This window comes from Podarcis bocagei (genome assembly GCF_964188305.1).
Source record: "Podarcis bocagei genome assembly, chromosome: 7".
In the NCBI taxonomy this organism is placed as follows: domain Eukaryota; kingdom Metazoa; phylum Chordata; class Lepidosauria; order Squamata; family Lacertidae; genus Podarcis; species Podarcis bocagei.
Window position 1 is genome coordinate 90,334,116 of NC_138132.1, and position 142,098 is coordinate 90,476,213.

General features: G+C 45.3%; 4 protein-coding genes across 9 annotated transcripts; 3 read left to right on the forward strand and 1 right to left on the reverse strand.

The window, feature by feature from the left end:
• Window positions 1-1,828: 1,828 nt before the first annotated feature.
• SNRNP200 (small nuclear ribonucleoprotein U5 subunit 200) lies at window positions 1,829-48,842 on the forward strand. The gene is made up of 45 exons (XM_081200891.1): window positions 1,829-2,000; window positions 3,567-3,730; window positions 6,939-7,110; window positions 8,474-8,666; window positions 9,795-9,850; window positions 11,366-11,464; window positions 11,737-11,889; window positions 14,748-14,847; window positions 15,781-15,917; window positions 16,743-16,826; window positions 17,048-17,221; window positions 18,603-18,740; window positions 18,895-19,050; window positions 19,859-20,029; window positions 20,244-20,437; window positions 22,101-22,224; window positions 24,684-24,833; window positions 25,255-25,365; window positions 26,114-26,245; window positions 26,423-26,611; window positions 28,234-28,431; window positions 29,819-29,971; window positions 30,483-30,563; window positions 30,960-31,043; window positions 31,747-31,853; window positions 32,699-32,817; window positions 33,064-33,218; window positions 33,445-33,634; window positions 35,610-35,783; window positions 36,875-37,035; window positions 37,458-37,685; window positions 38,930-39,121; window positions 39,375-39,553; window positions 40,562-40,713; window positions 42,180-42,288; window positions 43,143-43,251; window positions 43,480-43,669; window positions 43,907-44,071; window positions 44,207-44,328; window positions 45,394-45,537; window positions 45,728-45,904; window positions 46,011-46,171; window positions 46,499-46,580; window positions 46,741-46,833; window positions 48,380-48,842. The coding sequence occupies exons 1-45, from the start codon at window positions 1,956-1,958 to the stop codon at window positions 48,521-48,523; spliced, it is 6,411 nt and encodes a 2,136-aa protein (XP_081057017.1). The 5' UTR covers window positions 1,829-1,955; the 3' UTR covers window positions 48,524-48,842.
• Window positions 48,843-51,361: 2,519 nt separating this feature from the next.
• On the reverse strand, window positions 51,362-60,794 carry CIAO1 (cytosolic iron-sulfur assembly component 1). 3 transcript variants are annotated; one of them, XM_081200999.1, is made up of 8 exons: window positions 60,674-60,794; window positions 57,059-57,224; window positions 56,278-56,426; window positions 55,813-55,924; window positions 55,485-55,573; window positions 53,883-54,084; window positions 52,388-52,475; window positions 51,362-52,192 (listed from the first exon to the last, which is right to left on the reverse strand). In XM_081200999.1, the coding sequence occupies exons 2-8, from the start codon at window positions 57,195-57,197 to the stop codon at window positions 51,952-51,954; spliced, it is 1,020 nt and encodes a 339-aa protein (XP_081057125.1). In that variant the 5' UTR covers window positions 57,198-57,224; window positions 60,674-60,794; the 3' UTR covers window positions 51,362-51,951. The 3 variants fall into 3 exon arrangements, with proteins under 3 accessions (XP_081057125.1, XP_081057124.1, XP_081057126.1); XM_081200998.1 differs by having other exon boundaries at window positions 60,670-60,790; XM_081201000.1 differs by lacking the exon at window positions 60,674-60,794 and adding an exon at window positions 60,260-60,291.
• TMEM127 (transmembrane protein 127) lies at window positions 60,474-75,263 on the forward strand. 3 transcript variants are annotated; one of them, XM_081201032.1, is made up of 4 exons: window positions 60,474-60,697; window positions 62,808-63,237; window positions 70,389-70,553; window positions 72,426-75,263. In XM_081201032.1, exons 2-4 carry the CDS (start codon window positions 62,994-62,996, stop codon window positions 72,731-72,733), a joined length of 717 nt encoding a protein of 238 aa, XP_081057158.1. In that variant the 5' UTR covers window positions 60,474-60,697; window positions 62,808-62,993; the 3' UTR covers window positions 72,734-75,263. The 3 variants fall into 3 exon arrangements, with proteins under 3 accessions (XP_081057158.1, XP_081057157.1, XP_081057159.1); XM_081201031.1 differs by lacking the exon at window positions 60,474-60,697 and adding an exon at window positions 60,806-60,963; XM_081201033.1 differs by lacking the exon at window positions 60,474-60,697 and adding an exon at window positions 60,834-60,989.
• Window positions 75,264-78,064: 2,801 nt separating this feature from the next.
• Window positions 78,065-97,268, forward strand: STARD7 (StAR related lipid transfer domain containing 7). 2 transcript variants are annotated; one of them, XM_081200986.1, is made up of 9 exons: window positions 78,065-78,227; window positions 82,039-82,482; window positions 89,332-89,522; window positions 90,389-90,438; window positions 91,718-91,828; window positions 91,920-92,002; window positions 92,612-92,711; window positions 93,317-93,401; window positions 95,181-97,268. In XM_081200986.1, exons 2-9 carry the CDS (start codon window positions 82,058-82,060, stop codon window positions 95,378-95,380), a joined length of 1,245 nt encoding a protein of 414 aa, XP_081057112.1. In that variant the 5' UTR covers window positions 78,065-78,227; window positions 82,039-82,057; the 3' UTR covers window positions 95,381-97,268. The 2 variants fall into 2 exon arrangements, with proteins under 2 accessions (XP_081057112.1, XP_081057113.1); XM_081200987.1 differs by lacking the exon at window positions 78,065-78,227 and adding an exon at window positions 78,346-78,591.
• Window positions 97,269-142,098: the final 44,830 nt, after the last annotated feature.

Sequence of the window (142,098 nt, forward strand, 5' to 3'; positions counted from 1 at the left end):
TAGGGATAGGATTAGGCTTCTGGCAAGGGTTTGGGTTCCGTTAGGGTTTGGGTTAGGCTTAGGTTTAGGTTTAGGGTTAGGGTTATTCTCAGGGTTAGGTTTAGGGGTAGGTTAGGCTTACAGTTGCAGATAGGGTTAGGGTTAGGATTGTGTCCAGGTTAGGGTTAGGGAATACCCCTAAACAGTACTCTCAATTCCTACTCATATGGAAATACTGGCTTAGCCTTTGGGTTACTGTTAGGGTTAGGATAGCCTAAGGGTTAGTGTTAGGTTATGGGTTATGGAATAGGGTTTGGGTTAAGCTTAAAATTAGGGTTGGGCAAGGATTAGGGTTAGAGTTAGGGTTGGTGTTTGAGTTATTCTCAGGGTTAGGGTTATTCTCAGCGTTAGGATAAGGTTACCAGACGTCCCCGTTTCCCAGGGACAGTCCCAGATTTACAAATCAGTCTCCTGACAAAATCCATCTGTTTACTAGGAAGTTGAAAAGTGTCCCTGGATTCATTGAAAAAAATATTAGGTTAGATAGCCTTAGGTTAGGATTAGGGTTGGACTAGCATTAGGGTTAGGGTTAGGCATTGGGTTACTTTTAGGGGTAGGGATACCTTAGAGCAGTGTTTCCCAACCTTTTTTGGGCAACGGCACACCTGTTTAATGAAAAAAATCTCGCGGCACACCACCATTACAGCCCCGTGACGTCAGCGCGCGAAAGTGAAAGTTTTTTCCCTCCCCCTTGCCGGGGAACCTCCAAGCTTTGGGGGTGGGAGGAGGCAGCAGAGCGAGGGACTGAGGGACGGCGGCAACTGAGGCGGCGGCGGCTGTTGTGGTGGTGGCGGCGATAGCGGGCGGAGGAGGGGGCGGCGGCGGGGCTTGAGGAGCCGTCGCCGGGAGTTGCTGCTGCTGTTGTTGCTGCTGCTGCCCGGACATGCCGGCCTCCTCCTCCTCCGCTGTCTCGCGCTCCTCCCTTTTGCACGCGCTGCCCCGCCGCTCGGCACCACCACCGCGGAGCCGCCCCCGGCTCGACGCGGATCCTCGCCGCCGCCGCCTCTCACCGCCCGACTTGCTCGCCTCCCTCCCACGGCACACCAGCCAACGTCTCATGGCACAGTAGTGTGCCGTGGAACACCAGTTGGGAAACACTGCCTTAGAGTTAGGGGTAGGCTTCGGTTTATGGCAAGGGTTTGGGTTCTGTTAGGGTTTGTGTTAGGGTTAGGGTTTAGGGTTAGGGTTAATCTCAGGATTGGATGTTCAGCTTCTGAAAAACATTTACTTTTGGGTTTTCGGCATGCAGGAACCAAGGTTTGACTGTTACACTAATGTCTCAGAACAAATGTATCTGATCTTTAGAAAACACAACCTGAAAAAAGAGACAATGCATGTACTTTTGTAAAATAATAAATTCTTTAATAAAAAGTATTTTTAAAATATTTTAAATATTTAAGATCTGGGCAGCCAAGCAGAGATATATTTACACATTTGTGTGTGTGTGTGTGTGTGACAAATTCCAGAGGAACCATCCTGTTGGGCTGCAATAGATTGTAATGGATTGCTTTGCACCAGATGAAAAAAACGTAGCCCCATCCCTCACCCGGTCCCGTATTTTGGCCGAATTAAGGTGGCAGCCCGAGGCTTCGGGCCCTCTCCGTTATTTTCCATGAGCGGCTGTCACTTTGCACACTCTATGGAAAGAGAAGGGAGGGAACCATGGCAATCAGAACCCGGAAGTGCAGCGGCCGCTCTAGGATTGTGAACTCATTTCTGCCCTCTATCCCTCCGAGCTAGTTTGAAAGAGGAAGAACTTGTAGGGGGTTCACCCGGAAGCGGAAGTGTCGCGGAAGCCCGCTGCGTGTGGGGATCGTTTCGCAGCGTTCGAAGAGCGGGAGAAGACGCCGCCGAGGCCGAGCGGGGCAGAAGCGGCTGCTCTTGCGGGGCGGTAGCGGGGCTGCGGGGCAGCCGCCATGGCGGACGTCACCGCTCGGAGCCTGCAGTACGAGTACAAGGCGGTGAGTGGCGGGGGGGGGTTAGCGGTGCTGTAAACCAGGCTTCTTCTTTATCCGTGTTGTTAGTGGGCAATGTTCACCGTTTGCTCTAGTCAGACCACATCCTCTGAAACTTGACTGGAGTTCAGTGGGCCTCTTCTGAATATGGCTACAAACGGGGCTTATTTTTTCAACCGGAACTCACCGGAACTGAGTTCCGCCCAGAGCTGCGTGTCGGAGGCGACGTTGTAATGCGGCCTCAACGATGCCGGCAGTTGGGCGGAGAAGCGCCCCTCACCCCCCCCAAAAAAGCGTTGTTTCCCCTTACAGAAGGCTTTGGCTCCCCCTACTATAGTACTTTTTAGGTGCTTTATTATTAATGTTTCATAATAAATTATAAAATAGTGTTTTTTAAAAAAATCATTTTTAATGATGTCCCAATAAAAATAGCCAATCAATATATCCACATCATAATCTGATTAAAAACAAAAAACTAAACGAAGAAGAAGAAGACCAAATTGTAGTCCAAATTATGATTATTAATTTTTCTGGGCTCTCCATAGTCTGGACCTCAAGCATATCTCCAAATCTCCAATCCTGCTTGCTCTCATTGTTTTAATATTTTCCACATCCCAGTCCTAATGCTTTAATTATAAAAAAACTGTTGATTGTATTGTTAGTATTGTTAATTGTTTATAATATTACCAGGAAAAAGTTGCTGTTTTTTGTGGCAAGAATGAAGAAGCTCTTTTTGACCCCTGACTCCCTTTCCTTGCAGGCAGGGCAGGCAGGAAGCAGCCCAAATCTGTAAGGCCAGCTGAGAGGTGGCACCTATCAGCTTGCATGATGCTGCTGCACTGATCTCTTGGAAGTTGAGCGGGAGGAATTTTTCCTCCCACACCCTCAGTGCTAGCAGTGGCAATTTAAATCTGAAATCTTAGGCGCAGTATACTGCACCAAGAGTTCAGAAACTGCTCACACTAATGAAATCTCCTGTCACAAAACATGCCTAACACTATGGGAGTTTTGGACACTGCTGGATGATGATGATGGATTACAACACCCATCATTCCTGACCATTGGTCATGCTGGTTTGGGCTGATGGCAGTTGTATTCCAACAAGTTCCAGAGAGCCATAGGTTCCTCGCCTCTGTAGTAAAGTAACACAGTTGCCCATTTTAATAAAAAGCAGCAGGAATTACATACCATTTTTACTGTTCAAAGCAAATAATATACAAATCTCTCAGACCAGTTTTACTATCTCCTTCCTACTGTGGAGAATAGGTGTCTTCCTGATGCCACCTAGTGAATTTGAGTGAGCTGAAATTTGACTCACAGATCTTGGGATTGTAACACAAGCTCTTAACCACTACAGCAGGTGGTGTTTTGCAAACTGCTGCTGACAATGATGTGAAACCCCAGAGTTGAAGTTGTCTATTACTTTTATTATTGATAGAAGTCAATAATTGTGGGAGGGGTATGGCAAAGGAGGCTCGTCTAATAGCAGAATATTTGACAATATGTTTCATTTCCTTCTTCTTAAACTTGAGATTTTCTCTCCCCCTCCCATTGTCTTCTTGATTCTTCCAGAACTCTAATCTTGTACTTCAAGCTGATCGCTCCCTGATTGACAGGACCCGGCGTGATGAACCTACAGGAGAGGTCCTGTCGTTGGTGGGGAAGCTGGAAGGAACTCGAATGGGTGACAAGGCCCAGAGGACCAAACCCCAAATGCAGGAGGAGAGACGAGCAAAGTGGGTGAAGACTATTTAATATGTTCTTTTGTCTGTTGTGTAATAGCTCACTGAATTCTAGAGTTGGATCCAATAATTGAATGTCTTTGCTTATCATATTCAGGCCTTTGTCACTAATCAGCTGAGCGAAGTGCTCAGTTGTTCAGGGAACTTCTTTTTTAATTTGTGTTTTTTATAATTTTATTTTTGTATTTTCTATTTTACCTAAACAAACGAAATAAAAACATAAACATAAAATTCTATTTGACTTCCCTCCCCCCATCGTGGATCTTAATGTAATGATTCCCCCCTCCGCATCTCTTTTTATAACTCTATTCTTACAAATCCTTTAACATTCCATTCTTCAAATTTTTACTATAAGTTTTCTGTCAGTCCTACCAATGTGTGTTATTGTTTACAATAGTTTTTCATATAGATTGTAGACTTTCCCCATTCTTTATTAAAGTCAGCCTCTTCTTGGTTTCTAATTTCTTCTTGTAAGTTTTGCCATCTCAACATAGTTCATCAGTTTTATCTGCCACTCTTCATTGGTCAGAGTTGTACCATCTTTCCATTTCTGGGCTAACAGAATCTGCACAGCCATGGTCGCGTACATAAATAGTTTCATCTGGTCCTTCGGGGTCTCTGGACCTATAATGCCTAAGAGAAGAGTTTCTGGTTTCTTAGGAAAAGTTATTTTCAATATTTTTTTCAATTAATTGTATATCATTTCCCATAAGTCTTTTATCATCTTAAATGAGCACTACATGTGATAAAAAGTACCCTCTTTCTTTTTCCATTTCCAAAATGTTTTAGACTTTGATTTATAGATTTTAGCTAATTTACTAGGAGTTAAATACCAACGATACATCATTTTCATATAGTTCTCCTTCAAAGTGTAACAGATTGAGGTTGAATCCTGACAAGACAGAAGTACTGTTTTTGGGGGACAGGAGGCGGGCAGGTGTGGAGGATTCCCTGGTCCTGAATGGGGTAACTGTGCCCCTGAAGGACCAGGTGCGCAGCCTGGGAGTCATTTTGGACTCACAGCTGTCCATGGAGGCACAGGTCAAATCTGTATCCAGGGCAGCTGTTTACCAGCTCCATCTGGTACGCAGGCTGAGACCCTATCTGCCTGCGGACTGCCTTGCCAGAGTGGTGCATGCTCTGGTTATCTCCTGCTTGGATTACTGCAATGCGCTCTACGTGGGGCTACCTTTGAAGGTGACCCGGAAACTACAACTAATCCAGAACGCGGCAGCTAGACTGGTGACTGGGAGCGGCCGCAGAAACCACATAACACCGGTCTTGAAAGACCTACATTGGCTCCCAGTACGTTTCCGAGCACAATTCAAAGTGTTGGTGCTGACCTTTAAAGCCCTAAACGGCCTTTCCAGTATATCTGAAGGAGCGTCTCCACCCCCATCGTTCTACCTGGACACTGAGGTCCAGCCCAGAGTGGCTGGGGAAGCCCAGCCAGATGGGCGGGGTATAAATAATAAATTATTATTATTATTATTATTATTAAGCTGTAAATTTTAATCCTGTTGTCCATATTCTCCCACACTGCTAATTCCATATTATAACCAAAATGCTTAACCCAGTAGACCATAACCAATTTGACCTGTTTTTTAGCTTGGCAATTTAATAGAAGTTTATACATTTTAGAAATTAACTTAGTTTATTCTCTAACAGTTCCCTTTCAAACTGGGAGGTTTTATTTAAACAACCCTTCTTTTTGTCAAACACTTCATTAAGTTGGTGATATTGCAGCAAATCAGTTTCTAATTCTCTTATATCTTCAAACCTCCTTAATTTTAAATCTTGATCTACTTCTATTAATAATTCTTTATATGTTGCACGGTCATTTCTCATATTCCTTTTTTTTACCAGTATTGCTTCAAGTGGAGAGAGCCACCATAGTGTTTTGTGTTCCAATAAATATTTGTATTTGTCCCATACTTCATTTTTATCACATATATCCTCCCTATAAGTGATAAGTTCATCCTTCCCCAGATTTCTAGGCTCTTCTTAACTCTAGACTTTCACTCAATTACCTTTAAAAATTTAATCAATAATCCTTGGTATACTGAACAAAAGTTCCTCTACCGATATCACCACATTGTTGGCAAATGCCTTAAGTTTATATGTTCTCTGCCCCACTGTTAGCCCTTTTATCTCTCCATCAGATCTAATTCTTTTAGCTAGAACCTCTAAAACCAATATAAACAATAACAGTGACAAGGGGCAGCCTTGTCTTGTCCCCTTAGTAAATAATGTCTTAACAGAAAAATTTAAAAGAACTATCAGCATAGCATATCAGTTATGTTCCTTACATTATCCTTCAACTGCCTGCCCAGGAGGAATCCAGCCTGATCTTGATGTATTATGTCCTTTAATATGGATTTCGTCTGTTTCCCAGTGTAGATGCAAATAGCTTATAGTCAATTGTTCAATAGAGAGATGGGCCTGTAATTTTTAACTGACATTAAATCAGAGTCTTGTTTCGGAATAAGTGTAATATAAGCATTAGTCAATGAATTTGGAACATTTCCTGCTACTAAAATTTCATTCATTACACCTTTCAGTAGTTGGAGTAAGAAATCCTATAGTTTCTTATAATATTTTGCTGATAGTCCATCTGGCCCTGGTGCTTTACCTATTTTGAGCTGGTTTATTACCTGTTGTATTTCCATCGTTGCTATAGGGGCATTTAAGTTGTTCAGGGAACTTCTAGCCTGCTCCTTTATTTTAACTGACAGCAACTCCGATCTTTCCCATCAACTACTCCCTGATCCTTGTAGCTGAAGATTAAACCTGGGCCTTCTGCATGCAAAATATATGATTCACTGCTGAGCTACACCCTTGAAAACATGGTAGTACTCCAACATCAGTAAAAATAACATTATTCCCTAAGATAGTAGTAGCAGTAATAATAATAATAATAATAATAATAATAATAATAATAATAATAATAATAATAATAATAATAAAATAAAAACTTAGGTGCTGCTCATCTGACTGGGTTCCCCCAACCACTCTGAGCAGCTTCCAACAAATTAAAACACAATACAACATCAAATATTAAAAATTTCCCTCAACATGGCTGCCTTCGGGAAAGAAGCATGTGCTTTCTGTGTGTGTGTGCATGTGCTTATCTCTTCTGGCTATGAATTGGTCAGGTGTTCTCTTTCCTGATTGTGTGCCATCGATCTTCTCATCTTTCTAGGAGGCGGAAACGAGATGAGGACAGACATGACATTAACAAGATGAAAGGTTACACTCTGCTTTCTGAGGGCATTGATGAGATGGTGGGAATTATCTACAAACCCAAAACCAAGGAGACCCGAGAAACCTATGAAGTCTTGCTGAGCTTCATTCAGGCAGCTCTTGGAGATCAGGTGAGTGAAGAGAGTAATCCTCTAGGGGCATTGATTAACTAGATGCCTAATATCCCCGTGTGTTCTGCTCTGTGTATGGACCAAAGGGAGTAATAATGTAAGCATATGAAGCATTTTAAATTTCTGTAGTTATACCGATATCCGGCATTATGTGTTCAGTTAACTTAATTGCACAAGCCTAGCAAATAATGTAATCAGCTAACACTAAATATATGTGGCTTAGCAATTAGGAATCATTTCCTTGCTTCCGTGGTGGAGCTAAGATGGTAGAAATGCAAATGAATACAAGAAATAAATAATAACAAATGGGGACATTTCTCAGAGATGTATTTTATTTCTATTAAATGATTTTCTGGTCTTGTGTCTGCATGATGTGTCCACCATCTGAAATATTGCACATGCTTCCCTTCGTTTCACACCATAGAAAAAACAGTGCTTATCCTGAAGTAAACTCAGGTATATGGAGACGTACTCGGAAATACATGTCAGACCTGTAATGAAATATTGTAGTGTAGGTAAAGGTAAAAGGTAAAGGACCCCTGGGCGGTTAAGTCCAGTCAAAGCTGACTATGGGGTGTGGCGCTCATCTCGCTTTTCAGGCCGAGGGAGACAGCACTTGTCCACAGACAGCTTTCTGGGTCATGTGGCCAGCATGACTAAACCGCTTCTGGTGCACAGAGGACCGTGATGAGTGCTAGAGTGCATGGAAACACCATTTACCTTCCCGCTGTAGCAGTACCTATTTATCTACTTGCACTGGTATGCTTTAAGACTGCTAGGTTGGTAGAAGCAGGGACAGAGCAACAGGAGTTCACCCTGTTGCATGGATTTGAACTGCTGACCTTCCGTTCGGCAAGCCCAAGAGGCTCAGTGACCACAGCACCACCCACATCCCCAAGTAATTTATTCTGTGAGATGCTCAGGGAAGGCATTTATCCTTCCATATCCCATTTTTTTCTTTCAACTGGTAGTCCACATTCTGTGACAACTGGGCATACTTAATCCTCATTGACTTTTTGGGTGGAGAGGGTCATCACAGAATCATAGAATTGTAGAGTTGGAAAGGATACCTAGGGTCATCTAGTCCAACCCCCTGCAAGGCAGGAATATCAACTAGGTCATACATGTCAGATGACCATTGAGCCTCTGCTTAAAAACCTCTCATGGAAGTCTGCTCCACTGTCAAACAGTTCTTCCTGTCAGTGTAATTTTAAAAGTACTATTTATATTTCTGCAAAACTTGGCATTTTCCCAAGCTTGTTGATGCACCTCCTGTTTGTCAGTTACCCCTTTTAGCTCCAATCTTGTTGGCACTCATCACCTGAGTTGGGCGCTAGAGTAAGTCAAGTCTTGTTTCTTGCAGCCCCGAGACATTCTCTGTGGAGCTGCTGATGAAGTCCTGGCGGTCCTCAAGAATGAAAAACTACGCGACAAGGAGCGACGGAAAGAAATCGATCTGCTGCTGGGACAGACGGATGACACCCGCTATCATGTGCTGGTCAACTTGGGCAAGAAGATCACAGACTATGGCGGGGACAAGGAGATCCAGAACATGGGTAGGGCCTGCAGCCTCAGGATCTTTTAGCTTCCTCTGCGTTTATCAGTTGGATACTAAATTCTGTGGAGAATAATAAAGGTTTTCAGAGCCACTTAAAAATTACTTCATATAATACTGCACCAGCTCTCAGGCTTACAGTCTAAAAATGTATGACACAAAAGGAAAGTGGTTTGGGATGGAGGAAAAAATAAGTGAACTCAGGTACAAGTTCTTAATTGGAAGTTCATCTCATGACTAGCTAGGATGGAAAGGTTAAAGGAGAGGAGCTAAAAGGTTGAGATTCCTGCATTGCAGGAGTTGGACTAGAACTAGATGACTCTCAGGCTCTCTTCCAACTCCCCATTCTATGATTCTATGACCTACGCTGATGGAGTGGCCCTGATTCCCTTCTCTCCTCTCCTCTCCTCTGCTGTAGCGTGATGTAGCGGCTGATGCCAGGTGACAGTTGATGAAGGGAGGAGCCTGATTTCTTAGCACAGCTGGGAGTTATAGTAGTGAAATTGTAAAGTTGTTCCTGAATGGTTGCTATAGGTAGTAGAGAAATTAGAGCTAAGTATTGTTTCCCAGTCCTGGACATCAAATAGCACTGAGATGTGAATACGTTTGGAAGCCTCTGCTAATGTGTTCTCATGGCAGAATGTGGTGGCTGTTGGGCAGGGTAGCTCATGTTGAGGAGACATCATAGTTGACTGATGGAGCACGTGTATTACATGTTCAACCCTTAACAACTCCAGTTAGAGCTTCTTGGGTAACCCCAGCGGGGGGAATTTCCTCCTTTGAGGAGCCAATTTCAGTCAGAGTTTAATAGTAGGCTAGCTTCATATGTTGGCTCCCAGATGCCTCCTGCATCTATTGAGGTATCCACCATGCACTGAATTCTGCTGCTTATGTGCCAGTACAAACCACTTTAAATGTTGGTTAGTGTTAGCATGCAAAGTTGTGACTAGTGCACAGTCTAACATTCTGCACAGCTGCATTACAGGTTGCTTGTGAGCATGGATCATTGCTTGCCTGCCTTCAGAGGACACTGCTTTTCAAATAAAGCTGAGGATTATTCTATATAGTACATGTGACCTCTTCTGCTCACATGATGTTGCTTGTTTCTGATTTTTGTCCTCTTTTGTAGATGACAACATTGACGAGACCTATGGGGTGAATGTGCAGTTTGAGTCTGATGAAGAGGTGAGTGATTCATTTGGTGTCAATGGATATGCATATTCCAGACAAGCAGAGGGTGGCCCTTTTGTCTGCATGCACCTCCAAGGAGAAAGAGCATTCCATTTTCTTCACGATGATGGGAGTTTGAATGTAGGCATCCAATAATCACACAAGCAGTCCTCTCTTTTCCCATGTCCTTTTTCTAAGATTATCTTCCTTTCCAGTTTATGGATGGCAGTCAGTGCTGGTCCTGCTCAGCAGATCCATTGATGTTAGTGGACATGACTAGGTTAGGTTCACTAATTTCAGTTGGTCTGCTTTGAGTAAGGACTTAGTTGAATACAACCCTGAGTTTGTGAAGTGTTGCCAACATGTTAGAAAACTCTACATTTGATGTTTTTAACATTAAAGTGACACTGGTAGCGGCAATACTACTGTTTATTATTTTGTACCGATTGACTTGATTACATGGTATTTCCTTCCTCCAAGGAGTTCAAACCAGTTTGTATTTCTCTCCACTCCTCTCTGTTTTATCCTTCCAACAACCCTGTGAGGTAGGTTAGGGTGAGAGTGAATGTCTGGTTGAGTGAGAATTTGAACCCTGGTAGTAGGCTATTAACATTTACATAAGAATTAGGATAATAACACTATACCTTGGAAGTCGAATGGAATCCATTCTGGGAGTCTGTTGACTTCCAAAACATTCAAAAACCAAATTGTGGCTTCTGATTGGCTGCAGGAAGCTCCTGCAGCCAATCAAAAGCCGTGGAAGCCCTGCTGGATGTTCGGTTTCCAAAAGAATGCTTGCAAACCAGAACAATCACTTCTGGGTTTGCGGTGTTCAGGAGTGAAAAGGTCCAGGGTGTTCGGGATCCAAGGTACGACTGTAGCAATTTATAGAAGAATGTATGGGAATATTGTATACTGCATTTTTGCGCATATCTATATCTATATCTATATATTTATATATATATAAATATTCCTTTTTATATTTATCTTTGTTCTTTTCTTCCTTTTTTCTGTATCTTTTTTTAAAAATTAAAATCACTTCAATAAAATATAAATAACAAAAAAAAAGTTTGATCAGCGAACAATACAGTGGTACCTTGGTTTAAGAACAGCTTTGTTTATGAACAACTTGGATTAAGAATGCTGCAAACCCGGAAATAGGTGTTTTGGTTAGTGAACTTTGCCTTGGAAGCAGAACATGTTCCGCTTCCTGTTGAGTGTGTTCCATTTGTAAATTGAGTCCCCCGCTGCTATGGGAAAGCATGCCTTGGTTTAAGAATGCTTTGGTTTAAGAGCGGACTTCCAGAACAGATTAAGTTCGTAAACCAAGGTACCATTGTATCTAGTTCAAAGTAGAGGTTTTCTTCTAGGCCTCAACTCCTGCCTGCCTTTGCTTTAATGTAACATCACTTCTGGTAGATGTTCAACAGTGGTAGTCTTTGGTTCTCCTAACAGAGATGTTATGTGGTTGAAAGTGTTGTGGTATGTCCTTGGAAAGGGCACTGAACATGAACTATCTTGCACCCACAGGAGGGTGATGAGGATGTTTACGGTGAAGTACGGGATGAGGCTTCTGACGATGACATGGAAGGAGATGAGGCAGTGGTTCGCTGCACCCTTTCAGCCAATGTGAGTCATGCAGGGAAAAATTCAAAGGCTTTTGCCATTTATTAGGGTGGTGACTGTCAATAGCCTGTGTGCATATGTCCAGAATAATTTAAGAATCTCTGATACTATGTGGATTAGGAGAACTTCCTAATTCCTTAGGGGAATATGCCGTACTGTGGAGGAAAACACTACACATGTGGCCTTCCTCACCAAGTTCTTTTTAACCCTTGTGTGCTGTAAGCTTTCATGTCTGTGTGCCAAGTAAGTTGTGCAGATAATTCTGTTTCTCTTAGCTTGTGGCCTCAGGTGAACTGATGAGCTCCAAAAAGAAAGACCTGCACCCCCGAGACATTGACGCTTTCTGGCTGCAGCGGCAACTGAGCCGTTTCTATGATGATGCCATCGTATCCCAGAAAAAAGCCGATGAAGTGCTGGAAATCTTAAAGGTGCTCTGTTTTCTTCTGTTTCTTTCTGGTTGCTTGCTTCTTTCCTGGACTGGTGCTAGCTGTTATTGTATATTTGTACCTTAATGTGAAAAACAACAATATATTGCATGTGTGGCTTCTCTAAGAAGGGAGGAAGACCTGGACCTACTGTGTGTAGTTTCCCAGGTGCTCTGGCCTTTGAATTGCCTTGATTCCTGGAATTGTGCAGGTGTCAACAATGGGTTAACACACTCATACACTCCGGCTTAGAAGAGGCAGGGATCTTTGCCTGAAACGTGGGATGGGTGACTCCCTTAGCCGCCTCCCTCAATTTAGTCTCTGCCTTGTCTATATAGAGCTGCATTTTAGATTTCTGCTTTCAGGTTCCTGCTTTATTTGTTCTTATTTTTCTACTTTTACTTTGGTTCTCTTGGCAGCTCCTTTTAGGTTTTGCTTTTTCTCCATCATTTTTAAAATCTGCCCTGAATGGTTGGGATCTGGAAGGCCAGTGCCAGAACCTGTGCCTGTCTTCCTCTTGAGACCTCAAGTCATGGTCTTCTGGGTACTTTCTCTCCTGAGGTGGGAGAGGAATAATAGAATCTTAGAGTTGGAAGGGACCCAAGAGTCATGGGTCATCTAGTCCAGCTCCCTGCAACGCAGGAATCCCAGCTAAAGCCTCCATGAGAGATGGATATCCAACCTCTGCTTAAGAACTTCCAGTAGAGTGGCACTATTACTTCCCTGTAATATCACAGGGGCCTTTGTCAAAAGCTTTACTGAAATCAAGATACACTATCCACAGCATTTCCCTGATTCATTAAGCTTGTAATTCCATCGAAAAAAGAAATCAGATTGGTCTGGCATGACTTATTTTTAAGAAACCCATGCTGGGTCTTAATAATCACAGCATCCTTTTCTAAGTGCTCACAGACCGACTGTTGAATTACCGTATTTTTCAGTGTATAAGACGCCCCCGTGCATAAGACTCCCCTTATTTTTCGGGATTTAAGAAAATGCAGGAAGCTTTTTTGGGGGAGGATTGCCCAGAGTTGTTGACCTTTTTTGGGGGAGGATTGCAAAAGTGTGGTATATATTCTAAGACCTTCCCTGGTATCAATATCAGGCTCACAGGTTGGTAGTTTCCTGGGTCTTCCTTTCCCCCCTTTTTGAACATGGGGACAACGTTTGCCCGCCTCAAGTCTGTAGGGACCTCTCCTGTGCTCCAAGAATTCTCCAAGATCATAGACAAAGTTTCTGAAATTACATTTGCATGCTCCTTTAGTACCCTTGGATACAGCTCATCAGGCCCTGGAGATTTGAATTCATTTAAAGTAGCTATGAGTTCCCTTACTATCTCTTTTCCTATCATGGGCTGCAGCTCCCTCCTTACATCATTTATTCTGTTATCACTAGGCTGGGCATGGTTTCCTTTTGGGTGAAAACAGAGGCAAAGTAGGTGCTGAATAATTCCACCTTCTCTCTGTCACCCAATGGCATTTCGTCGTCTTCTTCATGCAAAGGACCTACCACTTGTTTGTGCTACCTCTTACTTCGGACATAGCCAAAGAAACCTTTTAAAAAATTATTATTAACCTATATTGAAGGCCTGAACTCATACTGAGCTTTAGCCAGCCTGACTTTTCCCCTGCAACTGTTGGCTACTCGAGTATACTCCTCCTTTGTGATTTCCTCTTTCTTCCATTTCTTATACATGCCCTTCTTAACTCTCAGCTCATCTGTAAGTTTATTCTTGTTGGTATTGTCTGCATTTGTATCCCGAAACCCAGGAGAACATGATCATTTCCTTCCCAGTTTCCGAGTACTTCCATTTAATTGATCAGTTCCTCCCTATTGGTGGGAACCAGGTCCAAGATAGATGATCCCCTTGTTGGTTCTTCCACCTTCTGGAAGATGAAATTGTCAGCGAGGCAATGGAGGAATTTGTCAGACCGTACATTCTTAGCAGAGATTGACCTGGGATGCTCCTCAGCAATTTCTTTTAAAGGGACTTCAAGTCAGTACTCCCTGCCACCCTCTCAGGCCAAAGTTCTGATGACTTGTTGGGCAATATAGGGCTGGCTTCCAGCTGTGTAGCCTACCCTGGAGATCAAAGCAGCATGCTTGTTTCTCTCTCGGACCCCTTGTAGTTTACACAGGAAGGTAGTCCATGCTCCCAGTCTTCCCCAAGAAAAAGCAGTGTGCTGGTCTTTAACAACCCATATCTTAGACATCCAGTAGTGTCAAACGGCCTAAACATGTGGGGATTTCAGAATTCCAAGACTAGCAAATGCACACAGTTCCCACTCATCAAATTATGAAACTTAAAAATTGGAAGTAAGGCAGATAGATGGTGAAAGAGAATTCTGAAAACAAGAGAGCTTGGGGCTCAAAACCTGGTTGCTTCTAACCTATTCACTAAAAACACAGTATTTCTAGTCTACTTATGAGTAAGCAGTGGGAATGGTCAGCTGCCACTGCGTTGTGGACAACACATTTGTGGACTACTTGATAGAGGGAGGGGACAGAGCTGCATAGAACAGGTCAGCTTTTGATGTTTCTCTCACCCCACATTGGAGTGAGTGGTACATATCTCCATCTGACCAATGACAGCCAATATCATGTTTCATAGGTGAGCAGGGAATACTTTTGCCAGAGGCTTGAGAAGGGGACAAACCTCCCCTGGTGTAAAGGGAGATGGGCCATTTCAAGTGTAAACTGGATTTTTCTATTTTCCCGGCATCTTCCTGTGAGCCATTCCTGGGGATTTGAATAACTGGTGGGAAATGCATGACGCCTTTCTTAGGGAAAAAGAGAAGCAATTGAGCAATTTCCTTTGTCACATGACCTATTTCCACTGCTCCCCTTTCATGTCTCCCCAGACTGCCAGCGATGACAGAGAATGTGAAAACCAGCTTGTCTTGCTTCTCGGTTTTAATACATTTGACTTCATCAAAGTGTTGAGGCAACACAGAATGATGAGTGAGTGCTTGCTATATTGTTATTATGTAGAGATCTCAAAATATTGGGTTGTCTGAAATCTTGGCGTGCACAGAGAACTTGGAGTTGTATGGAGAAATTTCTTACCTAGCAGTTTCTTACCTTCTATAAAAAGCAGTGCAAGTGAAATAACACCCCCTACCAGCCCTCTGCACATGCCAAAAGACTTGAGAGGGAGAGGTGGTGTCTTATCACATTTGCACTAAGATATTTAGATAAGAATGGCCTAACTTGGAATGATATGAAGTACAGTGGTACGTTGGAAGTTGAATGGAATCCATTCCGGAAGTCCATTCGACTTCCAAAACATTCGGAAGCCAAGACACGATTTCCAATTGGAAGCCGCGGAAACCCCATTGGACGTTCAGGTTCCAAAGAACATTCGCAAACCGGAACACTCCCAGGTTTGTGGCGTCCGGGAGCCAAAATGTTTAACTTGCAAGGCGTTCTGGATCCAAGGTACAACTGTACAAGTTTCATTATTGTGTGGTTGCTTTTTTGTGTATTAAATAGCACCTGTGTGTCCACCAATCCAGATCAGGACTGTCACAGGGCATAGATAGTGTTAAGATGTGGTTAGTTGTGTGAGTTGAGGACTGTTAATAAAAAACATGGGAGAGAAGAGACAGCAGTGCAGAATGAAAGTATGCTGCCCTATTTTGTACTTCTACAGGTAGCTGACATATTTAAAAATTAAACTGAGCACTAAATACCTATTAGAAGAAAGTTAATACAGATCCCTAGAAATACAAATTCTGCACCAAATCATTTGCCTCTGGGAAGTACAGACAAAAAAAGTACAGTCGGTCACCACTCATTTCCTTTGTTTGTCCTTAAGGGGGATTCAGTTGTGTGTTTTGTCTGGAGTTCTCAGGAGTAGAATAAGATACTACAATTATTTGTTTTCTCTCCCAGTCTTGTACTGTACCCTCTTGGCTAGTGCTCAGAGTGAAGCTGAGAAGGAGAGGATTATGGGGAAGATGGAATCTGACCCTGAGTTGTCAAAGTTCCTGTATCAGCTGCATGAGACGGAGAAGGAAGATCTGATCCGGGTAAGGATTGGGGATGGAGGTGGGAAGGAATCTGGAGTAAAAATGATTTAATTGTGGTGGCTTGCTTATATATTTGGCCTGAAGGCATCAATGTGGGTTGCAATACATCCTTGTTCCATTTCACTCCAATGATTGCTCTGTAAGGCAGGTCAGACCATGAGAGTGAGTGAATCTTGGCTGATCGACTTGCTCGGGCCCTTAGTACATTATAAGACCAAGCAGCAGTTTCAACTGCAGCCTCCCTTCCCATGATTTTACTCAGTGTGGAACAAGTTCATCAGTTTTGTTGAATCACTTAAACTAAATAGTTTTGGATTTTGAACATATGTAATTAATTGTTGCTGGTTTGAATTTTAATGTGTTATTATCTTCCTTAGTGGGTCATGGAAACTGCTATTCTGAAACTGCTATTCTGAAAGCTTTTTTTATAGTTTAGGGTAGGGGGCACAGGGGAAGAGTTTATAGAACCAAGGAGGCAGTGGTCTGAAAATATTGGGGAACCACTACTCTATTGTGAGTCTGTAACAGCACAGTCCTATTATATATGTTAACTTTGGTTCAGTGGGTTTTATGGCTTAGAAAAAGTATTTATTATTGTGCCTTATTGGGAATGACATACACACAATGGGCAGTGGAAAGGAAGAAGGATCAGAATTGCAAGCTTTTGTAGGGCAAAGTTCAAATTGGCCACACAATTTACTACAAGATGTCAGGAGAGGAGAAAGTGCTGAGTGTATATAGGAGCTCACCATTGTTGAGCAGCCTGGTATGGACCCTTGGAACAAAAACTCACCCTAACGTGGAGTTTGTGTCCTCCCACTTCAGGAAGAACGCTCTCGCAGGGAACGTGTCCGCCAGTCCCGCATGGACACTGACATGGAAACCATGGATCTGGATCAAGGAGGAGAGGTACTCTTGCTTCACCAAATATTCTTAGGTGGGGGGGGGGGTCTGAGCTACATGTGAGGTGCTACACGAACTGGGGGGGGGGGGAATCATTCCTCATCTTAACTCCCCTGCTTGTTTATGAATGAAAGATTGGTGGGGTGGGGTTTTTACGGGTTTCTGTGCCATCGCATCTTAATTTAATGAACTACTTTTGATGGAAATTTCCATTTTGTCCATTTCAGGCACTGGCCCCTCGGCAAGTTTTAGACTTGGAGGACCTTGTCTTTGCCCAAGGCAGTCACTTCATGGCCAACAAGCGATGCCAGCTGCCAGATGGCTCTTTCCGCAGACAACGCAAAGGCTATGAGGAAGTTCATGTTCCTGCGCTGAAGCCGAAGCCCTTTGGTTCAGAAGAGGTTGGTGATGTGTTTTTTATTTCCCCTCTATATAGACAGCACTTGTGGCAGGGGGCTTGTGGTCTTGACTGCACCAAACACACTCATTCACAAACTAGCAGCCTTGCTGGATGCCTTCAGCAACCGTGAAGCCTTCTTTGCACATCCTACTGTTTCTTGGTCTCTCAGGCTGGTAGCAGGTTGTATGCTAACTACTGATCTACAGTGGTACCTCGGGTTACATACGCTTCAGGTTACATACGCTTCAGGTTACACACTCCGCTAACCCAGAAATAGTGCTTCAGGTTAAGAACTTTGCTTCAGGATAAGAACAGTAATTGGGCTCCAGTGGTGCGGTGGCAGCAGGAGGCCGCATTAGCTAAAGTGGTGCTTCAGGTTAAGAACAGTTTCAGGTTAAGAACAGACCTCCGGAACGAATTAAGTTCTTAACCCGAGGTACCACTGGATTGTCTAGTGTCCTGGTGCTTGCACAGGGGGTCCTTGTATGAACTCGGCCTCTGCTTTTTTCTGTTGCTCATTAGAGAGACCACAGAGAAAAAAGCAGAGATTGAGATGCTAGTCTAGGCTAGTCTAGACAATAGCCTGAGACTGTAAAGAGAACCAAGCAATAGCAGCAGTATTACCCCAGGAAAAGCTCCAGTTTAAAAATCCTGGACAAATAAAGTCTCTAACAGCAGTCTGTTAGGGAGGTTAGGTGGCACCATTGAGAGAGCCGTGTGACTGGAGCTTTGCTCTCAAAAAAGAAAACCTTGGAAACCTGAGAAATCCATCAAGAGGGTCTTCTGTTGGTTCCCTCACTGGGAGAAGCGAAGTTACAGGGAAGCAGGCACCCTCCCTGTGGAACGCCCTGCCTTCAGATGTCAAGGAGATAAAAAATACACAACTTTTAGAAGACCCCTGAAGGCAACCCTGTATCAGGAAGTTTTTAATGCTTTGGTTTTTATTATGTTTTATATATGCTGTAGGCTGCCCAGAGTGGGTGGAGAAATACAGCCTGATGAGCATGGTAGAAATAATAAAATGATGATGATGATGATGGAGACATTGTAGCAGCTAACTGCTGCTGAGGTCTTTGTTGAGCAGGTGATGTGTTAGGAATTTGGACAAGGCTCTATGTCCTTCCAGTCACCAGGGCCATCTTGGAAGAATTGCTTTGGCATTTGCTGCCCATCTAAGATTTGTCATCCTCTTTACAACTTTAGTCTGCTTAATTGCATCACTGCTTTTATGGGCCCAATGGGCAGCATAGGCTCTTTCCTCTAAAGTGACTTCAGAGAGAATTGTGGATTTGAACTGCTTCTGTTCCATCAATAAGGATTCTGTCTCATGAGTTTGTTACTGACTTGCTGGACAAAACCATTATTTCTTTACTTATTCTCAGCAACTACTTCCTGTGGACAAGCTCCCCAAATATGCACAGGCTGGATTTGAGGGATTCAAAACACTGAACCGGATTCAGAGCAAACTGTACCGTGCTGCCCTTGAGACAGATACAAATTTGCTACTCTGTGCACCCACAGTGAGTGTTCCTTTCTCTGATGTCAAATATGATTGATCTTTCTGAGCCTCTGCACTGTTCCTTGATTTTTATTAGGGGAAATGTCTTTTTGGTCCCCTGTTTGAGGGGAGGGATGGGAGAGTGAGGATTTTCTTTGACACACTCTTCATTCCAGGGTGCTGGGAAGACAAATGTGGCTTTGATGTGTATGCTGCGAGAGATTGGGAAACACATCAACCTTGATGGAACAATCAACGTGGATGATTTCAAAATCATCTACATTGCACCAATGAGGTCTTTAGTCCAGGAAATGGTGGGCAGCTTTGGGAAGGTAAGAGGAAACAGCAATTGGCTTGTATATGACCTTCACCAGGTGGGAGTGGATGGAGGAGAGGCGGTGTCCAGTGTTCTGAGGAGCTTTTCCACTTGTGCTTATTAGGTGTTGCTATCATTTAAATTTATATGGCAGCCTAACAATAAAAGTATCAAGGCAACTTATAAAATAAAAGCAACCAAAGTATTTTAAAAATAGAAAGATTAAAACAAAAAGGGTCAGTAGAAACAAGCTCTGTAGAAGGAATTAAACAGAAAAGTGTTTGCCAAAACAACTTGCAATGTAATAGATGCAGCACAATAGGAAAAAGTAGTGGACGGAAGAGGAAAACAAGCAAGGTTACTTTGTTTGCGGCCATTCCACCAGTTTTTTTTAACCATCTGTTCAAAAGGGCTGGGCCTATTAGCAGTAGTGTCCAGGCAGCCAATGGAAAGAGCTTTGTTTGTCTTGCCTCTCTCTCTTATGGATGCCAGGGGGAAGAGTCGATACCTAATGAGAGCTGTTGGAGAATAGCGTTTAAGTCTGAATTAGGGGGCTCTTTGGATCTTTGCTTTGGGCCTATTAATCAGTTCAAGGCAGCCTTGTCATTCATGCTGCCTAGGGTTGCTGGGAGTTGTAGTCCAAAGCTCTAGGTTGCGGAAGACTGTTTTCAGGTGTGCCCCACACTCTCAACCACACATTCTTGTAATTTAGAGGCAGTACTGACTTGCTGTTAGGGCTTAAACAGTAATGTGTGTGGAATACTTGAAAGCACACTATGAATGCACATCTGTTATTTATAGCTGTGTTCCAATTTTCCTTCTAGCGCCTGGCCACTTATGGCATCACTGTGGCTGAGCTGACTGGGGACCACCAGTTGTGCAAGGAAGAAATAAACGCCACTCAGATAATTGTCTGCACTCCAGAGAAGTGGGACATCATCACCCGCAAAGGAGGCGAGCGTACCTATACCCAGCTGGTGCGCCTCATTATTTTGGTGAGTTGCCTTGGAAGCTTCTCGTTGAGCTGTGATGAGGGTCTGTGCTTCTGCTACACACAGCAATGCTGGGGATATTTTCTGGGTGGGAGAACATTTGAGACACTCAGAATTGCAACCAGCCAAATGTAATGGTTTCTGGGCTCTATTGGGGATGTGTAAATGGTGTGGTACCCCCCTGAGCAAGGAGGGTAATGCTTCCTGCATTCTGCAGGATGAGATCCACCTCCTGCATGACGACCGGGGCCCTGTTCTGGAAGCCTTGGTGGCCAGAGCCATTCGCAACATTGAGATGACTCAAGAAGATGTGCGGCTTATTGGGCTGAGTGCCACCCTGCCAAACTACGAGGATGTGGCTACGTTCTTGAGGGTGGAGCCTACCAAAGGCTTATTCTACTTTGACAACAGGTATGGGGTGTGTCTGTGTGCTGTGGAGAGTCTTCTTTTTTATTTTTTATGACTTTCAGTTATATGCATTTCAATAGTTTTATAATCATTCTCACATTTCAAAACTCGACTTCATTCCTCCTCTTTCTGCAGTTCCTTAAATTTATTTTTATCATTTCCTGCATATTCTAAATTAACTTAACTTACTCTTTTATTCATCTACTTTAAAGATATACTTTCATGAAACTGCAGGTTATTACAATAACTCTGCCAACGTCCTTATCTGTTTAGAGTTTGTTTGTAAATATTAAATAAACCATTTCCATTCTTTTATAAAAAGTTTGTTATCTTGATTTCTTATTTTTCCACTAAATTTCACTATTTCTGCATAGTCCATAAGTTTTTGTATCCATTCTTCTTTCATCGGGACTTCTTCTTTCCATTTTTGGGCAAATAGCATTCTCGCCACTGTAGTTGCATACATGAATACATTTCTATACTGTTTAGGTAGTTCTCCCTCTATAATTCCCAAAAGAAAAGCTTTGGGGTTTTTTTACAAATGTTATTTTAAACATCTTTTTCAATTCATTGTATATCATTTCCCATTAAGCTTTAACCTTTCTATAGGACCATCACATATGATAAAAAACCCTTTTTCCCCTCTTTGCATTTCCAACACTTAATCAGTTTTGATTTATACATTTTTGCCGATTTACTCTGCATTCGATACCATCTTTATAACATTTTCATGTAGTTTTCTCTTAAACCATAGCATGCTGTAAATTTTATATCCGTATTCTACAATCGGTCCCTTGTTTCCATATCTATATTATAACCAATATCTATTTCCCAATGTATCATTGAAGATTTTACTTGCTCATCCTTTGTCTCCCATTCCAATAATACCTTATACATTTTAGGCAGCACTTTAACATTGCATTCCAACAGATCTCTCTCCAGTTCTTACATTTGTTTCCCAAACCCTTGTATTCTATTTTTCTTAAATATTTCATTCAAATGATTATATTGTATCCATGTTGTTAACTTTCTGATAAAACCTTAATTTGTTTAATTTAAACTCTCCTCCCTCTTGTTTTAATATATTTATATAAGTTGTCCAACCTCCTATCATATTCAGCCCAGAAGTGCCTTGACCCCCAGCGCACAGCGGCAGTTGGCTGCGGTGAAGGTGCTGACGCACCCCCTCAAACGCTGGCTTTGCACGGGGGGCGGGATGGGCACGAGCTGGCGGGGGGGGGTATTTAAAAGGCTTTGCTGAGGTGTGTGCAGCTATGTGCCCCTCAGCAGAGCAGTTTAAAGAAGTGGGACTCGGGAGCTGCAGCGGTTTCACTCGCCATATACTGCGGGGTGAAGCCGCCATCATGCTCTGGCCCTCATCTTGGGTGATGTATCACTACAGTCCTAGCCTCAATAAACCAAGTGTTTCTGCACAAAGTTCTGTGTGCACTATGTTTGCCTATATATATTTGCTCTCTAGGTAAATGACCTGTTTGCGGCTATGGAGTTGTTTTTTAATGTCAAACAAGAAGGGGATGTGCAGTGTATTTTGTAGGGTAGATAAATATGCCATTGCTCCTTCACTGTAGATTTCTGAGGAAGTAATTGCCTCTGCAGATCTTACCTTTTTGCTTGTCACTTACTTGATGCCTGACACTTTTTGCAGTTTCCGCCCAGTGCCCCTGGAACAGACTTACGTGGGAATCACTGAGAAGAAAGCAATCAAGCGCTTCCAGATCATGAATGAGATTGTGTATGAGAAAATCATGGAGCATGCTGGGAAGAACCAGGTACGTTCTTTCATCTCTGGGTAAATTGGGGCAGGAGGTGTGGGAAGAGTGGTTGCATCTCAAAGATGCAGGGAACCAGGCAGAGGGCCTTCTCGGTAGTGGCATCTGCCCTGTGGAATGCCCTCCCACCAGATGTCAAAGAGAAAAACAACTACAAGACTTTTTGAAGACATCTGAAGGCAGCCCTGTTTAGGGAAGCTTTTAATGTTTGATGGACTATTGTATTTTAATACTTTGTTGGAAGCCACCCAGAATGGCTGGGGAAACCCAGCCAGATATAAATAATAAATTGTTGTTGTTGTTGTTGTTGTTATTTTGGAAGAACAACTTGCAAGTGGGTGGAGGCATCTCTGTGCACCCCTCTTTACCTTCAGGCGTCCTATTTTGCCATTGCTTGCTTGCTTTCTTTCTTTCTTTCTTTCTTTCTTTCTTTCTTTCTTTCTAAATAATATTTATTACTTTTCCAACAATTTAAACACTACAAAAAATATAAACAATACAATACAATATAAAAACAATACATAACACTAACACATTAAACTAACAAAACCAAACAAAAACAGTTTAAAACACATCAAACAGTTTCAATATCTTATCTTTCATTCACTTATTTCAGTGACCTCCTCACACCTCCCTTTTTGTATTCCACTTCTGTTAATTGTTTCAGCAATTCCTTTCCATCTTCCTCTGCTTTCTATCCTTTAATTATCTTAACACATTCTAACCTTATTTTCCCCTTTAATACTCTATTAATCTATTTATACTTAATTCCTTATAACATTTCTACTAAAGCCATATAACTTCATTCCAACATTTTCCTAACATTCATTAATTTTACAGTATTTCTGTAAATAGTCTTTATTTGGCCATTGCTTTCTATCCCCTCCCCCACTTTGAAATATCATTTCTTAATCTGTTCTTGGCTCAGGGATGTGGTGAAGTGCATCTTCTCAGGAAGAGGCATGCGTTGTTGGGAATGTCGTCCTGGCTGCTGGGTAGCTGCTGATTTGGAACTGCATTACAGCCTCTATGGTGTTTCTTCTATAACCCAGCTGGAGTTCCCTATTCTGTTGAACATTGACTTTTTTATTTTTATGGGTCTCTTGGTTGTAACTGCAGTGAACTTAAGTGGACAAGAGTTGCAATTTTAACATTGGGTACATTTTGAACATGCCAAGTCTGACCCAATATAACTTACCTTGACAGGTAGCAGCTTCCTGTGATTTCTCCAGGTGTTATTCTCAGTGCCGAGGTCTTTTTAACTGGTAGTATCTGGGTTTTAGATTGCAAGCCTGAGAGCAGAGGCTGCTTTCGCTTTTTCTTTAGTGACTTTTAATCCACAGTGGGAGCCTCTTCAGCTGAAGAGTGCGGTAAAAATGCTTTTAATGAACAGGACCTGGAATCTTCTGCTTACAAAAACCTGTGCTGCCTCCCCTTTTTTGCCTGGTCCTACAGCTATATTTTATAGTATAGAGAAAAAGAGGGTGGGCTGCCGTCTATCTGAAGCACATAGCAAGCTAATGTCATGGTATATCTGTTGAGTACCTGTAAGCCTTTCTAAACTGCTCTCCTCTTGAGCCGTAATCCAGCTTTTCTTTGTACAGACATTTAGGAAAGAGCAGGCAGAGTTATGCATAGTGTTCATCTGTGTTTGGGGGTTCTCTCTTTCCAGCAGATGCTGCTGCTGCTTTCAGACATGTCAATACAGTCTACTCTCACACAGTAGAGTGGGAAAGGGGCTGTTTTCCTCTATGCCACTGTTAATTGACTCTGGTGCTCTCCATTTATTCAGAATGTGTGTACAGTCGTGCCCCGCAAGACGAATGCCTTGCAAGACGGAAAACTTGCTAGACGAAAGAGTTTTCCGTTTTGGAGGCACTTCGCAAAACGAATTTCCTATGGGCTTGCTTCGCAAGACGACAATGTCTTGCGAGTTCCTGCGGGGTATTTTTCCTCCCCCCCCCTTTTTCTAAGCCACTAAGCCGCTTATCAGCTGATCCGATCAGCCGATCAGCCGCTAAAAGCCGCTAATAGCGCTAATCCGCTAATCCGTCAATGGGCTTGCTTCGCAAGACGAAAAAACCGCTAGACGAAGAGAATCACAGAACGGATTCTTTTCGTCTTGCGAGGCACCACTGTATTCTTATAAACCAAAAATCATGTTGGCTCCCTGCATGATTTTAGAACATTTATCTGCATGAACAGGGGTCTGAATCGCGTCTGGAGCCTACCTGCACAGAGCAAGCTCTCCATTGCAGGCCTCACCCATATGGCTAGAAGAGAATGCAGGGCCAGCAAATATAGTTCTTCCCCTTTCCTCACTTGATGTTGATCACATGAGGCAGAACACCTTTTGGACTTTTCCGCTGTCCTTTTTGATCCCCGTGCCCCAATGGCTTGCTTTCTCATTGCATAGCTATCATGGACTGATAACTTTGATTTCTGTTGTCTCCAATCAGGTGCTAGTGTTTGTCCACTCCAGGAAGGAGACCGGGAAAACTGCTCGAGCCATCAGGGACATGTGTCTGGAGAAAGACACCCTGGGTCTCTTCCTGCGAGAGGGCTCTGCCTCCACCGAGGTCTTGAGGACAGAAGCTGAGCAATGCAAGGTATTTATTTCTGTATTTATTCAACCTTTATCTACCACTTTGTCATATTTAATTTGTATAATGATTCACAAATTAACCCATATAAATTAATACCAAAATAACCAAACCCAAAAATAATTGGCAAGAAACAACGCGGTGATAAAATCTGTGTCAGAACCAGAAAATAAAGTGGTTTGCTTTCAAAGGCCAAGTGAAACCTTTTCTTTTCATAAGTCTTGGGAAAGAGTCCCTTCTCCTAGTGGAAGGTCAACCCAGGCTCCTCAGAGGATAGAATTCAGAGATTCGCCAGAATATCTTTAGTGCTTGCTAGCCTCTCTTTTCTTTCTCTAGAACAAGTTCGCATCTCTTCCTTCACTTAGCTACAGAAAATCAGGAAGCATTGGGGTTTTTTGACGGCAATGTTGTTGTTTTCTGCTCACAGAATTTGGAGCTTAAAGACTTGCTGCCCTATGGCTTTGCAATTCACCATGCTGGCATGACCAGGGTGGACCGAACATTGGTGGAAGATCTGTTTGCAGACAAGCACATCCAGGTATGACAGCAGATTTCCCCCAGCAAAATATTTGAAGGCGTCACCCCCTCCAAAGTTGATGGGCATTGCCATTCAAATGGTGTCCATGTATGGCATTATGTGATCGATTATGCAAGGCGGGGCATGACTGGCTCCCCTCCAAATATTTTATTCAAGTTGGAACCCTGCTTCCCGGTGAGGTGAAAGACAGGGAAGAGGGCAAGACAACAAACATCAGGTGGAGCTTGGGGTAGGCAGAACCCCATAACATGCTTGACATAGAGGCACACGTGAACTTTAAGTTGTCATGGTGGGGAGAGAGCAAGACCAGAGACTGGGAAGGGAAAGAAATAGATTCAGGGGTGGAAGGCATATGGAGAGTGAAACTAGGGGTTGGGGAAAGAGGTTAAGAACTGTGGGAAGAAATAGGTTGAGGGACTGGGATGTGGGCAAAGAAAGATCAAGGGTAGGGACTGGAGGGGCAGACTTGGGAGACAAAGGGGTGAGCATGGGGAGCTTTTCTTTCTCCTAGTACAGCACTGAAGCAAAACAATCTTGTCATGGTTCCCTCTCTGCTTTAAACTGATGCAGCACAGCCTGTCTGCTCTTCTCCTGCTTACCACCCAGTCTCCAAAGATGGTTGATGGCGAAGCTCTATTAAAATTGGGTGCCACTTTTAATCCCCACCCCCGGTGTATTGCAGCATTGTCGGGAGTTCCTTTGAAACTAAGCAGAAGATTCTTTCAACCCTGATGTTTTCCCCTTACAGGTTTTGGTATCCACAGCAACTTTGGCTTGGGGTGTAAATCTTCCTGCTCACACCGTCATCATCAAGGGGACACAGGTGTACAGCCCAGAGAAAGGTCGCTGGACTGAACTGGGTGCCCTGGACATCTTGCAGGTAATTCCTATGGGACACAGGCACGCACTGTAGTGGATTTTAGGATTAAGGACACTGTTTCTCTCTGTGTTTCTTTAGATGTTGCAGAAATATTCTTAAGACACTTGGCTGTTAATTAATGTTAGAAACTCTGTTTGAGGTCTAACTTACCTCTCTGACTTGTGTGTGTTTTTAAAGATGCTGGGTCGTGCTGGGAGACCTCAGTACGACACCAAGGGCGAGGGAATCCTGATCACTTCTCATGGAGAGCTGCAGTATTACCTCTCACTGCTGAACCAGCAGCTTCCCATTGAGAGCCAAATGGTGGCGAAGCTTCCAGACATGCTGAATGCAGAGGTCGTGCTGGGCAACGTCCAAAATGCAAAGGTGAGGAGGAGAGACCCCAGCCATGACTTGTGGCTGCTCTGTTTTTAGTGTCTCAGTGTAGAGAGAAAGGGGGATGCTGTGTTAGGGAGACCATTTAGTCACAACACCTGATTAGGGATTTTGAGTGTGTGTATAAAGTATAATGTAACAGTCCTTCAGATGCTTCTAGAGTCACAATTTGGGAGGCTAGATACTCAGCTGTGAATCTGGCATCTAGAATCATGCAGGGCAGTAGTCGTGGTATTTAGTGGGTTGTGTGTGAGAGAAGTTCATCTCTGAAGCCTCTCAGCCTAGTTCGTGACAATTTCAGAATTCAGGGCTTTATCCAGTATTCTCTGTCAGCTAGTGCAAGGGTTGTTGTGCTGTGGACGGTGAGTTTTAATGCTGTGAAATAGGAATCCAGTGCAACAGCTGACTAGTGGAAACCCATTATGCAACAGATGGTACAACAAAGAGCCACCTGCTTATGCATTCTCTTGCAAAACAATGTTCTGTTGTTGCCAGACATTTCACCAGTGACATCTTAGTGCTCCATTTGATAAAATCCTCAGTCTTCCCCTCTTCTCTTAAGGCCACATCCACACCATCAGTTTAAAACACTCTTACACCACTTTTAACTGTCTTGGCTCCCTCACCCTGGCCAAATCCTGGGAAATGCAGTTACTTGCTTTGTGAGGGGTAAACTACAGTTCCCAGGATTCTTTGGGGGGGGGGGAGCCATGACTGCTAAAGAGGCATAAATGTGCTTTAAATGGCTGGTGTGGATGTGACATTAGTTAATGAATCTGCAAAGGTGTGCCCCTCTTCACTATTATTTGAAGGACCTGTCCTTTGCATTTTCATTCCATTTATTATATTTCTATGCCACTTTTCACTCACACAAGTCACAAAGCATCTTATACACAGTAAATAATAATATATTAGAACACCACAAATTACAACGTAAATCATATAAAAAATAAACAAATCATTGGTAGAGCAATTACAGATTATCAGTAAAACAACCACTTTCTATAAAATGCTATTAACAAAACAATTTAAAATATAGGCTAAACAGCACAACCACAAGAAAAGTCATAAAATTCACAAAGCATGACAACACTCATAATCCACAAACCAATATTAACAAACTAACAACCAAAAACAAACTAAGCATTGTTGAATTCTCTCTCTCTCTCTCTCTCTCTCTCTCTCTCTCTCTCTCTCTCTACCCCATGACTCATAGTCTTCTACTCAGTTCATCAGAAGACACATACGCAGAATGGTCATGACAGCAACTCCCTTCTGAAAGCTTCCAGGGCTGGAGGATGGGGCAAGGGAGGTGGGAAAAGCCCTTGCCCAGGCATAGGCAAACTTGGCCCTCCAAATGTTTTGGGACTACAACTCCCATCATCCCAACTAACAGGACCAGTGGGCAGGGATGATGGGAATTGTAGTCTCAAAACATCTGGAGGGCCGAGTTTGCCTATGCCTACCCTTGCCTGATGGCCAGCAGAAGTGGCCTTTAAAGCATGCTGTGATGTCCCTGTGGCCTCTGCCCCATCCTATCCCTTCCAGGATTTGAGGCATGACAGGTTGCTGGAAACTGCTGACTCTGATACTGTGTTTCTTGGCCGCTGCAGGATGCTGTAAACTGGCTTGGCTATACTTATCTCTACATACGAATGCTACGTTCCCCAACTCTATATGGGATATCGCATGATGACCTGAAAGGAGACCCACTGTTGGACCAGCGCCGACTGGATTTGGTGCACACTGCGGCTCTGATGCTAGATAAGAACAACCTGGTCAAGTACGACAAGAAGACAGGGAACTTCCAGGTGAGAGTGGAGTTCAAACTCTCTTTGCAGGTGCTTTCTGCTAGTCTTATCAGGAGTCTGGCCACCCAGGATGCTTATTTGCAGCTGCTTTGCCAGCCTCTTTGTGCATCTTCACACGTTATATTCTTATATTCTTATCACACAAAACTTATTTTGCTGCTTTAAAATAAAATGTGTTACTATTTGTATGCCGCCTTTCAGCCAAAAAGGCTTCCTAGGTGGCTCCCAAGAATAAGCAGATAAATACAAATAAAATAACACGAATACAAAATAATACAAATCCCAAATGATGTGTGTATATGTAGTATGTAACATTTTGCTATATGACATATGGCTTCAGTTTGTACAAGCAAAATGGTAAGTATACTAAAAATGACATCCTATATAGGTTTAAAAATGGTATGCTAAATACTAAAGAGTTGCAGATGGTTGCATCCTGTGCTATCTAAGCACATTATCTTATTTTTTCTACTTTTGAGATGCACAAATTAAAAAAATTGCAGGAAACAATAGCAATGTATGCTCCTCATGAAGATGGCAGCATACTCTAGGAGCAGAAATGCATCTTTGATCCAAGCATTGTATATTTCTCCATTGTTATACATGAGAATTATCAGTTTCTAAAGCTTCAGAATGCATTACATAGAAATTTTCACACTAGACATTCCAAATGAATAAAAAAAGGAGGCTAAGCCTGTTAGCCAAACTGAACCTCTGTTTACTGAAGTAGTAATATATGACAAGACAGGGATGTAGCAAAGATCCTTTCTCCCCTTTCCATCTGTGGTCATTCCAATCACTGTAAAAATACTTTAAATCTCTGTCACCACTGTCCATTTTTTGTATATTTTGAGTGGAGGAAAAAACAATTTTATATAGCAGTATTTACACAGCACCAGGCCAAACTGGTTAAGCAAAGTAGTCTATGTGCAAGTCACATGTTGGTGCACGTAGCTCAAGCTTCTCCATTTTATTCAAACCACAGAGTGGCTGGCTTAGTGTTGTGTCTGAACCAGTTTGTTTCTTGAAGCAGCTTCTCCTTTCACTTCAAAAGGCACCCCAAAAACAGCCTTCTAAAACAGCCTCTTTTGTTGGGAGGCAGTGGTCCTTCCAAGTACCTAATTCAAGACCTGGTGGGGCTTTTAAGGTTAAAACTCGCACCTTCTGTTATGCTTGGAAAATAGTCTGGGTGCCAATGAACATCTGTTAAAATTCAAATCTCTTAAAACGTGCTCATTCCAGTGCACCAACCTCCCCAACCTATTTTGAACCGAAGTTTCAAAATGTTGAGGGCTGCCCCACCTATGTGTTTCAGTAACCTAAGCCTGGTTTGTTCTTTCCTCTCCATTTTGTTAACCAGAAGTGGCTTTCCTCCCTCTCTCCCCAGGTTACTGAGCTGGGACGCATTGCCAGCCACTACTATATCACCAATGAGACCATACAGACTTACAACCAACTACTCAAGCCCACCTTGAGTGAGATTGAACTCTTCCGGGTTTTCTCACTTTCTTCTGAGTTTAAGAACATCACCGTGAGAGAGGTATGAATCCAGAAATCTGTTGGGCAGGATACCCACCTCCTGCCCTTGCAGTTATTTTTGTTAGTGTTTAGTTTGTATCCTCTTCTGCAAGGTCTTGTTTTTACTGGTGGAGTGGAGGAGACATTCCTAGTCTTTGTGACTATAAATACTTTTAAACATGAAGGTACTGGATCAGCAAGGCTCTAACCAGAGAACACAACTTGTTCTGATTTTTTCAAATTGCCGTCATTTCTATGTTTGTATTTAAACTGATAAGGAACTGAATGAAATTTGAATAAAGTACTGGTGCTTAGCTCAGTGGAAAACCCATTGAGAATGAAACTGATATCTGCATACATATTTCTCCATTAATCATGCAAACTTGCTGCAGTTGTTGATCTGTGGCCCTCAGAAGTGGATGAGTGGCCTACTTTTTTATTCATTTCAAAAGGATATTGTGCTGTTGTAGGCTTGGCAGAGTGGCCTAGCCTACTCTGTTCTTTCCTAATTACTATTTTTAAAACAACTGCAGGAAGAGAAACTGGAACTGCAGAAGCTACTTGAGCGGGTCCCAATCCCAGTGAAAGAAAGCATTGAGGAGCCTAGTGCTAAGGTAAGCCCTGTCTCTTCTAGGGCAAGCTTATATCCAGCGTGAGGTTGGTTCTACAAGTTCCTGAGTTGTATGAATTCCCCATTTTTTGTCCTCTGACTAGTTCTACTTGTTCAGGGAGTCATTTTACCCAAGGGAGTAACTGGCTGGCTGCCCTCTTGGGAGCTGTTTTGTTTTAAACCAACTTCATTTTAAAAAGGCAAGCCTGTGAAGAAAATCTATGGTGAAACTTGAGTGTACTTGCAAAGCTACATATATATATATATATACGTTTAATATGTTGTGTGTGTGCTTGTTTGTGGGTCTGGCCAACACCAGGAGAATGTGGCTGTGGGCCTGAAAAAGGTTCCTCACCCCTTCTTTGGAGGATGTTAATGCCCCTTATTGTCTTCTCCTTAGATCAATGTGCTCCTTCAGGCCTTTATCTCCCAGCTGAAGCTGGAGGGCTTTGCTCTCATGGCAGACATGGTGTATGTCACTCAGGTGAGTAACCATTCGAAGTGGCTCTTTTGTGCTCCGGTATCTTCCATTTACAAGGTTTTCATGAATCCACCACTTTGAGAAAGACCACATCACAATAAGTTTGTTGTTTAGCTATCACAAGCCTTCTGTTGTGCATGGGTAAAGAGGAACTTTTACTTACTATCTTTGGTGGCCTGTACAGCTTGTCATGCGGTAGATCCCATACTTTATATACAGAAGGCCCCAGGTTGCATCCCTTCAATCTAGAGGAGCAGAACTGGGAAAGTCACTGCAGTAGGCATTGTAGAGCTTGCCCAGCCTTTGCCAACCCGGTGCCCTCCAGAGTTTTTGCACTAACATTTTGAACAGCCATATCCAGCGTATCCGAAGAATCTGGAGGGCACAGATTTGGCAAAGGCTGGACTAGATGGACCAGTGGCTTAACTTGGTGTAAGATGGCTTCATTCCAAAGGGGTGGCCCTGTAAATTCATTGCAGTAAGGAGTCTTGTAGGTACCTGGAGGTCTTCTTTGTTTCTTGTGAGCCATTTTGTCAGATGTATTATATTAATGGGCCTGATTACCTGCAGGGTGGAAGCGGAGTTTTAAAAATTGATCTTTAGATGGATGTGGATACATGCTTGTATTTTAATCAAAAAATCAACTAAAACCTCCCTGTGAGGTTTCTTTCTTTGATATTTGACATCTGTTTTGTCCTGCTTTCAGTCTGCTGGGCGGCTCATGCGTGCAATCTTTGAGATTGTCCTCAACCGTGGTTGGGCACAGCTTACTGACAAGACTTTGAACCTCTGCAAGATGATTGACAAACGAATGTATGTAGTGGCTCCAGAGCATACTCTTAATCTTTATGTATTGCAGATTTTATATCAGTAGTGCCCTGCCAGGCAGCTGGGCCTAGCAGCAGGGCACTGGCTGAGGACCCCAGCAGCTTGGCAGCCCCTCACCAGCCTGATCCAGTTGTGCTGCCTTACCATGCTCCTTACTTCATCCTGGGCAGTCTTTTGGCAGTGGGTGGGCAGTGGTTTGATTTCATAGATAGGTGGAGTCAAAGGGGAGGGATGAAAAGTGATTTCATGCTGTAACCGCCCTGAGACCTTTGAGTGTAGAGTGGTATACCCTTTTCTTTTAAGTGTTGGTTGGGAAAGCAGCTGTAGAGGGGAAAGGACTTGTGCCACCCTAAGGACCAGAAGACTGGAGTTTCTGGGATTTCAAAATTAGCAGTATGTCCTGCCCTAGAAAGCCAGTTATGTGATTGCATCCGTACTGGTTTCCAGAATCACTTCCCATAAGTGGGACAGACCATGGTGTTTGTTTTTGTGCCAGGGCAGGGGGCAAGAAGCAAGCCCCCTCAGGCAACCCAAGTCTCTTGCGATGGCAGTGTGAAGAGCATTGGCTTAGTCTCCTGAGCAGGCTTGCAAGCCAAAGGCACCGGAAATGGGAAGCCTTGTGGGGCTGCGGGTTGGGGTGGGGTTATGCACAGATAGCCACAGAGAGCTCATTTTGAGGCTGAAGAGGAACCTCTTCACTTTTCTTCCTCAATTTGAAGGAAGAGCGCGGGGCAAAACACAAGGAACTTGGGTAGTGCCTAAATTCCTCTTCCATTACTTACTAACCATCATTGCTGGCACAATCCTGATGGTGCTTCTTGCTCATGCAGGTGGCAATCCATGTGCCCCCTTCGTCAATTCAAGAAACTGCCTGAAGAGGTGGTGAAGAAAATTGAGAAGAAAAACTTCCCATTTGAACGACTCTATGACTTGAATCACAATGAAATAGGTCAGTGGACAGAAGTGGTTGTGTGTGTGTCTGTGTGTGTGTGTGTGTGTGTGTGTGTGTGTGTGTGGCAGCGGAGGGGATCTAAGGGATTGGTGTTTCTTGGCTAAAGGGTCTCTCAGTTTTTCTACAGAATATGGCCCAACTTGATTATGACCTGCTGAGAACCTTGAATGTGTGCAGTTCATCTCAGATCTCCATCTCTGCACATGCTTACTCGTCTTTTTTTTTAATACCATCCCTTCACAGGGGAGCTGATTCGGATGCCAAAGATGGGGAAGACAATCCACAAATATGTCCACTTGTTCCCCAAACTGGAGTTGTCTGTCCACCTGCAGCCCATCACCAGGTCCACTCTGAAAGTAGAGCTGACAATTACCCCAGATTTCCAGTGGGATGAAAAGGTAAAGGGACCCCCTGGAGGTCTGAAGTAATGGCCACCAGTAAGGTGGGGTGGGGAGGGTTGCTGGGTAGCTAGTTTGAGGTGGAGGCAGCTCATGGAACAGGGATTGATGGGGACTGAATGGTAGCAGCAGTACAAGTTGCACTCCTTAAACAGTACACAGAGAGAGCAAGAATTTTCACTTGGGGCCAGTATTTAAATCCCAGTTTTCTCCTCTCTTGGGCCAGGTGCATGGTTCTTCAGAGGCCTTTTGGATCCTGGTGGAGGATGTGGACAGTGAAGTCATCCTACATCACGAGTATTTCCTCCTGAAGGCCAAGTATGCTCAGGATGAACACCTCATCACTTTCTTTGTGCCGGTCTTCGAGCCTCTCCCCCCACAATACTTTATCCGGGTGGTCTCGGATCGCTGGCTCTGTAAGTCCCCATTCTTTTGCAGAAGGGTGTTCTCCAGCTCCCCAGCTGGGGTCTGCAGTGTGAACAGTCTATTGCGGGGGAAGCCCAGACATGTTCTTTGCCTGTCAAGTCTTTTTTCTAGCTGTTTCTGCCCCCTCTTGCTCCCCTAAAGATGAAAGCCCACCAGCACCACCCACATCACACATTGCCAGCCCAGGTGGGGCCAAATCAGGACCTCACTTTCCTCTCTGAACAGCCATAGACCTGCCTGGAATCATATAATAGGGAAGCCCCTCCAGTGTTGTCTTCCTTTGCCACACTGAGGAGTCAAAAGCATCACTTCCATACTGTTTGCATTCACCTGCATAGTTAATTCTGTCCCCTCAGTACTTCATGTTTGGAAAAATGTGGCTGCCCTATAACCTCTTCCAATAGTTCATAACAGGTTGGTCGTGCCACAGGAGTGATGCAGAGTGGAATTTTTTCCATGGAAAGTGTTCCATATCCTAAGATCCTTGGTAATGAAGAATGGATGCAAACTGCAAATGCAGTTTTAAGCAAGCTGGGCAGTTCTGTTTTTAAGCTTTGTTTACTAAAATAGAATGAACATGCTAAATTAAGTTACTATTTAGAGCATCAGAAATTTTCATGTTGCAAACTGAAAATTTCCCAATGTATATTACCCTAACTCCTGAAAATTTTCCGGAAAGGCCACATCACCTAGCTAGAGTCGACAAGGTAGATCCAGCACAGACCATTGCTTTGTACTAGCCCATTTTATAGATAAATATGTTAAGAAACCAGGTAGCGTGCTATATGCAGCTTTCATAGACCTGAAAGCTGCATTCAAATCAATCTCTTGAGTAAGACTCTGGGATAAATCAAATTCTTTGAGAATGCATAAAAGATTGTTTTTCTTGGTTAAATGTCTACATAAAGACACCATGCTGAAAGTGCGTTGCTCTACAAACGCGCAGCTTGCATACCAGCTACAAAGGGAGTTAAGCAAGGTGTACCCTAGCTCCTGCATTATTTAATTTATATATAAATAAATATAAATTAACACCCCCAGAGTATCATGCCCCTAAATTGGCCACAAAAGCCACCTGTTACTATATGCTGATGACACAGTACTCCTATCTCAAACAAAAGTCTGCCTAGAAGATTGACGAGGGCATTCTCAGGATACTGCCAAAAGGAACAGCTGGCTGTGAATTACCAAAGTCTTGAAGACACTACAGGGCCCACAGATGGTATATGGATAACCAGTTAAAGTCTTTAAATATGTTGGTCCAAATTTTCAGTCAACAGGGCAGCACATCAGAAATACACGAAGGAAAAAGTGTCTCAGAGTGCCAAAATTTGGACATGCTTTTTCCATACAAAAGGTGGCAATCATGTATCTTCAGCACTTGAAATGTTTAAAGCTAACCCCTAGCACAGTTATTATGTGAGGTGCAGATTTGGAGAGACGCTCACCTTGGATCTAAAGAAGCTGTTCAGTTCAAGTTCTTAAAGCATTTTTTTCTGTTCCATCCTGTGTTCCAAACGCTTCATAGCTCTTGGAGGCCAATCTTCCTTCTGTTGAATGACAGAATTGGCATAGGACAATTATTGGCTTTGGGGTAGTAGACCCCCACCGGTCTACTACCCCTAACTACCGTCATGAGAATGCCTGGATTGCATCTGAGTATGCAAGTATCTTTGCAGTCTGCTGCTCAGGGTGCAGAAGGTACAAAAGAAAGATGAGCACCCTGATGTTCCAGGGTTTAGGGGGCAGACCTGGGACCATGTTGAACATTTGCTAAGAGCACCATATCCTGGCACAAGCACAGCCATGGCTAAAATGCGACTCCCCCAGGCCCTCTTACAACATTCTGGGTCTGACCTCTCTCTATTGATCTTCTCATTCAAAGAATACCTCTTGTAAAAGCAGAGAACAGATCTAGATCCTCTGTTTTCATCTTCTTTGTGTTTATGTGCTTGATTATTTCAGCCTGTGAGACACAGCTGCCTGTGTCCTTCCGACATCTGATCCTTCCAGAGAAGTACCCTCCACCAACCGAGCTGCTGGACCTGCAGCCACTGCCTGTCTCCGCTTTGCGGAACAGCGCCTTTGAGAGCCTCTACCAGGACAAGTTTCCCTTCTTCAATCCTATCCAGACTCAAGGTGGGCAGTGCAGCCGGGTCTTGAGTCAGTGATGAGGAGGGCTGCCAAGAAAATAGGAACCATCTTAGCAGGGGCGGGGTGGGGGAAGCTGCATAGTATTACCGTATTTTTTGCTCTATAAGACTCACTTTTTCCCTCCTAAAAAGTAAGGGAAAATGTGTGTGCGTCTTATGGAGCGAATTCAGGCTGCGCAGCTATCGCAGAAGCCAGAACAGCAAGAGGGATTGCTGCTTTCGCTGTGCAGCGATCCCTCTTGTTGTTCTGGCTTCTGAGATTCAGAATATTTTTTTTCATGTTTTCCTCCTCCAAAAACTAGGTGCATCTTATGGCTTGGTGCATCTTATAGAGCGAAAATACGGTATATATTAGGTGCCAACAGCCTGGAGCATGCAAGACAAAATGGCATAATTCAGAACTGCAGTCTTAATTGTCAGACATTCCATCACATAGCTGGGGGGTTCAGTCTAGTAGTCTTGGTATGTGGTGCTTGTTTGGGACGTGGTTACAAATTCAGGTGCTGTGTCTGTTGCTGGGCAAGTTCGCTACTAGCCATGATGAATGCCAGTTGTTGGAAGCCACAGGAAGGGAGTCCTTTTGTGCTTGGATCTCACTTGTGAGTTTCCCACAAGCATCTGCTTGGCCACTGTGAGAAGAGGATGCTGAATATGATGCACCATTGGCCTGATCCAGCAAGCTCTTCTTATTTTCTTAAATACCGACACTTCTAGCAACGTTCACCAAACTGGTGCCCTCTACAACTCCCATGAGCCCCAGCCAGCAAGCCTCTGAGCTCAGTCATGAGACTTTTAATCTCAGGCTCATGGGTTTGAGCCCCACGGTGAGCAAAAGATTCCTGCATTGCAGGGGGTTGGACTATATGACCCTTGTTGCCCCTTCCAGCTCTACAATTCTATGATTCTTATGATGCTCCCATCGCCCCCAGTTGTGTTGCCTGGATTTGATGGGATTTGCAGTTCAAAACATCTAGAGGGCACCATCTGGGGAAGGATACTTTTCGGTTCTTGTGGGTTCTGGAGTAACTGTTGCTGGCCATAGGGAAATTTTCCTCTACCTTTTCTTTCTCGGTCTAGTTTTCAACACCGTCTATAACAGTGATGAAAATGTGTTTGTGGGAGCTCCCACAGGCAGTGGAAAAACGATCTGTGCTGAGTTTGCCATTCTGAGGATGTTGCTGCAGAATTTGGAAGGCCGCTGTGTCTACATCACACCAATGGAAGCCCTTGCTGAGCAGGTACAGCACTCCCTAACTATTTTGAAATCTGCCCTTTTCAGGAGGTTGATAAGAATAGCTTTAATCAATTCCTCTTCCCAGTGAAAGCTTTTCAGGCAGAAAAACAAAAGAAGATGGTCTGGATAGGGTGTTCTGAGGGGTAGCTGTTGGCCTTAGCTGGATCAAGTACTCAAGTATATTTTATGCAGCTCTCTCTACTTCCCCATTGTCCTCCTTATTCTCTTTGCTTTGTGAGTGAAGTTCAGATTCTGCAAAGATGGAATTAAAGCATTGCAGAATATATGAGGATAAGTCTGGATGATCACTTTGTTGGTTTGTAAGCTAGAAAAACTAGAGAAGGTGTGCTTTGTGTGTGTGAGGAGGAGAGTGCTTGGAAGGACGGCTGTTAAGAACATTGTCTGCTCTTCCTTTTGCCATGGAAGATCTTCCTGGATTGGTATGAGAAGTTCCAAGAGCGCCTACTCAAGAAAGTTGTCTTGCTGACGGGGGAGACCAGCACTGACCTGAAGCTGTTGGGCAAAGGCAACATTATAATCAGCACTCCTGAGAAGTGGGACATCCTTTCCCGGCGCTGGAAGCAGCGCAAGAACGTGCAAAACGTCAACCTCTTCATTGTGGATGAAGTGCATCTCATTGGTGGCGAGAATGGGGTGAGTCTCATGGGGGAATGCAGCCCACCACAAAGGGGATTGGAGGGAGAGAGCAGGACACTGACCTTTCTATCTTGGAGGGTTTCCCATACAGAGTTGCTGCATATCCTGTGTACTGAGGAGCTTCTCGTTCTGGGCAACAGAAGGAGACAGAAATCTGTAACCGTTGCATCCCCTAAGCACCTCTCTCCTTCCCAGCATCTTGTGCAGCACCTGGCATTGCATAAAGGGTTGCAATTAGAAGTAGCTCCCACGGCCAGTGTGTGCTGAGCAGACTGTAAGGCATCCAAACAGGTCCATGTATTTTATGGCTGATGGTTTTCAAAGATAACTTACCCAGGGATAGGAAGACACCTTCTGTCAGCAGGCATTTGAACCACCTATCTCAGCATTGTCTATCTACACAATCTAACAACAGTTCTTGAGGTTTTCGGAAGGGAGCTTTCCCCAGACCTACATGGAAATAGTAGGGATTAAACATGGGGACATTTGGATGCAAAACTCAGTTCTCCCACCCTCCCCTGAGTAATAAATATTGCCAGTGAACCAGTTGGGCATCAAAAATGATGAGTGAAATTGTCAATTTTAGTAATTGTTGATAGCAGTTGGCAATAGCAGGTGCCAGCTGGATGTGAAGATTGTGGGCTTTTCCTATAGAACTGTCACCTCTCTCTTGGAGGCTTTCCGCCTAACCCAGCTAGTCAAAGTCAGGGTCCTTCAATCATCTCGAAATGAGGCCTTCCAGAGGGTGGACACTGAAGTATTAATGTTAGTGGTTGCATCAAGAAAATGCAAAAACCAAAACAAAGGAGAATATATATTAATTTGCTGCCAAATTAGGATTTTATTTTCAGAACAGCTCAATATGTTTTGAGCGATCTGAAAACAAAAGCAATATATCAATATTCAACATTGTAAAAAGAAAGTCAATTGATTATATACAAGTTACATATCTATGCATACTCAAAATGAAAAACAGCCTGCCGAGATCTCTTGTTAATTGTATCACCTGTTCACATTAACTGGTTGCACCGAGGTGGAATTATTGGAATTCTTCTGCAGTTTGCCTAAGAGATCGAAGGGAGGTGGGATGGTTGAGCAAAGAGCTGGAAACTGAAGATCCTAGTCGTGGTGATGGAGGAGGAGCGGATAGCGAAATGAAATCAATGCTGATGGAAATATCTAGATGTGGAATGGCTGAGGGTGCTTGAAGTAACCCAGGTGTCTTTGGCTTCCTTTTGCAGCCAGTCTTGGAGGTGATCTGTTCCCGGATGCGCTACATCTCCTCCCAGATTGAGCGTCCCATCCGCATTGTGGCCTTGAGCTCATCACTGTCCAACGCCAAGGATGTGGCCCACTGGCTAGGCTGCAGTGCCACGGCCACCTTCAACTTTCACCCCAACGTGCGCCCTGTGCCCCTGGAGCTACACATCCAAGTAAGTTCCTACCCACCACCTCTGGGGAACTCTAGGAACATAGAAAGCTGGCGTTCATCTAGCTCAAAGGGCCATTCGGCTTGGTACAGTCAATACTGACAGGAAGCCGCTCTTGAAGGTTTCAGGCAGGCCTTTGTTCCAGCCCTCCCTGGAGACCCTAGGGATCGAACCTGGGACCCTTCCATTAGCCTCTTGCAAGCACTGAGGTTTGGCAACATTATCACCCTCTCTCTTCTCTTTTGCTGCTCCTTAGGGCTTCAACATCAGCCACACCCAGACCCGCCTGTTGTCCATGGCCAAGCCAGTCTATCATGCTATCATGAAGCACTCTCCAAAGAAGCCAGTGATCGTGTTTGTTCCGTCTCGCAAGCAGACGCGCCTCACAGCCATTGACATCCTCACTACCTGCGCATCAGATGTCCAGAGACAAAGGTATGGGCAGGACACCATGTAATCTGTGCTCCAGATAACTAAATGATACAAGAGGAGAAGCTGAATTTTGCAGCCTGTGTGTGATTCCTTTTTATTGTACCCCTGTCAGTAATTGAGAAGGGGCAAGAAGCTATTAAAGGACACTGGAGCTACACTAGAGTAGAATAGAGAGGGACCTGCTCTTTGAAACGCCTTCCCTCTGCAATCTTTCAGTAACTTTGACATTTAATAATAATAATAATAATAATTAATTTGTACCCTGGCCGGAGCCAGGCTCAGAGCAGCTAACATCATATAAATAATACAATATGCATAAAAACAAGCAATCAATTGATTAAAATGCATCCCAAAATTAATTCAAATAAATAAAAGTTAAAATTAAAACTGGACAAATGACCATCCTCAGGTTAAAATTGAAAATGGTTAACACTTGCTAGGACCAGCTGTTTCCACTGATACTATAAGGATCTGTGAGTGGGCTGGGAAACCTCCTTCATGTTTGTTCTTATACAAAGAAATGATATGAATAATCTGAAAGAATGGGTGTGATGGGCCCACTTATTTAATTTGTATTTGGCTGGATGTGTATGTGCTTAATGTCTACATGCTGGAGGGTCTGGGGTGAAGGATATCTAGCTCAGTCTGGGGCAGATGATGTGGAAGTAATGAAGTTTGTGAGGGCCAAACATGGGCAAGGGATGTTGGAAGTAGACTAGATTTTGCAGAGATGAGAGTTTCTCAAGTTGCTACTTTTCTGCCCAGAAATTAAATCTGCTGCGGCAGAATTATTGCTTTACAAAAGCTGTTGAGGGAAATGAGAAGTGTTGATGAGAAACTCTGTCACTGACAGTTGATGGTTCCCGTCTGCTTTTAAGGTTCTGGGGACAGGAGGGGGTCACTCTTCACCAGTCTTTTGGGTGATAGGATGGAGGCTGTTGACTGAATGAGGAGGTTTGTCTTGGTCTGCTGGCTGTCCTGACTTCGGTCTGGCTTGTTGCTCCTTGCCAGGTTCCTGCACTGCACTGAGAAGGATGTGGCTCCCTACTTGGACAAGCTGAATGACAACACCTTGAAGGAGACCCTGGTGAACGGGGTGGGATACCTGCATGAGGGACTGACCTCCATGGAGCGAAGAGTTGTGGAGCAGCTTTTTGGCTCAGGTAAAGTGGGGTGGGAGCAGACTGCAGATTTATGGGTCAATTCAGAAAATGAGGGATTATCAGGCACCATAAAGAAATGTCTCTATTCAGGGGGGAAATTCCAAAAACCCCCAAGGTAGTAACTAAGATGTAAATCAGGGATGGCTGTGTACACGACTAAAGGTCAGATCAGGCTCCCGGTTGTTGATTTTTATTTATTTAAGATACTTCTTTTAAATTGTTTTTCATATTTATTTATTTTTAGTGTTTTAACTGTTTTTAACTGAGTTGTAAGGGCATTTTGTGGGATGTGCCTGGGAGGAGAGGAGAGAGGAGAGCAGGAGGAGCCCCAATTACAGTGGTTCTGGGTAGGAGGGGGGGTATGGTATGGGAGGAGGGGCAGGCCAGGTAAGGGGCACGCGGCTCAGGCAATTAGTGACTATACCGTGTGCCAGCCCCTCCTCCAACCTGGGGAATTGTGGTTGTCATATCAGCCAACCCTTAGGTCTGCAACTGCTGCTGTTGAATGCCAGGTCGACCCAGAATAAAATCTCCCTCATATATGATCTGATTATGGATGAGGAGGCTGATCTGGCATGTATCCCTGAAACCTGGGTGTGTGAACAGGGTGGAGTTGGTCTCACCCAGCTGTGCCCACCTGGGTACTCAGTGCAGCATCAGGCCATACTCAAGGGTCAGGGAGGGGGAGTTGCTGTGCTCTATAGAGATTCTCTATCTCCAGGCTCTCTGTCCAGTCGGGGGAATCTAGAGTGTGTGTCCCTGGCACTGGGGAATCAGGACAGATTAGGGATTCTGCTGGTTTATCACCCGCCTCACTGTTGAAATGTTTCATACATAAGGGGAAAAAATATTTTAAAGTAATGGAGATATTGAGCATTTTATGTTACACCTCTCATGCTTATGTATGTGTTTCCTGAGCTCATGTGTTCTGTATTTGAGAGGCTTTTCTTCCTAAGCATTTCTTCCAGCAACATTGTGAACTGCCTTGAGACCTCCGGGTATAGGGCGGTATATAAATTCAATAAATAATAAGGCGATCAACTACTCAGTTTGTGTGCAAAATCAAGTTTGCCACCCCTGAGAATTCAGTAATTGGCCATCCTATGATGCAGATCAAGCAACCTGCATATCTTCCTTTATGCACACAATCTCTTTTGTTAAATAATATTCTCAGTGTATGATTAGGTTTCTTGGTGACCTGTAGGAAATTAGAAATCTAGATTTTTTCAGATGTAATCTGTTATAGTAGAAATGTCAGCAGGTGGCATTGTGGTGGCAGGCTCCACCCCTTCAACTATGTACGTTCATTTCTACACCGGATAATGTCATGAAAGGGCTGAGGTGTCTGAATCATACTTTGCAAACTGCTGGCTGTTCCGCGCTGCTTCTATGTGTGTTGTTCCCCCACAGTCAGCTGGGCTGTGAATTGGTTCTCATCTAGTTCTGCTCTTCTGTTTTGCTGTTAGGTGCCATTCAGGTGGTGGTGGCCTCGCGGAGCCTCTGCTGGGGAATGAATGTAGCTTCTCACCTGGTGATCATCATGGACACGCAGTACTACAATGGCAAGATCCATGCGTGAGTGAAGGGAGTTGGGTTGCTGGGTTCTGGGCCCACGGGAAAGGTGAGGACTGCTGGGCTATGCAGTGAGGAATGTAACAGCCACTGGAAAAAGAAGCCCAGGGTGAAAGGGAAAGTGAGGCTCACCCCAGAAACTAGAGGAGAGCATCTCATTTGGGGCTGGTTTTGATTTTGTTGTTAAGATAGGCCTTGTTTCATCCTGGCTGCTCAGGCACAATTGGAATAGTCTAGAAGCTGGTCAACCAGATGTGCATTTCTTACTCCTAGAGTGACACTGATGTGAAAAAAATGGGTTTTCATGTGTCTCATGTATTACCTTTATCAATAGCTGCAATTTGGCTATGGTTTACAGAATATAATATCTGACCCAGAGTCCAAGTATTAATTCCTCTGCAGATTGAAACAGTCATATCAACAACACACATTGCTGGTTCTTGTGATTTGGGCAGCTGAAAATACGTGGCCAGGTACTGGTACCCTCATAAGAGGCCAGAAGGAATTGAAGTTGGCCTTTCATTCTTTAAGTGGTACCCTCAGCCCTCGGTGAAGATTCCTGTGCATTTTTTGCCTCTTCAGTTTTCCAAGCTCCTGCCCTGGTTTCTTCACAAGGGAATGTGGTGATTTGGGGCAGTGAAGGAGGGAGATCCATGGATGAGCAGGAGAAGCAACCCATTGGATCTTCTCCATCCCTTGCAGAAAATGAACTAACTAGACCTTTTAACTTTCAGCCAGTCAGACTGAATCTGGAATTTGTCATGACATGCATATTGCAGAAGTTTCCCCTCTACAGAATTCTAAACCTTTTGCCTTCTGCTTCTATTAACATAGTTAATTACTTTCCTATGTGCCAGGTATGTGGATTATCCCATCTATGATGTGCTGCAGATGGTGGGCCACGCAAACCGCCCGCTGCAGGACGATGAGGGGCGCTGTGTCATTATGTGCCAGGGATCCAAGAAGGTGAGCAAACAACAGGGAATGAGTGGACTTGCATGTTCTTTAGGGCTGGGGGCCTGAAGAAATTTAGGATCACATTTCTTCCATATGTTCGCTGGATGAGGTTTGCTTGAGGCACAGTTTCTCTTCCAGTCTGGATTTGAGTATTCCTTTGTTCAGAGTGGAAATCTTTATGAAACTCGTAAATTGTTTGACACACTAAAAATGCCACTTTGGTTCTCCCACTCAAAGGATTTCTTCAAGAAGTTCCTATACGAGCCCCTGCCAGTGGAGTCTCATTTAGACCACTGCATGCATGATCACTTCAATGCTGAGATCGTCACCAAGACAATTGAGAACAAGCAGGATGCTGTCGACTATCTCACCTGGACCTTCTTGTATCGCAGGATGACTCAGAATCCCAACTACTACAACCTGCAAGGTGGGAAAGCCGAATCCCAACCCCTCCCCCTGTTTTTGTTGCTTTGTGCCTCTATCCTGCCACACACTTGGACAAGAGGGAGGGGAATGGAGAAGGATTATTTCTTATGTTTTCACACTGTCCTTCCTCAAAGTCGTACTGGTTCTGAAGTAATAAAACACAAAGATTATTTCAAGCTCCTATGTTTCCAGCCCCTGTGGATGTGCAGCATCTGTCTTCCTTTGTCTCTTTGTTCAGGAGTTTCGCACAGGCATCTCAGTGACCACCTGTCAGAGTTGGTGGAGCAGACGCTTAGTGACCTTGAGCAGTCCAAGTGTATCAGCATTGAGGATGAGATGGATGTGGCGCCTTTGAACTTGGGCATGATTGCAGCTTATTACTACATCAACTACACCACCATTGGTAAGGGGCGTGCTGGGAGTTACGGACATCATGGCACCTGTGCATGGCATGCTGGTGTGTTGCTTGTTGTCTGAGGCTGCAGCCTCATACCTGATGCTACCTTTTCTTTTATTAAAAACCCACCACCACCTCTAGAGCTCTTCAGCATGTCCCTGAATGCCAAGACTAAAGTGCGAGGGCTGATTGAAATCATTTCCAATGCTGCTGAGTATGAGAACATTCCCATCCGGCACCATGAGGACAACCTCCTGCGCCAGGTGAGCCAGCTCTTCAGCTTGATGGGCACGGGGGGTGGGGGTGGGGTGGTTGGTTGACTTGGGAAATTTTATACAGCCCATTGGCTTCCCTCCAAGAGCAGAGGACCCCAGTCCTTCTCAAATTCTGGTTTAGCAAAACATTAAAAAATATATATTTGGAAGCAATAATTTAACCCAAGTTAGTAGTATTTAGATGCTAGATGCAGGGCAAGTGGTCCTGATCCTGCTCTAGCGTCCACCTGCCTGAGATAAATCCATGAGGATACAGAGCAGGGCTCCATAACTAGGAGTTCCCTCCTAAGGCCTTTCTTGTGCGAAGTTGGTGAAGACTGAGTTGTTTAGGAGGGTTTTTATGTATATATATTTTAAAGATAAGCAAACATGGTTTTAAAGAATTGGGAAATTGTTATTGTCTGAACAGAGATTTTTGTGTGGAGATGGTTCATTTGTGAAAAATTCTTTCTGCTTTATGTGCGTTGCAAATATTTTTTAAATGTGTGATCTGCTTTAAAAAAAACACAACTTAAAACCAAAATAGAAGTTGGTACTTGTTGGGAAAAATATATTATACATGTAAAAGTGGTAAAATTTCCAGTGGCTGAGAGCTAAGTTTATAGAACCAAATACAGTTAGCCTACTGGGCTGTACATGTGCACTTAAGTTCCCCAGTCTGTATTCATTGTGTACATTTTGTCCTCTGTTTCGTTCGTAGAGAACTTTCACTTCTGTAGTTTCAAATTCTGAAGTCTGTGATGACCTTTTAAAACTGAATAAGAAATATATCCCTATACCACTAAATGGTAGATCCGTGGGCCAATGTGGCTAGCAGGGCCTCTACATCCTGCTGGCTACATCTTTGCCAGCTCTAGACTTGTCCTCCGCATGGCAGTGTCGCCTGTCTTTTATGCTGCACCTCAAGCCCCCGCCCTCTCTGGGTGATGGGTGCTGATCTTTGCGTTCTAATCTGTCTTGCTCCCGCAAATTGTGTGTGTGATTGCATTTGGTGCTAAGAGATAGTCAGAGAACATTCCTGTGTTCTGAATGTTGCTTCTCTCCTTTCCTCAGCTTGCCCAGAAAGTGCCTCACAAGCTGAATAACCCCAAATTCAACGACCCCCATGTCAAAACGAACCTTCTGCTTCAGGCTCACCTGTCACGTATGCAGCTGAGTGCAGAGCTCCAGTCTGACACAGAGGAGATTCTCAGCAAGGTATTGGGGGAGAGCAAAAACACGGCTGGGGGGCACCCAGAGCTGCCTGCTGCTTCAGGGCAAGTTCACAACAGATGCTGCCAATTCCCATTTGGTCTCATATTTGAAGCTTGGCTAGCTGAGGGCATTGTTCCCCCTTTTGTGCTGATATCTGGGATGCTGAGCTCCTTTGTTCTGTCTTTTCTCCTAGGCAATTCGTCTGATCCAAGCTTGCGTGGATGTTCTGTCCAGCAACGGCTGGCTGAGTCCTGCTCTGGCTGCCATGGAGCTGGCCCAGATGGTCACCCAGGCCATGTGGTCAAAGGACTCCTACCTGAAGCAGCTGCCCCACTTCACCTCTGAGCACATCAAGCGCTGCACGGAGAAGGTGAGAGCGGACTCAGGCAGGGAGGTGGGGAGGTTGTTCCACCACCATGAACCTGCTCCTTTCTTGGCCACCCCGGCTGGCTTATCCCATGTCTGCCCTTCTGCAGGGAGTGGAGAGTGTATTCGACATCATGGAAATGGAGGACGAAGACCGCAACGCCCTGCTGCAGCTCTCTGATACCCAAATTGCTGATGTGGCCCGCTTCTGTAACCGCTACCCTAACATTGAGCTTTCCTATGAAGTGGTGGAAAAGGATGGTATTCGCAGGTAATGGAGCATAGCAATGAAAAATAAAGCCAGAAGATGTAAATTTGACCAAGCAGTTCTTGTTACTTAGCTGGGGGGGGGGGCATTATTCTTCATTTTTTGTGCCCTTTCAGAGGGTTTCCTTCAAAATAACAAAGGCTTCCTCCGTTTTCAAAACGAAAGCTGCTGTGGTTGATTTTTCACTGTAGACCATGATTTTGCCATGTGATTTGCTGCCAAATGGGCTTCTATGCACGTTGCCGCTTGCAGGCCAGTTAGCAACCTTTGCATGCTCCCCCTTAGCACAGTGTTCCAGGTGTGTGTGTCTAATCTGGTTTGTTTCTTCAGCGGAGGGCCAGTGGTGGTGCTGGTGCAGCTGGAGCGAGAGGAAGAAGTCACTGGACCAGTGATTGCGCCCCTCTTCCCACAGGTATGTTGAGTCCTGCCCAGCCTGTGCCTGATGCAGACCAGCTGGGCCCACTTGTGGGAGGCAAAGGGTAGGATGGGGCTGGAACCTACAGGGTTGTGATGCAGAGGGACAGGGAGGATGTCACAAGTCGTCTTCCTCACTTTCCCCCTCTCATCTGCAGAAACGCGAGGAAGGCTGGTGGGTAGTGATTGGAGACTCCAAATCCAACAGCCTTATCTCCATCAAGAGACTGACGCTGCAGCAGAAGGCTAAGGTGAGTGATCTGGGAACAACCATGATGATCTCATTTCACCTCCAGAAGAGCCTTATGGGGAGGCATAATTGCTGCTGTCATGAGCCTTGTGTTAGGCCAGGGCATCCTCAGCATTGTAGGTCAAGGACCTCCTGCTTTTTGGCCAATGAATTATCAAGCAAAAGGGGAGGTTAAAGGCATCCAGTGAGGGGGACCATAAGGGTGTGGCTTCTTTGGCCTCCCACAAGTTGCAGCGTAACAGGGATCCAGGTAATCACTCATGTAAAACAATTGAGATTATTTTCTGCCTCTTAGCTGCAAACAGAAAAATTGAGCAGCTCAGAAAACCTGCTGAAGCAGCAAGAAGGGACATAGTGGACGGCACAGTAAAACTACCCCACCCCCACCCCCAGAGAGGCCTGCTCTATTCTTGCAATCATGTCAGGAGAGAGCTTTGACTAAGATGCAACCTCTAACCCCCCTCCCCCACCCCATAAACCTGTATTTTGGATCACAGGAACAGTCCATGCTGTGCATCTCTTATTATATAAGCACACCTGAATTCTGTGCATCTCTTATTATATAAGCACACCTGAATTCTGTGCATCTCTTATTATATAAGCACACCTGAATTCTGTGCATCTCTTATTATATAAGCACACCTGAATTCTGTTCAGGTTGGAGCTGGGGGTGGGCAGTGTGTGGGATGTTGGAGGTGGGATCTTTAGCTAACTCATACTCCTCCCAAATGGACAGCTTGACACACCTTGCACCAGTCTGATTTTTGTTGGCTTTATTGACCATGTCCTGGTATTACTGGCCTCAACATTTTTTTTAGAATACAAGATAAGTTTGGGATGACTGAAAATAAAATTGTGCTTATGCTCAAGGGTCTGGACTCCTCCTGGCCCCAGGAAACCCAAGTGCATTATGTGATCTATGTAGCATGTGCAAATTGGGGATTGCTGATCCTTGATTGGGCTGAAAACCCACCTCCTGCAGCTTCTGGGATTCTAGCAGGCCTTGTACACACACTTTAAAACATGGCTTTGCAGTAAGGCAGGGGTGGGGACACCTGTTGCTGAAATGCAACTCCCATGGGCTGATGGGAGGTAGTTCAGCAACATTTGGAGGGCCACAAGAGCCACCCCATGCAGTAAGAGTGAGAGGGAGGGTAGACTTGCTAGAAGCAGCATCTTACGCCCAATGCCAATTTCCTTGTGCTTCCTGCATTCTGTTAAATTGCAGAATACCCACAGTCCTGCTTATCATAACTGTCACTGATTGACAGAAAATCTGAAGCTTCAAAATGAAGAGTGGTCTGCAAAGGCCCCCTGCAAGGAGGTGGGAATCCTGGAATGGGTTGTTTCTCCCCCTTGCTCTGCTAGGCAGGTCATATCAAATGTCTATAGCCTCATATCAGAGGGCGACCTCTCCAGTTCCTTCCTGCCCAGCTCTCAGCACAGGGTGTGCATGGAGCCCCATTCCTCTGAGCTTGCTTCTCACCCCATCCCTTCCTTGTGGAGCAAACCCTTTACACCCCAGTTCATGCTCTTTCTCCTTTTAGGTGAAACTGGACTTTGTGGCACCAGCCACTGGGACTCACAACTACACCCTCTATTTCATGAGTGATGCCTACATGGGCTGCGACCAGGAGTACAAGTTCAGTGTGGATGTAAAGGAGGCGGAGAGTGACAGCGATACTGATTGAGCTGGGCCTTCACCTTCTGTCTTGTATGAGTGCAGTTCTGAGTCTCCATGGAATGGGATGTCCACAATATCTGCTTCTAGAGACGTTTGTGAACTTCTGCTTCCTGCTGGCTGGAGAGTTAGGTTACTCCGTACTTGACTGTTTCTGTTCACTTTCAACTGGCATTCGAGAAATTACCTCTGCCCTTCCTGTTTTTTTTTGTTGTTTTTTTTAACTGAGCAACTCAAAAAGTTTTGTGCACAGTATTTTTATGTGAGTGGACTCAGTTGGTTCTGCTGTGTTCCTACTTGTTTTCCCAAATAAAGATATTTAGGAACAACCTCCTTGCTACTTTTCTTGTGGGAGGGGGAACTAATTCCTAGACCAGGGGTTGTCAACCTGGTTCCTACCGCCCACTAGTGGGCGTTTCAGGATTCTGGTGGGTGGCAGGGTAAGGTTACCAATTTTTTTTCAATGAATCTGGGGACATTTTCCAACTTCAATGGATTTTGTATGGGGACTGGTTTGTAAATCCGGGGACTGTCTCTGGGAAACGGGGACGTCTGGTAACCTTACGGTAGGGGGTTCTACGGCACAAGGTGAATCCTCCTTCCCCTGAGCACTGGTGGGTGGTAAGGAAATTTTATCAAGAAAGATGCATTAGTGGGCGGTAGGTATAAAAAAGGTTAACTACCCAGTCCTAGACTTTCTCTGCATGTATTTTTACCTCCCCCCCCCACAGTCTTTTGGGCTGTCCCATTGTCCTAGCCCCGGTTTGAAGTATGTCTTTGACACTTGCTTTTCTGGCTTGTAATTAGGATCCTATGTCAGGTGCAGGAAGCTAATTAAGATGCCCTACCATGAGCAAGATAGTTATCCTGATTGGGGAATATGAAACAGCAGCACAGCCATCTGTGGCTATTTCTCTGCTCTCTAGTGTAGGTATCTAATATTACCTTGCTGGCAGAATCAATACATGTGCTTCTTCATGCAAAACTAATATACTTGTCTCTGCAATTAGTTGACTTTCCAATTTGTTTTGTGCTGCAACAGACTAACACAAATATCTCTTTGGAAACAATTCTTTTGTGTTACCTTGTTCCAGCCTTCCAGATAGTGATGGAACCCAACTTTCATCAGCCCTAACAAATGTGTCCAGGGAGAGTCAACATGATGTAGTGGTTATTAGAGAGCCTTGGACAGAGCAGAATTCAAAGATCACCTTGGTCATGAAGGTCACTAGGTCAGTGTTTCCCAACCTTTTTTGGGCAAAGGCACACTTGTTTCATGAAAAAAATCTCGAGGCACACCACCATTACAGCCCCGTGACGTCAGCGCGCAGCGTCACGCCGGGAGGGACGCACGAAAGTGTAAGTTTCAATTTTTTCCCCTCCCCCTTGCCTTCCTTCTGTGCCAACCGCCAAAAAGCCAAGAATCGCGGGACCGCCGGTGGAGGGGGGGAGGGCGAGTGGAGGCAGCGGCGAGCCCCGTTCCTCCCCATCCGCCCCATTCCGTGCAAGGAGCGCGAACAGGTGTGAGAAGGGGGTCAAACCTGCGGGTCGGCGCCGGGGAACCTCCAAGCTTTGGGGGTGGGGGGGAAGGAGGCAGCAAAGCGAGGCAGGAAGGAGAGCGGGGCTTGGTGAAGTACTCGGCGGCGAAGGCCAGCAGGTCCGGCGGCCGGTGCCGCAGCACCTCCACCGTGTAGCCCTGCAGCAGCTCAGTCAGACCCGGCGGGAACTCGATGCTCATCTTGTAGCCGAGGCGCGCGGGAGACTCAACGGACGGGCCCGGGAGAGAGAGAGAGAGACACGACGGAGAGAGAGCGGGAGTCCCTGCTCGCCGTTGCCACCGCTACAACTACTGTGGCGGTTGGTCGTGGTCGCCGCCGCCCACCTCTATCTATCACTCCCCCTCAGCTTTCTACACGGGCCTGGAGCCGGAGGTGGGGGGTGGCCGCCGCCGCTTTCTCCGCCTCCACGTCCTGCCTCCTCGAGCCCTCCGTCAGCCCTGAGGGAACCGCCGCGCTCGCGCCGCCGCTCTCTGACACGCGAGAAAGAGAAAGGAACGGAGCGGCGGGATAGTCGGGGGAAGGAGGGGCCGGAACGGAAGCGCGAGGCGAGCTGCGCATGCCCAGCAGGAAGCGGCGGAGAGCGCCACAGAGAGAGAGAGAGAAGCAAGGGAGGGCGGGGAGTGGGCGGGAACATGCTTCATGCGTCACAATAACGGACAAGGGGCGCTCGAGGGATAGATTAGGACCTAATTTGACTTTTACAAAAAAAAAAAAAATCTTTTTAATTTTTCCCACGGCACACCAGGCATCATCTCGCGGCACAGTAGTGTGCCGCGGAACAGTGGTTGGGAAACACTGCACTAGGTGACATGGGCTTTAGTCACTGTGTCTCAGCTTAACCAACATCACAAGGTTGCTTTGTGGATAAAATGAGGAGAGCTATGAGCACCACCATCTTGAAGTGCTTACAAGAACCCAAAAGACAGTACCATATAGAGGAAGTTTGGAAATCATTTTGACCAGGGCTCCTTGACTTCCCCCTCTGCCTTCTGAGGTTGCAATTCATGCAGATTTTTTTGTGAAACAACCTATCCCTGCCTCACATGTTGAAGTATTTGACACGGATGAGACAAAGATACCTTTCCCATGAGGAAACTCCCCCACATTTTATAATGAGGGGGGAAATGAACTGACAAGGACAACTCAACCCATCTGTGCTGAGCTATGTTGGCATTTTCATTTTTGGAATCAGCCGGGCAAATTGCCAACTAATTTCTGATAGCTGAACAGCACTTTTCTCTCTTGGATGGTGACCCCTGTATGTCAAATAAGTAGTTGGCATGGCAAAGTCTTAGTTGCATTTTTAACATAAAAACCCATTTAGAGATAGCAGCAGACATACAATAGCACTTGGTCAAAATAAATTTTACATGTGTCACAAGCTCATTTGCTCAGAACTGCTCTTCTCCCTCTGCAGCACCACCTCCCAATCCAAACCTACAGCTTATACAACCACATTTTAGTACAAAACCAGCAGTTACAAAGCCTGTTGCTTCCCAACTGGTAAGAAACGCCTAATCAGCAGGCCAGTCTTTCTGCAGGCAACCCTGGCTTCATTTTAAAGGAGTGATGAAGCTAAGAAAACCCAGCCTATGTAGTTTGGGGATTTTCTACCCAGCTGCAAGACAAGACCCTGTTTGGTCAACAACATGAATCTGTGCAGAAGACCCAGCTGCCCTCCGCTGCCCCCACTAGGTGTTAGCTCTGGCACAGCAGCTCTTGCGGAAAGGGGGGAGGTACTTCATAACAAGGTTACATGATATCACCTTTTTAATTGCCTTTAGAGAGGGGATGCAGTCCAGCTTGCTGCCCACAGGTGTGCCACTGTTGCACTACTAGAACTGTGTTATTGTCAGAGGGAGCTGGGAAATTTGGACCCTCAGCAGACCTCAGGGCGCTGGTATTTCCAAAATGCCATCTCTCCGTCATCACTGCATGAAGCCAGCAGCCCAGGCTCCTTCGGGTTCCAGGCCACACAGTTCACATCCTGGGAGTGAGCCCGGGCCATGTGGACAGTAAGGGTGAAAGTGGGTTGGTGGGGGTCTGAGTGCAGCTCCTCCTCAAATATTCTGATGGCATCATCTCCACAAGCCGTGGCTAAAGCTCCCGTTAGCTGGCACCTGCAGAGGATGAAACGAAAAGAATGGACTATGGGCCTGAACACACTCGCGATCTGTGCAAAGGTCCTGTGCCCTATCACATGGAGTGATACAATCACAGGAAAAGCTTTACCACTTGACTGGAACAGATTGATTGGTGCCCAGAATGACTTGCAAGCTGCATCCCAAGACTTCTCCCCTGCCGTGCACACTCACCATGCCACGTCGTAGATGGTTCTTGTGTGGAAGCCAGAAAGGGTGCAGATGCATTTCCAGGTAGGATCTGTGCCATTGCAGACAACACCTGCAACACACAAACAACTCCTTAGTCTGGGCCTGTCTTCTTTGCTTCATAGGCCAAAAGCTTCTTTGCAAAGAGAGGCAACTTGAAGCTCTACAGACCCCACCAATGCTTTTTCACTTCAGAAACTAAAGAGTATGGAAGGAAGCAGTGTCACCACTGGATGCAGAAGCTGTGAAGTTCCCCATTTACATCCTGGAGCAAGGAGATCCTGACACACTTAACTGCACTCTCTCATGTGATTGGGCAGAATAGGGTTCATTCCTCCCTCCCATTACAGTTTTTACTCAACAAGGGTTCAGTGATAAGAGCTGAGACGCTTGCCTTCCCTACCCAAACCCCCTTTTCAGATAACTCTTCCATGCTTCAGGCATCTCCACAATCACAAAGACTAGAAGTTAAAGAAGATGAAAGAATACAAAATTGTGTATGTGTGTGTCTGTATTCAGAGAATCTGCATGGAGGTAATATAGCACAGTGGCTAAGATTCTGAGCTGTAAATTTGAACATGAACACACACACACCTGTTCAAACATCAACTCTATCACGAACTCATTGAGTCTTAGGCAGGAATAAACGCTCTCTCAGCCCCAGGTTCCCCATATGTAATATAGGGGGAAATAATACTGACTTACAGTGCTACCTCTGGTTACATACTTAATTTGTTCTGGAGGTCCGTTCTTAACCTGAAACTGTTCTTAACCTGAAGCACCACTTTAGCTAATGGGGCCTCCCGCTGCCACTGCGTGATTTCTGTTCTCATCCTGAAGCAAAGTTCTTAAACTGAGGTACTATTTCTGGGTTAGCGGAGTCTGTAACCTGAAGCGTATGTAACCTGAAGTGTATTTAACCCGAGGTACCACTGTACTTCCACACTACCAGCAGCATTTTGTGTCCAAGGAGCATGCCCATTTCTCACTGAGCTATCAGCCTTAGGCTGTTTTCCTAAGGATTTTTTTTGTGCATCTGCAAACCTTGGTGCTTCCTGTTTGTGGATGCTGTAGCTTTGCATACTTCAGAACCAGCCCACAGAGAATGGCATTTACTATTGGCATGTGTGGTGGTGGTTGATTTTAGCTATGTAATATGGAACCTGTGGTCCCCTAAGTGTTGCTGGACTACAGCTCCCATCATCCCTGAACATTGGCTTTGCTGACTGCGGGTAATGGGACGCAGAGTCAAACAACATCCTTGACCTAATGAAAAAACAGCAGTGGAAAGCCTAAGAGATGCTGCACTTCTACATTGCCACCAGTGACAGCTCTTCAGACCCTACAGAAGCCAATTCCTTAGGGTGGCTCAGCTGCCCCAGCAACAAAAACTTCAAATCTTAGCTGCCATGGCCCTTGGAAAACTAGGCAGATCCAATTCCTTGAACAGATCCATTCCATCTTTGCAAATGCCACTGACCTTGCTCATTGTCCGGCTTATACTGGCGCCAAATGCGCACTGTCTTGTCATCGCTGCAGGAGGCCAGGCGCTCCCCACTGTGGTCAAAGGCCAGGCTCCACACCGTAGACTCATGCCCTTCTAGGGTGGTAAAACACACCCAGTCGTCCTCTTCCTCCCGGTACAATTTTACAGTGTCATCATAACTCGCTGATGCCAATAGCTGGTAATGGAAAGGAAAAATCACAGGTAAGTGTTGGAACGAAACACCTCTGGAGCAAAACTGAGAGCAGGGCTGTTCAATGAGAGCATGGAGGGGAATGCAGAATGTTGTGTAAGACACAAAGCTCAGCTCCCTGATAATCCCGGAATTTATTTTAAAGCCAAAAGCATGTTTACAGCACTTAGGGTATGGGTAACCAGTGGTGTGCCTTCTCTTCTAGGTGATGTTGGACTCCCATGCCCATCAATCCCAGTCAGAACAGCCACTGATCATGGATGATGAGAGTTGCAGCTGAGCAACATGGGGGTGGGGGGCAAACCACTTTGGCAAGCCGTGCCCTAGGGCAACAAAGATATCAAGGATCCTGCAGTAGTTTCCAGGAGAAACAGATCCACAGAGAAGCAGCAACTTCGAAGAAACAGGAATAGAGACGTAAGCTGTGAAGATGACAAAGCCCCACTGCTGGTGGTCACACCAAGGAGGGTGATGAACAGCCTTTTGCCTGCATCCCTGCTGCAAAGTGGGTGTAGCAAACACTGCAGCCTTTCAGCCCTTGCTGAAAGACCTACACTGGCTCCCTGTACATTTCCGAGCACAATTCCAAGTCTTGGTGCTGACCTTTAAAGCCTTAAATGGCCTCGGCCCAGTATACCTGAAGGAGCGTCTCCACTCCCATCGTTCAGCCCGGACACTGAGGTCCAGCTCCGAGGGCCTCCTAGCGGTTCCCTCACTGCAAGAAGTGAGGTTACAGGGAACCAAGCAGAGGGCCTTCTCAGTAGTGGCGCCCACCCTGTGGAATGCCCTCCCATCAGATGTCAAGGAAATAAAGGTTGGATGCCAACCTCATTTGATCCTTTGCCCCAGGCAGCAAAATATGCTGGGTCAGCCCTTGGAAGGACCGGCTCCTGAGGAGTCTTCTTCCCTCTGCCAGCCAGGCCCTGAGTGGACAGGGCTCCTTGCACAAAGGTCTCTCCCTAATCCACCCTGAGTTGGTGGGGATGACCATCTTCCCACTGTCTGATTTGGGAAGCCCAAGGAGAGCTGCTGCTATGTACTCATTACAATTCCCTGGATGCAGTTTTATGGATCAGCCATGTCATTCCTGTCTTACTTCAAATGCCCATGTTGAAATGAATACTCCAGTCCACACACCCCATTAGCATCAGGAGACTGCAGCAACTGAGTGCAAAAATTGCAACACAAGGGTATTCTTGTTTGATTAGGAGGGCTATAAGGCTTCAATGGGAGGGGGCAGGAAGGACAGAAATATAAATGTTTACAGTTTATGACAGGGGGCTATAGAAACACTGCCCTGGTTAGAGACCAGCCATTTGATAGGTCTCCAAGACACCACGCCCCAAGGATACCAGCTGTCAGCCATACAGGAAGGGAACACTCACCTCTTGGTTGGGATGCCAGACAACATGCTTGACATCCTGCGTGTGGGAATTCAAGACACTCATGCACTCATATTCATCCTCTTCGTCCACTGCAGCACAGAAGAGGGGGGAATGTAGGGGAACAGTTTAAGAAACAAGGCACTGTGATTTCTGCATTGTAAGGTATTTGACTAGATGAGCCTTGGGGTCATCTCCAACTCTACAATTCTATGATTCCCTCCCATGTCTGTGCTCCAGCCATCATGCATCAAGTATATTCACACACAGTGAAAATCCCAATTCCTTTTGCCCCAGCTTCATCCTCTCAAAACACTTTTGCGGCTCTCACCTTCCCAAACCCAGACAGTTTTGTCTCGGCTGCAAGTGGCCAGAAGACTGCCAGATGGTGCCCATGACACAGACTTCACCTCATTCTCATGGCCCTCCAGTGTGGCTGCACACTGCAAAGAGAAAAAGGGATATGGGTAAGAGAAGGGTAACCAGGAAATTGTGTGAAAACCTGACAATGTGGCAGGATGATACACCTGAAAACACAGCAAACATTTCCTATTGCTGGAGGCAGCAGAAATGGTGCCTTCCAGACAGTGTTGGATTACAAATCCCACTTTCTATGAGCATTGGTCATACACGCTGGGGCTGACAGGAGCTGGAGTCCAGCAAGATCTGAAGGGTTTCTGGCTATGTGTTATGAGTTTGCATGTGTGTATGTATTCAATGTGACAGATTTTAATCAACTGAAAAGCATGAGAAAAGCAGCAGCAGCAACAAAACCAAAAAGGGAGATTCAAGACACCTCAAAATCCTCATGGTTCTTCTTCCAAATGCAGGTGGTAGCATCAAAACTGGCAGAAGCCAGGTAGTTCCCACAGGGGGACCAGGCCACCTTGCGGATAGTTCTTTGGTGTCCCTCACCCAGAACAGACTTGCACACCCAGGTATCACCTGCCAAGAGAGAAAGCCAATTAGGAGCTGTGACACATCTCAGGGTCCACTGGAGAGTCCTTCTCCCTCCTCCTGGCACCTCAGAGGTCACTACATAAACCAAGTTAGAGAGGTGTTTACCTGGTTCAGCTTTACACTGGGATCAGATCCACCTAAACTACCCTGAAAAATCAAGAGCTGCTGTTACCACCACCTGAGTTAAAAAGCATCATGGGGAAAGAGATCTAATAAAGTCCTGCCCACTCAACTCCCCTTTGGCACTGGCACACTCTTTTTGTCATAGCTGTCTTAAGCAGGCCTAGGCACTGATATGGGATGACAGAAATTCATGGCCAATGGCCAAGGCATAGGAGGTCCAAAGATTCCTGACACCTGTCTTTCATCTATAGGTGGGTCACACATCACAAGTCTCTCTCTACCCTCCCAGTATAAGATGCAGCAGGAATCCAGAGTGCAATGCTTCTCCTAATTGCACAATGAACACTCTAGACCAAAGACTTGGTTGCCTGTTTCTCTCCCCCTACTTTCAAGGAATGACAACAAGGAGAGCAATCTGAACCATGTCTACTCAGTCCCATTGAGGTGAAGTAAATTATGTTAGGATTGCAGTCCAAACTGGCAGACTAGCTCACCTTCTTTCCCCCATATTCGAATGCTACGGTCCCCACCACAGGAAGCTAAGAGACTCCCTGTAGGGTTCCAAGCGAGAAACCAGCATCGGGAATCTGGGTGTGCTGGGATGCGAGACAAAAGTGTCAGGGAATCCTTCATTATAACACCAAACAGTCCCCGCAGAACCTATGAAGCAGCAAAGAATGAGACCAACAAAAAATAAGAATGATTTAAAAATTGCAATTCAGGCATCTCCTGAACAAGAGTGCCCAGCATTCTAACATCGATTTGCAACTGCAGAATAAAGCCTTTATTTTATCAAGGTGTGTAATGAAAATCCTCCAGGCACGCAGCCCACGTGCCTTTTGCATCATGCAAGTGTTTTAAAACTGTGATCTGCAACCTTCACTCCAGTGGGTCACATCATGCCTTCATCCAATAGTAATATTTATTGTTATTGCTTCTTTTATTTCTTTTATTGCATTATGATTTGAATTCTATGGAATATAAACTACAGTGCAATAGAACAATCAATAAAAATGCAATTTAAAAGTATACAGTATCTAGCACAGTGCATTACAATTGCTACAATGGGCAGAAAAATCATTAAAGTAGTCCACTAACATCATCAGCAAGTTTCTTTTTTATATATATATATAAATTTTTTAAATTAGTTTTACAAGTTTTTTTATAAACAATACAAACAAAAAGACAAACAAACATGTATAATTTCATATCCTTTTTTTCATAAACCTCACTTCTCGGACTCCACCAAACCTCCCCATTCTACATCCCAAATTTCAAAATTATTTCAGCAAATCCTAAATTTAATCTTATCAAATATAGTCCTTCATTATTCTTTTCTTTAACTTAATCTTTTATCGCTGTAATCTCCTTTTCTTTCTAAAAAACCTCAACATTTTAGCATTCATCAATTTTGTAGTATTTCTTAAGATAGATTTTGAATTTCTTCCAATCTTCTTCCGCCGTCTCTTTCCCCTGATCACGGATTCTGCCAGTCATTTCAGCCAATGTCATATAGTCCATCACTTTCATCTGCCATTCTTCCAGAGTGGGTAGATCCTGCGTCTTCCAATACTTTGCGATAAGTATCCTTGCTGCTGTGGTAGCATACATAAAAAAAAGTTCTGTCTTTCTTTGACACCAATTGGCCGACAATGCCCAAGAGAAAGGCTTCTGGTTTCTTAGGGAAGGTACATTTAAGTACCTTTTTCATTTCATTATATATCATTTCCCAGAAAGCCTTAATCTTCGGGCACGTCCACCAAAGGTGATAGAAAGTACCTTCAGTTTCTTTACATTTCCAACACTTATTGTCAGGCAAATGGTAAATTTTTGCTAGCTTGACTGGGGTCATGTACCATCATCAGCAAGTTTCAAGTGGTCCTTGTGGGGAGGGGCAGAAAGTTTGGTAACTGGTACACTACATAACTGTGTGTTTGCAGACAAGGGAAGAAAGGGTTGCACAGAGCTGGCTGCATCCCAAAGCCCGGGGTGCGCTGAAGAGCGCGCTGCGGGCTTTAGGCAGCTCTCTGCAACCCTTGGGAGCCCAGCGCGACTTCCTGCTGGGCTCCCTAGGCTTGCGGATAGCAGCCTGTTCTGAGGGCTGGGGAAGCTCGGGAAGCTTTTTTTTCTTTATCCCCCCCCCCCAAAAAAAACAACCCTAGGTGCACCCTATGGGGCGAAAAATATGGTATGTAGGTTTCCTTTTGACTCTGTGATCACAGGAGGACAAGGGCCACAAGCCTGTAGCTAAGTACTGAAGACCTTGTTTTCCAAAAGCCAAGCCTTTGAAATTGTTGGCATCTCTGTGGGAGTTTTTGTTATGTGAATGGCGCCACCATACCCTCCAACATGTCCCAATGCAAACTGGGATGCATGACCTGTGGGAGAGGAGGGCGCCCCAAATTGAGATGTACCAGACAGTTGATGGGTATGTGCCACAGACCTCCTGGGTGGATTTGGTGGACCACTAATTGGGAACACTGCTGTAGAGGGTTAGTTTTATGTGGCTCTCAGAAGCTACATAATTTGAATTAAGGCCTGGTAAAACATTTGTTGAGAATGTCATTCAAAAGGAAAGGAAAAGAATATTCAAATTGAAGAAGAAATATATCACACAATTCAACATTACATTTCTCTGGTTTGATTTAGTATGTAACCCGTTAGCTGTGATTCCTGTATTACAGGAGAGTGGAGTAGGTCACTTCTAACTCTACAATTTTATGAGTTTATTTTTTTCCGCAGCTATATATAATGTGCAGACCGTTAGATGCAGTCAACATTTATAGAACCAAACCACTGCAGAGGGTGGGGTGGGGGCCAAGAAAAATACACACTTCGAGCTACATCCAAAACCACAGGAGTTAGCTATCCAGCGAAAAAAGATTTGTGTGTGAACCTTGCTGGCTCACAGTGAGATCCCACCGAGTCTGGCATCCTATTTCCCAAAGTGCTCCGCCAGTGCTTCCAGGGAGCCACAAAGTGGGGCATCAGATCAGGACCAACAACCAAACCTTACTGATCACTCCCAGCGTCACTCGTTTCCACAGCCTCTGTACACAACAGTTCATTCACAGCTATCACGTATATGCAGCCATATCTATCTATCCCTACGCCGCACTTCTCCTTCTTGGCCAAAGCAAGGCTCAACTTAGCATAGCATCTCACTTCCTACAGCAGATGCCTCTTCTCTTTTATTTTACTTGTGCAGTTTACTATGCAAAGGTATTCTGCCTCTGGACTAGGAAGTTCTATCAGCTGTATGTCTTGGTCATAAAAGAAAAGAGATAAATGGTAGTAAAGGACTCTTGCTGGAAGTCTAGTCTGGTAGCTGGATGAGAGAGCCAGAGCGGTGCAGCGGAGTGTCGGGCCAGGACAGGCATAGGCAAACTCGGCCCTCCAGATGTTTTGGGACTACAACTCCCATCATCCCTGACCACTGGTCCTGTTGGCTAGGGATGATGGGAGTTGTAGTCCCAAAACACATGGAAGGCCGAGTTCGCCTGTGCCTGGGCTGGGAGCGCAGGGTCCAACTCTTCCCCCTCACTAGCCATGACGCCCACTGGGTGTGACTTCGGGCCAGCCCACCTCACAGGGTGGTTGTGGGAAGTAAAGGGGGAGAAGAACCACGTACCTCCAGCTCCGGCAAACCCTCCCTCAGCAGCCCAAGGAAGCCACCCAGCGCCGCTGCCTCCTACCTGCCTCCGCGCGTCCCGTAGGGTACCTCTAGGCGCAGGCGCGCAGGGCAACGCGGGCAGCGCCGCTCCCGCCACAGCGCCCCCTAGAGCCCACTCCCTCGCCGCGAGGTTCGCCCCCCCTCTCCGGGGCGGAAGTGACGACCCCACGCGGAAACTACGATTCCCAGTATGCTTTGCGAGAAAGACTATATTGGGTGAGTGTACACACACACACAACACAAGGAAGGAAAGAGGGACCGCATCTCTTTACTCAATTCTTGAACTGGCCCTCCTGCAACTTTCAAAGGAACAAAGTTGTCTTATTTATTTATTTATTTATTTATGTATTCCCCCTTGAAGGAAAAAGAAAAAAACAACCCCTCAAAGCGCTTTACCAAAAGATAAAGACAAGAAAAAGTCAAGCAAAACACCAACAAGTCAGGGCTGAGAAATGCTGAGGTGAATTTGGATCTGTTTCTGTAGTTCGCCGCCTTCTCCGTTTCAGGAGGCGCCCGCCCCTCCTCCCGCCTCTGGCGCCGTGACGTCATGCGCGCGGCCGGCCGGAAGCGGAAGTGGCCGGCGGCTGTTGTTTGGTGGCAGCGGGGGGGTCGGGCTGTCGTTCGGCGAGGAGGAGGAGGAGGAAGGCGCCGGCCCCGCGGAGTGCCGCGGCCTTGGAAGGAAGGCCAGGCCCGACGGGGCTCAGCGCCCGGGAAGGGAGCCGAGCGGTGAGTGGGGGAGTCCGACCCGCCAGGTCGGGGCGGCGCCCCTTTGTGTCTCCGAGGGGCCCCCGGGGGGCAGGATCCGAGGGAGAGCGCCCTCTCTGGAAGGCGTCGGGGCGAAGGAGGGCCCAGGGGTGGGTGGGAGGTGGATCGGGCTCCCCGGGAGGGTCGCAAGTCCAGGGGCCTGGATTTCCGGCTTCCGATGTGTTTTGATAACGGCAACAAAATCACGCCTCCTCTTTGCCACTCACTGAAATGGGGGGGGGGGGAGCCAGCTGTGCCCTAGTCCGTGAAAGCTTCCTCTGTAACAAACTTGTTAAGTCTTTAAGGTACTTTTCGTTGTTCAGAGAGTGAGCAGTTTAAGAAAGGTGAGGGCAGGGTTGTTTCCAAGTTACATGTGTACTTGAAGTATGTGTACCTCGCTCCTCAGCAGAATGCAAGTTCCTGAAGAAGGTTATAATGCTCATTAAGATGGTCCCTGGTCTCAGGATTACAATTTAAAAGACACAACACAAAAGGAAAGGGGATTTTGAGGGAGCAGTGGGAGGAAACCAAACTAAAAAAGGCATCTTTGTTCCTTTTTTGGCTGGTGAAAGCATGTACAGGGTGCCTTGTGTCAAATGAGAGGATAAACAGAGGAAGGTAAAGCAGAAAGAATACATAGTTACTTGCGTTACTTTGACTTGGTTACCATTTAATCAGGTAAATGTCTAATATTATTAAGTAAACTGAATGGTTTCTGTGGAATCTGTTAAATGGACTCAGCTGCTTGAGCTGTGATGGTTTGAGCGATAATTTCCCTTTATTCTTTATTCCAAAACACTTAGATGTGCCTTATGAAAATGTCTAATGTCCTCTGACCTCACACAACCTGAATAGCTCTTGTGTGATGCATTCATTGGACTTGCAATAATTAAATGAACAACACAGTGTGGCTATGTCAAAAGCACTAATTGTTCTGCTAAAAAGTTGTGTGTGTGTATGTGTAGATAAACAAAGGTGCCATTTTGACAAAAGTACAAGAGAGGGTCCCTTTGTCTCTCAGCTCTTTTATACGCCATGTTTGATTATCTCCAGCCAGCTGAAATCTACAAACTGTTTTTTGAAAGTGTTCAGTGGGATAATATGCAAGATACGTGTTCCATTTATACTCTGTCTCAGTGGAACACCCTTGGAACACTAACTGGCTTCACTGTTGTTTAGAAGCAATTTAGTTGGTTGAGGTGCATATGCATAACAAAGGCACAAATCCACTTGCCTAAAAATAAAGAAATGCTATGGGGGGGGGGGCTACTGCTGCTCCTCATTTCAAGCCATACATTCATACATAATTACAGGAATGTCTAATATCCATGACCAACTCCTGGCCTGGCCATTGGCCATTGCCATTTGACAGGTTGATTTGGTTTGCTAGTATTATTGTATGAAGTATAAAATGGGAGCCTCAATAAGTTCTCTTAAAAACACTGCTTTTGTGCAATTTAATCTTGAAACATAATGAGTCTATTATGCATGATAGTACTTGTAGTTTTTCTGAAGTTCTTTTATTAAAAGGACTCATTAGCAAAATTTTTGCCACTTTTGTGAACTCTGGCCCTGATCTCCTTTGGCCTGAGAATTAATGACCACTTATTAAACCCAGGTTTCTTGGCATTGTGTGCTTGTGGGGTGCAGGGAAACTGCTGTATTTCATCTGCTTAACCATGGGAATCTCCATAGAAATCAGTGAGTCTGCTCACTTGTACCAAAAAAGGAAGAAATGTTGGTCAGACTTGGTCACCTTGAGGCAGCCCTTAACTTGCCACAGGTGAGAGGCTATTTAGAAGGCTTGATCTGTTTGTCTTTTTCAGGTTCTTCTGAGTGCAGAAGAGACACTTCATCTGGTGCTCTGTTCTGCCTGCAGCCTTCTGTGAGTCTGCTCCCCCTGACTGGTGCCTAAAGTCATTGGCCACTCACCCATTCCAGAAGATCCCAAGGGCTTCTGTCCATAGTGTGTTTCGTTGGATTTATTTGGCCTAATCTCAGAAAGAGGATCCATGTACACCCCAAGTGGCTCGGTGTTGCCCAGTGGGCGCAGGCGAAGAGGCCAGGATGGGAGTGCCTTGCCAAAGCAGCCAGAAAGGAGCCTGGCTTCTGCATTGCCTGGTGCCCTCTCAATAACTGCCCTGTGTACTGCACTAGCAGAACCTGCTTGGCTACGAATTCATGGGGGCACTTGTTCTCGCCAGGAGCTGGGAGTTGCTGATGTGCTGGGATATGTAGACCCGGATTTACTTAAAGGTGAGAATGAATTGTGTATAGAAATTGGTGTAGGTTGGTTCACGCAGTAGCTGTTCAGTGTAATTTTGTGCTCACCAAGGTGAATTTTGTGTGTGTGATTCCTGGTGTCATATAATAATCAACTGCCTGTAGAGGAGTTGATTCTTGTTTCATGGTTCTCCTTATTGAATATTTACCAACCCAGAAGTTATGGAGGGATCGGTCCCTGTGGCAATGAAACTTGCTGCTCCACCTACCCCTACAGTTTGTGCATTCTTGTCTGCATGTTTACTCAGATGTAAATCCCAATGTCGTCAGAGGAGCTTACTTACAGCTAAACAGGACTGCAGCCAAAGTTGTCTTTTTGTAGAACTAAGTACTGTCAAAAGGACACTTTGTATCAATTTTGTTATAATGATATTTTAAATGTTCAGCGTTTTTGAGCTCTAATCTTGTCAAAATTTAACTGCCATTGTTCCATTCATTGCAGTGGGATAAAGTTATTGCATAAAATTTATATGCCACTTGATTGTAAATACAAACAAACCTCAAAGTGGTTTACAAAAGTTAGACATGCGCTTAAATCATAAATGTGTTATTTAAGTTCTGGCTGGATCTTGCAACATACATCCCATGCAATTTCATATTCCCAGCTTTGGCCATAACTGGCAAGAAGCTTGTCGCTACTAAAAAGAATGCACACTGCAACTTCTTGCGGGCTCAAAAAACTTGTTTCTTCATTAATTTCTTTTCCTCCCTCTTACCACCTGCAATGGCCTTTCCCCTGTAACTTAATGTGATGCTTATGTTCTGGAGAGGGCAAGGTCAGATCATGCATTAAGCATATAAGAAACCCAACTGAGTTTGCAGACCTTGCCAGTAACCAAACAATTTTTTTACAACTATGCGTGTGGTTAACATTCAACCCAACAATTGGCTGTGTCCCAACAGCTCTCTTCTAGCAGGCAAAGTAGTTTCCTACTGTTAAAATAGGTGCTTTTGAGTACCTTGGTTAGTTATCTTTGCTGCTCCTGTTCTACCAAAGCAATTTATTCCATTTACTCACACTGTCTACTGTGCCTGAAAATTCCAGAACACCTACAGGGCCAGGCAACCTCTTTGCTTCCAATGGCACCGACCATGCAATCATAGATGGTGGGTTGAAGGCACATGTAGCCTGTGGGTCAGGCATCCCTTCCACCCCTCTCTTTTTCACCCACACCTCATCTCATCATCAGCGGTGAGGAGATGCCGTCATGCACCTTTCTGCCACCAAGCTGATTAGCACAGAAATAGCTGAGCAGTATCTCTCAGCTATTCTGGCTAGTCAGTTGGGCAACAGCAGGCATAGGCAAACTCTGCCCTCTAGATGTTTTTTGGGACTACAACTCCCATCATCCCTAGCTACCAGGACCAGTGGTCAGGGATGATGGGAGTTGTAGTCCCCAAACATCTGAAGGGCAGAGTTTCCCAATGCCTGGGCAACAGGGACGTGGGGAATCAGTGGGAGGAGGACCCTGATGCATGTGGGCTTGCCTATATATAACATATATTGTACCACCTGTTTTCTTTCCATAACCTCCATGAAACCCAAGGTTTCCATGATGCATGTTACTTAAACCCTCTCATACCTAACTGAAATGAAGCCTTTGTGTGAATAATTGCAGTGACTCTTAATTCATCCCTTGTAGAGTATGCCTCTCTCCTTTCTCCCCTCCCTTTGTCTACGCCACTGTCAGCGTTTAGACTGTAAGCGCTTTGAATCTGGGCTGGTTTGTTTGCTTTTATGTATCAGTTGCTTTGCGGTAAAGGTAAAAAGGTAAAGGTGACTATTGGGTGTGGCGCTCATCTTGCTTCAGGCCGAGGGAGGCAGTATTTGTCCACAGACAGCTTTCCGGGTCATGTGGCCAGCATGACTAAGCCGCTTCTGGCACAACGGGACACTGACAGGTGCCAGAACACACAGAAACATCACTTAGGTACCTATTTATCTACTTGCACTGGTATGTTTTCGAACTGCTAGGTTGGCAGAAGCTGGGACAGAGCAACAGGAGCTCACCGCCGCCATGCAGATTTGAACCTCCGATCTTCCAATTGGCAAACCCAAGAGGCTCAGTCATTTAGACCCGCGTCTGCGCCTTTTACCTTTTTACCTTTGTTACTTTGCAATGCACTATGAACCAGCAGTGGAGCATGCTCCCACAGCGCCCTGGAGCGCTCGCGGAGGGCAGAATGATCCTAGACTTCAATCTGGATCAAAGGGCACATGGCTGTTGCATCCTTTTTACACACACTCCCTGAGGGCAAATGGAGTCCACTGTGTCAGGCATCACTCTGGTGGCCAGAGTGCCATGGAAATGCTCCTCTCAAAGCTGCTTGAGGAGGGCACTTGAGAAGGACATAACAGCCATTTGCTGAGGCTGGGGTCCTTCTCATGCCACCCTCACAAAGCCACGCAGGGCTGGCTTGAGGAGGGCATCGTGAGCAGCGCCCCCTCCCCCAAACTGCCCCCCCCCACTATGTCCCTGCTATGAACAGTTGTTACATGCCATAGTTCTCTTAATGGGAGCAAGAGGAATTTGATTTCATATTCAAATGAGGCTGATTCATTCTGGTATGGCTAGTACTGTGGTATTTTAGCTTTATACATCTGGTTCCAAGTAAATATGCCTTTGGTATTAGATTATGTGGCTGCTGCACTAGATGCAAATGAATTGATCTGAAACAAAGCACAGCATATCTTACTAAACTGTTTTTTATGGTGCTCATTGTCATGAAGAAGCTGCCATGAAACAGCCTGTTGTCTTGGGAGGATCTGCATCCAACAGATGTTGAAGAAAGTCTAGGTAGTTTCTGGGCTCCTTTAGAAATCTCAGAATCCCTGTTTCATTTTTTTAAAATTGTTTCTAGCTCTTTGCAGAAAGGATGGAAAATGTGAGGAACTTAATGTTTTTTAAATTTTATTTTAAATTTTATTAACATGGAAATAACTACACTTCTCAGGACTTTTCAGTTTTCACATTTAAGAAGATAAAGCACTGTGGGTTCAGTTTCAAAGACCCCTACAAAGAGGTCTGCAAAAGCAAATAGTCCATGAAAATTCCTCCTTGCTTGCCCTCCCACATGTTTGTCTTTTTTGTTAGATTTGTAGCTTTAAAGAAAAAGGAATCAGCTCTCTCCCAGTTGACAAACGCTCCCTTGCCATGTCACCTGGAAGTAACCCTTGCTGCCCAGACAAGTAGTTAGTTATTCTAGCCCAATACAGTGGTACCTTGGGTTACATACCCTTCAGGTTACATACGCTCCAGGTTACAGACTCCACTAACCCAGAAATATTACCTCGGGTTAAGAACTTTGCTTCAGGATGAGAACAGAAATTGTGCTCCAGCGGCGCGGCAGCAGCAGGAGGCCCCATTAGCTAAAGCGGTTCTTCAGGTTAAGAACAGTTTCAGGTTAAGTACAGACCCCCGGAACGAATTAAGTACTTAACCTGAGGTACCACTGTATAAGCTAGAATGAATCTGAGTGATTATCCTTTCCGGAGCAATAGAAGGCTCTTGTTTTGGATAAGCAGGCACTGCAGGTGACCAAAAGATTATTCTAATGTGTGTGTGACTTGGGCCAGAATCCAGAGTATGGTAAGCCCACAACTTGCACTCACTTTGCTTACATGAACATAGCATCATGTGGGTGGGGAGAAATAAATAAATAAACAGAGTGCGCTCAATTCTCTCCTCCATGTATTTTCACTCACTGACCCACCCGTACACCCAGCGGGTTTTCCTTGATTCCCAGGCTCTTCAAAGATCACAGGAGGGCCCTGAGAGCTTCCCAGAGCCTTTCTGCAACTGTCTCAGAGCCCCTTGTGGTAGCGGGACAGTTCAGGGATTCCCAACTTTGGATGAGTTTGCCTTGGCGCACACACCCCCAGAACCATAAGTGGCTGGCCTACTGTACTGTGAAATGAGTTTCAGAGCCCAGGAGGCTTTTCGTTTACTTCTAAACAGCAGCTCCCTTCTCCCCACTCCATGCAGTATGGCAAACATGAGTTTTGGAATGAGTTTTAAATGACGGCATTGGAGGAGAATGTCAGTTTTTCAGACAGTTGTTCAGTCAAGAATTGAACATGGCTACCACAACCTGTTCAAGCCCAAGTAACACACAGCACCCTCCTGCCTCCTAACCTAGCTTGATCTCCACCTCCTTGTATATTTTGGATCAAGTTATTTGTGTTGGGTATTCCCTTCCCATGTTTTAGAGAACACGCAGCAATCTTGTAAGCTGCAAAAGCAACAAGAAAAACCATTGTTAAACTTATAGAAAATGTCCTTGAGGAAATAGAATGTACGAGGCTTTTGGACTAAAGTAAGTCCTTTTGTGGGTCAGAATGGCTGAAATATTAGGTGATCAACATTATCAAATCAATGCAAGCCTAGAAAGAAGTTCCCAACCATGGGGGAAGCTGGAAAAAACCTGAGACTGAGAAAGACATCCTGCTGGAATCCAGTTAGAAGCAGTCTATGATGAAATCTTGCAACAAACCTATAATAGAGTAACTCGACTTGTGCCAATGGCAAATAATGTGATTTTAGAGCAGCAAGTTCCCCAAGTTCATTTTATTTGTTATTAATGTAGCCGATCCAAAATTGTAAGATTTCTGTAAATTTCTGTAGTGCATCTCCTCTGTCGTTGGATTCTCTCAAAATGATTTTTATTTAAAGCAAGAAAGAACATCTGTGATCCTCAAGGTTGTGGAATATAGCTTGAAAAGTGTGTTGTGTTTTTTGTGAAGGCTTTTATAAATGACTGGATGATATCCCAGTACTTTTATTTCTGTAAAATGTGGTCTGTTTCTGATGGTATAGTGCAAAATGTGCTCTCGCATAACCAATATGCTACTTGTAAAGTGATTGGATATTAAAAGTGCTATATAATAGTCTTTCCCACAGAACCCTGGGAGGTTGGGCACAATTCCCATTTCAAACAAAGGGGACTGACATGTCAGTGATGTATTCAAGGAAAAAGCTGTCTTATTTATCAAATATGTGCTGGACTACGCAGCCATTAAATAAGACCAGATAAGGCTTGTTTGTCCTTTGTTTTGTGGTTGTATCCATTAAATGAAGTCATCACAGAGCAAAACTAATACTGCTTCCACAATTAAACTTTCCCTTCTTTTCCCTATGACTACCTTCACTACTCCAAAGGGTTGAGGGAAGCATCAGAGCTGATTTAGGGGGCAGGAAATGGAGTATGAGGGCAAATTACCGTATTTTTCGCTCTATAACACGCACCAGACCATAACACACACGTAGTTTTTAGAGGAGGAAAACAAGAAAAAAAATATTCTAAATGAAACAGTGGATGTATGATTTTTGTGGTTCATGCTGTGGCCACAGACATGTGATCTGACAGTGAGTTTGGAGTAGCCCAATGCAAAAATCCTGAGGATCCATGTGGATCCATGCTTTGTAACCACATTTTAAATGGGGAGGGAAGGAAAGCAAAAGTCCCCACCCCCCCACTCAAGCCAGACAGGATATACGAAGTATGATTTCTTTTTTATTTACAGTATTTCTTTTTTGGCCACCTCTGTCACTGCAACCTTTGCTCTGTGCTTGCACACTTTTGGGCAATAGGGCATGTAACACACTTTTTTTTCATCTGCCAAGATGTAGAAAATCAATTTTAATGTCCCTATATAAAATGCCTAGTGAAGCAGAAGGGTATTACATCAGCCACTGTATTAAGGCTAAACGTTTGAAGAACAGCTCTCTATGGGGGGGGGAGACTAAATTCCATTTTCAATCAATTGTTATTGTGGCAGCAATTATCAGTGTATAGCTCACAATGAGGAAATGAACTTTTAAAAATATATATAAAAAACATTCTCACGTTATAATTCTTCAAAGAAGAGTATTAGGCTTTTAATGAAGGGGAGAGGAGAGATGCTGTAATCCTCCTGGCTCAGGAGATTCTGATTTACCAGCCGCGTGTAGAAAGTACAGATTAAGATATTTGATATACAGCATATAAATCCAGAGATTTCCATGTCTCACTCTGCAATCCAGCCTGCTGTTACTTACGAGCAGAGAAGCAGGGTTTCTCTTCCAAACAAGCATACTGTCTCCCTCCAGCAGTACATTGCTTGGAGAAGCTGTAATTTGGAGGGGGCTGGGGGCAGGGCTCTCTGCTTTTGGAAAAGAAATGAGAAACCTACCATTGTAAAGCAAAAGTTCCCCCCTCCCCACCCAAGCCAGCCCCCCCCTCTCTCTAGAGTCCCTAGAGCACGCAGTGTGACTAGGGAAGATTAGAAGGAAGGACGGGATCCTTTCCTTAACCCTCTGCTTGCCAGGAGGGCAGGGGATTCCCTGCTCTTTGTTCAGTTTGAGCAAACGCAGCAACAGAAGCGGGTGGGCAGTAAGACCCTGAGGCAGAATGCAGGAAAGCTTCCGCCTTCCCTCTTCCCTCCGCCCGCCCCCTGATCTTATTTTTGGCTGATTTTTGCCTATTTTGCCCCTGCGCAAGTCAGCTCCAGGGACCACACATTCGCTCAATAACACGCACAGACATTTCACCTTACTTTTTAGGAGAAAAAATCTGCGTGTTATAGAGCGAAATTTACGGTATGTTCCATGAGCAGACGTTATTCAGCTTGCGCAGTGACTTTTGGCAATAACCCTTGGTGAGTCTGGAAGAGAGAGGTTCCTTTTTATCCACAGAAGAAAAGTTTTGTCTTTGTTTAATGCCCACATCAGACTACAATATTTTCACATCTGTGCTCTTATGACAGAGGTGTCAAGCAGTTTGATCAGCATGGCACATAGAACTTGATCCAGCAATATTATAATACTTCATTAAAATGGTGACAACTTTTATTTTTGTCTTCAGCATGCCATTGGCAATTCATCATCTTCAGCTAACAAATGCAAAACTGCTTTAAGCTGTATGGACAAGAACAGCCTCACTTCTGCCTAGCCCATCATAGATGCAGAATTTATATTGTGTAGATAACGTGGAAAGAATGCCAAGTACCACGTAAATCCTGGCACAGCTACAGACTAATATGTTTAATTCTCAGAATGCTCCAGGAAGCAGCTCGTCTTAGGAATAGTAAATTACATGTGTGAAATCTTAACTTTGAATTCTCTCTCTCCCCTCCCCCCATGCAGAGTACTGCATGAACCCCCAGACAGTGTTGTTGCTTCGGGTTATTGCTGCCTTCTGCTTCTTGGGAATCATATGCAGCCTTTCAGCTTTCCTGTTGGATGTGTTTGGACCAAAGCATCCTGCACTGAAGATCACACGACGTTACGCATTTGCCCACATCCTCACAGGTAATGATAAAGGGGATTGATCTGCTCTGTTTACTGTGTTGGGCACCTGAAGCTTATGCTTGCAAGCCATGGTTCAAAAAGGGGTTGCCCATGTGGTTGGTTCATAGTTTACTCATGGCCTCTGCAATTTCTCTAGACCTATGTGGCTGCTAAATTGTATTCTAGGTTGGTTCCTTTGGAGTGCCACCTCTCTCCTTATCCAAACCCTCCTTTTCTATGAACCTCTTGCCTTTTAACCGAACCAAAACACAATTTCATCTGCACATTCTCCCTCTGCTACCCATTCCTATGTCAAGAAGAATACACAGGGATTCAAGATGGCCTTAACAGATTGGAGAATGGGCCAAAACTAACAAAATAAATTTTAGTAGGGACAAATGCAAGGTTCTATACTTGGGCATCCTGCCAACCTAGCAGTTCGAAAGCACGTCAAAGTGCAAGTAGATCAATAGGTACCGCTCTGGCGGGAAGGTAAACGGTGTTTCCATGCGCTGCTCTGGTTCGCCAGAAGTGGCTTTGTCATGCTGGCCACATGGCCTGGAAGCTGTACGCTAGCTCCCTCGGCCAATAAAGCGAGATGAGCGCCGCAACCCCAGAGTTGGTCATGACTGGACCTAATGGTCAGGGGTCCCTTTACCTTTACTTATACTTGGGCAAGAATAACCAGCTGCACAAATATACGTTAGGGGAAACTTGGCTTGTCAGTAGTACATGTGATAAGGATCTAGGGGTCTTAGTAGACCGCAAGCCTAACATGAGTCAACCATGAGATGCAGAAAAAAGGCGCTAATGCTATTCTAGGCCGCATCAATGGAAGTATAGTGTCCAGCTCATGGGAAGTAATAGTAATGCTATATTCTGTCATCAGACCACATCTGGAGTACTGTGTCTGGTTCTAGGTGCCATAATTTAAGAAGCATATTGGTAATATCTAAAGGGCTGCCCAATGGAAGATGGAGCAAGCCTGTTTTCTCCCGCTCCAGAGGGTAGGACCTGAACCAATGGCTTCAAGTTACAAAAAAGGAGATTCTGACTAAACACCTGGAAGATCTTTAGGACAGTAAGAGCTGTTCAAAAGTGGACCAGACTCCCCCAGAAGGCAGTAGACTCTCCTTTGGAGGTTTTTAAGCTGAGGTTGAATAGTCACCTCTTATAGGTGCTTTAGCTGAGATTCCTGCATCACAGGGGGTTGGACTAGATGACCCTTGGGGTTCCTTCCAACTCTACAATTCTATGATTCCTGTGACCTGCCTTCTGCTTATATTACTCTATACAGTGGTATGTACATTGAAGACTATGTAAATAGTAATAAAAATATTAGAACAGTTGTAGCAATTAAATACCTTGTTTTGCCTTGAGTTTTGCCTTGAGTTCTTTGGTTTGGGACTTAGGAATTTTGCGCAGAAAAATCTCAGATGTTGTGCATGCATTACTTAGGCCAGGGCTGGGCAGACCTCAGGTTTGTGAGACCTACTTTGTTTTCTTTTGTCATCCTTTTGTCTTCCCTGAAGTTGTTCTTCAAACCTCATTAACTAGGCAAAGCTCCATTGATGTCCTCTGACATCAGGCAAGAGGGTGGGGCTGAGAAACGGGAACATTCTCAGCCATGGTGGAGTCTGATAAATAGCTTGCATCTTTAAATCTCCATGTCTGTGCATAGAAACAAGAAAATGCACATCCACAAATTCAAATTAGTCAAATGTAAATGTGTTACCATTCTAGGATTATGTGCTACGTTACCCATATCCACAAGCTTTTAAGAAGTCGCATTAGAGCCAAACGAATTCCACTGAGCAATGCTTGTGATAAAAATACCTAAATCTAGAATCTGGGGAACAGTTTCTAATTCTTTTCTCTTGCTTCTGCCCTCAGTGCTGCAGTGTGCCACTGTGATCGGGTTTTGTTATTGGGCCTCGGAGCTCATCCTTGCGCAGCAGCAGCAGCACAAAAAGTACCATGGCTCACAAGTGTATGTTACCTTTGCCGTTAGCTTTTACCTGGTGGCTGGAGCTGGTGGGGCCTCCATCCTTGCCACAGCTGCCAACCTACTGCGCCATTACCCAACTGAAGAGGAAGAGCAAGCATTGGAGCTCCTCTCCGAGATGGAAGAGAATGAACCTTATCCAGCAGAATACGAAGTGATCAACCAGTTCCAGCCACCTCCAGCATATACACCATAATGCTACCACTGAACGACTGGGCTGGGGGAAAGAAGGCTTTCTTGTAGCCCAGCTGCAGATCCTAACTGCACACAATCACTTGGGACTGCATTCCCTTGCCTGGAGCCACTCACTGGTGCTTTTCTTTCCCAGGTGGTTCACTCACTTTTATGACCTCCCAGCCAGGAAGAGAACTCACTTTGGAGCTGCAAACTGAAGCTTTGCTCATGCTGTGACTTCCAAAGCAGCCCTCTGGGTGATTTTTATTTCCCAGTCCCTTGCATTTCGTACAGCAAGTGACTCAATGAACTGACTGGTGTGACCCAGCTATAGGTTTGTGCTTTTTTGTGACTCAACAGACTCGACCCAGGCAGTCCAGCTACTTGCACTCACTTGGGTGTCCTCCTGTACAGAGAGGCAAAGCACAGCTACTCCAGGAGAGGCCTTGCCTTGTATGTGAAAGAGATGGCATGTGCAAGCTTGACTTAAGTGTTTGGGAAGAGGGGGGAGGGGTCCACAGTTTTTTTTTGCATTGTGATAAGATCTTTCACACTAGTATGCACACTTGTGGTCGTGAGTTCAGCAGTCCTGCACTGTTCATCCACCCGCACTCAGAGGCGCTGCCTCTTTGGGGGGAATGTGACTCTCACTGATATTCACACCTGGGGGCAAAGATGTTCTTCATTTAGCACATCAGAAGGTGGGAATCCTTCTCTATGCACTGGTTTGTGGGGAGGTGACACATTTGGGTTGATTCATGTGCTCTCTGAAAGGCATGGTAAGCTTGCTGCCACCATTGCTTCTTCCTCTCCCACATTCTGCCTCATGCTACTTAAGAGAAACATTTTGCACTTTATTTGCTGTTCTCGTAGCCCCCATTCCTCCATAGGCATTGGGAAGGGTGGGGGTGAGGACCAACAAAACTTGGCAGAGCCACCTCCAGGATGTTGCCACTACTAAATATCTCCTGGGTGGACTGAGCTACCTTTTGAGGTAAAGGAACAGCACCTTTTAAAGGGTTATCATTCCAGTTGGCACTGGTGTGTGTGTTCGTGTTGGCACATGTGTACATACCTCTGTGCACACTCGTCCCAGTTTTTGAGAATTAGTATTGGCACCTATTTGTTTATCACAAGACTATATGCAAAATCTGATCCTAGGCTTGATTTTAATCTTTTAATCTATTTTAATTGAAACTATATTTACTTCTGGTTTTTAAGCTCTCTAGCCCAAAAGGCAGTTCTTCCAACTTAAGCCACTGTTTAACTGAGAGGCAGAGATATTCCTGATAGTTGCAGGCAGTGATGCAAGATGGTGCATGATGCTCTGTGTAATGACTGACATCCCCTTTTTCTTTGTGTATTGTAGTGCTTTGAACTAAAATTGCTTTGAATAAGCCAGGAACTTTACCTACTCACTGCAGCTCTTTTTTGATGACTAGGTGGGATGTTATGTTGAACTGAAAAGATGGGAGGGAGTGGTTGAAAGAGATGCCTGTTTCAGTTTAGAATAAAAATAAGGGGATGGCACTTTGGAGAACTGAAAGCAAGACCTGCTTTAACTTAGGAAGACAAGAGATTCAACAGTGAAACTTCCATGAAACAGGTTGCCATTCAGGATATGCTGAAGCTATATCCTGAGGACACTCCTGTCTTTCAGATGTCTATCTGATTTCAGTCTGCTAGCTTCTCTCTGTCTAGAACTGGTTCATGCAAAAGTAATGTGCAGTGTAGCTGAGATTTTCCTGCTACAAGTATGAAATATTACACATCACAATGAGGAGTGACTCCTTTGTGTTATCCTAATCGCTTGAAAACAAGGGCTTTAATTGGATTCTGATAAGGTGCTTCCCTCTCTGCTTCCTTCAAAAGATAGAGAAATGGGACTAAATTGTAGAATTTGAAAGAAGTCTGTCTTTAAAAAGCAGTTTGTTGGAGATTAAACAAAGAGTGGTTTTCATTCAGCTCCAGTCCAGTGAATGATGAATGTGCCACTGGTGCATTCTCATTTTGTGTTCTCTTCTTGTTATTGCTCACTGTCTTTACCAGAGGAGGGCCTTCCACATGTCAACAGAGTTGACTCTGTAGCTCCTTTTATATGTGCTGTGAGCAGAGACTGTCCCTTCCCCCTCTCTCCTCCCCCTCCCCACTGCTGCATATGAGAAAAGAGTTTGGCTGTAAATAGTATGCATAATTTTACTATCTCCACCTAATCTCTAATCTTTGGCTATCGAAGAGATCAGTGGTTGGTCTCGGGAATATTTTGCTGGTCACTCTTGCAGTCTTCTCTTTTTCTGGCCCTGGGAAGGGAAAGCAACACTGGCAGCACCTCCATGTGCCAAAGGGAGTTTGACTTATCTCCAGTATGGAGGTGGCTCCATTCAGCTTGTTTCCACAGAGGGGACTTGACCAAAACTGGTTTCCATGTGTACTTGGTTACTGTGATCATTTTTAGACCTTGAACAACATTCATGAAGCACTGTTGATTAAATCCATCTGTAAAATCCTGAATACCCTTTTCTACCAAAAATAAAATAAGGATGTAAATAGTCTTTTTTTGGGGTGTTTATACTATGGCTGAGAGAAATTACCACATAACTGGGCAATCTTGTTCACCCACACACCATTAGAAAGCATTAACCAAACCTGCCTATTGTTTGCTTGTGTATAAGCTGTCTGTCAGTCACCAAAGGCCACTGCCTTGCATGTGCATCTTAAAAAGCTTTTTTTTTTTTAACTTTGCTGTCAAAACCATTATACTACTGTCCTTTAATGTGAATTGTTCCTTAGCTAACTTGCCAACTTGTCTTGAACTTGGTTGCTTCTAAGGCTAATGCATGACTTCGGAATTAGAATTTCTAGTCTCTCTTATCTATGAAGGCTAGTGATATATGTAGGGGTCTTGCATCACTACTGGAGAGCACTTGGATCTCTGGACGAAGGCAGTTTTAAAGCTGTGGAACTACCTGTGAAAACACCAATATACACACTACCAAGAGAATGTCTATAGCTGCAGAGATAGACAGATAATCACAAAACAAATGTCTTTGCTATTAGGGACATACGGTCTAAATTTTGACTCCAGGAGGTGGGAGAGGTATAGAGTATGTCATGGCTTCTCAGCTGACATGGAAAGGATGGGGATATAAGTGGTCCTGAATTTGCCAGGACAAGAATGAAATACTTTGTTACAGAGTAGAGCTCTTGTGGATTTTCTTGCACTAAGATTCTGGGTGCCTGTGGCTTTGCAAAATGAGAGCAATTATACAGAGTGGTATATTGATTGAAGTTATTTTGACTGTCTTGTCTTGGCCAACTCACGTTCTCTCACAAGGTACATGTTTTCAGAGCAAATACTGCTTTCTTTGTTCTCTGAACATCTATGCCCCAGAGAGGATGGCAGAGTCTCACATCCAAGTATTTTAGATTTGTTTGTTCTCACACTCCCACCCCCAATTGACCTAATTGTAAAATACTGTGCCGTGGTACCTGTAGATACGAACGGGATCCGTTCCGGAGCCCCGTTCGCATCTAGAGGTAAACTTATCTAGCGACGGCACATCTGCGCACGCGTGCGTCACTTTTCACCGCTTCTGCTCATGACGTCATTTTGAGCGCATGCGCAAGCGGCGAAACCCAGAAGTAACGTGCTCCGTTACTTCTGGGTTGCCGCGGAGCGCAACTCAAACACGCTCAACTTGAAGCAAATTTAACCCGAGGTATGACTATACTCAAAAGGTATGGCAACATGTTACCCAACGGAAATTCAAAGACAAATGTTCTGCAGGGTGGCATCTACATACAACTTTTTAAAAAAGTGATTAACTTCTGTATTTTAAGCAACTGATCACATTTGGGTTTGAATATGCATCTTTATAAGATGTGGGTGCTGCTGTGGTCTAAACCACCAAGCCTCTTGGGCTTGCCAATAGTTCAAATCCACACAATGGGGTGAGCTCCCGTTGCTTTGTCTCCCAGCTCCTGCCAACCTAGCAGTTCAAAAGTATACCAGCGTGAGTACATAGGTACTGCCTTTGCAGGAAGGTAAAAGGCGTTTCCATGCGCTTTGGCACTCTTCAGTGTCCCATGCGCCAGAAGTGGCTTAGTCATGTTGGCTAACAGGACCTGGAAAAGCTGTGGACAAACGCCAGCTCCCTCAGCCTGAAAACGGAGATGAGCACTGCACCCTAGTCAAATTTGACTGGTCTTAACTGTCCTGGGTTCTTTTACCTTACCTTTACAAATATGTTGTTTTGAAGATCCTGATGGGAGGGAAGTTTTCCCTGTGATATGATAACTTCACATTTAATAAAAGCCACTTCTTGTTAGATTTGTTATCTTTAAAATGATTCAAAATGTGTTCAAAGCCTATGAGAATTATTGAAAATCTAGAATTAAAAGTTTTACTGAAACTGATTTTGATTGCTGCCAGCTTTAATTGGCTTGAGGTGTTTGAAGTACAGGAATCATTTAGAGCTTTATAAAAGTTCTGTTTTTATAAAAGTTCTGGCTGCTGCTGCTGGGAGTTGGAGCCCAGCAATGTCTGGAGGGTCGCAGGTTCTCCTTGTTTTAATGGAAGTGTGTGGCTTCTAAGCTCCGGGTCCTAGCAGGAGTTCCAAGTTTTTGAAATATTTGCCTCCGAACGTGGTGGAGAGGGAGGAGAAAGAGCAGCATAGTAACATTAATTAATTGAACTTGAGTAACTCATAATTGCCTAACTCATAATTGAGCTCAGGATGACGTACAAGGGACTGCCGTGTTCTTACACCAAGGCTGGCTGGGGATTGGGACGCTGGTGTCCCGGCTCAACCATTATCCTGCACTGCCTTTTCGGTCACTTGTACGCAAAAATAAATAAATAAATGCAGAAGGGTGAAATGTTTTACGTTTCCTCAGTACATGAAGATTTAGCAAAGGGTGGTGGTAGCGCTTGCTGATTTTCATACCCAGCGCAGTTACGCCGTTCTTAAGTGCGAAAAGAGGCTTTGTTTTTGAAGCTTGGTGTGGGGGAAAAAGGTGTCCATATTTGAGTCGGCGGCGGTGGCCTGACCTTACAAAAAAGCACAGCCAGTCCTCCACCAACCCACGCAGGCATCGCGAGGGGCAGCCCCGAGCGGGGACCTGCTGTCTCCAAGGCGCCCTTGAGCGGGTCACAAGGCAGAGGTGAGGGTTGGCGGCGGCTGACAGCAAGACCAAACGAAGAAGCTGGGGCAGCCTAACTTGCTGGCTGCGGCAAGGCAAGGAGACGGATGCCCCTCTCCTCCAACCGGACGGCGAGGACGGGGAGGGAGCGGCCAATGGCGGGGCGCTGTCGAAGGACCGGCGGGCGGGGCCTAGAGGGCAGGGGGCGGGACGCAGCTTGCGTGCGGAGTGTCGCTCGTGCGGGGGCTTCTTGGCTGTGAGGGGAAGCGGAGGGCGGCAGGCTGGAGCCACCCGGAGCGCGTCGCCTCTCAGTCCGCTAGGCCGTTGGGCGCGGGTCGCCCCTGGCAACCGCGAGAGGGGCCGGACGTCGCCAGGTGAGTCGGTGCTGAAGGTCGCCCGCCTGTTCCACCGCAGAACAGCGAGTGGAAGCGGCGACGGCTGCAGGCTCCTGGCGGGAGGGCTCGGGAGTCGGTGCCGCCGAATTCTCGGGGAGGCCCTAGTTTGACGGGAAGAGGCTCCTTAGGAAGAACCGGCAAGCGAAGCCCCTCACGTCTTCCCCCGTTAAGCGGCCTGGGCCTGTTTCCTTCCCTGCCCAGCCTGCGGGGCTCGCCCTTCTTTCCTCTCCTTTAGCCCAGAAGTGGCGCTTCTGCGTGCGGGGCCCTCTTGCCCCATGCTGCGCGCCTCTCAATGGCATGCTAGCACACGCCTAGGCGAGAGCGCGGATCGCGGCCGCGACAGGTGGGTGCGTAGCTGGGGGCCGGAGTTGAGCTGCTTAGCGGGCCACGTGATTTTGTTACTATGTTGTGTGTGTTTTTATACTGTGATTAGGGCTGGACAGTTTCTGGTTTTCGATATCACGGTATAATGCCAGCTAAACGTCAATATCTCGATATATCACCATGTCTGAAATAAGGTTGGAGCTTATAATAATCTGAAAATATTGAAAAGAATAAAAATCTAAAATTGATGCGTATAATTAAATGGAAAATTACACAGTAATAGCATGTTTAACTAAACCATTAAAGATTTCTGGAGAATCTGTTACTGTTCTGTTAAGGGCTTTATATACCCATAGTTACACCTTGAATTTGGCCCTGTAACAAGTTGGGAACTGGTGCAGATCAAGTTTAGAAAGTCAGGTAGACAGTCTAGGTTCTACATGGCGCCTAGTTACAGATGGCCATGCAACCTCTGCTTAAAAACCCCCAAGGAAGGAGAGTGTACCACCTCCCTGCTTGCCAGGTCTGCAAGGCCAGCTGGGCAGTGCATTCTCAATACATTACAAGGTGAAAAAATATGAAACCTTTATCGCAGTTTGGAGTTGATACCGGTAAGAGACAAAATATCAATATATCGCACAGCCCTAACTGTCATCCTCGGATGAAGGACAGTATAGAAATACAGTAAATAAACAGAATAATAATTAGGGTTGCAGGGTGGCATTAGAGTAGACCCCTGTTGAAATTAATGGACCTGACCAAGGCCACAGTTACACTCTACATTTCTGGTGCTGTAATAGGATTTAAAACAGTCATGGCTTCTCCCAAAGAATTATGGGAGCTGTAGTTTGTTAGGTGTGCTGATAGGAGGCCCCCTATTCCCCTTGCAAAGGTGCAATTTCTAGAGTTCTCTGGGAAGGATTGGTTGTTAAACCATTCTGGGAATTGTAGTGCCTGATGTGGCTGTAGAAACCAGTATGGGCCAGACATGCTTTGTTGCAGCTGGGGTAGATGAAGGTTTTGCTGGTGCACATGCACCATGGTGGTTCTTCTTTGTGCATTGCTGAGGAAATACATTCTTACTGCCTGTCTCTAGGAACTGCAGTCATCTGCAAGGGATTCCCCCATGGAGGGGTTAATGTTGCCAGCCTTCACAGTAATTAAGTACTGTATTCCTGGTTTCACTCTGAAAATCTGTAGCATTTCTTTTTCTCCTGCAGTGAATTGGGTGCAGTTCCTATGCCTCTAAGAAGGCTGATCTAGAGATTTGGACCTGGATTCCTGGAGGAAGCTTTGCTATTTACTTGCTTTATGACCTAAGGAATATTGTTCTTCGCTTCCGTTCTTTGTTGTAACCATCTCATGTACCAGTAAACACAAAGCCTTTATAAATAATTTGCAGATTTAAATATTTCCATGTAAAGAATTTGGGAGAAAGCATTTTTTTGGTGTTTTTGTTTTACTCAGAACTTTATCAGCAAACAAAGTAGCCCAAATAAAGTTTATTAGTGGTTTGCAGGCAGGATGATCTAGGCTGTATCCAACAGTCATACTTAGTAGACCCCTTTATATTAATGACAAGACTCACAGAGGTCCATTAATTTCAGTGAGTTTCCACTGAGTAGAATTTAGTTGGTTACTACCCTCTGTCCAGGAGGCACAAAAGGCCTCAAAACTTACAGGAGGAAGGGTCTTTGCACCTGACTGGATGGGTTGGAGGGCTTCTGTAACCTGAAGGCATGCTAATGTCTAATCTTCAAAGCAGCTGTATTAAAACCCAAATTTTCTGTGACACCTGAAAGAATTATGCTGCACTTATTTGAGACTAATCTCCATTCAACTCCCAATGTAGGTTAAGTGGCTTACTGTGGTCCTATCAAAGAATCAGTGGCTGCTTGTCAGCACAGAATTGCGAATGCTGATAGGAATGTCAGTTTTAAGATTGCACCCAGAGCTTCCTGCTCCTGTCCACAAACCTCTTGGCCATTAAGGGACTAACAGGTTTGTGCTTGGGATCAGCTACAGCAGCTGAAAGAGAAAAGCAATTGCTGCTCATTTATCTGTTACCTTAATATTCTTGTGCAAAGCCTGAAGCAATCCTGGGTGAGGGTGTTCCACTGCAGCTGCTGCAGAATACTCTACCCTTGTCTGCAAAAAGATGCCTGTCAAACACTTCTTCCTCTTTCATGCTTAGAGTACAGGCGTGACTATTAATGGTCCTGCACCAGGGTCATTGCTGGGTGATTGTTAAACTTAGGCTGTTTGAAAGACTGAAAGCTAATGCTGCTAATGCAGATTACCTGCCAGGTTTTGCTGTATTGTGAAAGCAAGGTGGAGCTGGGAGAGAGCCTGTTTATTTTTGGCTCCTTCTCTGATTGGAGAGGAGGTCAAATCACTGGAAAATTGTGGGAGGGTGTGTCTCCTCTTAAGCCAGTTTGATAAGCAGAATCAATTTCTGGCAAAGGAATGCAGTGAACAATTTGCCCCTTTCATATGATTTGTGTAGTTTGATGGTGTTCATTCTATTACTTCCCTGCAAGCCATATCAATGATTCTACTGCTTTTGGGGAGACATATTTTTTTAGACAAGCTACTTGCTCAAATCTTGGAAGCAAGCTTTCAAAATGACACTTTTCAGACTAATCCCCCCCTCCACCTTTTCTGTATTCTTCTAGTTGACTATTATTGTGCTGGCTGACAGAAGCTAGTCATTAATTTGTATATTTTCTTGTGGACCTGCCTGGTATCCACTTGAAGAAAGACTGTGCTTGAACAGAAGGGAAAGTTAGAAACCACAGATTCAAACAATGCATGAGCTGACCTATCTGCTGGTGTATTATAAATTTCCTGGCCACCTTCTCTTTTGGCCTTAAAGAGCTTGCTTAGTCTAATTTCAAGCAACTGAGTAAATTCTGTTTTAAAATAAATAGAATGACTTAACTAAAATAGTAACGGCAATTATGCTTTGGGAATAACAGCACACTAATCCTCTTGGTTGTGCTATATGTTAATTGGATGAAGTGGCTTGTGATTTCATTTATAAAACACAGCAGGGCAAAATAATTTTTTAGAAACTTTTTGCTAGGCAGTAACACAGAAAAATCATGCATACTCACACTGAACAAAGCAAGGGTCTGTTATGGTGAGAGCTTTTAGAAATTGCATTACTGTCATTCAGGTAACTGAAATTCCATAGTTGCTCTTCATCTATTTGATGTTAGTGAGGTAAAGAAGTCTTCTGTCAAGGTTTTGATGGATTGTTGGCGGGAGGTAGGGGTGCTTTCCAGTGTGGCTACACTTGCTTCTTTGATCCTTTGGTGGCTTTGGAAGCCTAGCGTGAGACTAAAGCCTGGGAACGGCAGAGCTGCAAAGTTAGTAGGGCATATTCTAAGCACGTAGGTGTGAAAGACTGACTTCTGTTGGCATCTTTTGTGACTAATTTTCTGTTCTGATCTCTCTTCCCAAGTCCGTGAGGCTTGGCAGGAATGTTCCACCCACTTCACTGGAGGCCTCCCTCCAGCATTTATTCCTACTACACGAATACTGCCCGCTTCATCGGCTACAAAGGGAAACTACAACTTGTTTGGCAAAATGAGAGGTCCTTGAAAGACAGGTACCAGTGGCTGCTCACCTGGCTACGGAAAGGAACAGAGCAATGTCCAAGGCAGAAAAACCTACTCTCACTACTGGCCAACCAGTGCAGCTATGTGACCGGCCAAAGGGTCCAGCGTGCTCAGCAGATTGGACAGCTGTACAGTAACATCTACTCTGAGAGAACACGCAAAAGCCTCTTCAGCTCTTTGTGGCGCAAGTTCCTAGGGCGTTATACCAGTGCCTGCAAGCTGATGGCAGCCGTCACTGGTGTCTTCTTGTGGGAAGAGGAGAGGATCAAAGAAGAGGAGCTGAAAAGGTGGGTCTTAATTTTCCTTCTAAGGGCCATTGTAGGCAGAAAACATTGTGTGCTCTTTAATTTTGTGGATAACATGGCATATTCCTTTTATTTCTGTTTTCATGTTTTGCTCTGAAATTAGTATTTCAATTTCTTTGATCTGTATTTTTGGAGGCAGTGCCAGATGAGGTGGAATATTTACGTCGTGGTTCCCTCCCAAATAAATGGTTGTTGCTCTGTGGATGACTGTACAAACTTTATCTTTTTCTCTGTCAAATGAAACTTGTGACTGAGTTGGGGAGGGGGAGCCTTGTCCCATTAGTGGCACAATAGTTCTTCCGGGTCTACTGGACAACAGTGGGGCAAGACTGACCAGCTCCTGGCTTGGAGGACTGGCCAGTGATTCTTTTATAGTGTCCTTTGTATAATAGGGCTGTGTGTGATCTTGCTGCAGTTTGAAGTTAACATTTCTGTTAATTGGTATTCAAAAAAATTATAAGTCATCCTCGGCTAGGAATATTTAAATACTCAAGCAAAGTGATAATAGGAAGAGAGGTGATAGATGGGTAGTAATAGGTGTGATGGCTTATGGCTTACAGTCAAGGTGCAGAGGTTTCATCATCCTACATAGTCTCAAATAGCTGAAATTGTGTTTTCTAAACTACTGTCAGGAGCTGTCAGGCATAGTTCAGCAATAAAGCACCCGGCTTCATTTAAGTTACCTCTATTCAAAGAAACCAAAACAGTACAGGCTTTTCCCCAGTAGGTCTTTCCCAAATTGTGGCAGTTGTGAAGACTAAAGATCCCTGCCTTTCCACTGCTGTCTAAGGTTCCTTCCCTAGCAAACCAAGGCTCCTTCGTCTTGTTTCTCTATGCTCCACCCTCTTTATTTCTCTGCCTCTTCTAGGACACCAGGGTGGAAGAGAGCTGATCACAGCAGGACCAGCCTGCCTCCACTTGCTCATTGAGCCCTGCTTACCCCTTCAGCTTCTGACACATCCTCCCCCCAATCTTCTCCCTCTGACCACCTGTCCTCATCCCATCACCAGTCCCCTGGCTCTGAGCCTTCTTCCTGTGGGGGTTCCCCAACTGGGCCTCCCACTACTTCTCTGTATCCAACCAGTCCATGTATCTATTTTGAACACCAGTAAATGATTCTATGATTGGTTGGCTCTAGATAGGTTGGCCTAACAATTTAGCACTAGTTAACTTTCCTTTTAAAATCTACTACTTTTTTCTTCGCTATATAATTTTACCCCCTGGTGCATTTCTTTTAAAAAAAACAACAACAGAAGTGTTCTGCTCAGATGTGTGGCTTTTTGGATTATTATTGCCTGTATTGTACATTTTTTTTGGGGGGGGGGAACAATTCCAGATTTAGTAGCGGGTATATAAGGCCTGTTGAGACTCTCCCCTGACCTCAGCGGGGCATCTTTAAATGAAACATCCTGTGCAGCTGTCCACAGGCAGTGAAGGATAGACTACAGACTCTGTATTTGGAAATGGCTAATCTCCAAAGGCTAGACTGTAATTTGTGAAGGAGGATGTTACCCTAACTAAATCTCATTTGGGTGACTACGAGTCTGCCCTTTAAAAGTGTTCGGAAACTTTAGTTGGTCCTGAATGCTGAGGACAGGGTCCATTTTGGGAGAGGACATGGCTCTATTGTTTGAATAATATAACTGACACTGGAGGCATTTCCAGGAAAAAATTCATAGTGCTTTTTATGGCGTTTAAAGCCCCAAATGGCTTAGGATCAAGATACTTGATGGATTCCCTTCCTCTGTATGGAAGTGCTTTGCTTCTAAGTCCTCTCTCAGATTTGCCCCCTCCTTGCCATCTGCTGCAATAGAACTGTGAGAAGGGCCTCTTTTTCCTCCTTCCACCCCACCTCTGTAAACTACAAGCTGGGGCATACATTGAACTTTTTGTTCAAGCAGGTCTGTGACTTGAGGGGGTGATTGTTTGCCTTCTGCAGATTTTTATTAGTGGCTGCTCTCTTATTTTGTTCTGTTGTTGTTGGAGGGCAGGGTGTGTGATAGCTGCCGTGTGTGTGCAGTGTGGGGAGCTTGGGTACACATTTAATAATAAGAATGTTGTCCTGAAGGAGCAATGTGGCTTACTTGATGTTTGATTGTGGGGAGGAATGGCAGGATTTCCCAAAAGGTGACATTGAGGCAGTGAGAGGGAAGGAAGGAAGGTCGTGTCCACAGAGCATTTGCTGAGCCCCTTGCCCATGAGTAGTTGCAAGACTCCATAATGTTCCATGTTGAGGCCTCTTTGGACTTCACAAGTCTTCCCCTCCCTTGCTACCATCCTAGCCAACCTCTTTATTTGAGCACTAGATAGGAAGGAGTTTCACTCCTCTGATTGGGTATTTGGGATCAGAATTGTTCTATCAACTCTTGTCATGAGTAGCTGTGTGTGTATGAGTACGCTTGCAAGCATTTAGCTAATTATGGTAAAGAGTGGATCACGATAGATGGGGCGAGTGATTAGTATCTGGGATAAAGAGAATGGAGTCTGGTTTACAGTATTTCAACAGCAGCAAAAACAACCTAGGAGAATCCTCCTTGGATGATGTGTTTAGTAGCCTGTAAAACCAATTGCACTGTCAATGGAAACTTTTTGCAGCTGTTAAGTGGCAGATGATATTGTGGGAACAGGATAGGTCTGCATATCTCTTGGGGATGATGAGATGATGGTGGTAGGAGTAGTAGTAATAATAATTTTATTATTTATGCCCCAGCCAGCCTGGGCGTCTTCCAGCACACACAAAAACATAATAAAATGCCAAACATTAAAAACTTCCTGATACAGGGCTGCCTTCAGGTGTCTTATAAAAGTTGTGTAGTTCTTTATTTCCTTGACATCTGAAGGGAGGGTGTTCCACAGGGAGGGCGCCACTGCCAATAAGGCCCTCTGCCTGGTTCCCTGTAATTTCACTTATTGCTGCAAGGGAACCGCCAGAAGGCCCTTGGAGCTGGACTATCCTTGAACCATCTTCATTCTCCCAATAAGGGAAGTAAAATAGGGCTGGTAATTCCTCCCCTTAAATCCCAGTTTGAGGGGATTTTGCTGTTTGTCATGCAGAGGTGCAGTTTATTTTCAGTTTAAACTATCTTTGCAACCAGAAATAGGCTTCCCATGCCCTCTCTGGACTCGCCTTCGCACTGAGTTCTAAAAGTATTTAATATGCCACATAACAACAGTTTTCTGTAAGTGACTTAACTGTTATAAAAACATTGAAATCATTACGTCCACCAGTGATTCATTGAGTTAATAACCAGCAATAGACCCATCACTCTAATTTATCTCTAATTCTCTTGCAAAACATGTCTCTCCCGTATTGGTCTCTGCAGCCACAACAGGCACTGTAACTCCAACGGTTTGACTTTACCCCAGATGGTGCACTCTTCCATTGTTTCTTGAGGCAGACGGATGCCAACTACAATCTAGAGGTAAAAACCTGGGAATGGCTGGCTTGCCTTCCAGACCCTCCTCCTCCTCTTGGATCCTAAGATGCTGCAAAGTGCCTGCATCAGACATCTCTGTGTGTCAGACATCTGTGTGGTGGACTCTCTCTCCCTTTGTGACCCCTAGTGTTCTTCAAAGATTTGATGGCAGCACCCTTTTAATGATTACATTCATGAATCTGGTTCAGAGATTAAAAGCGTGAAGAAAGCTAGCTATTCATGGTGCATGTTTGGCATGCAATCTCTCTCTCCCCCTCCCTCCCTCCCCCTCCCTCTCCCTCTCCCCCTCTCTCTCTCACACATACACACACACAGAGAGTTTTAGAACGTCCTCCTGCAGACTCTGCAAAAGTGCTCAGCTTTAGCCTTTTGGAAGCATGTTTGTTTGGCCTCTGGGACTTACAGCTGAATTGGGAAATTTCAATGAAATATCAGCTTCATTAGTTTGCTGGTGTGAGTGGCTTTTTGCTACCCTGCCTCCTACCATCAAGATGGACTGCAGTCTTCAAGTATGTGCCTGTAAGGGGGTGGTGGCTGGTAAGAACTTTTTGTACTGCTATGAGACTAACTTTATTCGAACTCACCATAAGTAGTCTTTAATATTTTTACATGCTCTCAGCTTTTATAGAGAGGAACTTGTTTATTGATGTGTTGGAAAACCTGTTCTTGACCCAGTCTAAAGGAATCTTCTGGGTAACCTTTTCAGATATTAGCATACAGTGGTACCTCTGGATGCAAACGGGATCCGTTCCGGAGCTCTGTTCGCATCATGAACAGAACGCAACCCGCGTCTGCGCATGCGCAGGTCGCGATTTGCCATGTCTGCGCATGCGTGTGACGTCATTCTGAGCGTCTGCACATGCACAAGCGGCGAAACAAACCTGGAAGTAACCCGTTCTGTTACTTCTGGGTCGCCGCAGGATGCAACCTGAAAAGATTTAACCCGAAGTGTCTTTAACCCGAGGTATGACTGTATTGCTGACTTCAGCTCTCTGCATGTTTAAGCCTTGTATAAATGTTCCATCCTTTGTGTAATCATGCTCAAGTTGCAGTGTCCCAAGAGGCCACCTGAAACCAGCACTTGCTTTTGTTAAGGCTTCAGTCTCTAGTAACAAGGTCAAGATTAAGCAGCTGTACTCTTCTTATCTTTTCTAGCAGCTTCCAAAATAACATAGTATCAGTGTCTTCCTTTGCTGCCATCATCAACTTGCTTTTGGTGGGCTGTGAGACTTGCACAGCTGATGAATGACTGACAAACAAAAAAACAAACAAACAAACAAACACATTATGTAATAAAACCTCTATGAAGCTTCAATTCTGGGCCCTCTGCTAAGAAGTATTAGATTGCCAGGCGCTAGAGATGCAGCCTTCTCAGTAGTGGCCCCATGCTTATGGAATTCCCTCTCTAAGTAGCTACATTTGGCCCCTACATGAATTACTTTAAACTGGTAGTTATCTGCCACTGTTGTTTTAGTTTGCTATTTTTGCTGCATGCATTTATGTGTATGTTCTGTTGGTATTATACTTCTCTGACAATATCTCTTTTAGATGTGTTACTGTATTTTTAGATTATGCTTCCTTTTTTTAATAGTTTGTAATGTATTCTGGATTGTGTTTTGAGCTGCCTTGAGTGGAGCAACCCTGAAAGGCAGCCTTTAAGTACCTAAATAAAAAAATTCCTTTATCCTTGAGGATAGAACTGTACAAGAGCTAGGTGTGAATAAATTAGTGCAGAGGCCCAGCAGCCCAGGATGGAGCTGTGCAAGCTCCATTGACGTGAATAAGATTTGGGCAAGAGTTATCTTGTCCAAGTGTCATAGGATCATGGGAGCAACCACAGAGTCAAGACCATTGCTCCCTCTAGTCTAGTGTTTCCTACACTGCTTAGTAGTGATTTCAGACGGGATTCTCTCTCAGCCCCCTAACTGGAAGTGCCAGGGATTGAACCGGTGTTCTTTTGCATGCAAAGCATGTGTCCTACTGCTAAGGTATGATCCCTCCAATACTTAGTAATCCTTCTACCTAGGATTTTCTGACACATCTTTTGCAACTGCACTACCCTGCAAAACACCTGGCAGCAAAAATATTTTTCATTATATTTTATTTTATTGATGCCGGGTGAATCAGGGTCTACAGGGCAGCGTGGCAGCAAAAGACACATCTTTTGCTACCTTGCAAAACTCCTGATTTGCACAGCTGCAAAAAAGAAATTTCCTTTTGCTGCTGCGCTGCTGGGTGAGTCAGGTGTTTCGCAGGGATAGCATGGCAGCAAAAGACGCACATCTTTTGCTGCCGCTATGTCCAGCAGACCAGCTCACTGCAGCCAGGCAGGTGAAGATGCTAGGCCCAAAGGGTGGTGCCCAGCTAGTTTGGAACACTGGATAGACACGATTGAAAACGCTCCCACCACATGATACCCATTCCTCCAAAACAAACTTAGGAAAACCATCCACTATTTCATCACACAGTCCAAAACCTAACAAAAGCCTGACGAGCCAAAGGCTTATATTGCCTAACAGGCTTCTACAAAAATAATAAACCCATACTGACACAAGAAATACAGGACAAACAAGGGGACACCCCAATGCCCTGGCTAACACAATGCCAACTGCATGCTTCTTAAACAATCCAGCAGTAAAAGTAGCAGCCACTAAGCCTTTGACCACCTTTGAAAACCTTCTGCTGACAGTAGAGGGACATGGCAAGGGGATGGCATCCACAATGTACAAAGACTGCTCCAGAATCCCACAACCCCCCCCCCCCCATCTCAATCAGAAAACAATGGGAGCATGACATAGGCTACAAAATAAACTTTACCCAATGAACTAAACTCTGGTCTAAACCTCCCTTTAAATCCATCTCAGCCAAAAGAAGGGAACTCACATTGAAACTTACCTATACTGTAGATATTACATAACACCATGTAAGTTGGCGCTGATACACCCAGGAACCTCACCAAAATGCTGGAGAGGCTGCACCTCTATCGGTACATATCTCCCATGTGTGGGATTGCCCCAAAATTCAACCCTTTTGGACACCAGTCCTACAATAAATATGCAAAATAACTAAACAGGTATTAGAATCCACCCCATATCTAGCTCTGTTGAATATTTTCCAAGATGGGCAAGGATGTCAGGGATTCTTAAATGAAATAAATGATAATACTGGAAATGGGTGTTATTACACAACACAATTGTGGACTTGGTGCTGCTCATGCATACATCCTGCTTGCAGCTTCCACACAACATTGGCCCTCATAAAAATGCCATCCCATTCCCCACCCCAGTTCTAAACCAAAGAATCGGAGTAATTATGGTAATCTAAGCTGTCCTGATAGGTTGAATCAGACTGAGCAAGCCCTGACTGATGATTGTTGTCCTCCTTTCATCACAAGGTCTGCAGAAGAGATGAAACGCATGGAAGAAATCAGTGTGTTCCAGAGTAACAAAGGAATGAGCCAGACACAGGAGCCAAAGGATGCAGGTTCTGTTTCCAGGGAGCAGAGCTGGGAAATGGTGATGGACAAGAAGCACTTCAAGCTATGGCGGCGCCCAATTGGAGGGACTCATCTGTATCAGTACCGAGGTAGTTCCTGCTTCCTGGATTTCCTACTTGGAAGTCCATTTGTGTGGCAAGAACACTTGAAAAAACAACAGCAAACTTGTTAAGGGGCTTTCAGAAGAACACAGACTAAAAAAGGGGATAAAAACAGTTATTTTTAACCTGGCCTGGGTTCACGGCCTTTTTTTTTTAATCAGCAGAAACAAATGCTAAAGTCTCTGCATTGGGGGGGGGGGGGAGAGAAATGCACAGGAAATGCAGTACCCTTCTGTCCTTGCTCCCAATTCCTTGAGCCCCTTGCTTGCTGGAGAGTTCCAGGGAGACCCTTGCTTGTGCTGCAGTTTGGATAAGGAAGGAAATGGCAGGAGGGACACCTGCAGTTTATTTCTTAGCCAGGCTGGAGGCTGTGGGTAGCTTTTCTCACCAGAAGGCAAGCAGAGTGAGGAAATTTGGTGTGGACACCTGCTTGTTCAGGGGAAACACCATTGATGATGCATGGTTTACATGTTTGCTGGTAGCTGTAGAGTTAGTCTGCAGGTGGATGTGAATTGGAAAAGTGGCACTGGCTTATGGGCACTATGTAAACACACATCAGAATTGTAAACAGCAAGAAAAAAAGATGTCATCTTCCTGGGAGGATGGGGTTGGAGACTCGCTTGATGAGAAGCAAAGAGATTAGCATATACAGAGTAACTGAAATCCATGCCTTAATCATAGTAGTAGTATTATCACTGCCAGCAGTAAACTTGTTAGTCACTTATTGTTAAACTTATTAGTTGCATTAGACTTACATTTTGACAAAAACATAAATGCATTGTACTGTAGAAAAACCATCAAATAGAACATTAACAATTTACAAAAACAATTTATGTCTTGTCGTTCCTTTGTAGTCTTTGGGACATACACAGATGTGACACCTAGGCAGTTTTTCAATGTGCAAGTGAGTATTTTCATCCCTCTTCCGTGCCCCTCACTGACTGAAGGATGTCTCTAACGTAGCCTTCACCAACCGGGTGCCCTTGGACTAAACCTTCTGTCCGTTTTGTGCTGGTTGAAGGTGATGGGAATTGTAGTCCAAAACACCTGGAGGACTTCAGTTTGGCAAAGGCTACTGCAGTGAAGATTCAACTCATATTGTGTCTTGAATGCCCCTGTTCTTGCTGCTGTTCCTGTTCTTTGAGATGTCTGACTACTAGGGGGAGTGTCAAGGGCACCAGAATGCAGTGATCTCAATTTCCTGCTTAGCCAGGAGCACCAGCAGCCAACAATCCTGGCTGCAGTAATTGGTCATGGTTGGTGGGAGAGTGTGCCAAGATATGAAGTGCAGCTCCACCTTTCCTAATAATAATAATTAATAATAATAAAATATTTTATTTATACCCCGCCCTCCTGAGCCAAGGCCAGGCTCAGGGCGGCCAACAACCAATAATAAAAACGAGTTGAATGAATACAACTTAAAAAACAAGATTAAAATACAACATTAAAACAATTAAAATGTAGCCTCATCGCAGGAGGAGAAGGAAAAGACAAAAGAGAGGGAGGGAATCAAATTGTCTCCAAGCCAAAGGCCAGGCGGAACAACTCTGTCTTACAGGCCCTGCGGAAAGAAATCAGATCCTGCAGGGCCCTGGTCTCATGAGGCAGAGCGTTCCACCAGGCTGGAGCCAGTGTTGAGAAGGCCCTGGCTCTGGTTGAGGCTAATCTGACTTCCTTAGGGCCCGGGACCTCTAGGGTGTTGCTATTTATGGACCTTGAGGCTCTCCGTGGGGCATACCGGGAGAGGCGGTCCTGTAGGTACGAGGGTCCTAGGCCGTGATGATGTTCTAGGCATCATCCAAATGATGCCTCCCCCAGGTTTTCTGTGCCTTTGGACATGTCCGGCCATTCCTCCTCCTCTTTTGCTCCCTATAACTGAGTTCTGATTCTTACTTGCGTTCCTTGAAAATAAAGGGAAACTGGACTCAGAGTTAATACCTTTCATAGCCAAGATGAGGGCCTTTGGGACAAGCTTTTCCACCTGGCCCAGCATGCTCAAGTGACATGGCTTCATTGCCTCCCCTGGGTGTTTGAAATGCAGATTAATCCAGGAGGCATAAAACCCATCTTGCCTCTTAGTGAATTGTCACAGTATTTCATCATTTCTTAGTTGGCACTTCGACAAATAAGAAACAAATTGTAGGATCATCTCAAGGGAACTCTTCTGGATTCTTATCTTCTAGCTGGATACAGAATATCGAAAGAAATGGGACTCACTAGTCATCAAACTGGAGGTGATTGAGAGAGACCAGGACACTGGATCAGAGGTTATTCACTGGGTAACTCATTTTCCGGTGAGTGTTTCTTTCTCTGGCTTCCATTTAATGACACTGGTGTGTTGATGGCAGCTGCTCCAGGATTACAGCTGTGTCTTCTTCCTTTCAGTATCCAATGTACTCGCGGGACTATGTGTATGTGCGACGGTACAGTGTGGACCAGGATAACAATTTGATGGTGCTTGTGTCACGGTAAGGGATCCTGGGCCAAGTGGAAGATACAGCTGCATTTATTCTGCAAATTAAACTTCTCTATAGAGCTACTTACTTTTGCATAATTCTGTTCTCAAGGTTTGGAGAGGTTATGGGGGGAAATGCTGGGAAATGAAAGGAGATGAAGACATGAAAATTGCATCTGGAGGTATAATCTACTTGCCCTACAGCTGGTTGCACCTGATAATACCTATATGTTTGAGATATTTTTATATTGTAATACTTTTTGATTGGTTTAGATGAACTTTCCTCACTACTCATCTAAAAATCTTAGAGCTGTGGAATATGTTCAACTTGCAGTATTTTAATATATTTGTTTATTTGTTTGTTTATTTATTTAATATATTTGTTTCCATTCTGTTTCAGTTTAATTATTTTTAATTATTACCTTTTATATGTATTTACCTTTTCATATTTTATCTACATTAACTTGTGTAAGCCGCCTTGAGTCCCAGTTTGGGGAAAGGTGGGACATATATTCTTGCTCAGATTATAATACTTAACTGTGATGAATTCTTCACATAGAGCTGAGGGGAATTTTGAAGTTTTTTTCTGAAATGTTTGTCCTTTCTCCTGCTTGGTTGCCAGAGCGGTTGAACACCCAAGTGTCCCTGAAGATCCCGAATTTGTCCGTGTTCAAACCTATGAATCTCAAATGGTTATCCGCCCTCACAGTTCGTTTGATGAGGTGAGTGCCCAACTTTTACAGGAGAAAGTTTGTTTGGGTGGTTTTTCCAGAACTATCTACCCAAGAGGCGAGACTGAACCAAGTGGGAGTCATTGAATTAAAATACCCAGTGTTTTAAACTGTGTTGAGTCTAACTTCTAATGTGCCCTGTATTGGATGACTTCTGGAGAGACCCACATCAAGGCCTCAGAGTATGAAAATGCATTTGGAAGGTCCCCTCACCCAGAACACTGTGGCTGCTCTGAATTCCTACAAAGGTGTTGAGTGTGTCTTGAAAAGGGGTGGTTAATTTTCTATGGGCCTGTGGTGCAGCACCACTGCATAAGATTAGCCCACCTCGTCTAGCATCCTGTTCCCACAGCGACCAACCAGATGCCTCCTGTGGGAAGCATGAAAGGAGGATCTGACCTGAGCACAGCTGCATGCTCCCCACTTGAGATTCCCAGCAACTGCTATTCAGCGGCATACTAATAGTGGAGCATAGTGAGTGTGGTTAGTAGCCATTGATAGCCTTATGCTCAGTGATTTTGTCTAATCCTCTTCTCTTCATTTTGTTAAATTCCGACCTCCCAGGAAGGGCCTGCTAACTCCCTTTCTCTTTTCAGAATGGCTTTGACTACCTGCTAACATACAGTGACAACCCGCAGACAGTGTTCCCCCGGTACTGTGTCAGCTGGATGGTCTCCAGTGGTGAGTCACGGCATTGGGATACCTTGGTTTAACAAGCAAAAAAACCTCACACTATACTTGTTGACCAGAGGAACTCTCTGCCAGCAGATGTGTAATGCTTGCCATGGGATCAAAGAGTTCTCATTTTTCAAATCAGGATGCTGAAGAAGGCCATCTCTGATAATTTTCCCTGCCAGAGACATGGATTAAATTATCAGTGACAAAATACTCCCTTTGTAATGGCAGGAACTGATGGCGAGGTGCAGTCTAAAACATCAGGGGGGCCATACAAGGGCCATTCAAAGGGGTTTGACTTGAAGTGACTGCTGTGTTCCTTGAGGATTCCTTGGTACCAGCATCTTCGTGACATAAGCAGCCCTTTAGATCCTGAGATCAAAGGTCCAGATCCAGCCTGATGGCTCGTAGGGCTGCATTGTTCTGGTCACTGTGCTTGGTGTTTGAGGGCTGTTTGCTTCTGTTTTAGAAAGATGATTCCTGAACCCTTAGATGCTTTCATCAGAGAGCTTTCACAGGAGATACTCATGTTGCCTTTTGAATTACTGCATATAACTTTTTAAAAGTACCAGTCATATCCAGGTTTATGTGGAAGCCACTGCCCACAGACTTTGTGGGATTTGCCCTTGAGTTTGCCTGGGCTTAACGCCTCCCTTCATTTCTTAAAGCACCAAAGACGCCACACTCTGTGGATACCATGGGTATCGCAAGTCCACATGGCAAAGTCAGCAGCTGATGGCTGATGTTACTGTCTTACACACGGAAGATGGCACAGGCAGGCCTTCAGTGAGTCCCAGAACAAAGTGCTCTGAGAGGCACAACCATGGGGTTTAGGGACAGTTTTTTTTAAATGTTTATTTACTTACTTCCCTGTGTTTATAATTTGCCTGTCACCTAATGGTCCCAGGGTGGAAAATTAAACAATAAAATTAAAAACAGCCAGTATAATTTCCATACAAATAAAGCAGCAGCAATAAAAGTCCAAACCAGTGTGCCTTGCCTTTCCCCCAAAAGCCTGAGCAGGGAGGTGCATCTTCAGCTGAGAATGAAATAATGACACTGTCATGGTGAGATGTTCTTCAGAGGGCAGGTCATTCCAGAGGCACTGGGCCACCACCAGGAGAGCCCAACTGTGGATCACCACCCCAGATATCTCATTGGGTGATGGCACTTCTAACAGGGCTTTCCTCACAAATCTTAATATTTAGGCAGTATGGGAGCAGGTATTCTTTCATGTTCTAGGGACCCAGGTAGTTTTGGGCTTTAAATACTAACATAAGCAGTGTAACTTTGTCCTGGAAGATGATAGGCATCCAGTCTGATCAAAATTGGTGCTGTGTGCAGCCATGTTTTGTACTAGTTGCAGCTTTCTGACCATTTTCAACAGAAGCCCCATAGAACACATTGCAGTATTCCAGTGTGGAAGTTACCAGGGCATGGGGATAACTTTGGTTAAGCTTTCTCTGTCCAGGAATAGTCATAGTTGGTGCAACAGCCAAAGCTGACCATATGCAGTCCTAGCCACTGAGGCCACCTTGGTCTCAAGTGACAGATGACTCAAGGAACACCTCAAGGAACTGTGCATCTGTTCCTTGTGAGGGAGGGGCAGGATTCAACCCCATCTAGAACTGGCTGACTTACCAGTTCCCAGACCTGAGACCTGCCCACCTACAGAACCTTTTTCTTGTCTGGATTCATGGCCTTAGCAAAAGTATGTAATCCTTTTATGCTGAGAGTTTGATATGGGTTGACTTCTCTGTTATTCCTCCTTTCTTTCCTTTTCAGGCATGCCAGACTTCCTGGAAAAACTGCATATGGCAGCTTTGAAAGCCAAGAACATGGAAATCGAAGTGAAGGACTATATCTCTTCTGCCAAGTCCCTGGAGTCTGGCAGCAATGACAGCAAGGAGGGGAAGGCCAGCATGCCCAGCCAGGATCACAAAGGTGAAGGGACCTGCAGTCCTATTCAGATAGACTATGCTTAAAAAGGAGCGTGCTCCCCAACCCCGCTGAGAGTTGGCAGCCCAAGCCTTTTCATTCTGCAAACTGGAAAGGATGAAGATTGCAGGGATGCCTTGGGGACCTTACTTCAGCTGGTCACTTCCTGTCTCTATAACTCCTCCCTCTCCTGTGCCATCTCGGAAGAGGGCAGTGATCTTGCCACTGGAAGCCAGGCTCAGCAACTTTGTAAAGCAATTTTGTGTGCCACTTGTGTTCTGGTGATCTTCTTTTTCCCAGTGGGGATGTTCACGGCAAAAGTCTCTCTCCTTTTCTCTTCACACACATCCCCGCCATTCCTTTGGTGCTGCCAGATGCCTTTCAGAGGTGGCCCTGCAAAACCAGCAGGGCCACCATAGCCTTGACCCTTTTACAGGTACTGTGGCACATGAGCACCTGCAGTGCCTCCACTGGCATGTTGAGTGAAGCCAATCCAAAATACTTGTTGCTGGGGCAGGGACTCTGCATCCTCAGTGGGGCCTGAATGCTTTCTTGGGGCCCTCTGTGTGCCACCTGTGCAGTGTGTTGCTCTGCTGCCAATGTGCCTTTTCCTCCTCTGGCACTACCGAATGCAGCTTCAGGCTGCGGGAAGCAGACACTGTCAGGCTCTGGGTCAACGGTGTTGTTGCATCTCTGGCACCTGCAGAGTGAAGGCAGGCTATATTTTTATGCATCTTGTTTTGTTTTCTCCTCCTTGGCTTGATAACATTCAACAGCTACTGGCTCAGGTTCTGGCTGGAGTTATTCTACTCCCTTTGTCAAACTGATGGTAGCCCCAAATGTTTCATGTATAGTTGTTCGAAGCAGAAACAGGATCTGCTTGTGTCAACTGTAAATCAGTTGGTTTTCTCAGTTGATTTCATCACTGGATTTGGAGAAGCGCCTATTAGCTGCCAACTTCTCTCTAATATGTTTCCAGGGTGGTGGGGAGGAAATCGAGCTTCCTTTGGGAAACCCTTGAATAGAACTGGAATACCTGACATTAATGTGTGTGTGTGTGCATCTCAGGTCAGAGTGTCTAACATGCTTTTGTTTTGGCATGAAAGGCTTTGAAACCATCTGTAAAAGTAGATTAGAAAGTAAAGTTTAACATCTTATAACACAAAAGGTTTGGTTTTCAGAAGAGGAGGGGGAGTTGAAGACACACATGCATCTGTCCTACATATTCTCAGTTTTTTTAATAACTTATCATTGGCTTGGTTTTTTCCACAACCTAGAATGTACTAATTTGTGAGTCTCAACTTCTTCATTTATCGTTGAGGCTGGCGGGGGAGATGACATTCCTACATGCCTGCTATACAGGTGCACTATTTCCTTCGATTGTGTTCCATGTGAAGCAAAGGAGTGTGCCAGTGTTCTCCTTCCAGATACAGGCACCATAAGCTGAATTGTCCTGAAGTGGGTCATTGGTAAACACCCAGGGTACCTACTTCCACAGTGAGAGGATTCTGCTCCTTTCACTGTCCTCAAAGAATGCAAAGTAGAGTGAATCGCAAGTGAAGCTTGATGTTGTATATAAATATCCTCAAGGAACCACTTCTGTGCCAGTGAAAAATTGGGTGCATTTCCCGCCCTCTCATTCTGTGCATTGAAGCATGTGATGTCTTTTTAAGAAGCTTCATGTGGAGCAGAAAGGAGACAGCCAAGTTGTGTTGCGGGGATCCAGTGCTAAAATGAGAGAGCACCTCTTGGCTGGGCAGCTGAGAGTTTCAGGCGGCTGTATCCATGGGGTGGGATGAAATTGTGCATGAAGACCCCTTTGGTCTTGCTCTGTGGCCAGTTTGGCCTGTTAAACATAGCTACTGACGCTTTTAATTAAAGCTCGTGTTTTTATTAGAACCAAAGCACCAATAAAGGTAACCAGTTGGTACGACAGCCTCATGAGTCGATCCTTTTTGGGAATGAATGGGACAAAACCTCCTTCTGCTAGAGCAATTTGGGGTTTTTTGTTTGTGTGGAACATCTGTCATGTGCCCCATGCACATTTCTCTCTCCAAAAACAAAGGTGGTTTTAAGTCTTGGGGATTAAATGGAAATGCAGCGCTAGTTTCCTTGCTGCTCATCAGCGATGCAGTCGTGTATTGCACCTTCTCATACTATCACATCAAGACCTAAAACAGGTCAGTCCACTGGCAGGAACATCAAACTAAAAGTTACGAAGGTGAGACTAGGGATATAAGACTGAAAGGATGCCTCAGAGCTATCCTGTTACTTGTGAGTGACCTGCGGAAATCCATCCTTCTCTTTGTCAACTACCTAATCAAGCTTGTCAAGTGCCTCCATGATTTCAACAAATTACAACTGTGTGCTGGAGCAATCCATGTGTTGTGACAAGAAAATGCTGATTATGCAAATTTGCTATGAAGCCGTTTACGATTTTTCATTTCTTTGGCTTTGCCTGTCATGGTGAGAGGCAAGGAAGCTATTGCCCTAACGACAAGAAGTTTTAAACCAGGTGTATGTGGTTTTGGCATGGGAACATAGAATGCTGCCTTAATGCCCATGAGACCACTGGCATATCTAGCTCAGTGTTGTCTACACTGACTGACAGCGGCTCTCCCGAGTTACAGGTGTGGGGCACTCCCAGCCCTTGCATGAAGATGCCAAGGATAGACCTGGGAGGACTTGGTGTATACAGAGTAGGTGCTGTACCTCAGCTTCAACAGCCTGTTTTCCATCGGCATCTTCCATGCCCATCCAAATCAGCCAGTCGCTCTGCACAAGTCTTGAGTCGATGGAGTGAATTGGATCTATTTTTACTTTCTAAAAGTCTGTTGACTAGTTGCCACTTAAGTGTTCCTATGAGCACATTCCCCAGGACTAAAGAAGCCCTCTAAGAACATAAGAGCCTGCTGCATCTAGTCCAGCGTCCTCTTCTCACACTAGCCAGCCAGACACCTGTGGGAAACCCACAAATGGGAGCTGAGCACGAGAGCACGTCTGTAGCTTCCAGGAACTGGAATCCAGAAGGATAATGCCTGTGACAGGAAGCAGAGCAAAGCCAAGCCATCATGGCCAGTAGCCTTATCCTCCTTGAATTTGTCTAATTTGTTCAATCCTCCGTTAAGTTGGTGGTCATCAGTACCTCCTCTGAGGGGGTGAGTTCCATAGTTTAACAATGTGCTTAATGAAAAAGTGCTTCCTTTGATCTTTCCCAACATTCAGCTTCATCGGATGTCCATGAGTTCTGAGTTTTATGAGAGGAGAAAAACACTTGTTTGTCCGCTCTGTTCATGTCATGCATAATTTTATAAACTTCTGTTGTGTCACCTCTTATTTGCCTTCTCTCTAAAGGTCTCTCTCTTTGCATCCTGTACGTAGGACAGGGCAGGGAACTGTTGCACTGAAATCCTTGGCTGTGCATGAAATATTGGCTCTGGCAATTTGGTGACATCCAGAAAATGGCTTGAACAAGTTGGGTTTTTTTCTAACCTAGCATAGTAGTTCTTAGTGTATTAGCATCCCAGGCAAAACATGAAAACATTTCTCATAGGACTGTATAGTTTTGCAGCTGATAGAACATCATGTGAAAGTTGCTAGTTACCGTATTTTTTACTCCATAAGATGCACTTTTCCCCTCCTAAAAAGTAAGGGGAAATGTGTGTGGCTTCTTATGGAGCGAATGCAGGCAGGAGGCAGGCAGGAAAAGCCCCCAAGAGCTCCGCGCGGCTCTTGCAAGCTTTTCCCCAGGAGGGAGAAGGGACTGACGCGGCCAGTCAATCCTTTCTCCCTCCTCGTAGAAAAGCATGCTCCTTAAAGGGTGCGTGGCTCCTGTGGGTTTTTGCAGGAGGTGGGGGTATTGCCATAGCCGCGCGCAGCCCCTCCGGCCGGGAGAGGCTGAGCGCTGCTAAAGAAGCCATAGCTTCTCCCGGCTAAAGAGGAAGCCAAGACAGCGAGCTTCTTTGCTCTTCGGGGCTGTGGGATAAGATTTTCTTTCTTGATTTCCCCCTCTAAAAACTAGGTGCGCCTTATGGTCTGGTGCGCCTTATGGAGCGAAAAATACAGTAACTTATTGGCAGTTCACTCTGCATTTGTGTTGATTAGATGCTTTCTGACTTCATCTTATTCTGTGTGATCCTTTCACTGTTGCTGTTTCATCTATATACCACTAGATTGCAGCATGCTACCATATAACATCTAAGAATGGGCTTGTCTGTAAACCTGTAAAGGAAGCCTAAATCCTTCAGATTCTGTCTCTAGTTTGTAAACTTCTGTCAGCACCACTTTGTGCGTGAAGAGTTTGTGGAGCATAGCCTAGCTCACCTTGAAACCTAGACAGGTTAAGCAACAGAGCATTCACATGTCTTGAGAATCCTGTAGTCGTAGTGTCAAGGAGAGGGTGTTTATTTAGAACTCTTTTTGGTCCTAACAAGGGCACTCAAAGTGGTTTAAATACATTTCTCTACGCCTGTGTGAGGAAGTTCATTTGTATGACTGTTGCTAGACTTAGTCATAAGTAACAAAATCCTGTTTCAAGATGGAAACAAAATGGTCCTCGGGAAAGGAGGTTTTCAACCTACTACCTCATATGCTCAACGAGCCTGCATCAAACCTTGTACTTTACTTCCTAGAACCTAAGGCCTACTTCATATCCTCAGCCAATTAAAGTGGCAATAAGAACACAATTAGTCCAATACAGTTGAGGGCACCTGGCTGGCCTAGACTCTCTTAGAGCATATACCCTTCAACATTTCTCCGATGAAAATAGGGGCGTCCTCTTCTCCATCAGGAGGCTTCTCCCACATTTAATCTCGCCACACACATAGATACATTGCTCACCTTGAGGCAATGGCAAGCTCTCTGCCTCACCTACCTCACAGGGTTGTAATAAAAAAATGTGCAAGAGAAAGGATTCTGCACAAGACCACACAGATAAATGGAATGAAATAAAATTTTAGTAGTAATCTGTCTTGAGTCCCTGTCAGGGAAAAAGGTGGGAAATCAATCAATCAATCAATCAATCAGTGAGCATGATCAGGAACATACCAGAGAGTAAATCCTATTGAACTCAGTGGGACTTACTTCTGAGTCAAAATGCTTTGGATTGCAGTGTAAGGCTGTACAATCTTGACCCAGTTACCTGAGAGTAAGCTCCATTGAATACAGTGGGACTTTTTTCTGAGTAGACATATAAAGGCTTGCGGTGTAAGACTCCATTTACAATAAAGGAATAAACACTCCTTGCATTTCCTGATAAATGGCTGGCTGCTGAGCATTGCCAGGGACTCCTACAGAGGTACAAAAATGCTATCTTTCCTGGGGATGGGCAGTTTTTGCTTCAGTGGAAATGATCAAATGGTCAACTGCAAGCAACAGAGTTGCCTCCCACCCAACCCAGCTGACTGCAAGGAAGCAAAGCCCAAGCAGCCATTCGTAAAGAGACCCAGCAGGCCACTTCCTCTATTGTGGGTTCTCAGGAAGCCTTTCATTTGTGTGTGGTTCTCTCCTGGCATCCAGTAGTGGTGAACTGTTGCCCACCTGTTCTCTAGCAAAGGGTGGGTGCTTATCTTACTTCCGCCTTTGAATTTGGGTAGGTGGGGGGGGGGGTGGACTGACATTTGAGGGGGTTGCCAAAGACTTGGATGATTTGGAGGGGGCGAGAGCAGGAGTGGCAGGGTTGTCTTGCACTCAAGAAAAGGAAGCAACAAACATTACCTTCCACAGTTCAGTAAGCCATGACGTGATGGAAACAGGAAGGCTACGCACTGTGTGTGGGTCCTCCTGTCTACCAGGGAGGTTTTGAAAATGTGTGGGCTTTTCCTCCACTTTCAAGGCACCTGATGCTGACCTCAGCTTATGAAAGCATGAGGCTGTGCCCTGTGTCACATTCAATGTGGAAATCGTGTGGGCAGCCTGTTATCAGCTCTCCAACTAGTAGACCTATGGGCTAATGCCCATGTTTGCAAGCAGTCATATTCATATTTTGAATGTGTGTGTTTGTTTGTTTTTAAGTGTACACTTAATTTTTAACATATTTACTGCATTTATATCCCACCTTTTTTCCCCTAGTAGCTCAAGGGGGCATACATGTTTCTCCCCCCTCCTCATGTACTATAATCTTCACAACACTGTGCAGGAGGTTGGGCTAAGAGGCAATGACTGGCCTCAAGGTGACCCAGTGAGCTTCATGTTCCAGTGGGGATTTGAACCCTGGTCTTAGTGTAATGTTCTCGAATCACTACACCATGCTGTTAGGAGACCCCTGCTTCCCTCACAGAACCACAACTTGCAGATAAAGAGATTGACAGTTAAGCCGCTCTACAGATTGTAGCTCTGAGAGTGGAATAGGTCTCCTAACAATTGTCGGCACCCTTAACAAATTGCCATGGCTGCACAGGGCGGATGGGCCTTGGTGGGGAGGGGTAATCCGCTTGCCAGGCAGGAGATCCTGGGCTTAGGTCCTGGCAGCTTCAGTCAAAAGGATCTTACCCTGGAGAATTGCTGCCAGCCAGAAAAGGCAACACTGGCCTCAATGGACCAAGAGCCTGGTTCTGTTCAAGACAGTTTCCCATCCCTGATGTAGAGGGATATAGATGAATAGCTATATGAAACATATTGGCATCATTTGAGGGAAGGAATGAAATAACCACCCTAAATATCTCAGTATGCAGGATTGAGAGTCATCAGTTTAGAAGGAGACCCCACATTACAGAGAAACTGGAATCTTTTGCATTGGATCAGAGACAACTCTGTGATGAGGAAAAGTGAAATTAAGGTGGATTTGGGGTTGTCTCAGGCAGCAGTGTGAGAGGCGGGTATATATCTGACCCAATGGAAGAATCCAATGGGATATTCCACATAAAAATAAACAAGAGGTCACACGCAACACAAGTACGCATATTCATGCTAGAAAACGCTTCACCCATCAGAAAGCTCAAGTTGCACAAACTGGAAGCAGGAGTAGTTTGGAGAAGACAGGATGGGGGCGGGGAGAGTTTTCCTCTTCTGATCCAAGGCCAGCCCCCAATAGGCCTTGTTCTGAACTGCAGCAGGGCCTTTGATCTAACTTCTCTGTGTCAAGGTTGCCAAAGCCAGCTCTTCAGACAGAGGTTGGAGGAAGTGAATGAGAGACAGTCAGTTTAGGTGAGAATAGACAAACCAGTTCTCCAAGAAGCCACAAGCAAGAAGGAGGAGCTATATTTGGCTGGGCTGGGACTTTCCACACACGCAGTCATGAAATGTACTCTTTCCAGCATCTACTAAAACATTTCTTGTTACAATCAAGTGGTATGTAAATTTTGTTGAAATCAAAATAAATCAAACTGTACATTCTCACATGTCCTCTGGTGTCTCCAAAAAGATATCTATACTGGGAAAGTTTGGTAACACAGAGATTTATTGAAATTTAATACACCAATTCATTGATATAAGTGTAGGACTGTAAAAAAATGTTTTAATCAGGTGACGCCCTAATGAATACAAAAGGGAAAATGCATCAGTTACCTGTAGTGATGGAAGACTGACCGAACCCAAAGGGTGCTCATCAATGGTTCCTCTTCATCCTGGAGAAGAGTGACTAGTGGGGTGCCACAGGGTTCTGTCTTGGGCCCAGTCTTATTCAACATCTTTATCAACGACTTGGATGATGGACTCAAGGGCATCCTGATCAAATTTGCAGATGACACCAAACTGGGAGGGGTGGCTAACACCCCAGAGGACAGGATCACACTTCAAAACGACCTTGACAGGTTAGAGAACTGGGCAAAAACAAACAAGATGAATTTTAACAGGGAGAAATGTAAAGTATTGCACTTGGGCAAAAAAAATGAGAGGCACAAATACAAGATGGGTGACACCTGGCTTGAGAGCAGTACATGTGAAAAGGATCTAGGAGTCTTGGTTGACCACAAACTTGACATGAGCCAACAGTGTGACGCGGCAGCTAAAAAGGCCAATGCAATTCTGGGCTGCATCAATAGGAGTATAGCATCTAGATCAAGGGAAGTAATAATGCTACTGTATTCTGCTCTGGTCAGACCTCACCTGGAGTACTGTGTCCGGTTCTGGGCACCACAGTTCAAGAAGGACACTGACAAACTGGAACGTTTCCGAGGAGGGCAACCAAAATGATCAAAGGCCTGGAAACGATGCCTTATGAGGAACGGCTAAGGGAGCTGGGCATGTTTAGCCTGGAGAAGAGGTGGTTAAGGGATGATATGATAGCCATGTTCAAATATATAAAAGGATGTCATATAGAGGAGGGAGAAAGGTTGTTTTCTGCTGCTCCAGAGAAGCGGACACGGAGCAATGGATCCAAACTACAAGAAAGAAGATTCCACCTAAACATTAGGAAGAACTTCCTGACAGTAAGAGCTGTTCGACAGTGGAATTTGCTGCCAAGGAGTGTGGTGGAGTCTCCTACTTTGGAGGTCTTTAAGCAGAGGCTTGACAACCATATGTCAGGAGTGCTCTGATGGTGTTTCCTGCTTGGCAGGGGGTTGGACTCGATGGCCCTTGTGGTCTCTTCCAACTCTATGATTCTATGATTCTAAGAGTGATGAAGAAATGCAGGGAGGGTACTGCATTTCTTAGGGTTCTTAACCAGCCAATATCTTCTTCTTTGACCAATATTCAACCATGTTCTGTCAGTCTTGGAGTCCCAATCAGCCAATAAAATCTAGATTTTTAGAAGGCTCCGCCCAGGGCTAAACATCACCCACTCTTGATCACCCACCCTTGCCGTGGGCTTTTGTATTAAAAAAATAATAATTACAAAATGATGCACTTTGTGTGCTCAGAAAATATGGCACCTCCATAAAACAAAAGGGAAGACCAATACAACAATTGTGGAAAGAATGCAAGCCTTAAATTGTGTGTTGAAAGGACTCGGAATATAGGACTTCAGTTGATGGACGTTTGCAGAGAGTCCTGGGGGAGCCCCCATTGGGCTTGAGCAGCTGAATATTTATCATCCACAAGCCTTTTGCTGCAAACACATTTCCCGAGCTGTAAAGTCCCATTGGGCTGGAAAGGCCATACTTGCATGGAATTGTAAGGTGCCTAGTAGGGAAATGAATTTTTCTGGGCTTTCAGAGGCAAAACTCTTGTCCCTGCCACACCAGACAGGCGGCGTGGGAAAATACTCAGAGCTGAACAACAAAGAAAATTGTTTCCTGGTTTAGGTGTAACTAGTTCTGCAGGGGAGAGAAAGAAGGTCATGCTTTCTTTAAAATAATAATAAAGTACTGAATATTGAGTATTGGGAAATAATGGCCACCTTTTAACCTGACAGTGATCAAGAAAACAAGCCTTGCTCTGCTGTGTAATTACCAGCAGCAGGAGACCATGAAACCCTGTGACACATCCCAGACCTCAGCCTGGGTGGAAGGTAGATAGGAAGTTCATGAAGACAGACCAAAGGCTGGGCTAGGCTGATCCTGGCTGACACCCAGGTCTTAAAAGGCATCTTAAACATTGCATGGAAAAAGCTAAGCCACATATTTGCTTCCACAGAGGTTTGGGGAGCAGTCCCCAAACGGAAAATGATATTACTGGAGTCAGGGTAGTGGAGAGACAGGAAACGCCACCCTCCTTTGACAAGCTCCTCTCTAATATATGGATATAACACTAGCCTACCTTACAGGGCTGTTGCAAGATGTCTTTATAAACAAGTTGAATGAAGGAATTGAAGGGATGCTAATCACATTTGCAGGTGATTCCAAACTGGGAGGGATAGATAATGCAGCAAAAGACGGAATCAGAATTCAAAATGACTTTAAGATTGGAGAATTGGACGTAAGCTAATAAAATGAATTTCCGTAGGGACAAATGTCAGGTTCTGCACTTAGGCAGGAAGAACCAGGTGCACAAATATAGGATGGGGGACACCTGGCTTACTAGCAGTACATGTGAAAAGGATCTCAGGGTCTTGGCTGATCACAAGCTTAACATGAGTCAACAGTGTGATGCAGCAGCAAGAAAAGCTAATGCTATCCTAGGCTGCATCAACAGAAGTCTAGTGTCCAGATCAAGGGAGGTAATAGTCCCACTCTATTCTGCCTTGATCAGACCACATCTGGAATATTGTGTCCAATTTTGGGCACCATCATTTAAGAAGCATGTTGACAAGTTGGGACGTGTGCAAAGGAGGGTTACAAGATGATCAAGGGTCTGGAAACCAAGTCTTATGAGGAAAGGTTGAAGGAGCTGGGTATGTTTAGCCTGGAGAAGAGGAGACTGAGAGGAGATATGAGAGCCATCTTCAGATATCTTAAGAGCTGTCACATGGAAGAGGGAACATGCTTGTTTTCTCCTGCTCTGGAGCATAGAACTCGAACCAATGGCTTCAAGTTACAAGAAAGGAGATTCTGACTAACATCAGGAAAAACTTTTGGACAGTAAGAGTTGTTTGACAGTGGAACAGACTCCCTTGGGAGATAGCAGACTCTCCTTCCTTGGAGCAGAGATTGGATGGCCACCTGTCATGGATGCAGTGCAGGGAGTTGGACTACACTAGGTGATCCTTGGTGTCCCTTCCAACTCCACAAGTTTATGATTCTACGATAGTGCATATGAAGCGTTGGTCCCTGTGTGTGGTCTGAGGCAGCCTTTGCTAACTTGGTGCCCTGCAGATGTTTTGGACCAGTCACTGTTTGTTGCCACAACCTACCTCAAGAGGTTGTTGTGACAATAAAACAGAGGGAATAGACCCATGTGCAGTGCCTTGAATTCCTTGGAGGAAAGGAGTTGTATAAATGCAGTGAGCAATGACTCTCCCTTGGCTAAGAAAAGTCTCCCTTGCTGTTTTATGCACCTCAAACTTCTATTAAGGGCACAAGAGCGGCCTGGCCTGGCCTTCTTTCCTGTCAGAGAAACTGCCACTTGGACTGTCTGTTGGCAGAGCTGGGGGTGCCCTCTTCTACAGGCCTTGTGTGAGCGTGACAGAAGAGGAGAGCAGAAAGGCCAGCCTCTCCTTGCTGCCTGAGGCTCCTGCGCTGAACAGGCCAACTGGCCAAGGAGCCTCTTTTGCTGGGCCTGTCGCAGCTGCTGCTTCACTTTTGCCCTTTCCTTGTGGAGGTGAAAGGCCTTGTTGCTTCCGCCCAGAGCCACTTCCCTGCTCTTTCCTGTCACACCAATTTCCGCCCCCTCTTAAGCAGATTCACTTTTCCCTGCTGCCACCTGGGAAAGTGCCCGGGGCCATTTTGGATAACTCCCTCCACCAACGCAGGCCTCTCTCTCTCCCTCCCTCTTCTGCCTGCACGTGGCTGGTTGCCATGTGCCATCGGGGCAGGAGAACTGGTTTCCTTCCAGATTCCCCCAGACAGGTTTCTCTCCTGCCACGGCTGCTGGATCAAACCTTCCAGTTTTTTGGAATCACCAGTTTTTTGGGATCACATGTGCACACACCCCAAAAAATGAGTGTGTGGGATAGGAAATGGCCTTTTGGGGAAACAGTTGGGAATGTGGAGCACTCATTGTCGTTTTCTGGGGAACAGTGTACACTGGAGTCTTATTGAGCTGTTTCCCATGAATATATGCCCCGTCTAGCTAGCCACAGACTGTGAGGTGGGGCCTTTTATCAGCGGTGGAGCCCAGGGCGGACGCGCTCCTAAGGGGCACGGAGGGTGCCCTCCCAGATGCAGGATAGCTGCTTGGGTGCCTGGAGTGGCACACATGCCCTGTAGCCAGAGGTGGAGCAAGCCGCGCATGGAGGCAGAGCCGCCAATGGTGGATATTTGGCGCACCGCCTGCCCGTAACTCCAAGCGTACCTCAAGCCATTGGGAGGAGGGGGGTGCAGCTGCCTCCTTCCCCTGATGACTGGGGTATGCTTGGAGTCACGGGCAGGTGTCACACCAAGTGTCACCCCCCTCAGGGATGACACCCGGGGTGGGCCTCCCCCAGCGCACCCCCTTCCTCCGTCACTGCCTTTCATACTGAGGGATTCTCCTCCTCCCTGCTGTCCAAACTAGGCAATGGAAAGCACTGCATCTGGAGGCAGATGTGAACAGAGAGTATAGCTTTGCCCTGGAGCCACATCTGTGCCAGTCCATTCTCACATTCACACCTTCTCTTAACACAACTTTCACTAAGTGACAGAATTCCAGGGCTGGCAGAGGCAGTCCCTTCAGGTGGTGGGTGCTGTGGGGGGAAGAAAGGGACAACAGAATGACATAAGAGAAGGACCTGCCGCATAAGGCCAGCGGCCCCCCTAGTCCAGCATCCTGTTCTCACAGTGGCCAAGCAGATGCCCATGGGAAACCTGCAAGCAGAATTTGAGCACTTTAGTAGCCATTGGTAGCCTTCGTCTCCATTAATTTGTCCAACCCTCTTTTAAAGCGATCCAAGTTAGTGGCCATCACTGCCTCCTGAGGGAGGGTGCTGTGTAGAGAAGTGTTTGCTTTCGTCTCTCCTGACTCTTCCAACATTCAGCTTCATCAGATGTTCCTGGTTCCAGTGTCATGGTGGACTAAGGGTGCGCAACTTCATCCTCTATGTCCCCTGAGTTCCAGGGAAGGATGCTGTTCTGCTGTTGCCAGTTCATACTGTCCGACTTTTGGGGATGGGAAAGCAGGACATCTGGCACTCTCTCTCCTCCCCATCCGCCCAATTGTCACGCCCCACCCCACCGCAGGCTTACTTTCATGGACTCTTTCTCTGCACCGCTGTGGCTAGGCCTTAGACTTCTTGTGGCCTATCGTGAAGCCTTCTCGGTCTCTCCACGGCTGCCAGAAGTGGCCGCCTGCATCCTGAAGTGTGATTCCAGATGCGCTGTGCCTGCTTCTGGGAATATGGCAGCAGCAGAAGTCAGCTATGATGGCGGTGGAGCCTTTGGTGGAGGCTGCCATAGCTGACCCAGAGAAGGTGAGGTGGCAGAAGCAGGACATCACTGAGGTCAAACAAAAGCCAGGGCAACTTCTGTGAATCCATGATGTCTCATTTCAGAACAGCTTAATGATGCGCAGTGTGGAAGTAAGATTCAACTGCTAGTGTGACTGGAATCTGCAGGGGGAATAGGGTGTTGTATCCTTTGCCTCAGACAGCAAAATATCTTGGTCTGGCTCTGCAGAATGCATGTGTGTTAACAACCCTGAAGAAAACTCCATTTCTGGGATATAACTCATGTTTTTAGAACAAGAGAAGAGCCCTGCTGGAGCAGCCCACAGGCCCATTCAAGGCTCATCCACACGCCATTTTGTGTTGCATTTCCAGGCACAGGTCTGGGCTTTACAGGTCTGTGTCTGAGCAGGTTGTTGTTGTTTTTCGTCCTGGTGCTTTCCCCAAGAAAACCTGTGTTTTACTGCTGAATCAAAGCAAATGGTAACCAGGTTTTCCTCGGATTGTCATTGCTCTGATTCAGTGGTAAATTGTGGGTTTTCTCAGGGAAAGCACCGGGACAAAATAAACCCGCTCAAAGTTAAACCAAGAAAACCCAGACCTGCGCAAGGAAAGCACAGAGCAAAAGTGAGTGTGGATGCGCCCTAAGCCTGTTTGCCACAGTGGCTGACCAGATGCACCCAGGAAGCCCTCAAGCACAGCATGACAGCAACCCCCAGACACACCTGGTAGCTCTTCAGCAACTGGTATTCAGAGGTTGATTGCCTTTGATGCTGGAGGTTCCATTTCATTGTCATGACTAATGTACTTATTGATAGACCTCTGACACTATTTATTATTAATTTTACTTATCACTTTTGTATTCCACCTTTCCTCCAAGAAGCTCAGGGTGATGTACATAGTTCTCCTGGTCCTTGTTTAACCCCCTACAACAACCCTGTGAGGTAGGTCAGGCTGAGAGGTAGTGACTGGCCCAAGGTCACATGCACTGGGATTTGAACCCTGGTCTCCCAGGTTCCAGCCCGACACTTTAACCACTGTACCACACTGGCTTTATCTAAGCTCCTGGCCAAAGTCACCACCTCTTGTGGCAGCAGGTTCCACGGAGTAAGAGGGTCCTGTGTGAAGCAGGTCTTTGCGTTTTCTTTCTTTTATTTCCTCCAGTGTTTCTTTCTGAGGCTGGTGGGAAGCTCAGTTATGAGGTCACTTCCTTAATGCAGGGCAGCGGCTGGCAGTGCCACAGCCTGTGTGCCAAGGGCTGGCAAAAGAAGGGGCCTTGTTAGCTACACCTCTGTGACCCTTTGCCCCCTCTGCTGGATTTGTGCCTCTATATTAGCCTCCCTGCCAAACCGTGTTGCCTGATCCTGCTTAGCCTGTGAGTGTTGCTGGCGCCTGGGCTACAGGAAGGAGGTGGTAGAGTTCAGCTCCGTAATCCTTTTGGGCTCTGTGGGAGAATTTTAGCTGGCCTTGACAGGATCAGTGGGGACTGAGGTAGCAGGACTTAGCAGCATTTAATCCCATTGCTTAGCAACTGGTGTGGGGCAGCGGGAAGATTCATCAGGTGGGTGCCACGCAGCGGCACGAGACCAGCCTTTGCCAACCTGGTGCCTCTTACAGAATCACACAGAGTCAGAATCACAGAAGTATAGAGGCTTTGGGCTAAAACTTCCATCAGCTCCAGCCAGCACGACCCATGGCAGGCTGGCCAAAACATCCGGAGGATGCCAGGCTGGCTGACGCTGTGCGAAAAAAAGCTGGAATGTTTGGCCCAGGAATGCCCAAGAGCCTAGACCAGCCTTTGCCAACAGGCATCTGAAGGGTACCAGGTTGGTGTAAGCCTCCCTATACCTCCCACCCAGTGCCATTTCTCTCCACATGTGTTCTCATATGCACATGCATCCATGATCTTTACTAGGCTATCTGCTTTCAGAATGAGCCTGATGTTCCCTTTCCCCTTGGTGCTTTTGAAGAGGGGACCTCAGGCCTCTTAATTAACTGCTGCCTCCCCCAAGGGATGCCCTTCCGACCCCAAGACATTAGTGTACCGTCCCACCATACTCCTAACCAAGGTGGCTCAAGAGGAAGTGCCACAACTCAGTGCCAGAGCCCCTGCCTGGCAGAAGGCCTCAGGTCTGATTCCTGGCATTCCCAGCTATGGCTGGGAAGGCTTCCTGCCTGAAACCCCAGAAAGCCAGTGACAATACTAAACTAGATGGACCGATGGACCTGTATTCCTAGAGTGGTTTTTTAAAAAAGGATGCGCTGCAGGCTTTAAATTGCTTGATTGTGGAGCTGGCAGCCAGGTTTATTCCTAAATCAAGTGAAATGGAAAAGGGCTGTGCATTGACCAGAAGGCTTCAGCTCCAAAGCCTGGCATCTCCAGGTCGGGCCGGGGAAGATCCTTGCCTGAAATGCCAGAGAGCGACTGCCAGTGTCTATGATGATGGTGATCTTTGTGGACCAATGGCCTGGCTCCATAGAAGAGATCTTCCAGGGTTCCTCATAGCTGGGGAAAGGCCCATGCAGAAGATCCCAGGCTCACTTCCCAGCATCTCCAGGTGAGGCTGGGGACGTGCCTGTCCCTGAAACCCTGGAAAGTCACTGCAGACAATACTGAGCTAGAGGAACCAATGGTTGACTCCACCAAAGGTCAAAGCAGCCTTTGACACATTCACAGGCAGGTTTCAGGAAAGCCTTGCCCAATCCCAACAGTACAAGGAGAAATAAACAGAGGTTTTTGCCTTTTTCACAGGGTTGAAATCCCGCTCCTGGCAGGAATGCATTTAGCAGCACACACAGGGGAAAACTCCCTCAGAACTGCACATCCAGTAGTTAACACCTCAGTCAGGGTAGCAAGCAAGGATCATTCATTCTGATTTTTTGCTAGGCAACAACTCCACCACCACCACTTTTTCCATTCTAGAAGGTAGTCTAGTTGGTTTAGCATTTGCGTGTTTTTTGTTGGTTGGATTTTATCATCTGGCATTGGCTTGCTGCTTTTGCAATGTTATTAAATTCCCACCCCCAGTGGCTGCAGTTCCCATTTGCCCCATGTCTTCGGAACACTGGTATACAGGTTGCAATACTTGCTGTTACTTAGGACAGCTCTAATTTTCTAGTTTCCAGCACTAATAAATCACTGACCCTACTTTTGGGGGTGTTCAGTTACGTACTATTTTGTCTGTGCCAGTTATAGTTTCCCAGGTCTCTGCAATTAAATCTCTCTGGCTTGTGGGGTTTGTGGGTGGAGGTGCTTTGCCACTAATACACATGCATGCAAATGGATGCACATCATGGCACTGTGGAGCACACAGCTGTCTCCTGTCCCTGTCTGGTGGAGACTGCCTTACCTGCTTTGGTGCCAAAGAAGGACAGAACTTTTTTTATGTATGCTACAACAGCAGCAAGAATACTTATTGCAAAGTATTGGAAGACACAAGATTTACCCACTCTGGAAGAATGGCAGATGAAGTTGATGGACTACATGGAATTGGCGGAAATGACTGGCAGAATCCGAGACCAGGGAGAAGAGTCGGTGGAAGAAGATTGGAAGAAATTTAAAGACTATCTAAAGAAATATTGCAAAATTAATGAATGTTAGAATAATGTCTGAATGAAGTTAAGTGGTTTTAGCAGCAATGTTATTAAGGTGTATGTAAAAATGGATTGTTAACAGGTGAAAATCCAAACATAATTTATTAAGTTAAAGGATTAAGATAAAAACAAAGAGGGAAAGAAATTGCTGAATTAATTAATAGAACTGGAATACAAAAAAGGGAGGTGTGAGGAGGTCAGGGAAGCAAGGAAATGAAATGTAAGGTATGGAAAGATTGATGTGTTTTTTTAAATGTTTATTATCTTTTTTCTGTATTTTTTTTCTTCTTTTTTATTTCTTTCTTTTTTCTTTTTCTCATTTTATTTATGTAATCTTTTCTTTGAAACTTTAATAAATATCATAAAAAAGAGACTGCCTTACCTGTCCAACCACACATGGGCACCTTGCCAGCCCAGAGCACTCCCCACACTTCCCAGAATCACCAGTGCCTGGAGGAGCTCCCATGCCAAGAAGGTTCCAAAAGTGCAACAAACTGGGCCAGAATTCTTTATGCCAAAAGTCGGAAAGAAAAAGAAATACCAGCAAATCAACAATGGCTGTATAAATTGACAGAATGGGCCAAACTTGTGAGCATGGCAGCCAAAATAAGGTATCAGGATGGAATGGGATACCTTTGGGAAGCACTTAAGAAAAATTGATACTAAAGCAAAGCTACAAGTAGGGGTAATTCTCTGAACAACAGTTAAATACAGTACAAAGAGGGACTAGAAAGGGAAAAGTAGGGTAGATTAATATATGGCAATGCAGCAGTGCTAGGTATATTATGAATGCCATGGAAGGCTAGGCTGGGAAGTCTATATGGAAAGAATACTTGACGGTAATGTATGATATGCAAATAGAAAAATGGAAAATGCAATAAAAATAATTAAAAACACAAAACAAAATTGCTCTTTTCATAGACAGCCTCCTCCCTCCTGCTTGGAAAGGCTGCATTAACAGCTCCTGGCTGAAATTAATGGGCATATATTGCCTTGAAACAACAGACTTATTAATGCCCAAGGCCTGGGACAGGAACCAGGGGAGACGCTGGATTAATGCAGAGAGCAAAGTGCAGCTCAGTAGGTCAGAGATGTGACTGCAGCACTGGAGGCCTGCTGAGTGCAGGGCAGCCTGTTCCCACCCCAGCCAGTGAGAGAGAACTGAATTTGGAGAGATTTGGAAAGGGCATTGCTGGGCAGTCAATGTCAAAGAGACGAGGCTCTTGTCTGGAGTCCAGGAAGCAGAGAATTCAAGTCTCCCCTTAGATGACTGTCTTCATTCCACACATAGAAACACGGGCTATCTAGGAAAAGGGGGAACAAACGGGCTGTAAGAACGTAAGAGGAATCCTGCTGAATGGAGGTTAGATGTAGCCAAATATTCCTCTTTCTGACCGTGCTCAGATGAAGTCCTTCACCAGAGTCCTCCTGAGTAAGCTTAGCAGTCAAAGAATAAGGGGAGAGGTCCTCTTGTGGATCAGTATCCAGGTAGGAAACAGGAAACAGAGAGTAGGAGCAAATGGAGAGTTCACCCAATGGAAGGACTCTCCAGGGAGTCCTCCATGGAACAATAGAGTGTCATGGGTCAGTGGTGAGGTGACCAAGTTTGTTGATAAGTTTGTTGATTGTTCAGGGTGGCTCAAATAGAAAGGGATGTGAGGAGTGCCAAGGGGATCTCTCCAAAGAGGGTGAACAGGCAGTAAAATGACAAATGCAATTCCATGTAAAAAAATATAAAAACGATGCCCTTTGGGGCAAATAATCTTAATTTAACATCTGTGTTAAGGGAAGCCTTGATTGTTAAAGTTATAGAAGAGTGCTTTAAGGTGTGGATGAGACCCTAGAGAAGGGACGTGCAGAGGAGTGCCAGTAAGTTTCAGGCCCACTGAATAAACATGGTGCGCCTCCAATGCAAGCTGGATGGGCATCAGAATTGCCGCTAATGTGCCATAAAACATGCAGTGCGGTCACTGGCCAAAGGACCCGGCTATGGCTGCCCCCTTTCACACCCTCCCTGCCGCCTCCTTTCTGACAACATGCTGGGCAGAGTCTGGTACATAGCTGTCAACTTTCCCCTTTTCTTGCAAGGAATCCTATTTGGAATAAGGGAATTTCCCTTTAAAAAAGGAAAAAGTTGACAGCTATGGTCTGGTACCCATGCTCACTCGCTGACCTCACCTTTCCCAAGCTGCTCTCCCACTCTGCACCCTAAAGTGGGCCAGCCTGTCACCTGCCTGTGCCACGAGCTCCCGCTACTGCCACCTCGCCCTGGCTGGAGTGGGTGGAGGAGCCTCACCCAGTTCTACACTTTGCTTGCGCTGAAGCACTACTGGCTTCCCAGCCATTGCTTACTCAGCCCAGCTCCCACTCCTTGTTTGCAAGGAGCTTGCTGGCTGACACGTGTGGCTGCTCCTTCCCTTCACCACCTGCAGTGGAGGCTGAGATCTGAGCTTCGTAAAAGAGCAGACTTAGAAAAATCTGAATGGAACACAAACACACACTGCATGCCTGTGTGTGACTTGTCTTTTCATGTGGTCTGCAGGTCAATTCATCCAATAACTTTTGCGTCCGGATTTTCACTTTTTGAAATATGGCAACCCTACATTGAGCCATGCCAATGCTGTGAAATGCCACCACTTTGATTCCGGCTGTTCTCCCCACCTCCAGCTGCACTGCAAAAGCTTCAAAAATTCAAAAAAGAGTTTAGAGAGCTGCAGGCATTAAGTACAGTGGGGTCTGCTGCCTGGACAAGGCCGGGTTCATGTGGCTCTGTTAGCATGGGAGTTGTGGTCCAAGACACCTACAGGGCACCAGGCTCCTTGGGGAAGCTGGTTAGAACCTCTTTGGACGTGGCTTATTAAAAATTATTTAAGCTTGAATTGAGATGCAGAGCTGCTATTATTTCTGTATGAGGTGGGATGGAGCACTCACCTCAGGTGGCAAAAGCACAAGAGATGGTGCCCCACTCCCTCCATTGCTTCCGCCGCTGCCAGGAACACATGAGAGGGAGGGATTCTCGTGTGTGGCATTGTCTTTCATGCCCTTGGAGGGGGCAGGGGGGCATGGGACAGCATATGCCCATTTCACCTCAGGTGGTAAATGACAGGCCACCCCTGGGTGGAGGGTCTCTCCACTTCTTCTTAAAGATCCAATGGCATCCCTTGCTGAAATTGAACTGAATTTTTAGCTGATTTTGAAGGTAAATGCCAGCCTCTTACTGATGTTCAGATTGGACTATATTGCTGCTTTAACTTGTAATCTTTTGGTAAATTGCTGTGTTTCATGACTGTTTTATTTTTATTATGTCATTTATACCCTGCCCATCTGGCTGGATTTCCTCAGCCACTCCAGACAGCTTACAGCACATATAAAACATAGTAAAGTATCAAACATTAAACACTTCCTTATACAGGACTGCCTTCAGATGTCTTCTAAAAGTCCTACAGTTGAACCCAGTGAATCCCGCATAAACCAGTGTGACCTGGCTCCTCTATGGGTGATGATATACCAGCCAGGGATTTCACAAATGAATGCACTCACCCGTTACAGGTTACAGGCACCAGCATTGAGACCTTTAAAAAAATGGGTTGTGGTTGCAATCACCTACTTATTCTTTATACAGTGGTACCTCGGGTTACATACACTTCAGGTTACATACGCTTCAGGTTACAGACTCCGCTAACCCAGAAATAGTGCTTCAGGTTAAGAACTTTGCTTCAGGATGAGAACAGAAAGTGTGCTCATGCGGCGCGGCGGCAGCAGTGGGAGGCCCCATTAGCTAAAGTGGTGCTTCAGGTTAAGAACAGTTTCAGGTTAAGTACGGACCTCCGGAACGAATTAAGTATTTAACCCGAGGTACCACTGTATGCACTTGATAATAATAATACTTTTTAAAAAAGCAATTGGCATTGCTTATCATCTGTGATTCTGGGAGTCTTCCAGAGCACCTGGCTGTAGCACTTCCCACTCAGCCCCAGGAAAGCTCTTCTTTCACGATGTGTGTGTGGACGTGCGTGTGTTCGTGTGCCAGAGATCCCCAGCTCTTTTCAGCTTGCCAACCAAGCCCCCAACCAAACCGCCATCCTCTTCCTCCGCTTGCATCTCCTATTGTGCCATGGCTCTTGGCTGCTGGCCTGTGAGTCAGCTCTGGCCCCAGCAGGGTGGAACAGGGCAGGTGTGGTCTTGTCCTTCCTGAATGGGAGAGGCTGGGTGGTGCTGCACGTGTTGTGCTTATGCTCAGAGCTGCAATGGCCCACATTCGCCCAGAGTGGGGCAAGAGGAGCAGGGAGGGCAGGAGGATGAAAGAAGCAAACTGGTTCTGAGGCTGCCTGGTACTGAGCCAAGCCATTGTCCCGCCTGCTGTGACTCCCCAAGGCCACATTAGAAGGCTTCTGCTGCATGTGCTGGTGTGCTAAAGAGAGGCAGAGGCTCCAAGTGCCTCTGTTTTCCAGGGACATCCCTAATTTAAAGAAGCCGTCTTAGTTTCTGATTCTGGGCAATGTCCCACTTTTCCTTAAGATGTCCCTATTTTCATTAGAGAAATGTTGGAGGGTATGGAGTTATCCAACACCTGAGCTGTCTGAAGGCAATCCTGTGTAGGGAAGTTTTTATAAAAATAGTTAATGTTTTATTATGTGTGGGGCATAAATAGTAAAATTATCATTATGGAATGGGACACCCCTATTTTTATCGGAGAAATGTTGGAGGGTATGCAGCGGCACTTCTTGGGGGTGGGGGTGGTCACTGGGTATGCTAACACAATTTCTTTCTTTTAATTTTTAATATGTATTTTTATCAGATTTTAACCATGTAACCCAAGTTCTGTTTTGATCACAGAACTTCATATAAGAAACACACAAAAACTACACCAAAGCTGTCAGATATACAGAAATATAAACCTGTAACTTGAAACTTGCTTATTCTGAATTTATTGTGAAACTTGTAATTTTTCTTTTTTCCCTGTGTTCAATAAAATCCCACCAAACGGAGATAATGCAGTCACTCACTGACATCTTTAGCAGATGTGGCGGCCTGGGTGCAAATATCTGCCCAGTGCTCCCAAATTACCACAGATAGTGGGGAGGGGGAAGCTGCACACTGCCAGCAATGGGTGGGGGGACGGACACAACTCTCCCCCATGCCACTGTGGGAGAGCAATCCTCACGGAGGCTTGGGAAGGAAGCTGCATGCCCGCCAGCCATATGGCTGATGGGGCGCAGCTGGCGGGTGTGCAGGGTAAGGGGAAGCCGCCGGCAAAGCTACGTAGCTCCCCCACTCATTGGGCGCCCCTGAGAGGCTGGCGTACTGGCGCAACGAACCACTAAGCCCTATGGGAAAGACGGCTCTGGAGCAGTGTGAAACAGGGTTGTGTTCTCACCCCTACTCTCTTGTGCCTTCAGCTCGACTGAAGATGGTGTGTACTTCCATTCAAGGGGTGACAGGGGTCTGTTCAACCTGGCCAAGACTAAAGTGTGGCAGGTTCTCTTCCAAGAGATGTTGTATGCAGATGATGCAGCTTTGTGGCAGTGCAATCCAAGGAAACCATGCATAGACTCATCAACCATTTCCCCAAGCCTGTGTGGAGTACAGCCTCACCATCAGCCCGATGACAACCAACATCTTGGGTCAGGACTAGGCCTGGACAATGTATCAATATATTGCCCAGGACTGGTTTGAGGGGCAGAGCCCGACAGTATATCGCAGGTGAAGCCACCGCCACTTCTGAGTCACAGTTTCACCTGTGATATACATTTGGGTGAAGGTGCCATTGTGTTCGACCCTCAGGCTGAGGGAGGAATGAGCCAGGAAGTGCCAGAGCTGATGCAGCATGGAGCAGCGAGCTCCATCAGCCCCAGCCCCACAAGGTGCCCTGGCTGATGGAACTCATTTGTCCCTTGGCGCACCGGGCATTGCCAGCAAACAGACTGTCGCCAGTGCCCAGTGCACCAAGGGAGGAACGAGCTCCATTAGGCACCGGGATGCAAATGCCATTGCTCCCTTGCGGGCCCAGGCCCAATGCAGCTTGTTTCTCCCTCCGCTTTTCAACATCATGATGTATCACTATATTGTGATATTTGGCTGGTTCCACTGCCCAGCCCGAGTCAGGATGTTGCCAGCATTCCACACATCAGCATTGCTGGCCTGAAGTGGTAGATGATATGTTCTACCTGGACTCCATCATAACCAGCAACCTTTCCACTGACACTGAGCTGGACAAGCACATTAGTAATGCAGCTATGACAATGGCTTAGTCTCCAAAAGAGTATGGGAGACGGTGATCCTAATGACCAAGACCAATATGAAGATCTACCAGGCTTGCATGTAGAGCATGCTGCTTTATGGAAGTGAGTCTCATGGGCAACTTAAACCACCAGGGGCAACACCTCAATGCCTTCCATATGCACTGCATTAGGAAGAGTTTTGACATTGCATGCCAAAAAAATATGAACTCTTCCAAGCTCACATTCCCAGCATGTTCACACATGCCTCTTCATAAGCCTGGCTCATCTCTGTCTCTTGGCCTCTTTGCTCTTCAGCTTCAGCCTCTGATTCTGAACTCTACTCTGCCACAGGCTCTCCCCACTCCCTAAGCCCTGATACCTCTTCAGTCTCCAACACCTCCTTCTTCCAGTCTTCTCCCTCTGACCACCAAGCCTTCTTTCCTTGGGGGTTCTCTAGCTGGTTCCTCCCACTATTCCTCTGCATCCAAAGAGTCTGACAGCAAACCAACTCTACGTTGAAAGGTAAAGGTAAAGGGATCCCTGACCATTAGGTCCAGTCGTGACTGACTCTGGGGCTGTGGCGCTCATCTCACTTTATTGGCCGAGGGAGCCGGCGTACAGCTTCCAGGTCATGTGGCCAGCATGACTAAGCCGCTTCTGGCGAACCAGAACAGCACACGGAAACGCCCTTTCCCTTCCCGCCGGAGTGGTACCTATTTATCTACTTGCGCTTTGACGTGCTTTCAAACTGCTAGGTTAGCAGGAGCAGGGACCGAGCAATGGGAGCTCATCCCGTCGTGGGGATTCGAACCGCCGACCTTCTGATCGGCAAGCCCTAGGCTCTGTGGTTTAACCCACAGCACCACCCGCATCCCACCTATGTTAAAAATATGTCTGCAAATGAGACATGAAGGCTGGCAACATTAACTCTCCCTTTGCAGATGGACAGAGTGCCCGGAGACAGTCAGGTCGCGGGTCCACAGCAGTGACCAGAGGAGGAATGACTCCAGAGGAGGGAGAAAGGTTGTTTTCTGCTGCTCCAGAGAAGCGGACACGGAGCAATGGATCCAAACTACAAGAAAGAAGATTCCACCTAAATGTTAGGAAGAACTTCCTGACAGTAAGAGCTGTTCGACAGTGGAATTTGCTGCCAAGGAGTGTGGTGGAGTCTCCTTTGGAGGTCTTTAAGCAGAGGCTTGACAACCATATGTCAGGAGTGCTCTGATGGTGTTTCCTACTTGGCAGGGGGTTGGACTCGATGGCCCTTGTGGTGTATTCCAACTTTATGATTCTATTCTATGACTGCTGGGAGCAGCACAGAGAGTATAAACAGCATCGTGCATCTGCCCCAGCTGTAGTAAAACATGTCTCTCCTGTATTGGTCTCTACAGTTACCCCCAATGGCACACTCTTCCATTGTCTCTCAAGACAGATAGATAGCAATAGAATTTTGAATTTATATCCATCCTTTCCTCCCCAAGGAGCTCAGGGCAGGAAACAGATGCAGCATCTAAAACAAAAACAAAGCAAACATTCTAAAAACAGCCACATTCAAAAAACATGAAATCAGTTACAGTCAACAGTGTTGTAGAAGCAGTTAATGAACTCAGGGTAGTCAGGAACAGCCATCAAATGAACCGGGGTAAACAGAAATTAGGTTGGCCATATTTTGAAGAGCAAAAAAGAGGACACATTTGCTGACTTCTAGTTTTAGGACGCGGGTGGCGCTGTGGGTAAAACCTCAGTGCCTAGGACTTGCCGATCGCATGGTCGGCGGTTCGAATCCCCGCAGCGGGGTGAGCTCCCATCTTTCGGTCCCAGCTCCTGCCCACCTAGCAGTTCGAAAGCACCTCCGGGTGCAAGTAGATAAATAGGTACCGCTTTATAGCGGGAAGGTAAACGACATTTCCGTGTGCTGCGCTGGTGCTGGCTCGCCAGAGCAGCTTCGTCACGCTGGCCACGTGACCCGGAAGTGTCTCCAGACAGCGCTGGCCCCCGGCCTCTTAAGTGAGATGGGTGCACAACCCTAGAGTCGGACACGACTGGCCCGTATGGGCAGGGGTACCTTTACCTTTACCTTTTTAGTTTTAGGATTGCTGTGACAACTCTCATTTTACATGAAAAAGAGGACATATGGCAACCCGAACAGGAATGCTTTCACATTCCTCTTGAAGCTTAATAATGATGGAGACAGGTACACCTCACTAGGGAAGGAGATTCCACAGCTAGGGAACCACCACTGAAAAAGCCCTGTTGTTATAGGTCAGCACCAACTGGGCAGCCCCTGGAAGCAGCAGCACCATCAAGGCCTCACCTTGGTCATAGGGGCTGAAAACCCTTGAAGATTTCTGCATTAAAACCCTTGCTTCATTTATTAAATGGGGGAAGGTATTTGGGGCGGCCAAACCTTTTCTCTGGCCTTCTCCATCTTCATCTTTACCCCCATCCCCCCCTGCCAAGTTTCACTGCTATATTTCTGTGTGTCCAGCTGCTGTTAAAGGCAGAGGAGCAGCGATAGAAAGAAAGAAAGAAAGAAAGAAAGAAAGAAAGAAAGAAAGAAAGAAAGAAAGAGAGAGAGGGAGAGAGAGAGAGAGAGAGAGACTTGTACATCTTTCCTTGTTCATTTCTCATTCTTAGATCAGAGTTTGCCAGCCCAGTACTCTCCAGATGCCCGTCTTGAACCACAACTCCCATCAGCACCGGCCAGCGTAATGTGGTCCAAAACATTGGTGGGGGCAGGCGAGGCAGGGAGGCGAGGCTGGCAAAGGCTATGGGCAGAGCTGCATCAAACATTTGAACCACATCCAATGCACCTCAAAAATGCATGGCTTTCTCCAAATTATCCTGGGAACCAAGGTTTGTTAAGGGTGCTGGGAACTGTAGCTCTGTGAGGGGTAAACTATAGTCCCCAAAAGTCTTTGAGAGAAGCCATGTGCTTTAAACGCATGCTGTGCATCTTCTGTACACGTCTCTCCCTCTTTCCTTAACACCAGTGATCCTGCCCAAAGTCCTGCAGCTTGAATTGAATTGGGAGCCTGGCTGTGCTCGCAAGCAGCTATATAAGCCATCTCCTAGGGGTTGAGGTCCCTTCGCCTCCCCAATAAAATATTTGAGGGGGCCAGCCCCCCGGGTTATTGGCATTCAAATGATATGTTTGTGCCATGTCCCTGAATCACATCCAGCCTATCTACTCCAGGACATTGACTCTTATAGAACATTACAGGTTGCCAGATTCCTGAATTCAGTTCTTTCATACAAAAGACTTCACGGAATGCTGCATGACTATTAAAATCTAGTAAACTCGATACACCATCTTTATAATCAAGGCCACAACATGGTACATCTAGAGATTGTATGTAAGGTCAAGGAGAGTATGCGTTGAAATATTTTAGTTGATTTTTTAGAATGTAAAATGCTATTTTATTTATTGATTGGCTTTTACCTTGTGGGCTTATAGCCGAATAAAGTATTATCTATCTTGTGCCATGTCATGTGATCAATTATGTGGAGTGTGGGTTACTCTCCCCCCCCCCCATATTTTACTGACGTTGGCACCCCTGTAAGCAGGGGATTGCCCAGGTGCAGAATTCAGAAGGGCTTCTGCTGCTGGAATTTTATCTCTCCAGTTGATATAGCACAGATTCTCCTCCTCTGCCCATGGAGCCTCCTGTTCATTGCCTTTTATTGCAGCCTGTAGGAGTGGATGGCAATGGCACCGATGCCCTTGGGGCATGATCAGCTAATGAGCGTTTGCTCCAATGAGGTGATGCTGTGCCTCCTTCACCAGGGCACAGGGAGCAGCGTCTGCCATGCAGTTGAAATAATAACCTCCTGCTCAGACATAATCTAATAATGCTCCTGCGTATTAGCTGAGCACTCTCGCTGCTTCTCATTCCTTAAATGCGTGCAGATTACTGTCGCCCTTCAGTTGGTTGGTTAGTTTAGGTTAGTTTATTTATCATTTCACCCATACGAAAGGAGTCCCAAAGCGATTCACAGGGAAAATAGAATACAAACCCACATATTAAAATATTCATAAGAGGAGTACAAATATAAAACAAGCATTCGTCCAAAAACAAGGATATTCGCCACCACCCAGCACAGAAACAGAAAACAAAAGCACCAGTTCAAAGAAGGACCATTAATCCAGATGACTGGGAAAATAAAAACATTTTTCATACTAGCATCACAAATATGACAGGCTAATCGGTGCCAGGTGAGCTTTCTTGGGCAGCGTGGCAAACAGAATATAGCCATCCATGGAGTGTTGGGGTGAGAATGAAGAGACCATTTCAGAGAAGGCCAGGGGAGCATTCTCCCCCCCATCCCATTGGTTTAGTCCACATCTGATTATTCCTCAGGATTATTCCTCAGGATCACACCCACACCATACTTGTAAAGGACTCTTACACTTTTTTTTTTAATAGTCATGGAGAGTCCTGGCAACTGTTGTTTGTTAAAGGTGTTGGAAATTTATATATTTATTTCCACAAGATTTATATACCACACGATTGTAATAAAACCTCAAAGCTGTTTAGAAAAAAAAGTGTACAATGATAAGATTACCAGTTAAAAACAGATTCAAAGAAAACTATTTAGAACATTAAAAATAATTAAAATAAAACAAAAGTTGAGAACTAGATTAATACACATGCCAATGCTCCTCATGTCTGGACAGGCTTGCCTTAACAAAAACGTTTTGGGAGGAACAGAAAAAAATTACAGGGAGGGTAGCCTGCCTAATGTCAATAGGTAAGGAGTTCCAAAGTGTGAGTAATGCAAGACTAAAAGATTGATTTCTTACAACTGTAGACCGAGGATTATGTGGCACCTGAAACGGTGCCAGTTCCACAAATCAAAGCAGTTGAGCGGGTGTACATGGAATAAGGTGATCTCGCAAGTAAACTGGTCCCAAGCTGTTAAAGGCTTCATATATTAATATTACTATTACGATACAATACAATATCTTTATTGTCATTGTCCCTTGCGGAACAATGAAATTGAAAACTACACAAAACTACATAAAAACTATAGAAAACTACCACAAACTACATAAAAACTACATTAAACTACTGTACTACAAAACTACATAAAACATTCAAAAACCCCTAAAAACTCTAAAACCCCATTTTAAAATACACTATACTACAGAGACCCCTTATGCTGCGTTTAGAACCAGAATTGCATTTGTGTAGAAACTGTTTCTCAGGCGGCTAGTCCTGGCCTTTATAACCCTGGACCTTCTTCCAGAAGGCAGAAGCTGAAAGATATCATTTCCGGGGTGCGTACTATCCTGCGCTATCTCTGCCGCTTTCTTATTGCACCTGGCAGCATAGATTTGATCTAAGGTGGGAAGAGTGCACCCAATAATTCTCTCTGCAGTCTTTACAACCCTGGATAGCATTGTTTTTTCCCTGGCCGTGCAGCTCCCAAACCACACGCACAGACCATAAGTTAGTACGCTCTCCACAGTGCAATGGTAGAATGCCATCAACAGGTCCTTTGAGAGATTGTTTTTTCCGGAGGATTCTCAGAAAATATAACCTCTCCTGTGCTCTCTTCACCAGGTCTTTGCTGTTCTCTCCCCAGGTTAGGTCGTCTCTCAACTCCATTCCCAATATTACTTATTACTCCTTTCCATGGAGGCGCAAGTTACAGCAACAGCCAAGGGGACATTTTTCCACCTTCACCGCATCAAGCAGTTGGTCCCTTACCTTTCCTGCCCTGACCTGGCCACAGTGATCCATGCAATGGTCACCTCCAGGCTTGACTACTGTAATTCGCTCTACGTGGGGCTGCCCTTGAAGCTGTCCCAGAAACTCCAGCGGGTGCAGAATGCTGCAGCGAGGCTCCTCACGGGGTCTCTGCCATGGGAGCATATTCACCCAGTGCTTTTCAAGCTGCACTGGCTCCCGGTGGAGTACAGGGTCAGATTTCAGGTGCTGCTTTTGACCTTTAAAGCCCTTCACAGCCTAGGACCCTCGTACCTACGGGACCGCCTCTCCCGGTCTGCCCCACGGAGAGCCTCAAGGTCCATAAATAGCAACAACCTAGTGGTCCCGGGTCCTAAGGAAGTTAAGATTAGCTTCAACCAGAGCCAGGGCCTTCTCAACTCTGGCTCCAGCCTGGTGGAACGCTCTGTCTCATGAGACCAGGGCCCTGCAGGATCTGATTTCTTTCCGCAGGGCCTGTAAGACAGAGTTGTTCCGCCTGGCCCTTGGCTTGGAGCCAATTTGATTCCCTCCCTCCCTCTCTTTCTTTTTTCTTTTCCTTCTCCTCCTGCGATGAGGCTACATTTTAATATTTTAATGTTCCATTATTTTAATGTTGTATTTTATTTTTGTTTTTAAGTTGTAATCATCCATCTTGTTTTTATTATTGCTTGTAAGCCGCTCTGAGCCCGGCCTTGGCTGGGGAGGGCGGGGTATAAATAAAAAATTATTATTATTATTATTATTATTATTATTATTATTATTATTATTATTATTAAATTTGTTAGTTGCTTTATCTTGCCCAAGGCAGCCCAAAGTGACTTAAAAGCAAGCAGCCTAACAAACAAATATTGTAACAGGTCTCATTGTAGTGTTATTGTATTGTATTATCAAATATTGTAATAGAGTCAGCAGGTCTCTGAGCGGAGGTGCTACATACTGAGAGACTGTGAAGATGCCCATCAGTAGGGAACAGCACCTGGGCAGCACCTGTGTCACCTGGTGAAATTCTTCTTTGCTATGTTGGGATGTGTTGCATTTTTATTCAAATTATCGCAATCCCCCCTCCCCCCAGTTTGCACACCTATACAGTGGTACCTCAGGTTAAGTACTTAATTCGTTCCGGAGGTCCATTCTTATCCTGAAGCAAAGTTCTTAACCCGAGGTAATATTTCTGGGTTAGCAGAGTCTGTAACCTGAAGCATCTGTAACCTGAAGTGTATGTAACCCAAGGCACCACTGTATACACTTTTTATGTAAATCTGTGTCTTCTTTTTTTTGTGTGTGAGACCTTTCCTCTTTTTTGGGCAATGTGAAATGGCACCTGGAAGGAAAGACCATTGATGTGTTCAGAACATGCCAGACCTTGGCAAGACATGATAAAAGTTTACAAAATTATTCACGGCATGGAGAAGAGGATAGAGAGAAAGATTTCTCCCCCTAACAAAGCACCAGGACTTGTGGACATCCAGTGGAGCTGAATGTAGGAAGATTCCAGAAGATAGATAAAAGCAAATATTTCTTCATGGAGTACTTAGTCAAACTACAGGAGGCAGGGATGGCCACTGATCTAAATGGCATTCAGAGAGGATGAGACAGATTCATGCAGGAGAGGGCTATCGATGGCTGTTCTGCCTCCACAGTTGGAGGCTGCAGCAGTGGCCTAGCATGGGTTGCTGGCGTCCAGGGTTGGCAAGCTGCTGAACCCCCCAGGGCACCCCCTCACTGGAGCCAAGCGGGGTTGGGCTGTGCCGCTTGCTCATGTAGTGGGGAGCCTGGCTGACCAAGGCAGTCCTTTGAGGGCAAATCCATGCAACGCCCATGGAGAAGAGCACTGGGTTGGGCTGTGCTGGGGTCGCCCCTTGCCCACCTCCCTCCCTCCGCACCCGCTCACCAAGGGGGCCCGAGCTGCTCTGCCGCCTTCACCAGGGTGGGGTGGGGATACCCATGGAAGCTGGTGCCTGGTTGCACCCCCTCAGAATTTTGCGCCGGACACCATGGTCAACCTGGCTCCCCCCACATGACGCCACTGGGTTGCAGTGCTTCTGAGTACCAGTTTCAGGGAACCAGGGGTCCTGCTTGTAGATTTCCAACAGGCATCTAGCTGGTTACTGTGGATTCAAGATGCTAGACTAAATGGGTCTCCTTCAGCTTGATCCAGCAGCAGTGGTGCCAACTTGAATAAAATATTGGGGGGGGGGGGCAGCGCACGCAGACCATTTGAATGGCAACGGCCATCAACTTTTATGCCCATCAGATATTTTAAAGGTAAAGGGTAAAGGGACCCCTGACTGTTAGGTCCAGCCGCGGACGACTCTGGGGTTGCAGCGTTCATCTCGCTTTATTGGCCGAGGGAGCCGGCGTTCAGCTTCCTGGTCATGTGGCCAGCATGACTAAGCCGCTTCTAGTGAACCAGAGCAGCGCTCAGAAACGACGTTTACCTTCCCGCAGGAGCGGTACCTATTTATCTACTTGCACTTTGACATGCTTTCAAACTGCTAGGTTTTTAGGTAAAGGTAAAGCGACCCCTGACCATTAGGTCCAGTTGCGGATGACTCTGGGGTTGCGCACTCATCTCGTTCTATAGGCCGAGGGAGCTGGCGTTTGTCCACAGACAGCTTCCGGGTCATGTGGCCAGCATGACTAAGCCGCTTCTGGCGAACCAGAGCAGCACACGGAAACACCGTTTACCTTCCCACTCGACTGGTACCTTATTTCAGGTTTTAGAGGGAGGCAAAAAAACCCTCGGCTCCTAGGAGTTGACTCCTATGTCCAGCAGGCTCTTATGTTACGTTCTCATCATTTTCATGGAGGGGGTGGCACAGCCTGAGCACCAATCTGAGATTTATAACTTCAGTTCACTGGGAAAGTGCTAAATGGAACATCAAAAGGCTTTTCAGAAGGCACTGAACTCGCTGCCCAGTTGGCTATAATGGGGGTTGCCAAACTTTAAAACACACCTTTACTTTTTATTGATTGCCATGTGTCCCCACCACTTACTACTGACAGACCCTTCATTTTCCAGGGACAGTCCTGGATTTATAGAAGCCATGCTGGTTTCTGATTTGATTCAGGAATGTCCTGCTTTTCCTCAGTACATCCCTGTTTTCATTGGAGAAATGCCAGAGTTAGGATGTCCCTATTTTCATCGGAGGGTATGGAATTATGCCATGGATCCAAACAATGGATCCAAACTATGCAAGCAATGGATCCAAACTACAAGAAAGAAGATTCCACCTAAACATTAGGAAGAACTTCCTGACAGTAAGAGCTGTTCGACAGTGGAATTTGCTGCCCAGGAGTGTGGTGGAGTCTCCTTCTTTGGAGGTCTTTAAGCAGAGGCTTGACAACCATATGTAAGGAGTGCTCTGATGGTGTTTCCTGCTTGGCAGGGGGTTGGACTCAATGGCCCTTGTGGTCTCTTCCAACTCTTATGATTCTATGATTCTAACCCCCTTGCCATGGAGATTATACAACCTTTAGAAGACACCTGAAGGCAGTTTTAAAATCTTTAATGTTTTATTATGGGTTGTTTTTTTTAAAAAAATGATATTTATTAAAGTTTCAAAAAAGGTTACAAAAATAAGAAAAAGAGAAAAAAGAAAAGAAAAAATAGAAAATACAAAAAATAAAAACACTTAAAAACAAATAAATCTTTCCATGTCTTGTCTTTCATTTACTTGTTTCCCTGACCTCCTCACACCTCCCTTTTTTGTATTCCAGTTCAGTTAGTTAATTCAGCAAATCCTTTCCCTCTTTGCTTTTATCCTAATCCTTTAACTTAATATATTGTAACTTTGGATTCTCACCTGTTAACAAACCATTTTTATATACTCCTTTATAACATTCCTGCTAAAACCACTTAACTTCATTCTGACATCATTCTAACATTCTTTAATTTTGCAGTATTTCTGTAAATAGTCTTTAAATTTCTTCCAATCTCCTTCCACCGACTCTTCTCCCTGGTCTCGGATTCTGCCAGTCATTTCCGCCAATTCCATGTAGTCCATCACCTTCATCTGCCATTCTTCCAGAGTGGGTAAATCTTGTGTCTTCCAGTACTTTGCAATAAGTATTCTTGCTGCTGTTGTAGCATACATAAAGAAAGATCTATCCTTCTTTAGCACCAATTGGCCAACCATGCCCAGGAGAAAGGCCTCTGGTTTCTTCAGAAAGGTATATTTAAATACCCTTTTCATTTCATTATAAATCATCTCCCAGAAAGCCTTAATCCTTGGGCACGTCCACCAAAGGTGAAAGAATGTACCTTCAGTTTCTTTACATTTCTAACATTTATTATCGGGCAAATGATAGATTTTTGCAAGCTTGACTGGTGTCATGTACCACCTGTATATCATTTTCATAATATTCTCTCTTAAGGCATTACATGCCGTAAACTTCATACCTGTGGTCCATAACTGTTCCCAGTCAGCCATCATTATGTTATGTCCAACATCTTGTGCCCATTTAATCATAGCAGATTTCACCGTTTCATCCTAAGTATTCCATTTCAACAGCAAGTTATACATCTTTAACAGAATCTTGATTTTAGGTTCCAACAGTTCTGTTTCCAATTTTGATTTTTCCACCTGGAAGCCAATTTTCTTGTCCAAATTATATGCCTCCATTATCTGATAATAATGAAGCCAATCTCGCACTATTTTTTAGTTTTTCAAAACTCTGCAATTTCAATCTATCTCCCTCTTGTTCCAAAATTTCCCAATATTTCGGCCATTTGGCCTCCATATTGAGCTTTTTCTGCGCCTTCGCTTCCATCGGTGACAACCACCTTGGGGTTTTATTTTCAAGTAGGTCCTTGTATCTTATCCAGACATTAAACAATGCTTTCCTGACAATATGATTTTTAAATGCTTTATGTGCTTTGACCTTATCATACCATAAATATGCATGCCATCCAAATACATTATTAGAATCATAGAATCATAGAATCATAGAGTTGGAAGAGACCACAAGGGCCATCGAGTCCAACCCCCTGCCAAGCAGGAAACACCATCAGAGCACTCCTGACATATGGTTGTCAAGCCTCTGCTTAAAGACCTCCAAAGAAGGAGACTCCACCACACTCCTTGGCCTTCTATTAAAGCCTTCTAAATCCAAAATGTCTGTGTTTTCAAGAAGCAGCCATTCTTTCAGCCAGCAAAAAGCTGCTGATTCATAATAACGTTTAAGGTCTGGCAGGGCAAATCCACCTCTTTCCTTTGCATCCGTTAGTATTTTAAATTTTATTCTAGGCTTCTTGCCCTGTCAGACAAATCTAGAAATATCTCTCTGCCACTTCTTGAAGCAATCCATTTTATCCAAAATTTGCAATGTTTGAAACAGAAATAACATTCTAGGCAATACATTCATTTTTATCGCAGCAATACGGCCCAGCAGTGAAAGCTTCAAATTTGACAAAATTTCTAGATCTTTTTTCACTTCCGTCCAGCATTTTTCATAATTGTCTTTAAATAAATTCCCATTTTTAGCTGTCATGTTAATCCCCAGGTATTTCACTTTCTTAACCACTGTTAAACCTGTCTCATTCTGAAACCTCTCTCTCTCAATCTCTGTTAAATTTTTCTCTAAAACCTTTGTTTTTAACTTATTTAGCTTAAATCCTGCAACCTTACCAAATTCTTGAATCAGTTCCAAAACTCTTTTAGTACTAGATTCTGGCTCCTGTAACGTCAATACTAAGTCATCTGCGAATGCTCTCAATTTGTACTGTTTAGCTCCGACTTGTATACCTTTAACCAATTGGTCCCTTCTAATCATATTCAACAGGACCTCCAGGACCGATATAAAAAGCAGTGGGGAGATTGGGCAACCTTGTCGTGTCCCTTTTTCTATCTTAAATTCCTCCGTCACCACGTTATTCACGATTAATTTAGCCTTTTGTTCTGAATAAATTGCACTTATAGCATTTCCAAAGCCTTGACCTACCCCCATCCCCTGTAGATTCCTCTTCATAAAACTACAAGAAATATTGTCAAAAGCTTTCTCCGCGTCCACAAATATCAAAACTGCCTTGGTATTAATATTCACTTGTAATTTTTCTAAAATATTGATTATGTTTCTCATATTATCAGACAAGTGTCTACCCGGGAGAAAGCCTGCTTGATCTTTATGAATCTCTTCCATTAACACTTTTTTAAAAGTCTTTTAGCCAGAATGTCTGCAAAGATTTTATAATCCACATTAAGCAGTGATATGGGGCGGTAGTTCTTAAGCTGCGTCTTTTCAGTCTCTGTTTTCGGTATAAGTGTAATATATGCTTCTTTCCACGACTCTGGTGCCCTTTTCCTATCCATTATTTCATTACAGACTTCCTTTAAAGGTTGTACTAACCATTCTCTTAAAGATCTGTAGTATCTAGAAGTCAGTCCATCCGGTCCTGGAGATTTACCTAGTTGCATGTTCTGAATGGCACCTTCTACCTCCTGTTCAGTTATTTTATAGTTCAGCATTAATTTATTTTCTTGGGAGATTTTTTGTAATCCATTTATTTGTTTTATTATGTTTTTATATATGTTGGAAGCCACCCAGAGTGGTTGGGACAACCCTGTCAGATGAGCAGGTCTGATGATGATGATGATGATGGAATAGTGGTGTCCAAACTTTTTTCACAGAGGTTTTTTATCGAGGTTTTTTAAAGGATTTCACCCCAGGAAATAAACTGCCACAGGGGCTGGATTAAACCGACTGGCAGGCCAGATTAGGCCCCCCAAACGGACTTTGGATAGGGCACCCCTATTTCATCAGAGAAATGTTGGAGTGTATGCACTGATCCCGACAGAAAAAGCAGCAGAAGTTTCACTGTTTCACGCTTTCAGTCTCAGAGTGGCATTCAACTAAGTTTCAGAGAGACCCACTGAAATTAATGAACATAGTGAAGTTAAGTCCAGTCGTTTCAGAGGGTTTCCACTGCGTAAAACCTAGTTGAAAGCCACCACCTATAGTTTAAGATTTAAATTTGCGCCAAATTCCTAATTTGGGTTTTCTGGTGACAGAACTGGATCTTTTAAAGGCAGAAAACCCATCCCTTAAAATACATGAACATGAACTGTCTTATTTCCAGCACTCTCTTTGCCCTCCATTTCTGCATGTAAATGTTAGCACTATACAGTGTAAATATTGAAATTGGAACTCTTCTAGGTCAGTTGTGGGTGGCATCCAAATCTGTCTTTTGGATTTAGAGATTTTGGCAGCTCTGCAAGGACCTGAGGACCTGGTAACCCCGGCAGATGTAGGCCAGCCCAGTGGAGATGGGAATGACTCTTTGATTTCTTTGTTTTCTTTTAATTAATTTATTTAAATTTCCCCAGTGAAAAGTGACTCCTCTGCTTTTCCCATCAGGACTAAGAAGTGAAAATGACAACACAGGCATATAATTAGCCAAACCCTGTCATTTCCCCGCAGAGGCAATAGCCCAATGCTACTACGCAATCTGCAATCTTGGCCTCTAAAGCCGCCTCCACCCCTTTGGCTCCAGGCCTTTGCACGTGCTGGGAGATGCCAGTGATGAAAGCACAGGGCCCAAGAAGCTTGTGCCTGCTGGCCGGCCCCACATTGCATGCAGAACCATCTAACACTGCACAGCGAAAATAAAAATGAATTTGAAAAGCTCAGTTACACAAATGTGTTCTCAGACCAGCAATTACTGCCTGAGCACAATCCCACTGAAGAAGCTCTCCTTTGAGGCCTTTGCAGCTTTGGGAGAGGGCGATTTTCACCAATGTTTTTAAAACATGCACATTAATTGCTTGTGGGCAATTAACATCACACCAAGTTTGGCCCTCAATGATGCTTAATCTTACTATGAATCTGGTGGTACATATAGCTGCCTCTCAAACTTTTGAGCAGCTGGGGCTCTAAGGGTGATTAGACCAGTGTTTCCCAACCTTTTTTGGGCAAAGGCACACTTGTTTCATGAAAAAAATCTCGAGGCACACCACCATTAGAAAATGTTTAAAAAATTAACTCTGTGCCTATATTGACTATATATAAAGTATATATAAAGTATATATATAAAGTATATATATAAAGTATATATATATATATATATATATATATATATATATATATATATATATATATAGTATATATAAAGACTATATATAAAGTATATATAAAGACTACGGATTTGTGTCACTGCCCATTTCCATGAAAGATTTATTCATGCATTTTGCACAATGCCACAATCCCACATGCAACTTTTAAAAAGGATGGGAAACACTGGGCTATGCAGCTGAGGGTGCACCGCTTATTGCCAGCAGTGCAAAATAGCTCTGCTTTGCTAATACCTGTTTAGCTGAGTAGGAAGGAGTTACAGTCCAGCAGCGTAGTCCTGTGTTATCCTAGTGCATTGGCCTTTTCAGGAAATTGGAGTCAGCGGGCACAGTTGTGAAAGCAGGGGACAGATTGGAGGTTTCAGCCTTGGGTATCTGGATGCCTGGCCTACCCAAAGATGGAAAGCAAGGGCAGAGGAGCAGACCTGGTTGCTGTCTGACTGTATGCTTAGAGCAGGGCTGGAGAAGGGGCGTGGGGCGGGGCTGACGTTGTCGGTCATCTGGAGGCCTGCCCCGGAGAGACGGAGGCACGCACTCCCCTGGACCACCTTGACACGCATGTCGTAACCCGGGTCACCTCAGTCGTGCGAATGCGCGCCCAGCCAGGCCTCCCCCGCCGCGCTTCCCATTGCTGGGATTTGCCCGGCTTTCAGTCTCAAGGGAGGGAGGGAGGCTGCTCAAGACGCGAGTCGGAGGGGCGGCCTCCCGCGGCTACGAGGGAGGATTTCGCCCCGCCGCCTCCACGACCAGGCCTTCGCTTCACCCAGGCGCCCCATCCCTCCACCTTTTGCACGCGCCTCCTTCCCGCACGCTTATGCACCCGTTCCTACGTGCAAAAGGCGGCGGCAACTGCAGCTCCTCCTCCTCTAGAGACGAGGCGGGCGCTTGCTGCTGCTGCTGCCACTCGCTGGAAGCTCGCGATGGCTCTCCATCAGTGAAGGCTTAATGGTTCCTCCCCTCCTCCTCCCCCCCGCTTCCAGGACGAATGGTACAGCCGGAGAAAGAGCGACACTCGAACTCCCGTGAGGAGGAGGAGCCTCCGACTCCCCTTAACACCTTCCGCGCCAGCTGCGGCTCTCCCTCTCTTACAACAGCCCTTCACATTTCAAGCGGTATCTCCTACCACTTTAAAGAGCGGCGACTTACCCCCCCCCCAAGGAATCCTGGGAACTGTATTTTGTTAAGGGTGCTGAGAACCGTTAGACTCCCACGGCACACCAGGCAACATCTCGCGGCACACTAGTGTGCCGCGGAACACCGGTTGGGAAACACTGGATTAGACCTTCGTAACCTCTTTTCCAAGTCCATATTTAAGAATTAAAATAAAACATTGTTACTAGGCATTGTTACTAGCCTGCTCACCCAAATGACTTGTTTCTTTCACCCCACTGTGAATGGCCAGGCTGTATTCATAATTTGCCAGGATAATTGTTTGTCATACCACAAACTTAAAAATCACCTCAATGGTCTATCAAGTCCCGAATTCTGTGGCCAGAAATAACACAAGGCACAATATATTTTGATGCCTAAGCCTGGAAGACCTCCTTAAAACTGCATTTCTACCCCAAAGAGCTAAACAGCACAAGACGTTTGACCATGTGGCTTAATGTTGTGTGTATCTTTAAAAAACTACAAATAGCAGTTGTGGGCAATCAGGATAGTGGTGCACGAGGAAGGGGTGTAACACAACAACCCCACCAAAATTCCCAAATGCCCTCGGAGGGAGGCTTCCCTTAGCACCTTACTATTTGAAAGAGGCTTGATCTGCCCTGTAATTATACATACATTGTGATAGAGAAATAGGCACAGGTGGGAGAAATGTTTTCAGTACGAGGAGCTGCTCCACAAGCAAGGCAAATGACTTGGCCAAGGACAAAACACACTGCCCTTGGGTTTGGTCTGGAAACTGCAGCTAGAGTAGGTTAAGCACTTAATTCGTTCTGGAGGTCCGTTCTTAACCTGAAACTGTTCTTAACTCGAAGCACCACTTTAGCTAATGGGGCCTCCTGCTGCCGCCGCGCCACCGGAGCACGATTTCTGTTCTCATCCTGAAGCAAAGTTCTTAACCTGAAGCACTATTTCTGGGTTAGCGGAGTCTGTAACCTGAAGCGTATATAACCCGAGGTGCCACTGTACTTTCATTCTGGGAGGCCTTTGCACCGTGAATGTTGTTCTAGTGTTTCCGTTCCCGACGTTTTAAATTTTGTATGCTTTTCTTTCCTCCTGCAAGCTGGGGAATACAGTGGTACCTCGGGTTACAGACGCTTCAGGTTACATATGCTTCAGGTTACAGACTCCGCTAACTCAGAAATATTACCTTGGGTTAAGAACTTTGCTTCAGGATGAGAACAGAAATCGTGCTCCAGCACCGCGGCAGCAGCAGGAGGCCCCATTAGCTAAAGGGGTACCTCAGGTTAAGTACAGTTTCAGGTTAAGAATGGACCTCCAGAACGAATTAAGTTCTTAACCTGAGGTACCACTGTATAGTGAAAAGCAGGGCTTAAATGTCTTCAATAAATGAAAATAAAACAAAATACATAGAACAGAAGGCTCCTGCTGCTCTCCATAAGCCAGACTGGGCCCAGGGGGGGGGGGGACCCATTTGCCCTTTGTCTCGCTGAGAACACAGCGCTCCTGCCACTGCTGCTGTTCTGACAGCCATCCTTTGTGACATTCTCTGAACTGAGTCCATCTTTGAGCCGCTGGGGGATTTAGCTTTCCGCTTGCTGCTGACCTCATAGGGAGCCAGGATGGAAGAGCCAAGGGCAGCAGAGTCTACTGTCTGGTGCTGCACTGGCTGCCTGGGCTGCCTGTAGGGGAGGCGGCTGTTTGGCTCGCCACCAAGTCGGAGAGGCGCACCACAATTTCCAGAGCCACCCCCAGAGTCTCGTGCAGAAGCCGTGCAGGTTGAGCCGCTCAGCCAGGCGAAGTCGGGGATAATTACCACCAACAACAGCGCCTTATATATTTAAGTTAATGTTTCTTGCTGGTTTTGCTCAGGGGCATTTTCAGGAGAGCCAAGTGGGTTGGCCTCCATGTGCTCCAGCCGTAGAAGCATATGCTTAGCGCTGATGAAAGAGTCGGGTTTGACAACGCAGGAGACGGCAAGCCTTTCCCAGCCTCTGCCCTGCACGTGTGCCTCAGTAGGTCAACTTCTAAGTGACTCTCCCCACCCCGAGCCAAGAAATAGCTTGGCAGATGGGGAAACTTGGGCTGTGAAATCCAGAGATCCTGGCTAGCTGAGGCATCTTTTTCACTGAAGGGCCACTTGCCTCCAGACCAGCCAGCTCACATGTTCAAATGTTCCTCCTTTCAAGAAAAGTGAGGAATACCTTGGCAGGGGAAAGGCTTCTACCCTGATATGCTAGCATTCTGTGTGCTGGGATTTCATTTAATTTCATTTATTTCAGAGTGGAGCAACATTAAAGGCTCAACCAGACTTGTGCTTGTCTAGAAAGCAGCGGTCTGAGTGGTTTTGCCCTTGCCCTGCTGCTCTCACCCTCCAGAAAACCTGCTCTTTGGTGATAAATTGTGATAAATATTTTAAGTTGATTTTCCAATATCTTTCCAATAACGGATTCATTATAACAATGCCAATTTTATCCAATTAATACAATTATTAAAACCCATTATTTATATGCCAAATTACAGTGGTACCTCTGCTTATGAACTTAATTCATTCCAGAGGTCCATTCTTAAGCTGAAACTGTTCTTATCCTGAGGCGTGCTTTCGCTAATGGGGCCTCCTGCTGTGTGATTTCTGTTCACATCCTGGGGCAAAGTTCACAACCAAGAGCAACTACTTCTGGGTTATCAGAGTTCGTAACCAGAAGCGTTCGTAACCAGAGGTACCACTGTATACAATTTAGTTAAAGTGGCTCCTCATGTGCTAGTTTTGCTGGGTTCCTCTTTGTTTTTGTTTCTGGGTTTTTTCTGCGTTCCAAAATCTTAATAATTTCAATTACATTCCCTTCAAGATAGTAATCCCTTATACAACAGTTACAATCTTATGGTTTCGGTTCTTGCTAATATATTCTATAATTTATAAAGTTTCAAGTGAAGTACTCAGTCTGTAATCATTGTTCTTTCCTGCGTGTGGTATTTCCTTCCCACCCCCCCATGATATTGTCCCAACGATATATGGTGTGTGTCTTTCATTCTTCCAACTGTTGATATTTCCCATCATGACTCGGGGGAAGCAATTGTCTCACAGTTTTCCAAAAGCCTCTGCATCACTTTGTCCCATGATTCAAGAGCTTGTGAGAGACCCCTCTGTTCCAACAAATAAACCGGGGTAGGAAACCTAAGGCTGGGGGCTGGATCCGGCCCAATCACATTCTAAATCCGGCCTGCGGACGGTCAGGGAATCAATGTGTTTTTACATGAGTAGAATGTGTCCTTTTATTTAAAATGCACCTCTGGGTTATTTGTCGGGCAAAGGAATTTGTTCATCACCCCCCCCCCAAATATATAGTCCAGCCCACCACATGGTCTGAGGGACGGTGGACCGGCCCATGGCTGAAAAAGGTTGCTGACCCCTGAAATAAACTGTCCTCGCCATCCCCCCCCCCGCAACCTAGGAAGAGTGGTCTGATTCTAAACTGCCAATGATTAATTAGAAAACCTCTGACTTTGCAACTATCAGACTCCTTTCCTCCTTGCAGCTGAAAATTTATAGTCAGTTATCTTTCCAGTTAGATTACATTCCAAACTGTCTCCGTCTCCTTCACATTCCTGTAAAAATAACGGAGAGCAGGGGTGGTTTCGTTCTATATTCCAACATAGTCCTTTAAAAAGGTGTTACTTCCCCCTCCTTCTCTCTCTCTCCATTCCATTCCTCTCACACACAGAGTTCCAGTATGATGTTAGAATTCATGTTTTTCTTCCATCCTCACTTTTTATATTATATTTTAACCTTGCATTCTGAGGAGGGTTGCTGAATCAAAAATGTAGAAGAAAAACTTTGAAAAACAACCATAGGCTTTCCCCCTCCCCCAATCTCTGTCACCAAATGAAACCTTTTCTCAATTCCAACCTTTAAATCCTTGTAGCTGAGATTTTCCACAGTTTGTAATCTCATCGCCTAGCACATGCCTGTACTTTACTCCAATTAAAGCCCAATTAGCAGGATATCCTCTGTTTCCAGGAACAAATTGGGGGTCGCAGCAGTCTGAGTGCTCCATGCACCCAGTGCCTTTGCCTGCCCTCTCATCCCATAGGGAAGCAAGTGCCAGACCACAGGGCAATCCGCGGGTGAGAGCCTGCTCCTCTCCCACCCAGAGAGGAATTCAATGAATGAGTTTCCCCCATCACTCTTTGTTTATTTCCATCTGTCTCTCCCTGTGGTGTTGAGTGAGACCTCCATTCCTGGTGCAGGTGGAAACAGGAAATCCCTCTTTAGCGATAAATTGAAGCAAAAGTCAGTCAAGAGAAAACCCAATTGACGTTTGCTCTGATTCAGTGGTAAAGACTGGGTTTTCCCAAGGGAAGTCTGGATGAGTCCCAAGCACCCCCCCCCCTCCAAAACCCTGCTATTTACAGGGTTAGACACCTTAGTGAGCAGCAGCCTCAAGGTACTGGGCTCTCAGTGCAGTCAGCTGAAGGCAACCAAGCATGCCAACCTCTCTCACTGCCAAGGAAAAATAATAAGTGAATAGAAAGAGAACCTCCCCAAGTGATGTGGACACAGAAACCTCACACGTACACTAAGTAAAAGAATATAAATTTACCTCCCCCTCTCCCCTTTCTTTCCCCCCAACCTTACACTGTGTACTACACTAATGGCTCACATTGAATGTAACTGATCTGTAGAAAAGACTCTGCAAACTGAAAATAGAGACAATGCACATACTTCGTAACCCAATAAAATATTTAATAAAAATGATTTTTTAAAAAAGAAATCAATATTATTTTGATCTGTTGTCGCGGGGCCCCTAAAAGGCATGGGGACCATAGTTTGGTGCCTGCTCTGCCTATTTAGAAATCCAGCACTGCTTTCTCTCTCAAAGCATGGGGACACAAAGAGCATCCCCAGAGTTATCAGGCTTCTGATTACTAGCAAGCCTAAGCTAGCAAACCAAATACAGTGGTGCCCCGCAAGACGAATGCCTCGCAAGACGGAAAACTCGCTAGACGAAAGGGTTTTCCGTTTTGGAGGTGCTTCGCAAAACGAATCTCCTATGGGCTTGCTTCGCAAGGCGACAATGTTTTGCGAGTTCCTGCTGGTTTTTCCCCCTCCCCCCCTTTTCTAAGCCGCTAAGCCACTTATCAGCTGATCCGATCAGCAGATAAGCCGCTAAAAGCCGCTAATAGCGCTAATCCGCTAATCCGTCAATGGGCTTGCTTCGCAAGACGAAAAAACCGCTAGACGAAGAGAATCACAGAACGGATTCTTTTCGTCTTGCGAGGCACCACTGTAAGAGGTATTTGTACCTACTTACCTCCCACCCTAAGTATATATTATTTTATAAGATATACTTGCACACCACCTAAAGTATCTGAAATCTGGTGATCATTTAGCCCACGGGGGGGGGGGGGCATGTGCACAAAACTGAGGCCAAGAAGTTTTTTTTTCATAATGGAGGTCCTCACATGATAAAGGAGAGTGAGAAAGGAGGCTACAAACTTTGCCTCATCCTGTTGCTGCCCAACAGCCAAAACCACCTCCATAAGTTGGAGGGATAACTCTGAAACAGAGTCTTCTGGGCCCATAGAAAATCAAGACTAAATTGTGTGGGGATCAGATAGGGAAAAGGCTCCTCACTTCAGAAGTTCCCTCCAGCTGATGGAGGACGATGGGGGAGTGCCCCCCGCCTCTCACCCACAATTGTACTTCATAGTTGCAGTGCCCCCAAGCCTCCATGCCCAGTGTGACTGAACCAGTTGTATTCTCCCAAATCTGCCTCGGCTGTTGTCCCTCTTCTCCTCCGACATGTGAGGGATTTTACCCACATGTTACCCAAGATTCTCTGATTCTCTATATCTGTACTACTGAACCGGTTTTAAACTGGTTTAAGTATCATGGCTTCTTCCGAGGGAGTGCTAGGAACTGTGGTTTTGGGAGGGAACTTGAAATTAGAGATCTCTCTCTCTCTCTCCCCCGTTACAGAACTTCAGTTACCACAATGCCTTAAGCAGAAGCTGGGACAAGTGTGGCCAGTTCAAATCAGGACTGTGGATGCAGAGAGATAGGCTGATAACAGTGCAGTAGAAGTAAGAAAAAAACCGGATGCTAATCAGAAGAAGGAGCTGCTGAGATAGAGAAGGTGTGGGCGCCTCCTTCATTTTTTCTCAGAACAAGCTCCTTTAGCTGAGGCCACGTCAGACATCTCCTGTTGGAACAAACTGGACTTTGATCCTGCCGTACTGACAGCCAGGAATGGAAGGAACTGTCCGTTTCAGTTTTCTCTGTTCACAATTTTTCAGGTCTTAAATTCTGTTCTCCACGTTTTGCAGCGATTAAAAGAAAAAATCCTCAAGAAAATTCACCAGCATTTTAGTGCAAATGTCTCCTAATAAACACATTGCTATACGTCATTTTGACTAACGTACATCTTTTTTGAACCAGTTTCCCCAAATATAATACATTTTTGTATGTTATGCACACTTTCTCCCAGACAGATGCATTTTGGGGGGTAAACATTGGTTGGAGAACTGCATCACAAAATTTGAATGAGTGGGAATTGCAATGGGTAGCTGTTCACATATTGCTTCAGAAAGTGCAAATTTCGTAGAGTTTGCTTGAAGTATATACTGAACTGAATTTCTTTTCCTTCCCTACTGCTAGCCCCCCGTTTTTGCTTTGGAGAATTCTGACTTTTCCTGACCTCCAGAGAAGCATTAATCTCTCCATGCAAGGTGGATATTACAGGGCCAACATTCCCATCCAGTGAATTAGCCCTTTCAACCTACAGCTTGAATCAGGGATTGCCAACATGGTGCCCTTGAAGTCTTCCTATGGTGCCCACAAAGCCTGTTAGCCCTCACCCTTCACTTCTGCTTTGGTCATGAGGTAATGAGGATGGTGCAGCAGTGCAGCGGGCATGCATGGGGGGGCATGTGGGCAACAGGCAGCGGGTGCCAGCCCAGCCTTCAATGCCCACACCACCAGAGTAACCCCACCTCCACCGGAGCAAAGTGGGACTGCACTGAGCTACCTGCTCACCTGTTCAGGGGGGAGCCCGGACAGCCAATGCAACCCTTGGCAGGCAGAGAGGAACACTAGGCCAGGCCATGTTGGGGTCTCCTGCTTGGGGGCACCTGGAATTCCCCATGTTACGCTCCTGGGACAGTGACTTTTTTTCATCCCTGAAAATGACATAGAGCTGGAGCAGGAAGTTGGAAGAGAGATGCTCTACTTCTTTTGACTTTAATTTCAATTAATTCTACTGGATCCATAATTTCCCCCTGATTGCTTGGAAAAGCAAACTGTGTGCACATTTCTCCTTATTTCTCTGTGTGCAGAGAGGCTGACCCAGAGGGAGGAGAAAGAAGTGCTTGGAGGGAGTGGGGCCCACAGCACTCAGTTAAAAAAATCCAAGGCCTTCAAAGGCTGGCAACCACTCAGAGTGCCACTCTGAGTAATAGAGTACTGGGTGACGGGGGCAGTATCCGGGGCTGCCACCTGCCAAGCCGGGAGCTCACCACCAACCCCTAGAGCCCGTATCTGACCATCCTGTTGCCTCTTTATCTGCCCTCTTCCTGCTGTGAGAGGAGCAGCAGCAATCTCCACCTTACCTCTCATTGGTCAAGTGAATTTTTCTTTTTTCTTTTCATCACATTTAATATATTCAATGACAAAGGAAACAGTGCAGGTGTTTTTTGAGTCTTACTTTCTACATAGCTTGTATCTTTTCTAAGCAAAATTTGGTATTTGTTATGGGCTGAACATTGTCCATTAGATGAGACTGGGTGGCTCTCAATTGAGTCCTGCCTGATTAAATCAATTGTGCCATGTGATGGCATCCTTGCTGATGGTGAACACTTGGTCTAGAGAACCCTTGGGGATCCATTCTCCCAACTTTCACCCTATGGATGGATTGGTTTGAGGAAATAATCCATTTTATAATATCAAATCCAGCCACTAACTCCCCATCCTGGTCAGAGGAGATCTTGTCTCCAGCACTGTAGTTAAAGGAGACAATTTTCAGGAACTGATGGAGCTGAGTTGAAAAGGAAAAGGAGCTGTATTTCTGTGGAATCTTTTTACAGTAAGTCATACAACATCCTCCCTGTGTGGAAGCAACATAGTTCTTTGTTTTCATACTCAGACATTTGAAACTCTTGTGACATTTGCCAAATAGCTCTTCATTGCAGTATTGTTTTTAAGGAGTATCTCATGTGGGGTGAGTCTTTATTATTATTATTAAAGATTTCTTGGTTTACAAAAGTATGTGCAGTGTCTCTTTTTTCAAGTTACATTTTCCACAGATCGGTTTCATTTGTTGAGACATTAGTGTTACATTAGGAAGAGGAGGGGGAAGAGGAGGGGGGGCATGGAGAACTGAGCCCAAAGGAAGAGGCCAAGCAGATGGGCGGAAGCAACACCAATGAGAAGGAAGCTGCAGGGAAGAGGGAGGGATCCAGTTTTTATTTTATAAACTCTACTTGACTGTGAAAAAAGCCCCTCAAAGATACCTTATTCATTGGTCTACCCAAATCTGGCAGAGTGGGGAAGGCCAGGTTAAAAACCAGGGGGTGGGGTGCAGTGACACAGGTTTCCTCCCTGCAATTTTTGCATTTTTAAAATTCTGAGCATGGGCAAGAAAAGAAGCAGGCCCTCCCCCCGGGTTTTCTTCCAGGGTCTTCAGACATTTTGCAGATATCTGGTATAAAGAGGCACGACCTCAAGGACACCGGCTCATTTATATAAATTAATCACTTAAGTGCTACCCAAAAGGGGGGAAATGCATCACCTTTGTACCGGGAGAAGTTGAGGAGGCTTCCTCTCTGGCGGGTAGAGGAGTTGGGGGTCTGGCCAGGAGGTGAGCTGGTAAGACTGGAAGGGATGAAGCAGGGAGACCTCAGTGAGGATGCAGAACCACAAGGCCAGCAGAGGATAAAGGTGGGGTGAGAGATGCAATGGGTGTGGGTCCCAACCCCTGAGAAAGGGAAGGGAGAATGGGAAGGGAGTGGGAATATGTGGTGGTGATGAGGAGGAGGATGAAGAAGCAGAGAGCTGGGAAACAGGAAAAAACAAGGGAAAGTAACAAGAGAGGAGAGTAAGATACTGACTTAAGTAGGAATGAAGTAGGAAGCAACTCCCTCCCACAGGAAGCAGTAATGACCACCAGCTTGGATCCTTCAAAAGAGGATTGGATAAATGCATGGAGA

Excerpts from the sequence above, each read along its gene's own strand:
- SNRNP200 (XM_081200891.1), top strand. The coding sequence starts at position 1,956 with ATGGCGGACGTCACCGCTCGGAGCCTGCAGTACGAGTACAAGGCG. Across the intron at positions 3,731-6,938 it reads CAGGAGGAGAGACGAGCAAA|GAGGCGGAAACGAGATGAGG; the intron begins GTGGGTGAAGAC and ends TCATCTTTCTAG. Across the intron at positions 46,581-46,740 it reads TTGCGCCCCTCTTCCCACAG|AAACGCGAGGAAGGCTGGTG; the intron begins GTATGTTGAGTC and ends TCTCATCTGCAG.
- CIAO1 (XM_081200998.1), bottom strand. The coding sequence starts at position 60,786 with ATGACGTCACGGCGCCAGAGGCGGGAGGAGGGGCGGGCGCCTCCTGAA. Across the intron at positions 56,427-57,058 it reads TCGAATATGGGGGAAAGAAG|GTGATACCTGGGTGTGCAAG; the intron begins GTGAGCTAGTCT and ends CTCTCTTGGCAG. Across the intron at positions 52,476-53,882 it reads TAAGCCGGACAATGAGCAAG|GTGTTGTCTGCAATGGCACA; the intron begins GTCAGTGGCATT and ends TGTGTGTTGCAG.
- TMEM127 (XM_081201032.1), top strand. The coding sequence starts at position 62,994 with ATGTACACCCCAAGTGGCTCGGTGTTGCCCAGTGGGCGCAGGCGAAGA. Across the intron at positions 63,238-70,388 it reads AGACCCGGATTTACTTAAAG|AGTACTGCATGAACCCCCAG; the intron begins GTGAGAATGAAT and ends CCCCCCATGCAG. Across the intron at positions 70,554-72,425 it reads ATTTGCCCACATCCTCACAG|TGCTGCAGTGTGCCACTGTG; the intron begins GTAATGATAAAG and ends TTCTGCCCTCAG.
- STARD7 (XM_081200986.1), top strand. The coding sequence starts at position 82,058 with ATGTTCCACCCACTTCACTGGAGGCCTCCCTCCAGCATTTATTCCTAC. Across the intron at positions 89,523-90,388 it reads TCATCTGTATCAGTACCGAG|TCTTTGGGACATACACAGAT; the intron begins GTAGTTCCTGCT and ends GTTCCTTTGTAG. Across the intron at positions 90,439-91,717 it reads GGCAGTTTTTCAATGTGCAA|CTGGATACAGAATATCGAAA; the intron begins GTGAGTATTTTC and ends CTTATCTTCTAG.